Consider the following 135000-nt stretch of genomic DNA (forward strand, 5'->3'; position numbering starts at 1 on the left):
ACTTGTTCTTCTCAAGTTCTCAGATTTTTTCTAAGTCTTACGGTTCGTGAGAAAAAGTTCCAATTGGAGGTCTACATGTCTTGCAAATTTCGTGAAAATAAAAACTTTGTATTTCGTTCCAAATTTAATTTATTTCGATTAAGCCTGACGTACTGATTCAAAAAAGGTATACATATGCCTATGAGAAAATGCACCGTTTGGCCGGAAAATGGAAAAAACTATAATTTTTTGTAATATTTGTTCATCATTTAAACATCATTTAATCGGATATATTGGCGTCAATTCCGGTCCCAAAGTCAAACCGGTGCACATTTCTTACATAAAATTTGCTACTTGTTCTTCTCTAGTTCTCAGATTTTTTCTACGTCTTACGGTTCGTGAGAAAAAATTCCAATTGGAGGTCTACATGTCTTGCAAATTTCGTGAAAATAAAAACTTTGTATTTCGTTCCAAATTTAATTTATTTCGATTAAGCCTGACGTACTGATTCAAAAAAGATATACATACCCCTATGAGAAAATGCACCGTTTGGCCGGAAAATGGAAAAAACTGAAAATTGTTAATTCGATTTTTCCATTATTTGTGCCAAACTGTGGGTAGGGGATAGAAAAAAAACACATATTTGGAATAAGTTAGACCTAGTGTATATATTAACATTAAAAAAACAATTTCCTAAAATTGGAATTTGCCCAAAAATGTTTAAAGGGGGTACCCTTGGATTTTTTTCAAAATTCAATAATCGGGCATATTGGTGTCAATTTCAGTCCTAGAGTCAAACCGGTGCACTTTTCCTACATAAAATTTGCTACTTGTTCTTCTCAAGTTCTCAGATTTTTTCTAAGTCTTACGGTTCGTGAGAAAAAATTCCAATTGGAGGTCTACATGTCTTGCAAATTTCGTGAAAATAAAAACTTTGTATTTCGTTCCAAATTTAATTTATTTCGATTAAGCCTGACGTACTGATTCAAAAAAGGTATACATATGCCTATGACAAAATGCACCGTTTGGCCGGAAAATGGAAAAAACTATAATTTTTTGTAATATTTGTTCATCATTTAAACATCATTTAATCGGATATATTGGCGTCAATTCCGGCCCTAAAGTCAAACCGGTGCACATTTCTTACATAAAATTTGCTACTTGTTCTTCTCAAGTACTTATATTTTTTCTACGTCTTACGGTTCGTGAGAAAAAATTCCAATTGGAGGTCTACATGTCTTGCAAATTTCGTGAAAATAAAAACTTTGTATTTCGTTCCAAATTTAATTTATTTCGATTAAGCCTGACGTACTGATTCAAAAAAGATATACATACCCTTATGAGAAAATGCACCGTTTGGCCGGAAAATGGAAAAAACTGAAAATTTTTATTTCGATTTTTCCATTATTTTTGCCAAACTGTGGGTAGGTGATAGAAAAAAAACACATATTTGTAATAAGTTAGACCTAGTGTATATATTAACATTAAAAAAACAATTTCCCAAAATTGGAATTTGCCCAAAAATGTTTAAAGGGGGTACCCTTGGATTTTTTTCAAAATTCAATAATCGGGCATATTGGTGTCAATTTCGGTCCTAGAGTCAAACCGGTGCACTTTTCCTACATAAAATTTGCTACTTGTTCTTCTCAAGTTCTCAGATTTTTTCTAAGTCTTACGGTTCGTGAGAAAAAATTCCAATTGGAGGTCTACATGTCTTGCAAATTTCGTGAAAATAAAAACTTTGTATTTCGTTCCAAACTTAATTTATTTCGATTAAGCCTGACGTACTGATTCAAAAAAGATATACATACCCCTATGAGAAAATGCACCGTTTGGCCGGAAAATGGAAAAAACTATAATTTTTTTGTAATATTTGTTCATCATTTAAACATCTGTTCATTGTTCATCATTTAATCGGATATATTGGCGTCAATTCCGGTCCTAGAGTCAAACCGGTGCACATTTCTTACATAAAATTTGCTACTTGTTCTTCTCAAGTTCTCAGATTTTTTCTATGTCTTACGGTTCGTGAGAAAAAATTCCAATTGGAGGTCTACATGTCTTGCAAATTTCGTGAAAATAAAAACTTTGTATTTCGTTCCAAATTTAATTTATTTCGATTAAGCCTGACGTACTGATTCAAAAAAGATATACACACCCCTATGAGAAAATGCACCGTTTGGCCGGAAAATGGAAAAAACTATAATTTTTTGTAATATTTGTTCATCATTTAAACATCCTTTAATCGGATATATTGGCGTCAATTCCAGTCCTAGAGTCAAACCGGTGCACATTTCTTACATAAAATTTGCTACTTGTTCTTCTCAAGTTCTCAGATTTTTTCTATGTCTTACGGTTCGTGAGAAAAAATTCCAATTGGAGGTCTACATGTCTTGCAAATTTCGTGAAAATAAAAACTTTGTATTTCGTTTCAAATTTAATTTATTTCGATTAAGCCTGACGTACTGATTCAAAAAAGATATACATACCCTTATGAGAAAATGCACCGTTTGGCCGGAAAATGGAAAAAACTGAAAAATTTTAATTCGATTTTTCTATTATTTTTGCCAAACTGTGGGTAGGTGATAGAAAAAAAACACATATTTGGAATAAGATAGACCTAGTGTATATATTAACATTAAAAAAACAATTTCCTAAAATTGGAATTTGCCCAAAAATGTTTAAAGGGGGTACCCTTGGATTTTTTTCAAAATTCAATAATCGGACATATTGGTGTCAATTTCGGTCCTAGAGTCAAACCGGTGCACTTTTCCTACATAAAATTTGCTACTTGTTCTTCTTAAGTTCTCAGATTTTTTCTACGTCTTACGGTTCGTGAGAAAAAATTCCAATTGGAGGTCTACATGTCTTGCAAATTTCGTGAAAATAAAAACTTTGTATTTCGTTCCAAGTTAAATTTATTTCGATTAAGCCTGACGTACTGATTCAAAAAAGATATACATACCCTTATGAGAAAATGCACCGTTTGGCCGGAAAATGGAAAAAACTGAAAAATTTTAATTCGATTTTTCTATTATTTTTGCCAAACTGTGGGTAGGTGATAGAAAAAAAACACATATTTGGAATAAGATAGACCTAGTGTATATATTAACATTAAAAAAACAATTTCCTAAAATTGGAATTTGCCCAAAAATGTTTAAAGGGGGTACCCTTGGATTTTTTTCAAAATTCAATAATCGGGCATATTGGTGTCAATTTCGGTCCTAGAGTCAAACCGGTGCACTTTTCCTACATAAAATTTGCTACTTGTTCTTCTCAAGTTCTCAGATTTTTTCTACGTCTTACGGTTCGTGAGAAAAAATTCCAATTGGAGGTCTACATGTCTTGCAAATTTCGTGAAAATAAAAACTTTGTATTTCGTTCCAAGTTAAATTTATTTCGATTAAGCCTGACGTACTGATTCAAAAAAGATATACATACTCCTATGAGTTAATGCACCGTTTGACCGGAAAATGGAAAAAACTATAATTTTTTGTAATATTTGTTCATCATTTAAACATCATTTAATCGGATATATTGGCGTCAATTCCGGTCCTAGAGTCAAACCGGTGCACATTTCTTACATAAAATTTGCTACTTGTTCTTCTCAAGTTCTCAGATTTTTTCTATGTCTTACGGTTCGTGAGAAAAAATTCCAATTGGAGGTCTACATGTCTTGCAAATTTCGTGAAAATAAAAACTTTGTATTTCGTTCCAAATTTAATTTATTTCGATTAAGCCTGACGTACTGATTCAAAAAAGATATACATACCCTTATGAGAAAATGCACCGTTTGGCCGGAAAATGGAAAAAACTGAAAATTTTTAATTCGATTTTTCCATTATTTTTGCCAAACTGTGGGTAGGTGATAGAAAAAAAACACATATTTGGAATAAGTTAGACCTAGTGTATATATTAACATTAAAAAAACAATTTCCTAAAATTGGAATTTGCCCAAAAATGTTTAAAGGGGGTACCCTTGGATTTTTTTCAAAATTCAATAATCGGGCATATTGGTGTCAATTTCGGTCCTAGAGTCAAACCGGTGCACTTTTCCTACATAAAATTTGCTACTTGTTCTTCTCAAGTTCACAGATTTTTTCTACGTCTTACGGTTACGGGCGTATAGTCTATCACATATTCCTTGGAATAGATCGCTTTCGAAGTTCCTGCCTTGGTCACTATGTATCTCCAAAGGCACTCCAAATCGGCTGATATATTCTTCGATCAACTTATCTGCAACGGTGGCGGCCTTCTGGTCGGGAAGTGCGTAAATCTCGACCCACTTAGTAAAGTAATCCATTACTACCAACATGTACTTGCCTCCATTTTCACTTTCTGGAAATGGCCCAGCGATGTCCAAAGCTATTCTTTCAAACGGGCTTCCAACATTGTATTGTCTCATAGGAGCTCTCCTTTTTCGGTAAGGCCCGTTACTCGTGGCACAAATAGTACATTTCTTACACCAGTCTTTTACATCGTCGGAACTGTTCATCCAATAAAACCGTTCCTGAATTCGCTGAAGGGTTTTCCTTACACCAAAATGCCCTCCCGATGGACTGTCGTGTAACTGACGAAGTACTTCGGCTATTCTGCTCTTTGGGATCACCAACTATCTTCTTTTCTCTGAACCGTCATCATTTTCCAGGACTCGTTTGAGCAAGCCATCTTCGATGATAAATGAGTCCCACTGGGCCCAATACGTCTTAACTACTGAGCATAGGTTTGATATTTCCTGCCAGGGTGGTCGACGGTTTTCCTCTTTCCATTTTCGGATTTTCTGTATAACTGGATCTCTCTCTTGTTCTTCCCTTATCTTAGTAGGCGTCCAGTCGTCGTTGACAATCGTCGTTCTTAGCACTGCTGCTTCCTTGGATTCCGTTTTGTTGCAGTGGGAACACTCTGCTGGGCATGGCCTTCTGGAAAGAGAATCAGCATTTCTGTGGCTAACTCCGGCTCGGTGCTCAATCTTAAAATCGTATTCTTGGAGTCGTTCGATCCACCTGGCTATCTGACCCTCTGGATTCTTAAACTGCATCAACCACTTAAGGGCGGCATGGTCGGTTCGGATTAAAAACTTCCTTCCATAGAGGTATTGATAGAAGTGCTCTACTGATTTCACTACTGCCAGAAGTTCTCTTCTCGTGACGCAATAATTCCGCTCAGGTTTTGAAAGAACTTTACTAAAATATCCGAGGACTCGTTCCTGTCCTCCTTGAATCTGAGACAGCACTCCTCCAATTCCCACATTACTTGCATCTGTATCTAAGATGAACTCTCCTTCTGGCAGTGGATACCCTAAAATTGGTGCTGTTATTAAATGCTTTTTCAAGGTCTCAAAGGCATTTTGGCAGTCTGTATCCCAGCGGTAATCTCTTGCTTCCTCCGTAAGTCGCGTTAATGGCTTAGCGCTATCTGCAAACTTCTTAATAAACCTCCGGTAGTAAGTACATAGTCCAAGAAAACTTCTCACTTGATGTTTGTCAGTTCGTTTTGGCCATTCCTTAATGGAATCGATTTTCCCCTTATCCACGGCCACTCCATCTTTACTGACTATATGACCCAGATAATTGACTTTACCTTAAAATAGCTGGCACTTCTTGGGGTTTAGCATCAATTGGGCAGCTTTAAGTCGATTAAAAACGTTTTCTAAATTCCTCAAATGATCTTCGAATGTCTCCCCCAAGACGATTATGTCATCTAAATAAACCAGGCATGTTTTCCAAGATAACCCTCTCAACACATTTTCCATAAGCCTCTCAAATGTCGCAGGAGCATTACAGAGTCCAAATGGCATAACGTTGAATTGCCACAATCCAGATCCTGTGGTGAAGGCTGTCTTTTCTTTATCTACTGGGTCCATTTCTACCTGCCAGTATCCAGACTTCAAATCCAAAGTAGAAAACAATTTACTTCCAGCCAATGTGTCCAATGTGTCATCGATCCGAGGCAGAGGATAACTATCTTTCTTGGTAACGTTGTTCAGCAAACGGTAATCCACACAGAACCTCGTCGTTCCGTCTTTCTTCTTAACCAGGACCACCGGTGAGACCCATGGGCTCGTAGAAGGTTCTATCACTCCGTCTTTCTTCATTTCCTGGACAATCGTTTCAGCTTCCTCTCTTTTCGCCTGTGGTAATCGTCGAGCTGTTTGACGAATTGGCTTAGCATTACCAGTATCAATTTTATGCTTAACAACCGTAGTTCTTCCCGTCTTTCCTCCTTTCGGTACGAAAATATCACGATACTGCCGAAGAAATTCCCTTAATTTCCTTTTCTCCATCTGATTTAGAGACTGTCCTGCAACTGCAACCATTTGGTCGAATTTGTCGTTGGAATTATCAGATGTTGTCGCCTGACGGATTATGGATGTCACAGGTACACAAGTTCCTACTTTTGTCTCTTTCTTTATGGTCACTGGGTAGTCGTTGACATTGATAAGTCTCACAGGAATTTCTTTAGCCGAAGTCACCAATTCCTTTCCAATTATGATTCCACGGCCAACCTCATCGTCGTGGTTCCAAGGCTCCATCATAACAGATCTCCCTTCGTCCACAATTCCCTGTAGCCGCGCTACTATGATCGTTTCGCTTCTCGCAGGCACGACTGTATCTTCTTTAATGGCTGCTTGCACAGTGTTGTCATTATGTGGGTGGAGAAATACCTCCTCGTTGCCAACTTTGATTACCTTATTCTTAAAATCCAATTGGAATCCATGCATATTCATTACGTCCATTCCTAATATAACATCCTCTTCGATGTCAGCAACTATAACAGTATGGACAAACTTTTCTGCTCCAATTCCCAATTGTACCTGGATTTCTCCATGAATGTTGGCATTTTCACCTGTAGCGGTCCGAAGTCGCAACCTCGTTGGTGACAGTTTCTTACGGCTGTTTATAACTGTTGGGCGTATAATGGTTCTGGTCGCTCCGGTATCCACCAACAACGTATGCTTTTTACCATTTATGTCTCCATCTACATATACACTATCTTCACGACATTTCAAAGAAGCTATTAGTATAAGAGGGTCTTTGGAAGAGTTCCGGGTCGAAGCTGCCCCCTAAGGTTGACTCGTTCTGGTTTTCCTGATGGTGAGTTTCTTGATTTTATGGTCTTCTTTTTCTTGCATGTCATGCTTTTCATCAAATTAAAGAGCTGGTCAAGTTTATCTTCATCTCCTTCCTCTTTTACAGTCCTAACTTTACTGTAACCGCCAGAGGCCTGCGTAGCTGACTCGTATTCGAGGGCGGCGGATAAAACATCAACCAGCGTCTTGTGACGAGCTAATCGTAGTGTTCTCTGCATTTCATGATCACGAAGACCATCAATAAACGTTTGAACGGCCAATTTTTCCATCATGTCTTCGGGAGCTGTTGGATAAGCATATCGTACTAATCTGGCAATATCTACCTCATATTCTTGAAGAGCCTCATCTTTTTTCTGTCTACGATTTTTAAGCTGCGACTGATATACATGTTCCAAATGTTCGTGGCCATATCGCATATTTAACCTCTTCTTCAGTTGTTCGAAATCATCGGTCTCCTCTACGGCTATGGTCTGAAGCACATCTAAGGCATCTCCTCGAAGAGCTATAGTCAGATTTACAGCCTTTTCTTTTTCAGACCATCCATTTGCTCTTGCGGCTGATTCGAACTGTTTCATGTAGTTGTTCCATGATGATTTTCCGTCGAAAGTTGGGACTTTCACATGGACAGAACCTCCACTTCCTTCAAATTTCGGTCGTGTTTCCAACTTACATTTCGTCTCGTCTTCTTTTGTCTCCACTGTAATTGGATTGTTTCCTCTCTCTGCTGTCCCTGTTTCCTCCAGCTTCTTTTCCATCTCTTTCCGTATCTTTTCTTCGAAGGCCAACATATCGGCAGCAACTTGGTTTTTTAACGAAGATATTCTATCGTCCAGGGCAGACATCTCAGAAGTGACTTTAGAGATTTCCGAAGAGATGTTAGCAGAGACTTTTCTTTCCAGCGAAGAAATCTCGTTAGAAACTTTGTCTTCCAACGAAGCGATGTCGCCGGAAACTTTGTTCTCCAATGATGCGATGTCACCAGAAACTTTCGAAATCGACGAGAGGACAGCATCATGTTTGTCTTCAAATATATAAGTCTCTGGATCTAGTCCTTCTTCTAGTAAAGCGTTCTTTAGTCGTTGGACTAACTCAGCCTTTTTTCCGGTAGAAGCTAATTCTCTGTCTTCGAGATGTCTTCTTACATTAGTCACTGTCAGCTCATAAATCGTCGTCATTTTCACAATTTATTTTATATCCACTTGTAATTTATTTTCGCAATTTATCTTAAGTATTCCACTGTTCTGACACCATTTGTTGTGGATTTATTAAAAGGTTCAATATTTATAACACTTACGGATTTAATTTATTTCTTTATTTATATTAACTTATCTGACAATAATTTATATATATCCGTACGTAACAAATTCGCGAGCGCGTCTTGAGAATTAACTGTTCCTTCCAAATAAAATGTCCTTTATATATGCCATTGCCTTTACGCTAGAATAATCGAACAGCCTTCTCGATTAGCGGCGAAATTATAACGGTAAGGCAAACGGGTATTTTTACATCGGCTCGACCGTTTCTGGAAGGTCCCTTCAGGTAAATTTCTGCCGGCTAATCGAATACTCTCGTAAAATCTAAAACAGAACAGCATTAGTCATAATATTTACGGTTATTTTAGGCCAGGATAATTATCGTAACAGTATGTACACTGCTGAATTAATAGCGATAGTGGAAGCACTAAAATATTTATCTAATATAAATCGTTCAAAGTTTATAATATATAGTGACAGCAAAAGTTCTTTAAGTAAAATTGGTGCCATAAATCCTAAAACAAAAGTAAATTACATTGAATTATACGAGGCGTGTTTTTTAAGTAAGTACCGTTTTGGAATTAAAAAAAGACGTGCAAAGATATGGCAATAATTTTATTTTTACATGAAAGCCTGTACCTTAATCTACTTTTCTACATAATTTCCGTGAATATTGAGGCACTTGCCATAACGTGGCACCAGTTTTTGAATACCCTCCTGATAAAATTCTGCCGCCTGACTTGTTAACCACTGCATCAGAAATGTTTTGACTTCGTTATCGTCTTGAGCCGCTGGGCGCCAGATCAGGGCTGTATGGAGGATGATTGAGAGTTTCCCATTTAAATGATTTGATGAGATCTTTGGTCTGATTAGCCACATGTGGACGGGCATTGTCATGCAGCAAAACGATACCCTTACTCAACTTGCCACGTCTTTTGTTCTGGACTGCACGACGCAGATTTTTCAATGTCTCACAATAAGACGCTGCATTGATTGTCTCATTACGAGGCAGAAACTCCACTAGCAATACCCCTTTTCTGTCCCAAAAAACTGTGCACATGATTTTCCGGGCAGAAATTGTTTCCTTAAACTTCACTCTTTTGGGTGTATATGAATGTCGCCATTCCATGGATTGTTGTTTCGATTCTGGTATGACGTAGGTCACCCACGTTTCGTCACCAGTAACAATTTACTGCCTAAACGTTGGGTTTTTTGCAAATCCGTCAACATTTTTGGAACCCAACGTGAACACAATTTCCGGTAATTCAAGTTCTCGGTAACAATGCGATACAAAACACTACGAGAATACTGAGGAAAGCAGTCGGACAATGATGAAATTGTGAAGCGTCTGTTTTCTCTCAACTTTTCGTTCACTTTCTGCACCTTTGTGCGGCCATCTCTAAATGCTCTCACCCATTTCCTTACCATTTCATCACTCATAATGTTTTGTCCGTCAACGATCTCACGATGAATATCGATCGGTTTTACGCCTTTAGCACTAAGAAATCGTATAACAGCCCGTACTTCACAATCAGCGTGACTCACGATTGTTGGAGGCATCTTAAACACTGGAGTAAACAAGTATACAATGAAGAATCAGACTGTAATGGCGTCAGTGAGTAGACAAGAGATGTAGGTAACCAGCGCTCATGCGCGGAACGCCGACCGTAGCGCTGCGGCGGCGGAATCGCAAAACGGTACTTACTTAAAAAACATGCCTCGTATTTAATAAATAAAATTAAAGAACTGGGCCTGCGTAGCGCAAGCGGTAGGATGCTTGCCTCGCAAGCCGGTGGTCTGGAGTTCGAATCCTACCGCCGGCAAGAACATCTAGACATTTTAAAATGTCTACAGGCCCCAGGTCGACTCAGCCTGAATAAAAATGAGTACCTTGGGTAAAACCAGGGGTAATAATAGACGGTTGAAGCGTAGCACTGGTCATGTTACCTTCCTTGTATACCGTAGGCCCTAGATATAGCAGACTACCCTGCTATACCCCCAAAGCCGCGACAGCGGTATGAAACGGGAGACTATTATATTATTAAATTAAAGAACTTCAGCAACAAGGCGAAATTGTTAAGTTGGCATGGATTAAAAGTCACTGCGGAATAACTGAAAATAAAATAGTAGATGAATTGAAAAAAAAAAAAACGCGGTGACACAAGGAGTATTAACTCATTATCTTTATACGTCTAGAGATATAGAATCAGCCATATTCAAAGAGCTTAAGAACGAATGGAAAGAAAGGTATATTAATGAGAATATAAATACAGGAAATCATTACAAAGCAATCAAAGCAAATCACTTTTGAAGTTAAATGACCGTTTACATATAAGTTCAATTTTGTTTTGATGAATTAAGTGTACCATATCATACTCGATATTGAGATTCAGAAGTTAACATATCTTTGGAGAAGTCTGACGGACTCTGAAAGGTTTTATAGCGGACAATAGATTGATATTATATAAATATAAATTGACTATATTGATTATTATCATTATAGGGCGGTATCATTCCAGAAATTTTAGTAACTTTAGTTGTCTATTATACATGAGATTTTTGTGGGATTCGCTGAAATTCTAGGGAAAGAGAGGAGTAGAATTTGTTGTCGTCTTAGATGAGGTAGAAGTTGAAACATTCGCTTCATGTATTCTATATTTATTGAACGTAGTAGTGATTTACTTGAGGATTTGTAGAGATTTCTACAATAATCAATTTTTGGACGGATAACAGATCGGTATATTTTTATTAGTGTTTCCTCATCGACTCCCCAACTATAACGAGCCAGTGATTTAAGGATTTTTTTATTTGAAGGCAGCTGACCTTAGGTTCTCGAATATGTGGTCTCCAGGAATGTTTTATCGAAAAATAATGCAAAGAAGCTTTATTTGATCTACTATTTGGAGAAAATTTCTATTCAGAAAGATAATTATTCAGAATTATTAGATTTTTGGCTATACCCCAAATTAACTTAACTGCATTATAGTGGCAATGGTAGGACGGAAGTCAAAGAACTTCATGGCCATATTTAAGAGTCATTTGGTCAGTAACAAATTTCTTTTGAATCGACAATACTGGTCTATTATTTATTTGTCTTTTTATCGAAAACCCAAATGTTTCAGCACTCTCCACAAACTTGTTAAACTAATATGACACAGTTTCTTGTCTTTTATTTTTTGTAACACAGCACTAATTGTTACATGTTCTTTGGCTTTATACATTTTATATATAATATTTTAATTGCAAGTTTAATTGACTGGTGCAAATCTACAGTTTTTGGATGTCGACCATTTCTCTTGCTTACTTTATTTATTTCATCCTCACTCATGTTATTAATTCTTCGGAATCTCCTCTCTTAGATACCGCAAGCATCGCATTTGTATTTCTGAACTGCCATAACAGATATCAATGGACCCATATTATTTTTTTTTTAATTGAAATAACTTTTGACTTTCAGAACTAAACGCCGTTCTTCTGGAGATAACACTCTACGTTTCGACTGTATTTTATTTTCTTCCAAATTATTCATTTTACTTTAAAGTACCGCTTCACTACACTACTATAAAAAAATAGGTACTTATATACAACTACTACGCCCTAAAAAGGACGAAGGTTGTACAACAGACGAAACAATCGAACACAAATTATTTAACAGCCAATGCTAAACAAGCATAAATACTGCATTGTATTGCAAACAGAAGTGTAATATGATGACAAGTTTGAATTTGATCTACTTTGTCGATAGCGATATCTTTTTAAATAATATGTTCTTATAAAGGCATAACTTTGATTATTGGGTAAACCTACATTACACGATAGGTACGTCAGAAAAAATTAAAAAAAATTAACATGTAATAAATTGACTGTTTAAATAACTATTCCGTACTCGTACTATTGCAATAAAAAATTTTAAATTAATAAGCGATAACTTGTTGAACAGTTCTGATTGAAACAACAGAGCAGTAAAATGTTATTCATAAAGGTAGTGTAAAATATACCGCCGCTTATCTGGTCCGCTAGTAATAAAGTTACCAGCATTTAATTGCAAAGCGGTCTTATTAGGTGGAAAATACTTTACAATGAAATTTTCTGTCCTTTTTCTTTAAAGAGCACTAGATGGCGCCTATTCATTATTTTAAGTAAGCTTTATCTAACGGGCTAAAAATAGCGAAATACCCATAATACTGTGGCAGGTAGACGAGATGTGAAAATTATGTTTGTATATTATTAGCACATTATTTTATACTTAGATTAAAGTAGACAGTTGCAAAGTATTTATACAGGATGGACGTGCTTATATATTTTATAAAAAGTGTAGATACTACTAGGTTCTCTTACCCATAGAAGGGTAAGAGAACGTGATTATGGTATATACCGTAACCTATATTTTTAGCAGTTTTGCAAAAAAATTAATTACTGTGAAGTAGTAAAATTTCTGACTAACAATATTTGAATCATCAATTTGTAGAAATGTGCCGTAGAGAATTTATGTTTAGTACAAGACAAAAGGTAGCTGCAATAAAGTGGATTGATAATAAACATTTTGAGCAACTGTTTCTCTACACGAGATACAGATTGTGTTAGTCGTAAAAATAAAGATGGCTTCACAACAAATGTGACATACCCTAAAGCTATATGTGTTTATAATCAGATAATAGACGGTGTCGATAAGTTCACGAAAGAATATCACGAAAGATATTCCTTTGGACTAAGATCTGCCAAATGGTGGTTCAGAACTTTCTACTATTTCGTCGATAAGGCTATTGTCAATTCGTCCATACTAATGAAAATAATAATTATGGCTGAGAGTATAGAAGAACTACAAACTTCACTAGATGCAATAAATAGTGAATGCATTCAAATGGGACTTGACATCAACACAGATAAGACCAAATTTATGATAGTATCAAGGAGTTCAATAAATAATGAACAACTAACCCTTGGTGGACAGCAAATAGAGAGAGTGATAAAATATAAATATCTAGGAGCTTAAATCAACACAGAATTAGATCCAGACCAAGAGATTAGGGTATGAATAGAAATTGCAAGAGCATCGTTCTTAAAATTCAAGCAATTGTTCTGTGACAAAAATCTGAATACTGCGCTGAGACTCAGGTTTGTTGAATGTTACGTCTGGTCTTAACTATTGTACGGGGTAGAAATTTGGACGTTAAAAGAGCAAATAGTTAAGAAGCTTGAAGCCTTTGAACTTTGGATATACCGGAGAATGTTGAGAATTTCATGGACTGCCAGGGTCACCAATGAGGAAGTGCTGAGAAGGATGGGTCGGGACAAAAAATTGTCGAGAACAATAAAAGTACGCAAGACTGCATATCTTGCACATACTGAGGAATGATAAATATAGTCTTCTGCACGTCATCATGCAGGGTAGAATCGATGGCAAAAAGGAAATAGGTAGAAAGAGGAAGTCATGGCAGCGAAATATTCGAGACTGGACAAACATGACTGTAGATGAATTATTCCACGTTGCAAAGGACAGAGAAACTTTTAGAAATGTGGTCGCCAACCTCCTTTAATGAGGACGGCATAGGAAGAAGAAGAATGAAGATAAGTAGACGGAAGAAACTCGACCAACTATCATTTCGCGCAAATTTAGCAAGACAGTTGATTTTGGACTTTACTTCATGGAAATCTAGAAATAAATCCGTAATATTTTTAACAAATAAACGTTTAGTTCTAAATAAAGTGAGATTAGCGGAAGCTGGTAGACATACATATATGCCAAACAAGAAGAAATATTACAGGCGGTGTAGGATGTACAGTACTAAGCAAAATGAGAAAAGGACTCGATATATCTGCACCTATTGCAATCTTTCATTATGCACAACATCCTGATTTAAGAAATTTTATGGTCCATGAGATGTACTCGTATTTACTCGTTTATGCATACATATTGTGTCTTTTATAAGTCCTAAATAAAGTAAAATTAGTTTATAATGTTCCTTTTTTTAATTTATATTTTTTTCGTATGGACACCGAGAAGTATTATTTCCACCACCCTAATAAAATAAGGGAAGAGGTAATTTTTTTTGACACTATAAATCATTAGTAGTTTTATAATTGTTAACAAGTCAAAGAGAATTGTTTAAAACTATTTAAGTTGCTCACGTCCATGAAAGGGTTAAAGATAAAAATAAACTACTATCCTAGTTTCATTTTTGGTTTATTTAAAACTATACATCAAGTATAATAACCTTATGTAAAAGATTAGAAATATACGTATAACAAAATATTATCAGCAAAACATTTTATTGGGCGGCGATAACGTTATTGACCAAGATTCTACGAAATATGTCAATATAAGTGTATTAATATATATCTAATAATTTATAAAAACCATATCTCTAGTGTTAACATATTTCGTAGCTGATTATAAAAAATTATTTAAGTTTAGAAATTGACAACCATACACCACCTTCCATTGCCATAATAAATCGTTGGGTTATGTATTTTACAGGAAGTTTGGTTTTTGGGTGTACGTCCACTTGAAAATTATTAATAAATGTGATTAATCCGACTTTGGTTTGCATTAATCCAAGCCGAGCACCTAAAAAAAAAATAAAGAAATATTTTATTAAATAAAGAAAATTGTACAATAATATTTCTTTGATATTGGATTTCAAAGTACATTCGTTCAGCAAATTCCCAACTGTAAACAAACGTACGTGTTGATATTCGCCCTCTTATTCCTAAAGAGGCTATTAAATATAATTTATTGCCTTAAGCCAAACGCATTCTTATTTTACAGATCCAAACTTGTCAGTCTGTTTAAATTCAAATTGTAGCGTGTTGGTTATTAAGTTAATATATTGCGTGTTATATGTAATTGTTAAGTTATTTACTGGTCGTGTTATTTTTTTCAGTTTAGTTTAAGTGTTTAGTAATAAGTTAAGTGTGTAGTGAACTTTAAGTATTCAAAAACAAAGTATTTGTTATTCAAAAATAAAAATAGCTTGCGGTAATCACTTTAATAAAGGTAAAAGAAACCAATATTTTAATTTATTGATGTTTCGATAAGTTTTATTCCTTTTTAGTCCATTTATTCACGGTTTTTGCTGCAAATATTAAAGAACCGCTTGGATTGACATGCAATTTGGCATTTACTTAGCTAACGTCAGAGAAAAAAGTGATATTGTGCCAATGTGTGCTTTTGCCACGGGGGTGAGTTTTACCCTTCGGGTGTGAAAAAACATGCGTTCAAAATAATTTCAGAATTGAATAAACTGACTAAATTCTCAGCAACTTTTATTTTATACAGTTTTTGAACAAAGTCAATACTTATCAAATTATTTGCGAGTGAATATGATTATTTTCAATAAAAAAACCACGTTTTTAGACGGTTTTCCGCAAAAAAGCTCAAAAATTTTTATCGAAAAACATATTTTTAGCAAAAATATAGCTTATAAAAAAGTTAAAAAAATGGTGTACTTATACCTATATGAAGCCTGTAGACTCAGTAAAATCAGAGTTGTAGCTAATGAAAAGTAATTCAAATTTTAAATCGAATAATTTCAACGAGAAATATCAACAAATCAAGCACTTTTCGGGGAAAACTCGCTGTCGGGAAAAGTGCTTGTTTTTTTATTCTTTCACGTTGAAATATTCGATTTGGAATTTGATGAATAAGAACCTATTTTTCATTAGCTACAAATGTCCTTCTGGCTTTATACGTACACTATTTTTTTGCTATTTTATAAGCTATATTTTTGCTAAGAATATTTTTTCGATAAAATACTTACTTTTTGAGTTATTTGCAAAAACTGTCTAAAAACCTTGTTTTTTGTTGTTGAAAAATGAACATATTCCCTCGCAAATAACTCGAAACCTATTGACTCAGTGAAAAAACTCTATAGAATAAAGTTTGCTTAGAATTAGCCAGTTTATCCAATTCCTGACTTATTTTAATTCTGTTTTTTACCCCTGAGAATGGGTGAAACTCAACCCTAGGGCAAAAACACACATTGGCACAATATAACTTTTTTTATTTAACATGTTAGCTATGTATATGCCAAATGTCATATCAATCCTAGCTGTCCTTTGGGGAGGTTTTATCGTGAGTGAATGGAATATTTCTGGACTTGAAAAAGTATACAGAATGTAGAAGTAAAAAATTATGTAGCAGCTAAAAACACTACTTTTAAATTTGCAGATATGAAAAATATTTTTTATGATGCAATAAATAATATTAGTCCAACTACGTGAGAGAAATGTGTGCAACATGTTCAACAAAAAGTCGAGTCCAAAATGTGGAAGTTGGACAATATAATAGAGAACCATATCGAACCCATAGTAATAAATCCAGACGAAGATAGCAGCACATTTAGCTCCTCAGACTCTGAGGAGCTACGAGCTTTAAATGGTATGTTTTTATGCTCTGATAAACTTATGACAATGCAACTTTATTCAAAATGTTCACTTTGTTATGTATAGTTAGTTAATGAATATTTTATTTTACCACATTTTTCTTCCATGGAATTTTGCTCGCAATGATTAAATTTCAAGAAATTTTAAGACTAATAGTTTCAAAAGTAAATATTTTTAAACATCATATATTACACCTCGGTACGACCCTGTTTGGCTTTCACGTGCGTTTGTTTACAGTTGGGAATTTGTAAAATTAATGCAGTTTAATACATGATTGAGAATTAAAGTTGAGATAAATAGTAAATATACTTTACCAGAATCATTATGTAAACTTAAAAAAACTTGATTTAGCGCAAAAATTACATCTTTAGCTGTCGTTAAAGTTCGCATCGTGATAGAAGTTCTCATATTTTTTTTATAAAAGTTGGTAAAAAGTTTTCATTTGACTTGATAAGTTAAATTTCATCCACAATTTATTGAAATACCTAAATTTTGCATTAAAAAGGCGGTCTTAGACGATAGAGTATAGGTGTTACCAGTGTTTATTTTATTCGTTTTTGACATATATTTTTAGAAAGTGCATCGGGAACTAAACACATAAATTATAATTTACTTTGGAAAACATGCTAATTTATTTATAGTTTTTTTTAATAATGCCACAAGGAATAAATATGGAATTTAAAAAATTTCTACTATCCTAATAATAACAGCCAATCAACTTCATTATTAGTTTTCCCTTCATTGTGTAGTAGTGCAGTATTTTTTTTTTTATTTACATTGAACGTGCATCAACAACATATGTGGTTATTAGCGTCGCTGGGTATTACAAATATCTTTTTTTCATTTTTGGATGCAATATTTAAATTATTGATTTTGGTATAATTACGTAGATTTTTACTTACACAGATTTTTAATTACATTGGTTTTTACAAGCCTTATTTGTAAAAATTTATTTTTATATGCAATGATGTTTATATTTGGCCATTGATTTAAGAAAACCTAAAAATTGCGAGTTTTTCTGTTCCTTTCTAGACCCTCACGTAGCATTGTCGGTAGGTTACATTTTTTCCTTTTATTTGAATATGCCTGGCATTCGAATAAGTGTATAAATGAATGGACACAAAATAGAAAAAAAGAATGGAGTAACCACGTAAACAGAATGAAGGAGATCCGTGTCGTTAAAATAGCAAGAGATAAGTCACCAATCGGCAAAAGAAATATCGGACGATCGCGCAAAAGTTGGAGTGATAACCTTCCATAGAGGTATTAATTCGCCAATGAACAAGCAGAATTGCTTATAAAGGGTGAATATGTAGCTTTGGGTACAAAGTGGTAAAAATTAAAGGATAAGGGTTTGGCAAGAGTCGTTAAAAGTAGAGTGCTGGAAGAGCTTAAGAAAAAAAAATACGGTTAATGCCTGGTGGGAACCCAATAGTAGAGTTATGGTGCGACTGCGAGGGAAAGTGCTAGGAAAAACAGCTGGTAAAGGGTCCCCTAGAGACAAAAAAACTTGGTGATAAAACGCCAAGTACAACAGAAGGTAAGAGAGAAGAAAGAGGTCTAAAAGAGAGGAAGATGAGGATATATATACAAGGTAAGCAAAGCGTGCTGTAGCTACCGCTAAGAAAATATCGTCTGCACAGCTGTACGGGGAACTAGGTACGAGGAAACACCTGAGGGGATGAAAAGATTAGACAGCATTGCTAAAGCAAGGGACAAACCATCAAAGAACTTTACCCACGTACGGAAGATTAAGAGTTCGGATAAAAGAGTGTTAATAACCGATGTTAAAATAAAGCAAAGATGGTACAAGTACGTTAAAAAACTAAAATGTCGAACACAAGAGGAAAAACAGAAAATGTGGGATCTCAAATGAGAATGTAATATAATGGATAGTGAGAGATGACGTTGGTGAGCCGTTAAGTAGGATGAAGGATGGAAAGAGGATGGATATAATGAAATACCTGTGGAGGTTTGAAAGGCTCTAGGAGAGGAAGCGATTCATATTTTGTGGCAAAGGATAAAGTATATATGAGGAGATATGAGTATGACTGAAAGCATTTGAGATGTGGCTATATCGGAGAATGCTTAAGATCCCGTGGACCGACCGAGTCACAAATGAGGAGGTCCTCAGAAGAATGAATAAGAACCGCAAGGTACTGACCACCATCAAATCTCGAAAGTTACAATTCTTCGGACATATTATGCGAAATGAATCCAGATATGCTCTCCTTCAAGCCATCCTGCAAGGAGAAATATTTGGAAAACGAGGTCCAGGAAGAAGAAGAACATCTTAGTTAAACCTTGACAGGTCCTGTCCTTGATTCTAACAATGAGTCAATCAAATACAAAAAACTCCCCTTTATTAACGGTCTAACCCAGTCTGTCGTATCCATATTTAAAGATGTTTCCAATATTAATATAGCTAAATACAATACCATAAATAGCAAACAATTTTTTCTAAAATTAAAGACCCAGTACCAACCTTATATAGGAGTAATGTGGTATATGAAATACCGTGTCTAGTATGTAAAAAAAGCTACATTGGCCATACATCGCAGTGGCTAAAACAACGTATTACACAGCATAAAAGTGATTGCCGCTTAGGAAAAAATTCTTGCGCAGTTGTCGAGCACTACAAAAACACCGGTCATCTGTTAGACTACAACAATACTCGTATTTTGGCACAGACTGAAAATTACAAAAGTAGGTTATTTTTGGAGATGTACCACATTAACAAAAATAAACAAACTTTAAATTATAAAACAGACACGGGGCAATTAAGCAACATATATTGCAATATATTAAACAAAATTTAAAACTACACTTACCTTAATGATTAATCATACTAACTAGCCTTAATGATTAATTAAAGAAATACTATTCCTCTAATGTTTTCTTACATTGTTATTTTTTGCATTTTGAAATAATTGTTACTTGTTCCATCTGATGTATTGTTAACGAACGTGCTCAAAGATATTTTAAATTTTAACATGCATTTTATTAAATGTACAGTTTCATCAACAATAATGTTATTTTAGTATTCAATTTTATTTATGTGTATTATCTTTTAATTTCTGTAAGTATTGTAAATCTAAGTGTACGTCAGTGTTTTGAAATGTTTGTTTTTTACAGTTACTCCCGATGAAGCCATCAAATAAATGGCGAAATATTGAGCTTTAGAAAAAACAAAGATTTTTTATTTAATATAGACCACATACCCGATATTTCCAACATATTTATAAATTGTTTTTTGGTCGAAATAATCACGTTAAATATATATATATATATATATATATATATATATATATATATATATATACAAAGAAAGCAGTTTATTAGGGATGCAGTCAGTAGGTTTGGCCCGGATGTTATAGAAACACTCTTTTGACTTTTGGTCAAAAATTTCGGAATTCCTTTATTCCTTCTTCAAGACACTGTAATTAGAAGAAAGTGTAAACATTTACAACATATCTCAAAATGTCATTACAACTTACTAGTCGTTGAGATTATCTGTGTAAAGCTACGACACTCAACATTGAAAACACACATATAAAATATAACATTTAAAATAATGGACAAAAATACATTTTAAAATTTTGTTGAATAGTTAAAATTTTGTTTGTGACATCTTTTAATGGTGTGTCTTGACTGATCCATAGAGAACAGAAAAAAAAAAACAAAAATAGTGTGGTTTAAAAGGTAATTAGGAGTTCTTGTTATTATATTAATGGAAATAATATTAAACCTGTCTTGATAGTATGCAACACGTTTTGTATACAGGTGTATTATGGTGTGTATATGTAAAAGTAAATCTTTATTTTATTTTTGATGTTTTGTCAGCAAGTAACAATAAATGTTGCTCAATTTATCTATGTCTGACTTTTTATTTATACAAGACGTATTAGCTTTTATGAAACACATTTCCAAGAAAACACGTTTAGTATGGTTTTTTTTTCCTTTGCCAAAATACAGGAATCATCGAAATTAAATTCATGATGCACATAACATGCGCTAACTTTAAAACATGAATTTAATTTTGATGATTCCTGTATTTTGGCAAAGGAAAAAAACCATACTAAACGTGTTTTCTTGGAAATGTGTTTCATAAAATCTAATACGTCTTGTATAAATAAAAAGTCAGACATAGATAAATTGAGCAAGATTTATTGTTACTTGCTGACAAAACATCAAAAATAAAATAAAGATTTACTTTTACATATACACACCCTAATACACCTGTATACAAAACGTGTTGCATACTATCAAGACAGGTTTAATATTATTTCCATTAATATAATAACAAGAACTCCTAATTACCTTTTAAACCACACTATTTTTGTTTTGTTTTTTTTTCTGTTCTCTATGGATCAGTCAAGACACACCATTAAAAGATGTCACAAACAAAATTTTAACTATTCAACAAAATTTTAAAATGTATTTTTGTCCATTATTTTAAATGTTATATTTTATATGTGTGTTTTCAATGTTGAGTGTCGTAGCTTTACACAGATAATCTCAACGACTAGTAAGTTGTAATGACATTTTGAGATATGTTGTAAATGTTTACACTTTCTTCTAATTACAGTGTCTTGAAGAAGGAATAAAGGAATTCCGAAAGCTCGACCAAAAGTCAAAAGAGTGTTTCTATAACATCCCGGCCAAACCTACTGACTGCATCCCTAATAAACTGCTTTCTTTGTTTATATCGACAGTCAATAATATCCAGCATTTCTTATATATATATATATATATATATATATATATATATATATATATATATATATATATATATATATATATATATATAACATATATATGTATATATATATATAATTATATTGTCATTATATAATATGAAAATATAATTTTAAGAAAAGAATAATTTTAATATATGTGTAATGGTGCGTTTTCTAAAGTACAGCTTATTCTGTAATCTCACGACTAGTAAGTAATAAAATTATTAATAATTAGAACTACATAATTTTTATATTTATTTGTAATCAACAGATGTCTTGAAAATTGCATATTGATATTTAAATCAACAGTCAACAATACCACCATCTTATATATATATATATATATATATATATATATATATATATATATATATATATATATATATATAATAAACAAAAGGGATATTCAGGACTGTAAAAACTATAGTTTGTGTTTATGCCAGGGAGGAGGACAACGGATGCCTTGTTTGCTTTAAGACAGTAGGTAGAGACATACGACAATAAGTAAAGAAAGAGAGCTAGATTTGGTATTTATAAATCTTGAGAAGGCGTACGGCACAGTTTCTATACAAGAGATATGGAGATGTATGATAGATAAATCGGTTTCTAAGGAGTATGTAAGGCTCTTGAAAGATATGTAGGAGGGAGTGTAGACCAAAGTAAGGACTTTTGTCGGATTGATCGAAAGTTTTTCAGTGACGGTTGGTTTGCATCAAGGCTCTTCACTGAGTGCATACCATTTTTATTTCTTGTTATGGATGTACTGATAGAGAAAGTAAGGAAGAAGGCTCCTTGGTCAATGCTCTTTGCTGATAACATTGTGTTAGTAGAGCCGTAGAGCCAAATACCTTGGCTTCTACATACCGGAAAATGGGACACTAAATCTAAAAATTGTCTACAAGATACACGCTAAATGGTTTACCTGGATCGAAAAATCGTGGATAAAAGGAAAGATATTTAAGAGTATGATGAGACCTGCGTTCGTGTACGACAGTGGAGTGTAGCCTGTAAAGAATACTCAGAAAAAAAAGATGGAGGTAGCTGGAATAAAAATGTTAACTTATGAAAATGGATGTTGGGTAAGACTACAAGGGAGAGGATCAGGAACGACTTAATTAGTGAAAGAGCAAAGATAACTACAGACTCAAAAAAGATTTAATAACAAAGACTGCAATGGTTTGGTCATGTCAGACGTAGAAGTGGAAACTAAGTGAGACATACGATGGAGCTCTTAAAACTTGCTGGAAAAAGAGTTAGAGGTATACCGAGGAGAAGAGGAAAGGCTTGTAAGGCAGAATACTTGAGACAGAAAGATTGAGGTAGAGCAGCAGGTGAATAATGGGAAACCTGTTTTATTTATTAATAATATTCCAATGTAACATTTGAACAAATAACATGGACTTTGTTTGTGTTGGTTCTACGAAAGATTTACTGAATTTTCACTTCAACTTTTTCCGAAAATATTACCTTGTTATACAAAATGTTTAGTAGATTCAATGAAAATTGTGGTTTATCTCCAATAAAAATAGTCTATATGGTTAAATATTCTTAGGCTCAAGTTGGTAACATTTATTTTTTAAGTGTATCGTTTTACTTCTTTTTACTATGTATTAATCGAACTCAACACTTTTGTCGAATTATTCTTCTTAAGATTATTGTAATTCAAATTACCTAAACAATATCGAGGACCATCTCCAAATGCCAAGAATGCTGCTGGATGCCTTTTGGCTTTATTTTCATCTGTAAATCGATCCGGATCAAATTTTTCCGGATCTGGATAAACTTCTGGATCATTCTGAATAGCCAGTATTGGAATAAGAACTTGAACTCCCTTTTTAATCGTTACACCAGTGCCAGGAACGATGTAATCTTTGGTACATTTTCTTATAAGATTTGGAGTAGGTGGATGTTTTCGAAGACTTTCTAAAATATATACATAGAATTAGTATAAAAGTTCTATATTTAATTTTTAATATAACAAATTGATAAAATAGCAAACAAATAAACAATATAACTTCATAGATACCTATGAGGTAATCTATCTATGTAAAAGGCTAGGACTACAACATTACTCACACTGTTTGTCCAGCACGATAACTTCTAACGCCACCTAGGAAAGAAATTTGAAGTACTAATTGACATTTTCGTCATATTTTATTCTTGAAATAATAGGGTTAATTTATTGTTAATTCATTCTACAAATTAATAATTCAAATATTTTTTTTAATTATTTTTTGTGGTGTGGGTAGAATAGTTCATAAGATTACGACGTATGATACATCATTGAAAAGAAGAGGGGTAGCGAATATGATAACATATAAAACACACACATGGTTGCATTGCCAAATAGGCAAAATATCGTATTTCCCTTGGTATTGGTCGTATTGGAGCGTGCGATAAGTAAAATGAAAGAAGAGGATATAACGAATATATTAAGATAGAAAAAATAAACGTATAGTATTTGATATAGTTTGATATTATTGAACGTATAGTAACATAGCGATAGATATCACATGACATTCAAAAACACTGAGAATGTAAATATCATGTGGAGCAAAATTAAAGATTCCCTTATAAAGATACAAAACGAAACTAAAAAAGAAACAAGAAACCGAAAACCTTGGATAACATAAGAACTACTAGAACTTATAGAACTAAGAAGAAAATATAGAAAGAAAAACTCACAAATACAGAGAATAACATAAATTAATAAGGAATAAAATAAAAGAGGCTAAGGAAAACCGAATAATGGAAACATGCACTAAAATGAAGAAATTGCATAAAAAACATGATCATTATAATTTGCATAAAAAGTCAGAGAATTATCTGGAAAATCGCGAACAAACCAATTAATAGACAAAAGCAATAAACCTATTATTAACCCGATTAAAATTAAACAAATATGGACTAAATATATTAAAGATATATTCATGGATACCGGAACGGAACCAACATAAATTGATAGCGAGTAAGCTTCAATAATATTAAAATCTAAAATCCAACACTTATAAATGACTCAAAATCTGGCAGAGCCTCTAGGTCAGATAAAGCTCATATCGAGCAGATTAAACTTATCTATCCTATTTATAAAAATATGGTGAGATACCTACAGAATGGCTATTATAGACCTTTGTTCTGCTACCAAAAATCAAGAATCCCAAACACTGTCACAACTATAGCTTGATCAGCTTAATGTCACAATTTTTGAAAATATTTTTTAATATTATACATGCAGGAATATTTGAAAGTGAGAAGCAGATATAAGTAATAGACAGTCTGGCTTTTGTAATGGCTTCGAAGCAGTAGAAGCTCTTTATAGTTTTACAACTCTTGCTTAAAAATATCGAGACCAACAAAAAGATCTTTTAGTAGCATTTGTAGACTATGAGAAAGCTTTTAACAAAGAAATCTCTATTGGAACCAACAGGCTGTGGTAAGATTAGATGAAAATAGCACGGATGCTCAACAAAATAAGTAGAGGTGTGAGACAAGGCTGTACTTTCACGATCACTATTTAATATATATTTTGAGGTGTTATTTATACAAGCACTTGAAAACTGTAAAAAAGGGATCAAGATAAATTGAGAAAATATAAATAACATTCGTTATTACAAATAATACAGTCATTATCGCTGAAAGTGAGAAAGATCTGCAGACGATACTAAACACAATTTGTGATACTGGTAAACAGTTTGTTTTAACAATAAATATAAAGAAAACTAAAACTATGGTTATCAGTAAGACAAGTAAAATTATTACAAGGATCCGGATAAAAAATGAGAATATTGAACAAGTGGACAAAATGAATTACTTCCAGGAGTCTGCATTACTGAAGATCTAAATCCAAAATCAGAAATTCGATTACGAATAAAGCAATTAAGAGCAGCCTTTTTGAAGATGACGAGATTTCTAAGTAACCGAAGTCTCAATCTGCAAATCCGATACCGTATGGTAAAATGATATATCCACTCTATCCTTCTTTATGGTGCCGAAGCTTGCACTGTTAATGATGAGAAAGCTGCAAGCTTTTAAGATGTGGCTTTTTAGAAGAATTTTGAAAATACCATGGACCAATTATATTACGAAATTGTGTTGCACAAAATAGGAAGGGATAGAGAAATTTTGACCATCAAAGAAAAAGGAGTCCTGATGGACGACAAATGTCCTGGCTAAAATACATTCGCGACTCGACCGGGTTAAACACACAGAAGCTTTTAAGAAAATCAAAAACTAGAGACGAATTTGCAATGGTTATCTTCTGCCTATTTTAAGGGCGCTACAACCCGTTGTGCGTCTTGACCTGCTTAACAATGTTCTTCCATTCTGTCCTGTCCGATACTTTCCTTCACTACTGCATGATATTCATGGTTTTAAGATCTTCCCCTACATAGTCTATTTACTTTTATAGGGCCTTTCTTTTGTCCTATTTCCTTAGAAGGGGTTAGAATATATAAACTTATCTATCTAAACGATATCTGCACTATGCATTCATTTATCCAGCTCGTAGTTCATTTTTATTTTTCACGAACCATCGCTACAATGGATTGGTCCAAATATCTTTCTTAATATTTTGCGCTCAATTATTCTTAACTGATTTTCATCAGAGGTTGAAACGGTCCACATTTCACATCCATATGTAAGCACTAGTCTAGTACTATTTTGTAGATTCTAAGCTTATACTCACGATTCAGCCACTTACTTTTCATTAAGTCTTTGTATACATAAAATCACTTATTACAGCTAAGAATCGGTGCTTGTATTTCTTAACTGACGTTGTTGCTGTTATTTATTATGGAGCCTAGGTAGGGAAAGGTGGAAGCATATTCGTAGGTAGGTTGTCTACCTTCAGATTCTTATGTCGATTCTTCCTTGTGCACTCCATATTATATTTTTTTCCTTTCATTTGTATTTAGACCAAATGCAGCGGCTTTCTGTTTCAAATCTATAGTTTTTTCATTTTATTTCCTTCTATTGCGGCTTATTATGGCAAAACATTTACCATATACGTTCATATTTAGTTTTTTGATAATAGCTGCAAAAGTTAGATTAAAAAGTGTTGCCTTGCCTAACTCCATTTTCAATATCAAATGCCTTAGTAATATTTCAATATATTCTGACCATGGCTTTTGAGTTCTTCAAAGGTATTTAACTAACTTTTTCGGTATTCCTAACATGGATAGTTGTAATGGTTATAGCCAACTTTAACAAGTCGAGAGTACACACTTATTTATACATTATACATTATTTATACATAGTATCATTTTGCATTTTAGTGCTTTAAATAGAACCTAAAGATATTGATACGTAAGTTAAACAAATATATCTAATGAGGTAACTGATTACCATGCGTGAGAAGTAGGACCACACCTACATTTGAACCATAATTAATTCTGTGATGGGAAACATGAAAAAGTGAATTTTAAAGCAGTGAACGGAAAGGAATATGCCAAACAAATTAGCTAAAGCAATTTAGGATATTCGATTATTAAGTTTAAAAATAATGATCAAGTCAAAGTTAACTCCACTGGTTAGAAAAAAGTCTAGATTCAAGAAATTGATCACATCAGAATAAGAATATGGTCTACGCAGTTTAAAAGAACAGTATTTTAGAAATCTTTGAACTTTCTCTAACTTTTTGATACATGCTTGAGTAAATGACAAACAAAACAGAGTTGAATTTTCAACTTGAGAGCAGATAATGTAAGTTTTTAGAGATACAATCCCACAAAAATCTCTGTTATGTCTTTTAATGAATCCAAGCCATTTCATAGCTTTGTTGCATATAAGATCTATTTGCAAATTAAAAGACAAATTTCTTTAAAAAACCATACTTAGATCTGCAACATTATTGACTCTCCTGGTTAAACTATTCTCTGAATTATAATTAAATACCATAGACTCAAGAGATCTATAAAACTGGATCACCCGATATTTAAATATATATTATATAATATAAATAATGATATAAAGACGATTTTCTTCTAAAAATTATTCAACTTCTTCATAATAATCCTACATTTTTTGATTGTAATTAGAAAAACAAAAAAATATATAGTCCGTCTAGAAAGTATCCGAAATATTTTTCCTAATTTTAATAGATTTTTTTTTTGTAACATTTTAAGACAAAAGTAATGCATCAAGTAGGTTGTGCCGATAGTAGATTATGGACAAAATCGCATGACAACACCATCTGTCAAATATTGTTGTTTGTAAACAGACTTAAGATTTGTGAAATCATGTCGCAAGTAGAAAAAAGAAAAGTGGTGGAATATTTATATAGAAAGAGTGTCCGAAACGTTAAAAAGTTAGTGCAATTGACTGAACTTGGAAAAAGTGCAGTGTATGAGACAATAAAGAGGATAAAAAATAGCATAGATATGAGACATAGACCAGTTTCGGGTAGACCGCGTAAGATTCGCGGAAACAATTTAAATGCTTTAGTGGCTTTAGGACGATAAAATCCGCGCCTAGGGTTTCGAAAAATAGCGAACAGATTTGGAAATCAACAAAGAATAAAAGTGTGCCCAGAAACTGTCTGCATGGCACTGAAAAGGCTACATATGCAAATCATCTAAAAGTCTTATCAAGAGAAAATGTTACCTTTCAAATTTCCAAATCTCCCACTAAAATAATGGTTTGGGGAGCAATATCTCAGCGTGGTGCTACACCTCTCTGTATAGTTAATGGTACTGTTGATAGTGCGAAATATTGTGACATCCTAAATGGTTTTTTTTAAACGGCTCATGTTTTATATCCAGAGGGGTGGCGTTTTCAACAAAATAATGCAAGATGCCATACTTCTGCGTATACTCAAGCTTGGATGCAAGAACACGAATTGGCAACAATTCCGTGGCCAGTAGCATCTCGAGATCTTAGCCCCATTGAAAACATATGGGGACTGATGAAGATTGAAGTCGAGCGAGCAGCGCCACGAGATAAAGGAGGTTTGATTTGGTTAGTTTTACATGCCTGGAACACCATTACCGAAAATTATGGCCTTGACCTAGTGTAGGGTGTACCTGGACGTTTAGTTAAGTGTGTAGATTTAAATGGAGGTTGTATAAATAAATAAGATGAATTATTTGTTAAAATTTTGTATTTTAAGTGATAAAAATAAATACCGTAAAATTTTAATTCTGCTTTTTTTTTCCGGATACTTTCTAGACGGACTATATATTGGAAGTGAATTGGAAAAAATTATTATTCAAACATAAACAAGCAAAGTTAGGTTAGAATCGACGTGTGAGATTGTCCGATACTGATTACTGGATTACCGCAAGGCCGAGATAATCAACCAAAAAAGAAGATATATTTGGTGACATTTCTAGTAACTTTCTTGGATGTGAATTTGTCTTTTTTGTTTACTCCTAGTTAAAAATCAAACCATAGTGGAAAATCTTTGCTTATTATCTTTTATATTTATTTGACCGTATCTGTATAACTAGTATATAATTATTAGAAAATAGAGAGACTTACCATAAATCACTTGTTCCAAATACTTCATTTCCATTATTGCATCGTAAGTCAATTCATTATTGTGCTTATTCAACACCCTTTTAATTTCGTCTCTAAGTTTATTCTGAATATCTTTGTTTCTAGCTAACTCCAACAAAGCAAAACTCATAGTTGTTGACGACGTTTCAAAACCAGCAACAAAAAATAGCAAACACTGGGCTGCTAATTCATTGAAAGTTATAAAATCAGTGCCATCTTTCTCACCCTCTTGTTTAAATATAAACTGGTCGTCGGCAACTTTTCCACGATTTTTCAATTGCAACAGCAAGTGCATAAAGTCCTTTCGGCTAATCTTATTTTTTTCTCTGTAATCAATAGTTTTTTGTACAACGTTTAGAAAAAAAGTATTAACATCTTTGGGAAATATTTTTAAATTAAAAAAATTTATAACTTTCAACGGTAGTATAAACATAAACATAAGTGTGTCCTTAAAACGTTCAATAGGAGTTAAATCAAATAACTTGCGTCCTTTATGCCTAAATTCTTCGTTTGGATTTTTAAGAGAATTACATTCTAATCCAAATGCAACTGATGCTATGACATCTGTTGTAAATCTGGCTAATAAGTCTCTTATATCTAATACATCATTAAATCTAGCATGATCTTCTAATACTCCATATAATTCTTTAGATGTAGAGCAAAGTGTTTGAAACATCATTTTAATTTTTCCTAAAAATGTAAAATTAATTAATAAGCTATACTTTTTGTGGTTTGTATCTTAATGGTCTCAAGATAGCCGGCTTTTATATAATCCGGTCAACATAAACATCAAAATAGTTGGCAAAATAACAAAAATTGCCGGAGAGCCAAATTTTGGTGGAGAGCTAGAGTTTACCATAACAAATAAAGTTTTAACAGTACCCATCGATCCCATGTGTGCAACAAAAGTTATTCGGGGTCAAATGTCAAAATTTGAGATTTTTTTGGATTTTTCTCGAAAACGGTAAGTTTTATCAAAACCTCAAATTTTTTTCCTAAGAGGTACCATTCTTGAGTTATCGCGAGTTTAAAAGTTACTTTATACATTATATACACATAATAATATAAGCCACGTATATACAAATGTGGCACTTAAGACAAGTATAAATGCATATTTGTGTCTCTTTTAATATATTATACTATTCTGAAACTATTTCGTCTTAAGATAATCAGTCCCAAACTAAATTTCCTCTATCCACGTGGAATTAAAAAACATTTGGCTATACCATTGTTTAAAAAGAACAGATTGTCTATTGTAAGCAATGGCTACAGTATTGTCCGTAGGTCTTGTTCATATTATCTGTTTTGTTTAGTGCTAAACGTTCAGTTCAAGTGAATATAAGTACTTATTACAAGTGTCTACCATTTAGTACCGTTACCGTTATTTGTACAATTTTATAGTTTTAAAAATGTCTCAGTTTTGCTTTATTTGCAATAAACTTTTAAGTGAAACTAAAAGAGTTGTGATTGATCGTAGAATGCCAAATTTAATCGAGGCTAGTGTCGCGAGAGGTGATGAGTTTATTGAGTATTTAAGAAGCCAATGAAGAAACTGAGAAAAAGAAAGCACAGCATCTTCGAAAAATAATTCGTAACGTGACTACACTAAAATTCAAAGAATCCCTGTTGAAATTAGCTAAAGATCGTTCTGATGATGTTTCGAAGGCTGTTCTTGAACGTATTAATTTTGAGTATGATTTAGTCGCTGCTGATGCAAAATACCATGACAGTTGCTACAAATCTTTATTAAACCTAATACTGGTCGTAAAATTGGCAGTCCACAAGATGAAACTGTAAACTCTGCGATGGAGTAAATGTTTCAATTCATAGAAACGAGTGATGATTGCCAGTTTTCGTTGGATGAATTAAGGAATTTTTGTCAAGATGTAGTTTTAGATGACAGAACTATAAAAATACGATTGAAATTGAAGTATGGTAGTAGAATTATTATTACAGAAAAGCCTGGAAAAAGCCTTGGATGAAAAAGACAAGCGGTTAAAAACTTTGAAAGCCGCAGCAGCAATTGTTCGTGAAGATATTCAATCTTGTGTTTTTGATAATACTATGTATTCCCCATCAGATAGAATGTTCGAGGATATAAATAACGATATTTCCGAATTATTGTAATACTTTTTGGAACAAGTCATTTTAAAAAACAACTGTTATAATTTAGATAATTTAAAATTAGTTTGTACGAATATTAGCCACTGCATCATGACAGCTGTTCGGCCTAGAACGTTTAAATCTAAACTACAGCTGGGTCTTTCAGTTTTTTTTCACCGGCGGTTTGCTTCGAAACGTCTCATACAAATATTTTCGTCTCTTGGTTTATGCGCCTCTTACAGTAAAACAATGAACTATGAAGCAGCAGCAGTTTTCAGTCATCCACCTCATATTTTACCACCAGAAACAGGCACATTCATCCAATATGTTGCAGACAATGCTGACATTAATGTAAATACTTTGGACGGCAATGGAACGCTTCATATAATGGGTAGTATTCAAATTGTGACTCCCAAAAATTCAGTATTATAAGAAGAGTCAATGCCACGAGTAACTGAAGTTCTTTCGGCAAAAGATTTTGCAGCAGGTTTTGCATACAGGTCTATCAAAACTCTGCTGTGGTTGGGTACAGCAAAATAAATGTGCGAAATTTTGATTATGAAAGTGAATCTAAAGTTTTTTTTTGAAAAAAGTTAATTTTTCTCTACCTGATTGGACTGGTTACATTGAATGCGTGACGAGTAATAATATAGATTTTTTTAAGTGAAAAATTACATTTTTGCCATTTGTTCATCAACCAGCAAGTAATTACAATACAATACACACAACTTTACTTTGTTCTTTCGTTATAACTACAAAGTATGTATAATTAACAAAAAGAGAAATCAAACGATTTCTACTTAGCGAAACCGAATTCTGCTGCACTTTATCAAAACAAAAATCTAATACCGTCATTCTGTATGTATAATTACTTTTGATCAACCTCTGTATGCGAAAGCTTTCGAGATTGTATCTGCTGCCCCTGGACCTGAAGGATCTGAAGTATCGAATATAATAATAAGACTAGGAGGATTTTATTTGCCTATTTCATTTTTTGGAGCGATCGGTTATATTATGCAAGGAAGTGGTTTAAATTAAGTACTCGCTGAAGTTTATGCGCCAAAATCTTTAGAGAAAATACTTAATGGCCATGCTTACGCGAGAGCAGTTCGATCTCATACAATACTTCAACTCACTTTAGCATTAAGAATATTACAAGAACTCGATATGGATGATGAAATGGATGCAAATTTTATTATTACCGCTAAAAATATTTTAAATAACATTCTTTCATAATTGAAGAAGATGATAAAATATATGGAAAATTACTTGATCAGTTTAATAACAAATTAATTGAATATCAGAAACGAGGGCCAACACAATTATGGGTAAAATACTTTCGGATGGTTTCCATTACAAAGCAGTTTATACGAGCAGAACGTATGGGAGATTGGCAAGCACATTTGAACTGCGGTTAAGAAATGCTGCCTTATTTTCATGCATCTGGACATTTATCTTATGCTAAGTATGCGCATTTGTACTTACAAGACATGCTTCAATTGAACGAGGTAATGGATTCTAGATTTTTTACTGTTCGACGTTCTGAAACTTTGTTGTGGAACTTCAACAGATGTTAAATTAAATAAATGGGTTTAGGGAATGCATGTAATGTATACTGTGTGTGAGGGGTTGCAAGTTCTTGCTAATGTTCGAATAGACACAACAAATCAGCATGTAGATACAAGTGACTCGCGGCTCAAAAAAGATGCTAAAGATATTAAAAAACTTCTACACTAGTTTTCATCACATGATCCTATTTCTATAATTAATAAAATCATGTCTATTGCCTCTGTAGTTGTTGATGATGATAAGCTTAATTGCCATAAAGCTCGTGAGGTTGAGATTACTTCAATGTCTAAAATGACAGGTGAAACATTTAATAATATAAAATTAAAATGCTCTTAAAAAGTACTCTCTCTTTTAGCTGCGAGTAGCACCGTGAAAGTGCACAAAGAAGAAGTAGCTATAGATCCTGTATTATTATTTTAACGCATAAGTATCACTGAAGCTTTTGAGAATGAGATTCAAAAATTTTTTGAGTATGAATTAGTACCTTACCCCTTATCACTTTTCGATGCAGCTGAAATGCGTAAAACAACAAGGTTAGCAATTTATGATTCCTTTGAATCAGTCAATACTAAGGTTGATCGTAGAAACGCTACTTACACTATTGATGGAGGGTACCTACTACATCACGTTGTGTGGGATCGAGAAGAAACCTTTAGCGTTATTTTGATAAATATATTCAGTATCTACATAGACGTTATGGGCTTATAGTGACAGTGGTATTTGACGGCTACAGTGACTCGACAAAGAATATTAAAGCTGCATGAAATGCAATAAATACTTTGATGAAAATACAACAGTTCCAGCAAATCAACAACAATTTTTCGCTAACATTAATAATAAATCTCGTTTTATTTCCATGCTAACTGAAAAATTAACAGCTGCGAATATTGAAGTGAAACAAATCAAAAATGACGCAGATGTCCTTATAACTGAGACAGCAATTAAAAAATTCAAGGCAACAAACACAACAATTGTAGTTGGTGAAGATGTTGATTTGTTAGTACTGCTTACTGCAAGGACTTCAGTAGATAAAGTTATTTATTTTCTGAAACCAGGAAGGGCTCAACACCGAACAGAGATATATTCTTCGAAAAGTTTATCGGCTGCTCCCAAATGCCAAAAGTATATTTTATTTTTACATACGATAACCGGCTGCGACAATACGTCAGAAATGTACAGAAAAGGCAAAACGTCAGTACTTAAATTATTCGAAAAAAAAAAGATTTGACAGACTGCTGTAAAGTTTTTACAGAACTTGATTCCACACCGCAAACAATAATTACGGAAGGAATTCGTTTTCTTCTTGCGATTTATGTAGCTCCAAAAAAATCAGTTGTAACACTTTTTATAACAGTTTAACACTATTTTACTTTTGTAAAAAATACGCGAAACAAGAAACAAGTACAACTATCATGTCTTCCTCCAACACCAGCATCTGCTTTTTAACATTTGTATTGAGTATATTATCAAGTTCAAACATGGCTAGGCAATGAACTGAATCCAGAAGACTGGGGTTGGAAATTAATAGATAATACTCTAGAACCGATTAAAACCTTACTCTCACCTGCCCCAGAAAAACTCCTTAACCCTATTTTTTGCAATTCCAAAAAATGTTGTAGTGCCAAATGTGTATGTAAAAAAGTCGGGTTGCTGTGTTCTCTATCGTGTACCAACAGCCAAGGTCAGTCTCAGGGCCGCCGCTAAGGTATTGGCTGCCCGTGTGCAACTTAATATTTGCCGCCCCCCTTCCAACACTTTAGACATACATACTATTATTTAAAGAAATATGCAGAAGATGCACAATATAACAATAATAATTTGTAAATAGATAAATACTTACTTGAACATTTAGACTAATCTCCATGATCCAACGTCCATGTATTATCCTAACGTATATCCTAATATCCCATCCTAATATCCTAATTTAAACGTCCGCGTCCATTTAATTAAAATAAACCGTGAATAGAAACATAAATACAAAAAAAAAACTAAAAACGAACTTTTCGGGCTTTCGTCTCGGAAAACTTTTTGACAATATCTTTAATGTGCAATGTCGCACACACTTCATGTTCTCTAGATAACATTACTAAAGCAAAAAGTCTATCTTGCTTCATTGAGGATCGCAAATAGTTTTTAATAATCTTAAGTTTTAAAAATGACCGCTCACCTGTAGCTATAGTAACAGGTCGAGTTAGGAATATACGTACTGTTATAGTTAGGTTGGGAAATGTTGATACAAGATTATTTTCGCAAATATATTCAAGAATATCACTAGGACTTTTTTCTGCGGAAAAAAATGGTTGAATAGCTTTAATTTCTTCATATAAATCGGTTGCATTAATGTTAGTCTCTGAGCTGTTTATGTCTGTAAGGGCTTCATTCACTTTCTCACAATTGGTTTTAAGTTCATCATCGTTTTTAACTTTAATTATGCCATATATTACACTAAAAATGTCTGTGTGCTGTTGAAGTAATTGGAACCGTTCTTCAATTGCTGTTATGGCAGCATTTAAAATCTTAAAATAAAAATTTATTTTAAATGACAATTCCGGAGATAAAATAGGTTCATCAGCTCCTTCATACTCAAAATGCACTTTTCTTCTTCTAATTCGTTCGGTAGAGGAGCTAGGGAAATCTTCTTCTATGTTAGCTTTTGTAGATATATCTCTGGATTCGATTACAAAATTTTGAAAATGTTTATCAAAACGTTTGGTTATGAAATAATTTTTTAAATTATCAAGTGCATCAAGTGAAGATTTTATGTCAAATTTTGGACTTTGAAGGATTTTGCTAACCACGCTTTTTATTTAAAATACCTTGCCACACTAAAACAGAATACATGAATTTGACTTTCCAAATTTTATTTTTGAGGGATTTTGCTAAAGTCCTAGTATTCATATCCCTTGTGTTGCCATTTTGCAATTCTTCTAAAGCATCATATATTTCACTAATCTGGGTTTTTAATGGTGCGATTGCATCGATCCGACTCTCCCATCGCGTGTCCGACAATGCTTTTAATATCAACTTTGGAAGGTGCTTTAATAAAATGTTCCATCTAATATTGGAAGAACAAAAAAATACATATAGTTCCTGTACAGTATAAAAAATTCCACTGAGTCAAAACTTATTTTTACTGCATCATTCATTACCAGATTGAAACTATGCGCAGAGGGAATAAAAAATGCTAGAGGGTATTTGTCTAAGATTTTCTTCTGCAATCCAATGTGTTTACCACGCATATTGGCTCCATTATCGTAACCCTGTCCGCGCAAATTATTAATATTTATATTTAATTCATTTAAATTATTTTCTATAAATTCAAACAGACCTTGTCCAGCTACGACAGTTACAGGAGAAAAGCCCAAGAAGTATTCAAATATCTGAACTGGTGTTGAAGTTGAAACACATCTTACTACAATTGTTATTTGTTCTACGTGCGTTATATCTGGGGTACAATCTAATATGATAGAAAAATATTTAGATTCTCGAATTTGTTTTAGGATAACGTCCTGAACAGAGTTTGCCAATAAAACAATCAATTCATTTTGATGTTGTCATCCTAAATAATGTGGTATATTTGTACTCTTGGATTCCACATGACGAAGATGCTCTGATAATAGAGCGTCAAACTTAGAAATCATTTCAACTAAATGCAAATAATTTCCATTATTTGGTTCAAATAACTTATTGGATGATCCTCTAAAAGCTAAACATTGTTTAGATAAAAATTTAATTTAATAAAGAATTTAACAAAATAAATACAAAAACACTTCAAATAAGTTGTCCAAATAATGTTTCTCCAAATAATATGTAGCCGTAACGCGTATACGAATAAAATTGCTCTGATCTCGACGTTACTTCGAAATACAGTACCTACTGTGCAACAGAAACGGGTACACTACTATATTTTACAAACAAAATCGTTTATCAAAAGAGTGTCTAAATTCATCGAATTCTCAACTAAGACTGAACATAAGACATAATAACCCATCTATAAACATAACCATAGGAACAATATTAAAACAGAAACTTTACAACCACTTGCCTAAATTCTTGTAAAGTATCTACGTGTAAAATCCCAGATAACTGAAGTCCGAAAGTCGCCAGTCGCTTTGAATTAAAAAGTATTCCCGAAACTGCTTTATGACTGTACCTCCAAAAGGGCGGCAGTTCATACAGTAAATAATATTTTCTGACATTTTTTTAGATTAGGATAAAAAAGAAGAATACATTATAAATGAAACGCATTTGAGTATTATCACGTACTGAATAATTATTATTGTTTGGAATATTAGAGTTCACAGAATAATCTGAATCATTACTATTTAATTATTTGAATTTATTTTAGTTTTAAAAAAGTATTATCATCAGTGGACTGCTTTCGGCCGCCCATATTGTTGGCCTCCCGTGTACGATGCACACTTGGCACACATGGTAGCGGCGGCCCTGGTCAGTCTTGCTAAATGTCCAGTTTAGTACAGCAGAGGAGGACTCCTGTGATTTTCATAAAGAGACCAATGACTCAGTCACATTTAAATAATTTTTGAACATCCAGCAAGAGGAAGAGGAAGAAGATGAAATCGAAGAAGACTTGACTGTTGAAGTAGACTTTCAAGAATATAAATTTGATTAAAATATCTAAAGAAATCAAAACAATAGTTAACCAAATAATCAATAGCAATATCAATAATCAATATCAATAATAAGGTAATATCTAGAACATGACCGGTATTATTGTTTCTTTAAATTCTCTTAAAATTGTCAAAGCAGTTAGTGGAGTAGGCCTACAGGGGAAATCACGATAAAAAAAAACATGCCGAGTACACTACCCTACAGGTGGTAAGGTACTTAAGGTGGTAATTTTTTTTATTTCAAATGTCTATATAGGCCGGGTTAATAATAATTATTGTGTTTATACGTTTTAAACGACACTTCACCAAATATGTATTACATCACCGGCTATCTCTGAGTATTGCCAGAATAAAAACTATATTAATATGAATATTTTATATGGTCTTAAGTGTTTTGTTTATTTAAATAACTAAAAGCATACTTGAAGTGATATAAAAGCTATGTTTTTATTGAATTTAATTCAATTGAAATGTGAAATCTAAGAATACATATTATATTAATACAAAATAATATAATAATACATTTTATACAATGTACTGCCTTCTCTAGCTCTAGTTACATCATAATTATATGTGCACTTTTTAAACATAAATTTGAATGTACAGGGTGATCCACGCAAGTCTGGCATAGTCCATAATCTGTATTTTAAATCTGTGGCTGAGTTTTTTTTTACCAAATATTGTTGATTTATTTCTTCACCCCTACAAGAGTAAACAACAGATCTCGTCTTTTTTAAGACGAGATCCAAACAAAGAGCGTTCGGACTAACATTGCGCCATATTGCGCAATATTGTGCAATATTAGATTACAACTAGTAACTATATAAATTCCACATAGTTACTAGTTCCGATACGACAAAACACATTTCATAATGTGAGTTTTTATGTAGTTAGTACATAGTTATTTAAGAATTATATTTGTATATCCCATTTGAGAGAACAAAGGTCTTTTTAAATGGCTGTACAGGTGCTTTGTAAATACTTACAATGTTTTTGGTCTAATTCCCTTTATAAGATCTTAAATTTTCATATTTTTTAAAAACTATAATAATTTTTAGTTGTTTGCATACAAATAATTGATGCAGAGCGAAGTACCGTTACCAACCATTTATATTAGGCAATGTCCCCAACTTATGCCGCGCAGTATTTACACTAATGTCCAAAATTAACGCACCACTTTAAATGTACCATAAGTTTGAAGTTATTTTTTTTTTTTTCTAAATGGATGATTGGATTTTATTGATTTTTTTTTCATATATCTTTCTAATAAATCACTATATTAATGCTTTCTGGAAAATATCAACGGTTTACACATTTACACATAAGTAACTGTTTCCATTAATGAATAAAATTCAATAAAATAACGAACGTTGTGTCTTGAACGTATTTTTGGTTTTTGATAATAGAGATATCGAGATTATTTTTTTTATAAAAGTGTTGAGAAAGAATAAAGCTTTTTTTTAATGGCCTTGGCATAGCCAATTGACCAGACTATTTTGTAATTTGTATTCACGGAACAACAGAGTTCGAGTTAGTATTAAATGTAAGTTAACTTAGTTGACTTGTTTTGACTGTTCTTTTTTTGTTTGTTTGTGATTTTTTTTTAATTTTTATTTTAATTTTTATTTTTTTCTTTGTTTTTATTTTTTTTTATTTCCTTATATTACTTTTTTGATATTGTATATAATATGTATATATATTTTTTATTTTGTTTTACATATTTTTTTTTATTTATTTATTTTTTTTTCGTATTAAAAGGTTTATTACATGATTGGTGTGTTCGCAAATTGCTTTTTTGATAAAGTTTCATCTTATTTCTATGGTTAGTACATTATATTGTTTAAAATTTATATTTACAATTTCTTATTAACTAATAAATACAATTAAGGATGACAATTAATACATTTCACAGGGTGTTATTTTTACACCCCGTATGTAGGAAAAACGTTAACGTTTCTCAAAAAACAATAATATGGTAATTCATTAAAAATATACCTACAATGTGAAAAAAATCATCGAAATTCAATTAAGGGTTCAGAAGAAATATAGTTTCAAAATTATGGTCTTTTTAAGGTGGTGCCTTAATTTTGGACACTAGTATTTATAATATATATATATATATATATATATATATATATATATATATATATATATATATATATATATATATATATATATATATATATATAAACTAAAACTAAAAGGAAAATAAGGAAGGATATGTAATTCTAAAATCTTCAAGTAATATGTAAGGGCATGTTCAGTCTTAACAGGGTACGTCTCAATAACTAATAAGAGAGGTCATGTGGACATATAGACCAGGTGTGAAAAGGGTAGAAATTTAACACCCGTGAATAAACTAAGAAGATGGCATAGGGCTGCAGGTATGCCATTGCTGTAGATTTGTATATTGAACATAAGTCACACACAGTGATAAACTGAAAAATACACAAGAATACTTACAGTATTTGGATTACAAGATTTGGACTGCGACTACTTTGCTCCCCAGTCTCGAGGTAAAACACCATCGCACACGGGATGCATCGCACGGGGAAAATATTGTTGTTGTTTTAAGCGATGATCTAGATAAATGGCGAATTTTGGTTTCAAGTTTTTAACCCCTAGAAAGCATCCCTTTATGCGAAAAAATAACTTGGAAAGCCTATTTATGGATTAAAATATTTTAATTTTCCCTTTAGATAACTAAAAGCTCATTCCTCGCTTATAAAACGATATTTATTTAGTTTAAACTCTTCAGCTCATATAAATTACCTGCAAAGATGACTGGAACGTTAAAAATAGTTTTAAATAGTGTCGTTGTACACTAGACCAGGGGGACAACGGCTTAACGTGCTGTCGTTGAAATGTCATTGTCGTTGCCGAGATATTTATCTACAAAACTATTACACTGGTTGGCCAACGTTGGCCCCAACAGCGTTCGTCCAATGTGTGTATCGACAAAACTGTGTTGGAGCCAATTTTGCGCCAATACTGGTGTTGACGTTGGGTTGAGTCACTTCCGTTGTGTTGTTTAGGATTAAGACTCCGATACACGTCGGTAATCTATCAGAACGGGATTTATGCTCAAAAGGCTATTTCTTACTTTAATAAACAATATACATATCTGTTTTTTCAGGACCTTTCACACACCCAAAAAAATGTACTTATCTAAATATTTTACAAAATTATATATGTACTTTTAATTTTGAAATATAGATCATTTTGTCCTAATAGACTACCGTCGTGTGGTCATGCAACTTTTAAAATTTGTACTTCCATATATTGGCTGTTGAATAAAGTGTCGTTTGATGTAGAATATAGTAAATATAGAAGGCTCAGAAATTTGGGAATTGAGTTAATAAAAGAATAAATGAACTTTAGAGCTTTTGCGTCAGGTTTACACTTACATATTTAGTCTGTAGTTGCCAAATACGGCATCTCTAAAGATCTAGTAGCTTTAAGTAGCGCTGTAGAAAAATGCTGTAAAATTTGCCTTTTTTGTAGCAAAATATAATTATATGCACCCACTATGACGACAGTCGCAGGCGCTGCAATTTCCATGTCGAACATGTTGACGTTGGCTCTAGAGAGAACAGATTGATATCGCTCCAATACTTAACACAATGTGTGGATGCCTTACCGAACTTGGGAACACAATTGACACAACGTTGGATCCCATGTGCAAAGCCGGCCTTATGCGTACTATAGATATGTGAGAGTTTCAAAATACGTTTTTTCACGTTCTAAAATTATCTCCCAAAAATATCATTGGGTTTTGTTCAATAAGTCAGTTAATTTTTAAGTTTTGATATATGTCTATATATCCATTTGAATGGTAAATTCAAGGGCTACAAGATAAGATTCTATAGAAAGCCAAACTATCTCCAGGTTTGGAAAAATTAGGATTTGAACCACACGAAACTGGGGGTAGCAGCAAAACAAATAATTTTGATTCTGGTGGATCTAAGGTTAACATATGCTGCCCTTTTTTCCTTAATATATTTTCCTGTTTAATTTTTAAGAGCTGTAACTTACTCAGTTTAGATGCAAATGATGTTTTGTAGTACTCATTCTAAAGATCTCATCATGGACTATAAAAAACTCACCCTAACCATTATCACCCCCGAAAAATCAACCCTTTCCTTATAATCTAACGTTAAATGCATTTATTCAAATATTTGCAAAAAAAGCCCACTTTCACCCACCATATCTCACTTGTATTGAAACTAGAATATTTTGTAAAAAATAAACCGCATTTTTTTTATAAACTTGATGTTTGTTCTGTATACTTTTTGCATCACGTGCAAAAACCGTGACTTTTTTCATTTAAAATTCACTGTTTTTAGCCATAAATAGCTCAAACAGTATTGACTCTGAAAAAACTCTATAGAACCACACCTGGTTATAATTGAATACTCTTTGATCCCTCTACCAATTATTTTGAGCAAAATAATTTCCACCCACTAGAGGTGGTGGCAATCACCCATGGGGCGAAAGCACACATCGGTGTTAAATAGCTTTTGTTGTTTGAGCACTTTTTCATCAACTCATCAAATGTTAAGTGAATCGGTTCAGTCCGACAAAATTGGAAGGTGTATAGCCCAAATGACTGGAGTATGAGGCAACAACAAAGAGACTGGGTGCATTCAAGATATACTTATATTCCTAAAATATAGTGGATCGACTAAATGTTAAACACATGTGTAAGTATTTTAAAACGTTAATAAAGGAAAAGAAATAATGTACAAAATAAAACCTAGAAATTAGAATATTTTTGCACTAAATAAAATTATTTTACCATTAGCTTAATAATAAAACTCTAAGAAGAACAAGAGGAAAGTAGATTAAAATAATTTAAAAAATTACCTTACCAGATGTAAATGTAGGTGACAATTTGGCTCTAAGTTTTTTCCATTTATCATCCTCCAAAGCAAAGAGATGTCCAGATAAAGGATCAAACTCTTCATTTTTGTATATACCATGATTCACAAAATATTCAAAATCTCGTACAAAAATATTTTTAATAACATCTAAGTCAACGGGAACATAGATGGGAACGAAGAAAAAGTATATACCACCATGCTTTAGTCCTTGCGCTTTAAATTTATTATATATATTACGTAACTGATCCCCCATTGATATCCTTTGTTGAACCAGGTCTTTAATGTTACCGAAAATTAAATGGGGCTCTATGTATTCCAGTCCTACCCGTTTCCAATACGTGACCTTCCATTTTAAATATAAATACACTATACCTATACAAAATGCTATACACGAGAATGTCGTTAAATACATCATTTTAGTAGCCTTGCTGTTACTTGTGTGCAATAAAACGCAACTGCATCATTTCATATATTTTTAGATAATGCATAATTTAATACGCACTTGTTATTTACCTTGATAATACAGGTCAGGACAATGTTTTATTACACCATCTTAAATATTTATATACAATTAATAGCTTCACTTGAAACGTATTTTCACTATGTCCAATCACATAATGTAGCTTTAAATAAAAACAATTATGTGTCCAAAATTATGCATATTTTCAACTGCATATAATGCTAATTCTCTTGTAATTGCTTTATATGGTCTGCCATTACAAATGAAATTCAACAAACACTAACATCTATAAAGTCTAACCTAATAGATATATATTATATATATATATATATATATATATATATATATATATATATATATATATATAGAAAAGAAATTTAATCTTTGCAGATAAGTTAAATAGTAAACTCTTAAATATTGGGGAAATCTGCAAGAAAGACTCTAATGAGTATCAATTGTTTCGCCGAACGTTTTCGTCAAAGAGAATTAATTTGGCTTCTTCAGGGCTGAAAGAGAATAAATTATAATTAGCTACCATATATTATCTATTAAAAAAATTATTGATCTTACCGTAACTCGAATTGTAGAGTTAGAATATTAAAAAACTTTGCTAGTAACATACTGGTGTTTTTTGTTACTATATGCAAAAAAGTTTTTTTTTAAGGTTTGAAATGTATGGTAGCTTTGAACTTAAAAACGCAAAGGTTTACCCAAGGTTAATCGAAAAACCCAATGTAACTACATTTAAAAGCAGGTAATTCTTTGAATTGTCGGCAATAACTAAATTTTTGATTGTTAGAAAGTTTAAAAGTGAGGTTCTGTTTTAGCCAGAACGCATGCGCTGACAATTTCAAGTAGTTCTTATGAATCTATATATCGTTAAGGTTCATTGGTAAAAACGAATGAAATTCAATCCCAGTATAAGAAAATATTATTTTGATTTTCTTTTTTAATTATATTCTATTGTTCATGTATTATTATATCTTATTGAGATGTATCTAAGAAAAGCAAGGGAATGTTATCTTTTTTAGTTAATGCAAATTAATTATAAAGGTAGGTTAGTTATTAGTATCAATAGTTAGTTAGTTAGTATCAATAGAACTAACGTCTTTGTTTTCCATTAATGGTTTATCGGTTACCTCGCTTGGCATAAAATCTGTATCACTGAATACAAGTCGATTTATTGGCCACAGACCAGTATTTTTAAACGAGCTGGTTATATTTTTAATTTTGAATGCACATTCATATGCCTTCTTAGTCAAACGCGCCACATGTCGAATTGTAGGGGTTTTCGCAGGATTTGAAAGTAGCCAGTCATGCTGAGCTGTAGCTAAATAGGACTTAAACGGTCCAAATACGGCAAAATCTAGTGGCTGAGTTCTATGTGTCGTATGAGGTGGAAAAGATAGTAAAACGATCCCCTTTTCTCCACACAATGTAATGGCTTCTACAGATATGTGTGATTCGTGGTTGTCCACGAGCAGAAGTACCTTGCTTTCCACAAAACATTTAACAGAATTCGTAAAGTGTTTTTGTACTTTGGGAAAAGGTCAGACGTCATCCATCCTTTTTTATTCCCTAACGCCATGGCAGATGTTGGGTATTCGCCGCCTAAATATTCTTTATGGTTTCTAATTCTAGGATACACAAAGACTGGTGGTACTGCTCCACCAGCAGCACTAATCATCCCTACGAACGTCACAAGTTCACCTCTCTCCTAAAAAGATAAGAGCCACTTGTTTTTTGCCTTTTGCGGCAACAACTTTAGCAGGTGGCATAACTCTCGTTATGCCAGTCTAGTCCAGATTCCGGATCTGTTCCGACTTGTATTTTTCCAGGACACTGGCATACTTGGTGAAAAAATCTTCTATAAGTGGTTTATTAAAAGCCATTGACCTACTTATACTTGTATTTTCGGGTATGCGAAGCAAGATATCGTTGTGATATCTTTTCATAAAGCAATGTAGCCACTCCAGACCTAAAAACTATTTCTTTAGTTGCCTGAATTTACACATATACAAATGAAATAAACTAACCTGCCATTTTATTCAACTCCCAACTGTTTGGTGCTGTAGTATTCGGTAGAGCATTAGCAAAATCATAAGCCAGTTTCCTTATATCCTTATAGTTTAGCCTGTAGTTTAAGTTGGAACACGTTTTTATGTAAGCTACAAGCTCGAACTCTTCATGCAAAGTAAAAACTTGACGAGCTGTATATTTGCTAGTATACGAAGCCTCCCCTTTACTTTCATTGCCCGAATCCCATCCAGCCAAAAGCTCTTCTTTTGTTTTTTTCTTTAAAAGAACCTTCATTCTTGACTGTATGGTTTGTCTTTTAACTTGATACTCTCGGGCAGCCTTGTATTGACTCAAACATCCTGCCAATACGGCTTTAATGGCCAATTTTATGGTATTTTCATTAATGTCACAGCGATTGGTTTTTTTTGTGTAATTCCTAGGCATCTAGAACAAATTAGTAAACAGAAATTATAACTTACTTAGATATAAAAAAGATCAATATACAAAGAATGTACGTGGGAAACATTCGGCTACTAGCTAAATCTTCCCCATAACAGTTAGCCGAAACTTCCCCACGTGCTCTAAAAATAATATTAAATAAAATTGAAAAACTAGGAAATGTTTTGAAAGTTATGTTTTATTAACATTACAAAAGTAATAAATGTTCTATCATATGCACGGCAATTGGTACATATATTAACAAAAGTAACATAAATCAAGCAAAAAATTAAACACATAAAACTTACCTTTAATATACGTAAAAAATTACGACGAAAAAATAAGTACCACTTATTAAAACTCGTCTGTGCTAACACACTGCCAAAGTCGGACGATGTTTTTTCTAGCAGCTTGGGTTGATATTGGCGCCTAATTCAAATGTAAATCGGATATATTGGGAGTAGCCGAATGTTCCCTATGGCCGAATGTAGACCACGTTCTCCTATATGATATGAATAAACCTAGAGTCTGATGAGGAACAGTATTTCAAAAAATTCAGTAAATAGTAGATTATGACTTAATAATATAAAGTATTATTTAATATTAAATTGGATCGAGATTGCGTATTATACAAATATCTACTTATTGTTTGTATATCTAAATGTAAAGTGGCGCAACTATAAATAGTTATAGAAAACTTATTCTTTCCTAAATACTTAACATTGAAAAGAACCTGCAACTGCTGCCATATTTAGTTTTTTCTTCAACTTTATTAAAAACTTTCTTCGTTACAAGACTGTACCGGGGTATCACTTAGTAATATTTAATTATAAACTATAAAATTTGCTTCAATTTTTGGAAGAAAGAATTTTCGTACTTTTTATCTATAAACTTTAATATTCAGTCAGAACTATTTGTAAGTTAATATGTTTCTCTCATCTACGAGACGTATTTTAACTAAGGTAATCAATGTTTTCTTGAGAGAATGAGCAATCTAAACCAAGCAGTCTAAAACCCAAGGCACAAATTCGTTATTAAATTAGGAAATAAAAGCAATTTTTTTACTTGCTATACCACTCACGTGTTTAATACTTTAAAGATAAGCTAGTTGGTTATTAAAGAATGGTATCGTTAACCCTTTAACTGCCCTGTGCATCATATCGACGAACACGACTTTTGCATTTAACGCCATGTGCATCGATAAGATGCACACGTAGTATCATCAATTTTTGCTTGTGTGTCTAAAGCGCGCACAGTTTCCATGCATTTATATAAAAATAAAAAATCGGCTTGTAAAAATAAAAATCGGTTCAATAAAAAAAATTTACATTTTACATTTTTCTCACAAAAAAGAATAAGCGTAGTTAATAATGCAAAAACATAGAAAATAAAAATGTAGTCAAGCAATTTTGTGAATAGTATAAAAGCAATCTTGGCATATACGGGGTTTTTCGGGACATCCAGGGCATATAATATCGAAAAGTCTTGGCTGAATTTAGCGCATAATTTCTATCTTACTCTTGAGAGTATCTGGTATAGCAGCTCTTACAGCGACTTCTAATGACTTTGCCCTCTTTCTCCGCCACTTCTAGCTTATGTCTGATGGCCGTAATGTCTCTGAAATATTACAATCGTCGCCAGTATTAGAATAGTGAAGTAACTGACTGCATAACCTTTCTCTAAATTTTACTCCAGATAGTTTATTTTGATGGCTCTTATTAAACAGAAACAATGAATTGACAACAGCTACTTTTCTATACCATTTTAGAGCCTTTAGGACAGCCGAAGAATAGGAAGCTCTTTGGTCCGAAAGGTCTATAAAGGCTTTAGCAACATTATAATTTACTACCGCTAGTGGTTTCTGTCGCTGACATATTTTTGCCATATTATCGTTGTAAACAGTACTAAACATCAGGACATCTCGTTTATCCTTCCACTTAAATAGTTTTTAGGGTTACAATAACGATTGCTGAAATTAAAAGAATACAACTGGCATAAGGCGCTTTGGGCAAACTAGCATATATCTTGAAAAACACCTCCATTCCTGTAAATTTAAAAAAAAAGGTGTATAACATTTTGCATACTACCAGTTTGTACCTACGGCTTGGAAACAGTAGCCTTATCAAAAAATCTGCTAAAAAAATAGAAACAACGCAAAGAGCAATGCAATGAATCATGCTTGGAATATCACTGAGAGGCAAGATTAGAAACACCGAGATAAGACGTAGAACGAAGATTAAGGATATTGTGGAAGAAATTACAAAAATGAAATGGCGCTGGGCAGGTCACGTAGCCCGATATAATGCCAACAGGTGGACACAGAGAATTCTAGAATGGAGACCAAGGACGACAACAAGAAGCATGTGAAGACCTCAAAAAAGATGGGTAGGTGACATAAGAGCAGTGGCAAGCAAACAGTGGATTAGATTGGCGCAAGATAGAGAAAGATGGAAGCAATTGGGAGAGACCTACATTCAGAAGTGGATGGAAAATGGGTAACAAAGAGAGCTTATAGTGGTTAGTTTCATAAATCATGAGGTCGATGATCATCGTTGACAAATAATTTAAACATCTCGAGTTCAGTTTTTGTTGTTAAATCCACAATAACTTCTGGGGGAATTCCGTGAGTTTTATCAAAGACATTTTTTTTTAGATTTCTACCAGAACACTTTCTCCATGTTTTATTGTGTTCGACCAGAAATAATTCCTTCTCTATCTGTGATAGCTGTTGTGAGTGTGAAGTAAAAGTATCAGAGGAACTCGATTCTTTCGAATTAGAAAATATTACTGGGCTGTGGCAACCTAAAATGATTTTATTTGTAATAAAATTGAATAATCAAGATAATATACCAATTTACCTATGTTTTCGACTTCAGACTTCTTACTGGTGTACTTCTTACGAATTTTCGTTAAACTTGATTGGTCGATTTTATTTCCTTAAACAAAATATTTATAATAAAATCTACCTATAATTATTGTTATTATTATTTCTATCCGTTACCTTTTCCTTTTGTTTGGAAGTCGATGGACGAGTTTCACCTTCTGATGTTTCTGTTTTATCCGGGAAATAATTTTTATCCGCCAACGAGTCATCAGAATCGTCAATGTCGTTGCTCATGTCGCTCTCAATACTCATATTCAACTCATGTTCCTCAATATCTGCTGCCAATATTTCTAGTTGTTCTTGTTGTTTTTTTATATATTTTTCCAAGACATTTTATCGTCCTGATACACTAACAATATACCAACTAATATAACTAATACACTAACAGTATAAAAAATACAATCAAATTAAGATAACCTTGCAAACAATAGAACTACGAAATACAACTAAACGTAACCGTAACTCAAAACGTACTGAGTGACTTGCATAAACCTGTCTTACCGTGCGAAGTTTAGTATGCTTTCCCACTCCAAAATGTGTGCGTCATATAGGCGTACACGGCGTACAAACCATTTTGTTCTAGTCTACGCCGTGTACGTCATTTTATCACACAATTTTTTTTTCTAAAATGACACTAAATTTACAAAAATTAATTTAACTGACTTCCCATACGTTTCTTAATTATAAAAAATGTGGATTTCAATGATAAAACATTTTGGCGTAAACGTAACCTTTTATAATTTCGCCTGGCAGTCAAAGGGTTAATGTCACTAAAAAACTTGGTAGTGACTTCTGGCTTACAAGCTGTGAACTGTGATGGTCAGTAATGTAGATTCCTACGACGTTAACATAATATTATAAATATTTTTCTCACTCCTACTCCCCTAAAAGGTACTTGTCTTTCTAAGACATTGCTTTTTCTCTATTTCTATAGTCGTACAAACTTTGTATATCTATCCTCTGCCCCATCCCACATCTTTCAGGTCTTATTAGAAGTTTTATGTACCCATAATACAAGAGTTTGTTGTATACCAAGGCCAATATCCAAAATTTTTAGGGGCCTTTCATGTTGTATTTTAAGTGTCACTTAGTCTTTATTTATTATAAAAATTAAAGCATTGTGTTAAAGCATTGTTAAAGCTCATTGTGTTATCTGTAAATTCATTTTGATGATTATCTGATTATACAATAAAACTAATAACAAGATAAAGTGTTATTTATATTACAGTACTTATTTCAAAACAAGCCAATTAAAAAAATACAAAGATTTTTAGATTAAAGAACGGAATGTCGAATAATTGATTATTGAGTTCAGTCAAAAAAAGTATTAATAAAATATGATATTCGATTTGTGTATAAATTGTGTTATAAAAGTTTGTATATGCATTTTATTGTTTTATATATTTTTATTATATTGAATTTATAATATGAAAATAACATTTACGCTGTGGCGTAATTATATTACCAGCTGACCCGGCGAACTTAATACCTCCTTGGAATCAAATATTGTGTCTAAAAAGTTAACAGAAAAAAAAAACAAAAAAAATAATCAATCAGATCATGAATGAAAAAAGTTGAATAAATTTAATACTTTCTGATAAAAAATATTTTTATTTTATTTCTGTTGCATAAATATACACTGATAACGGTTTTCCGACGTGCGCAAATTCATTGGAATCAACGGTATGCGCGGGATCAAGCCACCCTTTCCTTTCTATTTTTCCTTAATGATCGTTGCCTCAATGACATTATATTAGCCTTTTTACAGACAATCTCATTCCATTGTACAGTCGAAGTTGATTAATGTTAAGCAGCATAATGACAACTAATCCTACTTGTAGTTGTAAATTGTTAAATCGAAGTTCATACAATACCTACGAACTCAAAAATACTGTAGGATAGTTGACTACGTCATCTTAATCTTTAACGTTGTCAATGTATTTGAACGAAAAGAATTTTCGTGGAAGAAAATTCAGAAGGCTTACATTCAGATAACCGACATCTATATTTTTTTGCCGCCAATATTGCTCGTCCAATTATGGTTTTTTATTACAATAGACCCATATAACTTTGAAAGAGTCATCATCATCATCACTGGCTCGACAACCCTTTTTGGGTCTAGGCCTGTTCCAGGATTCTTCTCCATTCTGATCTGTTTCGTGCTATTTTTCTCCAGTTTTTTATTTTTAAGGTTGTTATATCATTTTCTATTTGTTCTAAGTATCTCAGTTTCGTTCTTCCTCTTGTTCTTTTTCCTACTGGCATCTGTTTGAATATTTTGTTTAGTATTTCGCCTTCTTCCATTCTTTCTACATGTCCTATTCAACGCAGCCATCCTATTTTAATGGATGTTATAATATCCGGATCCTGGTATATTTTGTATAGTTCAGAGTTATATCGTCTTCGCCATATTCCGTTTTCTTTTGTGCCCTTATATACGTGTCTCAAGATTTTTCTTTCGAAGGTGGCTAACAACGTTTCCTCTCTTTTAGTGAGTGTCCAGGTTTCTGAGCCATATGTGAGTACCGGTCTTAGTTTTATATATTTGGCATTTTGTCTTTCTTGCGACGTTATCTGATCTTAGGTGTCTAATTAAGCCATGGTAACATTTATTTGCAATAAATATTCGCCTCTTCACTTCCTCCGTAACGTTATTATCAGACGTGACTAGGGATCCCAAGTAAATAAAGTTTTTTATGCCCTCTATGTTGTATTCTCCTATTGTTACATTTTGTGGCTGTCTTATTTCTGCGTTTTTACTTACCTGCATATATTTTGTTTTGGTCTGATTGATTTTAAGACCACTATTTTGTGCAGCTCGTTCTATTTGGTTGTATGCCTCTATCATTTCTTTATGGTCCAATTATGGTTTTTTGTTACAATAGACCCATATAACTTTGAAAGAGTGGAGAGTTTTAAATATCTCGGAGCAACAATCACTGCAGATAACGATATCGCGAAAGAGAATAAAGGAAGAATTCAGGCAGCAAACAGATGTATGTGCAGCCTTCACAATATTATTATTAAATCTAAAAGCCTAACACGAACATCAAAAATTAGAATACATAAAACGGTGATTAGACCGGTGCTCATGTATGGGTGTGAGACGTGGACCCTGACCAAAACAACTGAAAGAAAACTTAAATGTTTTGAGAGGAAAATCCTCAGAAGAATCTTTGGGCCTTATCACGATATTAATAGCAACCAATACCGAATGAGAACAAATGCTAAGGTCAAGCAGATGTATAGAGCGAGCGATATAGTCCAAGAGACTAAATCTCAACGTCAAAGATGGGCTGGCCATATCCATAGACTCACTAATAATCGCCTTGCCAAGTTAATATGGGAGGAAGCCCCCACAGGTAGAAGGTCCTTAGTACATCCACGAATGCGATGGGGAGACAATATATGGTCAGATCTAAGAACAATGGGGCTTCCCACTGACCCAACTATTATGGACGACCGTTCAAGATGGAAGCAAGTTGTGCAGTCAGCCAAATTCCACCCCGGGTTGTAGTGCTACGAGAAGAAGAAGAATTGTGGTTTTTGAACTGGTGAGCTTTGTTCAGAAAATCATGCTGAGTAAGCTCGGCCCAGCAAATGAGTAATAAGTTTACTTGAGAATTATATGAGAAGGTAAAATGATAATTGTAAATGTAACTACTACGATCGATGCATAAACAATAATAATGGCCGTCAACTGGGTAAAGTTTTTATAATAAGAAACGGCTTATTATGTGAGAGAGAGAAGATACCGGTTTTGTTCTTATCCCTACTTTATACTGTTTACTAGGAGAGAAGTCACACCGGTAGACGCCTGGCGTAGATAACTAATCTAGTGTAATTGTTCAGTTACCGACCAGGGTTAAAATGAGTAAATTACTATTGTGGCTATTAAAAAACATAGGGGTTAGTGATAGAAGGGTGACACTTAATAGTAATATTAAATGCCATATCATTAAAAAAATGCGCAAAAAAGAACTACTACCTGATGTGAAAACTACCGCACACTTTCACTAATAACAGATGCTACTAAAATCTTGTTAAATATCATCAAAAATAGATTAAAAACCTATCTGCTTACCAAATACCTCAGCAACAAGCGGGGTTTGTAAAGAGTAAAGGTACATGGGAACAAATCCTGAACCTGAGACAAGTTCTTGAAAAGTCTTCTTAAAGTGCCCTCTCCTTAATGGAGGTTGGCTACTACAATTTTAAACTCTTCTCTATCTTCAGCTGTTCTTATTAGCTGTTTAAAATTTAGCCCTGTTCATTGTCGGATGTTTTTGAGCCACGATAGTCTTTTCCTTCCTAGGCCTCTCTTTCCATCGATTTTTCCTTTCACTATAAGTTGGGCATATTGGTACTTATTATTTCTCAGTATGTGGCCTAGGTATGATGTTTTTCTAACTTTTACTGTGTTAAAAAGTTCTCTTTCCTTGCCTATTCTATGCAGCACTACTTCGTTTGAGGTATGCGATGTCCATGAAATTTTGAGTATTCTCCGGTAGATCCACATTTCAAAGGCCTCCAATTTATTTACGGTTGATGTTTTAAGGGTCCACGTTTCAACTGCATATAGAAGAGTCGACCAGATGTAGCATTTTGATAAACGTAGTCGAATTTCGAGTTTTATTCGAGAATCACAAAGCAGTTTTTTTATTTTTTCGAAAGATTTTCTGGCCTGTTCTATTCTCGATCTTATTTCTAGATCAGGATTTAGGCTGCTATCGATCCAATATCCCAGGTACTTAAATCTATTGACCTGTTCTAAAATGTGCCCATTTATTGTGCAAGGTTGAGGTACGTTTTGGTTTTTTCGGATTGACATCACTTTGGTTTTTTTAATGTTTATTTTCATACCAAATTGCTTACAGGTCGAGTTGGTCTTGTCGATGAGTCGTTGTAGACCTAAGTCGGAATCCGCAATTAACACTGTATCATCGGCGTATCTCATACTGTTGATATTTACGCCATTCACATTGACTCCATCCTTGGAATCCTCCAATGCTTCTTTAAATAGAAACTCGGAGTAAAGATTAAACAGCAGTGGCGACAGAACACATCCCTGTCTAACTCCCCTCCTAATTTCTACTTCTGCGGATGTGGAACCTTCGATCCTAACTCTGGCGTTTTGGTTCCAGTACAAGTTTTTTAAGAATTTGATGTCTTTTCCATCTAAACCGACTTCTTGCAAACGTTCTAATAGTAGGTCGTGTCTTCCTCTATCAAATGGTTTTTCGAAGTCTATAAAGCATATAAATATATCTTTCTGTTGGTCGTAGCATTTTTGGGCGAGAACTAGTAAACTGAACAGGGCTTCCCTCGTTCAGATGCCAGCTCTGAATCCAAACTGATCGTCTCCGATGATTGTTTCGCACTTTCTATAGATACGATTATGTACGATTTTTAGTAGGACTTTTACTGCATGACTCATAAGGCTTATCAGACGGAACTCATTGCAGTGTTGTGGGTTTGGCTTTTTTGGTAGTGGGATGAATATTGACTCCCGCCACTCTTGGGCTATTTTGCCTGTATCATAAATGCGATTGAATAAAAGGACAAATATTTCGATATTTTCTTCGCTGAATAATTTTAACGTTTCTGGGTATATTCCGTCTGGACCTGGGCTTTTATTTGTTTTAAGATGATTAATTGCATTTATGATTTCAGATTTCAGAATTGTTGGCCCTTCGTTGTTATTTTCCAATCTTGGTTCTTCTCGTATGTCGTGAAAAAGAATTTTAATATAGTTTTCCCATTCTTTCAGTTTATCTTCCGTTGATTCTAGCAGTTTGCCATCCGTGTTCAGCATGGTGTGAAAAGTCGTTCTCTTGGTAGTCGATGTAAACTCTTCTAGAGAATTTCAAGTACCTATTATTATATGCTTCGTTTACTACCAAAAGGCATTTGATTGTGTAAGCTGGATAAATCTGTGGTCCATTTTAATAGAAATAGGCACACTGATGCACCTCATGCCACCTATTAAAAATCTGTACCAGTCCAATATAGCAACGGTACGACTAGATCAGAAGTTCTCAAAACAATTCAAGACAGAGAGAGATGTTGTTATGACTTATTCTAAACAAACTCGAGATTACAAAAAGGCTGTCCACAATATGTCTGCAACATATTCTACAATTTTTTGGTCACGTGTTTCGCAGAGGTGACGAGATAATTTGGAGAGATTGATTGTTTCTGGGAACCTTCCGGGGAGACGATCAAGAGGACGATCACCAACTAGATGGTCCAACCAAATTAAGAATTCAGCTAGAAACTCATTCTGTGACGCGTTCAGAGCAGCTGAAGATAGAGACCAATGGAGAAAAATTGTTGGGAATATTGGAAGAAATCACGATCTTTAGTAATGGGGAAACGTCAAGAGAGAGAGTTTCACACGTCCACCTTTTGTAGTTTTCTTTTTAAAAATCTGTTCATTTGATAGAGTTTGTTTTTCAAAAGGAAAGTTAATAGTCATTTGCCTCTATCATTTTTGCCTTCGCTTTCAAAAGTTTTTAATATTATTTCTTTCTTAATGCCTAATTTGTCGTTGAAATGCCAGCTATTATTAAGAAGTATCCAGGATTTTCCTTATACACCACAGAGGAAAAAGCAGAGGTAATGAGGAGTACTCTCTCTCTCGAGAGAGAGTGTACATTAAATTACCACCCAGACGAGGACATCGACTTCATAGAAGAAGTCGAAAGACAAAGAGAGAAAGATCTGAAAATCCAAACGAATCATCCGTCCTACATCACCGGAGGAGATAAATGAATTAATCAAAAACAGCTCGCCGAAAAAAGCACCTGACCCCGACCAAATCAAACAGGGCTTTAAAATACTTACCAGCGAGAGCTAAAGTATACCTAACAAACATTATAAACGCCATGCTAAGATTCAAGAAATTCCCAAACAGATGGAAAGAGGCCCATGTCATAATGCTACCAAAGCCCGGAAAAGACAGGCCAATAAGCTTACTACCTGCAATCAGTAAGATTGTAGAGAGAATAATACTCAGTAGACTTCAAGCTGAAACAGACAGACTAGAGATAATACCCGAAGCTCAATTCGGCTTTAGATCAGAACACTCCAGTGAGCTACAAGTACTCAGACTAACAGAGTACATAGCAGCTGGATTCAACGATAAACAATTCACAGGAGCCGCTTTCCTAGATGTAAGCAAGGCATTCGTTAGAGTCTGGCATAAAGGACTGATATATAAAATGAGAGGATACGGGTACAGTGGAGCAATGACAAGGCTGATCTCGTCGTACTTGAGTAACCGTCGTTTCAGAGTCTGGATAGGACAAGTCCTATCCGAGCTCGGGAACCCGACGGCTGGAGTGCCACAGGGAGCGGTACTGTCACCTCTACTGTACACGTACTGTCTACACGTCACCTCTACTGTACTGTACACTACTAAGCCTCTATACCGACGATACAGCGATAGAGGCCAAACATAGAAACGTAGATATAGCGGTTAATAACCTAGTAACAGCGCTAGACGATATAGAAGAATGGAGTTTAAAATGGAAAATAGCAATAAAATCCGATAACACACAGGCTGCACTTTTCAAAAAGAGGCACCAGCAACCAGAAGAACAGGTAACTGTGCAAGACAATCCCATTGAGTGGAAAAGCGAAGCAAAAAAAAGGAGTAATCTTGGACAAAGGCTTAACATTCAACAAACACGTAGAAGCCACAATACAAAAAGCAAACGTGGCAAGAGCATCTATAAGATGACTAACAGGAAGAAAAAACAAACTTAGACTAAAAACAATGATAAGACTAATAAATAGCATAATCTTGCCCATACTAACATATGCATCCCTTGCTTGGGGACAGATATGCAACACGTCAAAAAAGAAAATACAAGCGGCACACAACAACAGCCTAAGAGAAGCAGTCAACGTACCAAGATACGTTGCAGAAAGATTGCTCTTTAGAGAACTACAACAAATCAAAGTGACTGACACGATGAGAGAAAAAGCCAGGATAAAGTTCGCAGAAATAGAGAACGACCCCAGTCACATACTAAGAGAGATAATGAGATATGACGCTTTCCTAAGATGTAAGCACAAAAGACCAAAACAACAAATAGTAGACTAAAACAATAACACCAGAGAGAGAATTAAACCAGAGAGAAAACAAAACACTAAAAAAAATACTTCAAAATAGCAACAACGCACATAGAAGACAGTTCGTAGCTCAAAAAACACTCAAGGACTATCGTCAAACACAAAGTGGGCCCGGTTGCCTTAAAGAAAATAAAATCTATATTGTTATATTGTCTTATATTTATATATTTTTCAATGTTATAATATGGACTTTACACTAATTCCGATTTTTTGTTTCAGGGGCACCTACAAAAAAAAACTACAAAAAACACAAAAAACCGGCCTCGGCCACCAAAAAAACTAAAACATACTAATAAAAACCGGCGCAAGCCACCAAAAAAATTAACAAAATCCCCAAAACCCGGGCACGTAGGGCCCAACCCTTTGAGCACCAAGTCGCCGAACTGAGCCGGGGCTCAGAGCAAAGACTTTAGGCCCAAGTAAACAATTTTAGTTCGCGGATAAGCCACATTATGATAACAGGATTATAGCGACAATGCGCTGTCCTGAGTTTTTGCATTCGGTTAGAAAACCATGTTGGGGTTCTATTACCCAGGACCTCCACATAAAGAGCATTTGGATGATAGTTGTGACCCTATCGCGTATCAGAGTGCTATAGGGGAAAAAGGGATGGTCTGGAGCATTGGAGCGCAATGGGGTGACTCCTGTTTTTACTCGAGTTAACACACCTCGCTCCAATGAATTGTTACACCCGAACGTAATTCATAGGGGTGAACATTTCTTACAGGCTGGGTTTAATCAAATTGCTTGATTGCTTGAATAGAATCTGTCCAACTTTTTGCTTATTATCTGAGGTTTATCTATTTGTAAAATATTTTGTATTATGGTAAACTTAATAGAAAGATAAAGTAGTGTTATTATTAATAACATATATTAAACACTTATAAATAAATTTTATTAAAGTACTTGCTTCAAAACAAGCCAATTCAAAAAGTACAAAGATTTTTAGATTATAGATTATCGATTAATTGATAAAGGAGATCAGTCAGAACAAGTAGTAATGAAAGATACTTAATTTACTGGTTTTAACAATATAAAATAATATATTCTATTTTGTATATAAATTGTATAAGAAAATCTGTACTTTTTATTGTTGCGTTACATTGAATTTGGTTTAAATTTTACAGCATGAATCAACATATCCCTTCCTATATCGGCGGTTAATTGTATAGGATTGTGTATTTGTCTGATTAGAAAATCTATTGCATCTGGTTGAATGACTAATGTCTGTACCAAAAAAAAAAATAAATAAAACGTTTTAATTAGTCAAAGACTCGTGCACTCTGAATTATATGGAAGCAGGCCTACGTAAGTCCTTTTACCCTATGACGGCCGATATGCAATTAAGATATGATCAGTGGGCCTCAAACAGTGGGGCGTTAATATTTATTTCCGATCGCTTGAAAAGTAAAAATATTTAATTTCCTGCACTTTATGTTCAGAAACAATATGGGATTTTCCTGTATCAAAGGCAAATATAATGAATATAATATGTATATACAGGGCGTGTTAGAAGAAGTGGGACGGAATATTTCGAACACTCGAAATTATTTGTCGACATCAAATGTTTATCAAGGTCTCCATAAGTCTCTATTTTGCGTAGAGTGAAAATTATACGAATGGTTTTGCATACATTAAAATTGGAAAATACTTGCCATATTGCTGGTATGTCCAAATTTGAATAAAATATATCCAAGACTTTACTTTCTACAGACACTGTATTATATATAACCTTAAAACAAATTGGCACTAAATCACTTACGAGTTTTCAGCAAAACAAAAGGTTTAAACACGTGTAGTCCAGTAATTAATACCAAAGCTATTGAGAGTATGCAGTCCAGTAATTAGACTGAAGCTACTTTATCGTTTAACTAAAACACACCACAGAGTTCAAATTGAATTCCCGAAACACTTTTTTGTTACTTCTTTTTAGCAAACGATTTGTCCTATTCACTGTCTGATATTTCAGTATCAGAGTCGTCACTATCTAAATTGTCTATCCGAATAGTTAGAGGCCGGACCTCATCTATAAGACTGAACGATTATGTCTTCTGTATGTCTAATACAATTTTGCCATTATTCTGCCTTTCTATGTTCTAGCGATTCTTTCCATAAACTAAGAACATTAGCTTCATCTGTTGTTTTGGATGCATGTCTATTATAAAAATTTTTGGCTATACCCCAAACTAACTCAACTGCATTATAGTGGCAATGGTAGGACGAAAGTCGAAGAACTTCATGGTTGTATGTAAGAGCCATTTGGTCAGTAACAAATTTCTTTTGAATCGAGAATACTGGTCTATTATTTATTTGTCTTTTTATCGAAAACCTAAATGTTTCAGCACTCTCCACAAACTTGTTAAACTAATATGACACCGTTCCTTGTCCTTTGTAACACATCACTAATTGTTACATGTTCTTTGGCTTTATACATATTATATATAATATTTTTAATTGCAAGTTTAATTGACTGGTGCAAATTAAAAGTTTTTGGATGTCGACGATTTCTCTTGCTTACTTTATTTATTTTATCCTCACTCATGTTATTAATTCTTCGGAATCTCCTCTCTTAGATACCACAAGCATCGCATTTGTGTTTCTGAACTGCCATAACAGATATCAATGGACCCATATTATTTTTTTTTTAATTGAAATAACTTTTGACTTTCAGAACTAAACGCCGTTCTTCTGGAGATAACACTCTACGTTTCGACTGTATTTTATTTTCTCCTAAATTATTCATTTTACTTTAAAGTACCGCTTCACTACACTGCTTTAAAAAAATAGGTACTTATATACAACTACTATACCCTAAAAAGGACGAAGGTTGTACAACAGATGAAACAATCGAACACAAATTATTTAACAGCCAATGCTAAACAATGATAAACACTGCATTGATTGTGATCGCAAAAACCGTTCGCATGTTTTAAATAAGATTTTTGCTAATTATGTATTTTGCTAAATTATTAAATAACACCAATACAACTCACGACCACCAATTAATTTTTAAGGATAAACAGAAGTGTAATATGACAAGTTTGAATTTGATTTATTTTGCCGATAACAGTGTCGTTAACAGAAAGATATTTTTAAATGGAATGAATCATTTTTCAATGATTGTGTAAATTTAAGAAATACTAAACAAATTTTGTGTGTATAAAGGAGATTACAGTTATTATGACAAATGGTACTCCTTATTTTTTAAATAGTATGTTTTTGTAAAGGCATAACTTTGATTATTGGGTAAACGTACATTACACGATAGGTACGTCAGAAGAAATAAAAAAAAGAAGTTAACATGTAATAAAATCACTGTTTAAATAAATATTCCGTACTCGTACTATTGCAAAATATTAAAACCAATAAGCGATAACTTGTTGAGCAGTGCTGATTGAAATAACAGAGCAGTAAAATGTTATTCATAAAGGTAGTGTAAAATATATCGCCGCTTATCTGGTCCGCTAGTAATAAAGTTACCAGCATTTAATTGCAAAGCGGTCTTCTTAGGTGGAAAATACTTTACAATGAAATTGTCTGTCCTATTTCTTTAAAGGGCACTAGATGGCGCCTATTCATTATCTCAAGTAAGCTTTATCTGACGGGCTAAAAATAGCGAAATACCCATAATACAGTGGGAGGTAGACGAGATGTAAAATTATGTTTGTATATTATTAGCACAGTATTTTATACTATTTTAAAGTAGAAAGTTGCAAGGTATTCATACAGGATGGGCGTGCTTATTTATTTTATAAAAAATGTAGATACTACTAGGTTCTCTTACTCGTAGAAAGGTAATGAAAATTTTATTTGTTAACATCTCTCCCCTCAAGAAACTTCCTCGTTAATTATCAGACAGTTACAATATTAACCGAAGATCACCCATCATCAGCAATACAGGATAGTTTGAACTATGTATCACGAATCACTAACTAAAAATTCTTGTACAGGCTTGTAAGTAGTATTTTGTTTGTTACTAATTTATTACAATTCAATAGATTATCTCTTAACAATTTGTGGGTTTTTACTTTGTCTGCTTAATCAATTTTATGCATATTAATAAACACAGACATGTAATATTGGCATAATTACTATAACCCTTTTTGATCGTTATCTTTATAAGACAGCACCCTAATATGGGCTTTTTATAATTTCAGCATTTAATTTACTTTGTACTGTTTGACCTAAAGATGCTTTGCAAAGTGTAGAAAGCGAAACCGGTCATTTTGGTAGTAAAAATAAATTGATTGTTCTTAAAAGTCTTATTTTATTTCTTATACCTATTTGAAATGGACTCACACACGCAGCACATTCATGATTTAAACTAAAATTAGTTTATCATGTTTCTTTTTTTAATGTACATTTTTTGCGTATGGACAGTGGAAGTATTATTCCCACTACCCTAATAAAATAGGGAAAGGGGCAATTTTTTTGACACTATGAATCATTAATAGTTATATAATTGTTAACCACTCAAAGAGAATTGTTTAAAACCATTTAATTTGCTCACATCCATGAAAGGGTTAAAGATAAAAATAAACTTCTATCCTAATTCTATTTTTCGTTTATTTAAAACTATACACCAAGTATAATAACCTTATGTAAAATATTAGAAATATACGTATAACAAATTATATCTAATAATTTATAAAATGTATAATTTATAAAATATATCTAATAATTTATAAAAATCATATCTTCGGTGTTAACATATTTCGTAGCTGATTTGTTATTAATGACCTCCACTTAGTACATAAATCTAAATAAAAAAGCCTTAAAAGAAGTAGCAAACTACGCTTTGTGATTTATGGAAATAACAAACAAATAATGGTTATTAACCTGAGATTAAGAATAAACATCGATCTAATAAATTTAATCATGCATTTTAACGCAATTAAAAAAGTACATGTGGTTACTTTAATGAAAAATGGTATGTCCGTTTAATTTACCATGGATTTTCAGCTTAGTTTTGCAGAAAATCACACTAAAGGAAGGTTCTATGAATTTGTTTACTTAAAATCTCTCGAATTACTTTGTGCCTTGTTTAAAAATACACAGCTGCACACATTATTCCTTTCCCATGTGTAAAAGTATTATTTAAGCTTAGAAATTGACAACCATATACCACCTTCCATTGATAGAATAAATCGTTGGGAAATGTATTTTACAGGAAGTTTGGTTTTTGGGTGCACGTCTACTTGAAAATTATTAATAAATGTGATTAATCCGACTTTGGTTTGCATTAATCCAAGGCGAGCACCTAAAAAAATAAAGAAATATTTTATTAAATAAAGAAAATGTGCAATAATATTTCTTTGATATAGGATTTTAAAGTACATTCGTTCAGCAAATTCCCAACTGTAAACAAACGTACGTGTTGATATTCGCCCTCTTATTCCTAAAGAGGCTACTAAATATAATTTATTGCCTTAAACCACACGGATTCCCATTTTACAGATCCAAACTTGCCAGTCTGTTTAAATTCAAATTGTAGCGTGTTGGTTTTTAAGTTAATATATTGTGTGTTATATGTTATTGTTAAGTTATTTACTGGTCGTGTTATTTTTTTGAGTTTGGTTTAAGTGTTTATTAATAAGTTTAACAGTGTGTAGTGAACTTTAAGTATCCAAAAACAAAGTATTTGCTATTCAAAAATAAAAATAGCTTGCGGTAACCACTTGAATAAAGGTAAGAGAAACCAATATTTTAATTTATTGATGTTTCGAAAAGTTTTATTTCGTTTTTAGTCCATTTATTCACGGTTTTTGCTGTAAATATTAAAGAACCTCTTGGATTTACATGAAATTTGGCATATACATAGCTAGCGTCAAAGAAAAAAAATGATATTGCGCTAATGTGTGCTTTTGGCACGGGGTTGGGTTTCACTCCTTCTCAGGCGTGGAAAAACATGCGTTCAAAATAAGTCCAGAATTGAATAAACTGACTAATTTTTAGCAATTTTTATTATATACAGTTTTTAAACAAAGTCAATACTTATCAAGTTATTTGCGAGTGAATATAATCATTTTCAATAAAAAACCACGTTTTTTACGGTTTTTCGCAAATAGCTCAAAAAGTAGTTATTTTATCAAAAAACATATTTTTAGCAAAACTATAGCTTATAAAAAGGTTTAAAAAATGATGTACTTATACTTATATGAAGTCTGTAAACTCAGTAAAAGCAGAGTTGTAGCTAATGAAAAGTAATTCAAATTTCAAATCGAATAATTTCAATAAGAAATACCAAAAAATCAAGCACTTTTCGGGGAAAACTCGCTGTCAAGGAAAGTGCTTGTTTTTTTTGTTCTTTCACGTTGAAATATTCGATTTGGAATTTAACGAATAAGAACCTACTTTTCATTAGCTACAAATGTCCTTCTGGCTTTATATGTACACTATTTTTTTTTCTGTTTTATAAGCTATATTTTTGCTAAGAATATTTTTTTCGATAAAATCTTGAAAAAAGTTTTGAAAACTGCAAAAACCGTCTAAAAACCTTGTTTTTTTGTTGTTGAAAAATGAACATATTCACTCGCAAACTCGAAAAGTATTGACTCAGTGAAAAAACTCTGTAGAATAAAGGTTACTTAGAATTAGTCAGTTTATCCAATTCCTGACTTATTTTGTAAGTATGTTTTTATACCCCTGAGAATAAGTGAAACTCATCCCTAGGGCAAAAACACACATTGGCACAATAAACCTTTTTTTATTTAACATGTTATTTATGTTATGCCAAATGTCATGTCAATCCAAGCTGTTCTTTGGGGAGGTTTTATCGTGAGTGAATGGAATTTTTTTGGACTTGAAAAAGTATACAGAATGCAGTTTGATAACTTTACCGCAATTTTTTTTGGATGATGCTGCTTTTATTATAATACATATTATTTTTCCCTAGGCTATTTTGACATTCTATCAATCAACTAAGTACCTAGATTAAATTATTCAAGATAAATATAATAAAAATGTCAAGCGCTGATACAGCCGATGAACTCGTTGATATTGATTTAACGCTCACCTAAACCACCTAAAAAAAGACCAGTAAAGGAACATTTTGACATTAAAATGAAGGAAATGATCATAAATGTATTTAAAACGCAAATGCAGGAGAATCCTTCAATGTCGAAAAGTGCGATTTCTATTAGAGTAGCAGATAGGTACTGATATTGTTTCAACATTATTTATTTTAGAGTGCGCATTTTTACTTTATTTACCAAATATTGTTACTTTTTATCTATTGTAGGCGTGTGTAGCCGTAGAGTACGCAATGTGGTTCATGAATATGAAATTACGGGAACATTGTCGACACCAAAATCAGTTGAGCATCGTAAAAGTATTGTTAACTCGCTGGATGAATTTGACAGAGAAGCTATAAGAAGAATAATCCATCAATTCTTGTTTCGAAATGAGATACCCACAATAGCGAAAGTTCTGAGGGTTGTTAATGAAGATCTGGTTTTACCTAACTTCTAAAAAACTACATTTTTTAAATTATCAAAAGGAATAAATTTAAAGTTTCAATGTCGAAACAGCATTTTGATGGACAGGGACGAAATTGTCTCGTGGAGACCAGAATTTCTGATAAAAATTAATTCTTACAGAAATGACAACTGCAAAATTTACTACTTAAACGAGAATTGGCTAAATGCTGGTCACACCAAATCTAAAGTATGGGTCGACAATTCAGTAACGTCTTATAAACAAGCGTTTTTAGATGGACTTTCTACGGGGTTAAAAAATTCTTCAGGTAAATGTTTATGTGCTTTCTCACTTCAAGTAAATTTTAAAATAATAAAATTTTCAGGAAAAGAAAAAAGAATAATAATCTGTCACATCGGCAGTGAAGATGGGTTTGTTCCAGAAGGGCTGGAGGTGTTTGAATAAAAAAAAGTGCGGACTACTATGAAGAGATGAAAGAGGGAAATCTTTCGAAAATTGGTTAAAAAATATACTGCCCCGATTAGAAGACAACTCCACCATTCCAGAAAATTGGAAAAAACTCCAACCACTGGTTCTAGAAAAACTGACATCCAAGCGTGGCTAAAATCAAAAAATATAGGATTAAAGGACTCCGTGTTAAAAGTACAACTGCTGGCTATCGTTAAGGAACATAAGGGACAATATAATAAATATATCATTGATGAGATGGCAAAAAGCCAAAACAAAGTCGCGTTAAGGCTGCCACCATATCATTGTGAACTCAATCCAATTGAGCTCATCTGAGCAGAAGTAAATAATTATGTAGCGGCCAAAAACACTACTTTTAAATTTGCAGATATGAAAAATATTTTTTATGATGCAATAAATAATATTAGTCCAACTACGTGACAGAAATGTGTGCAACACGTTCAACAAAAATCGAGTCCAAAATGTGGAAGTTGGACAATATATTAGAGAACCATATAGAACCCATAATAATAAATCCAGACGAAGACAGCAGCACATGACAACAGCTTTGACAACATATGACAATGCTACTTTATTCAAAATGTTCACTTTGTTCTGTATCTCTCAGTTAATGAATATTTTAGTTTAGCACATTTTTCTTCAGTGGAACAATAAATTTTGCTCACAATGATTAAATTTCAATAAATTCTTACCCTAATAGTTTCAAAAGTAAATATTTTTAAAAATCATATGATATACCTCAGTACGACCCTGTTTGGCTTTCACGTTTATTACATGATTGAGAATTAAAGTTTAGATAAATAGTAAATATACTTATAAAATACCAGAATCATTATGTAAACTTTAAAAAACTTGATTTGGCGCAAAAATTACTTCTTTAGCTGTCGTTAAAGTTCGCATCGTGATAGAAGTTCTCATATTTTTTTTATAAAAGTTGGTAAAAAGTTTTTATTTGACTTGATAATTTAAATTTCATTCACAAATTATTGAAATAAGTAAATTTTGGATTAAAAAGGCGGTCTTAGACGATAGAGTATAGGTGTTATAAGTGTTATTTTATTCGTTTTTTACATATATTTGTAGGAAGTGAATCGGGAACTAAACATATAAATAATTATAATTTACTTTGGAAAATATGCTAATTTGTTTATAGTTTTTTTTAATAATGCCACAAGGAAGAAATATTTTGGAATTTAAAAAATTACTATCCTAATAATTATTACAGTAAATCAACTTCATTATTAGTTTTCCCTTCATTGTGTAGTAGTGCAGTATTTTTTATTTATTTACATTGAAAGTGCATCAACAGCATTATGGGGTTATTAGCGCCGCTGGGTATTACAAATATCTTTTTTTCATTTTTGGATGCAATTTTGGTATACATACATAGATTTTTACTTACACAGATTTTTAATTACATTGGTTTTTACATGCAATGATGTTTATATTTGGCCATTTAAGAAAACCTATAAATTGCGAGTTTTTCTGTTCTTTTCTAGACACTTACGTAGCGTTGTCGGTACGTTACACATTTTCCTTTCATTTGAATATGCCTGGCATTCGAGTAAGATATACTTATGTAGGGGAAGGGCGGGTAAAATGGCATAGGCGGGCAAAATGGTTTTTTGTTCTCGTAGTCAAGCTAACGGTTCTACGTGACCGCAATTCTGGATACTTATTATAAACAGTGGCAACACTGTCCACATTAAGTCTCGTGCACCTAATTTAACGGCCGGCCACGAGATTGGTGTATTTGTGAATAAGTGCTGGTCGAGTTCGATGCGTCAATGTAAGTTTTATTCAATAATTTATTAAATTAAGGTTATAGAGCTTTTTGAATTCACTTTTTGGTAATTATGTTTTATACGCTGCATACGACCTTAAATAAAAATTATGTTTCTTTCCATTATTAATTTTTTTCAACTATCAGTAGTCGGCAAATACAAAATGGGCAAAATGGCATAGCATTATGGCGGGCAAAATAACATACTATGCCATTTTACCCGTCTGTTTTTCAGGTTAAGGTACGTATTCAGTTTTTTTTTTTGCAGATGGTTTATTCATATAAAAGGAAGTCTAACAGAAATAGTTGAAGTGAGGAAGATACTCATGGATGCATAACCTGCGACAATGGTTCGGACTAACATCGACCGAACTGTTCAGAGGTGCCGTAAACAAAGTCAAAATAGCCTTGTTAATAGCCAACGTTCGAAACGGATAGGGCAAAGGAGGAAGAAGAAGAAGAGGAAGACATGCAAAGAGCTTTGGAGGCAGTCCGAAATTCCGAAATGGGTTGGCTTAAAGCAAGCAATACATTTCATGTACCGTTCTCAACACTACGACGTCGAGCAGGTAATAAAAATAAAATTGCCATTGTTCTGAAGCTATTTTCTTGTGGCATTTTAAATTAATTACTATTTAAATGGGAATAGGCCACAATTAAAGGTTAAAAAAAAATGTTGTTTGTATTTTGAGAACGATTTCCGAAGTGGAAATTGAAACGTCAATAAACGTATTTTAACCTTTAATTGTGGCTTATTCCCATTTAAATAGTCATTAAAATTTTCATTGAAGCAAAAAAACATATGGGCTCCCTGGCAACAGTTTTAAACGAAGATATGGAGACTGCAATAGTTGCCCACATTCTGTATCTTGAATCCCGGTTTTTTGGCGTGACAAGAGCAGACTTATGCAAGCTAGCCTATAGCGTTGCAGAGAAAATGAAGATTAATCATCCGTTCAATAAAGTGACCAAGATGGCTGGCAAAGGATGGTTGCATGGTTTTCGCAAACGAAATCCGCAATTATCATTACGTCTTCCAGAAGCTACGTCTCTTGCACGGGCCGAGGCATTCAATAAGCCTTAGGTAAATAAATGTTTTGATAAGTTAGAATAAGTTGTTGAAGAACACAAAATTCAAAATACCATGATATTCAACATGGACGAATCAGCCTTGACCACCGTCCAAGTTCCGCCAAAAGTCTTTGCTCAGAAAGGAAAAAAACAAGTGGGCTCTATCACGAGCGCAGATAGAGGTGTACACACAATAGTTATAGTGTGCATGAGTTCTGGAGGAACTTACGTACCACCATCAATAATTTTCCCCCGAAAAAGATTTAACACACTTTTATATGACGGCGCACATGTAGGAATATTAAAATTGCATAATGAATCAGGATACATGACCGGAGATTTGTTCATAAGGTGGATGCAACATTTCATTGACCATGTCAGGCCTAATCCTGCGCAGAAAGCATTATTAATTTTAGACGGACACTCCAGCCATAAAAGCTACGAAGCTTTAGAATTAGCTAAACAGAATTCAGTGGTATTACTTTGCCTACCTGCACACTGCCTTCAGCCATTGGATCTTGCCTTTTTCGGACCACTCAGGAATATCACCTATAAATCGTGACATTTTTCCGGAGCATGCATTTTTGCCTAGTGCAACTACAGATGTGCCTAAGGATGTGCCTGGTTTTACTAATAAACCTGAGATTGCTTCTACATCTTCACCTGCTGATGTTAATGTTCCTCACGCTGCAACTGACGATCATCATGATGTCCAAGAACCATCGGCATCTGGTTCTAAAGATGAATCTATTGAAGGAATCCTGATGGAATTGGCACCGATACCTCAGAGTAATGTAAGAAAATCTACCAAACGTAAATCTGGTCAATACCAAGATGTATTAACCAAGAGCCCCTTCCTGAAATATCTCCGCGAAAAAGAAAATAAAAAAAAAAGCACAAGAAATAAAAAGCAGAAAAGGGGACGTCGTGAAAAGAAAAATAGTCAATGATTTAAGTGATGGAAGACGCATTGTGAACAAAGATAGGCATCAGTCGGAGAGAAAAGGCACGAGAAATATTGTGACCAGACCTGAGCGGGCAAAATGGTTTTTTGTTACATTTTGATTTTCATTTTTTTTTAAATAAATCTCTTTGTATGAGTGATTTTTTGTTACTTAGAATAGTAGAAAAATGACCTGGCTATCATTATACATCAAAAGGAATGATTAATCTTTATTTATGTCTCAGATATATGGAAAATAAACTAAGTATGCCATCTTGCCCGCCCTTCCCCTACACATGTAAACGGTTAAAATACTCACCGCACATTGGATTAACACGCAGTAATACGATATTTATGTGTTATCGTATATTTATATCCTATTCTCAGACTGTTTATTATAGTTTGGTGTTACCTGTTTTCATTATTTTTTTCATGTTACAGAGGGTAGATATTGTAAAATAATAATTTTAGTAACCCTCAATATCTTTTGTAAAAGTTTGAACAACACTCAATGGGTCGGATGAACCACACGCGTCTTCAAAAAAGTGTATCGTTTCTTGATAATTAAGAAATGCTTTGGTATGCGTCGTCTTTAAAAATGCTTTAGTTGGCTGCATCAATTTCCGTAATCAATAGGATTCCTTATTGGGATAATTTTATTCTTTTTTTGAAAGTGTACCTTTATCATGCTGTATACAGCATTCAGGTGGTGTGACTATTTCGACGAAAGCTCTTTTGCTCTGACTTCTGATCCTGGTTCATTACCTGTAATAATATATGTTTATCTGTGGGTAAGCTATAGGTTTCTGGCCTTGGTTCATTAACATTTACGTCTATATTTTTGTGATGTTGAGATTAAGTGTCCCAATGGATTTGTGCCGAATGTAGTTTTACTTTAGTTATAATGTCTGCTCTAGTTACAGTGTTATTTATTATTAAACAGGAGTAAAGTGAGATTCGGTCTTTGGTATTGACAGTTGTTTTTCTGTGATATTTATAAATAAGTAAACAAACAAAGGATCATGGAATCAGTCGAGAAAATTTCAAAAGATTTTTATCTGACGACAGTTGTTGAAATTATATAAAAACTATCAGAAACATCTACCAAAACAACAAAATAAAAGTCAGAATAGATGAACAACTTACAGAACCTATAGAAATAGGCAGCGGAATAAGACAAGGAGATTCGTTAAGCCCCATGCTTTTCAGTTTAATCATGAATGAAATCATCAAAACCGTTAATAAAGAAAGAGGACACAGAATGGGAAAAAAAGAAATTAAAATACTCTGTTACGCAGACGATGTAATATTGGTAGCCCAAGATGAATATAGTCTGCAAAGAATGGTCCACAAATTTAACATAAGAGCAAAAGAATTTAATATGACAATGTCATCTTAGAAAACTAAAACAATAGTAGTCAGCAAAGAACCAACCAGATGTAAAATAGAAATTAATGGCATCAGGATTGAACAAGTAATGGAAATAAAATACCTGGAAATTACACTGTCTATCTCTTTGGAGATCTGTACAAAGAAGTGAGAGATCAAGTACAAAAAGCAAATAGACTGGCAGGATGCCTTAATAACACTATAGGGCGAAAGAAACACATTAACATTGAGATGAAGTCAAGAATTTATAAAACCAGTGTAAGGCCAATAATAATGACATATCCCTGACAAAAATAAGTGAATACATTAGAAGAAAATGTAACGTTAAGTTTATAAATGGAGAGAATGGAGTAACCACGTAAACAGAATCGAGGAAATCCGTGTCGTCAAAATAGCAAGAGATAAGTTACCAATCGCCAGAAGAAGTATGGGACGACCACGCAAAAGATGGAGTGACAACCTTCCAAAGAGGTATTAATCTGCCAATGAACAAGCAGAATTGCTTATAAAGGGTGAATATGTAGTGAATATGACTATGGATGTACTGATAGAGAAAGTAAGGAAGGAGGCTCCTTGGTCAATGCTCTTTGCTGATAACATCCTGTTGGTAGAGGAGAGCAAAGATACGTTGGAGAAGAAGTTGAAAGGTTGTAGAAAGGCTATTAAGAAAAAAGGACATTCAAAAACGGAGTATATGTGGTTACGAGGTAAAGTAATGGTTGAGGACATAGAATTGCTTGCAGAAAAACTAGGAAGAGTAGGAGAATTTAAATAGCTTGGCTTCTACATAACGGAAAATGGGACACTAAATCTAGAAATTGTCCACAAGATACATGCTGAATGGTTTACCTGGATCGAAAAATCGGGGCTAAAAGGAAAGATATTTAAGAGTATGATGAGACCTGCGTTCGTGTACGACGGTGAAGTGTGGCCTGTAAAGAATACTCAGGAAAAGAAGATGGAGGTAGCTGGAATAAAAATTTTAACTTATGAAAATGATAAGACTACAAGGGAGAGGACCAGGAACGACTTAATTAGTGAAAGAGCAAAAATAACTACAGTTTCAAAAAAGATTTAATAACAAAGACTGCAATGGTTTGGTCATGTCAGACGTAGAAGTGGAAACTAAGTGAGACATACGATGAAGCTCTTAAAACTTGCTGGAAAAAGAGTTAGAGGTAAACCGAGGAGAAGATGGAAGGCTTGTAAAGCAGAATACTTGAGACACAAAGGTTTAGGTGAAGCAGCAGGTCAATAATGGGAAAACTTTTTATTAATAATTTTCCAATGTAACGTTTGAACAAATAACATGGACTTTGTGTGTGTTGGTCCTACGAAAGATTTACTGAATTTTCACTTCAAATTTTTTCTGAAAATATTACCTTGTTATAGGAAATGTTTAGTATATTCAATAAAAATTGGGGTTTATTTCCAATAAAAAAGTCTATATCGTTAAATATTCTTAGGCTCAAGTTGGTAACATTTATTTTTTAAGTGTATTGTTTAACTTCTTTTTGCTATGTATTAATCGAACTCAACACTTTTTTCGAATTATTCTTCTTAAGATTAATGATTTTCAAATTACCTAAACAATATCGAGGACCATCTCCAAATGCCAAGAATGCTGCTGGATGCCTTTTGGCTTTATTTTCATCTGTAAATCGATCCGGATCAAATTTTTCCGGATCTGGATAAACTTCTGGATCATTCTGAATAGCCAGTATTGGAATAAGAACTTGAACTCCCTTTTTAATTGTTACACCAGTTCCAGGAACTATGTAATCTTTGTTACATTTTCTTGGAAGATTTGGAGTAGGTGGATGTTTTCGAAGACTTTCTAAAATATATATACATAGAATTAGTATAAAAGTTCTATATTTAATTTCTAATATAACAAATTGATAAAATAGCATACAAATAAACAATATAACTTCATAGATACCTATGAGGTAATCTATCCATGTAAAAGGCTAGAACTACAACATTACTCACACTGTTTTTCCAGCACGATAACTTCTAGCGCCATCTAGGAAATAAATTTGAAGTACTAACAGACATTTTCGTCATATTTTATTCTTGAAATGATAGCGTTAATTTATTGTTAATTCATTCTACAAATTATTGATTAAAATATTTTTTTTTTATTATTTTTTGTGGTGTGGATAGAATAGTTTATAAGATTACGACGTATCATTGAAAAGGAGAGGGGGTAGAGAATATGATAACATATAAAAAACACACATGGCCGCATTGCTAAAAAGGCAAAATATCGTATCTCACTTGATATTGGTCGCATTGGAGCGTGCGATAAGTTAAATAAAAAAAGAAGGATATAAAGATTATATTAGGATAGAAAAAATAAACAAGACCACTACCAAAAGGGCACTAGAGAACATCTTTGATATTATTGAACGTATAGTAACATAGCGATAGCTATCTAATCACACGACAATCAAAAACACTGAGAATGTAAACATTATGTGGAGCAAAATTAAAGATTCTCTTATAAAGATACAGAACTAAACTAAAAAAGAAACAAGAAACCGAAAATCTTTGATAACACAACAACTACTAGAAACCATGGAACAAAGCAGAAAATAAGAAAAAAACTAAGATAGAAATACAGAGAATAACATAAATTAATATGGAATAAAATAAAAGAGGCTAAGTAAATCTGAATAATGGAAACATGCACTAAATTGAAGTAATTTCAGAAAAAACATGATCATTATAATTTGCATAAAAAAGTCAGAGAAATATCTAGAAAATCACGAACAAACACATCTAACCAATTAATAAACAAAAGTAAAAACCTATTAATAACCCAATTAAAATTAAACAGATATAGACTAAATATATTGAAGATGTTTTTATGGACACCAGAACGGAACCAACATAAATTGATAGCGAGTAAGCTTTAATATTATTAAAATCTAAAGTCTAACACCTTATAAATGACTCAAAATCTGGCAGAGCCTCTGGGTCAGATAAAGATCACATCGAGCAGATTAAACTTATCTCTCTTATTTAACAACATATAAAAATATGGTGAGATACCTACAGAATGGCTACTATCGACCTTTGTTCTGCTACCAAAAATCAAGAATCCCAAACACTGTCACGACTATAGATTGATTAGCTTAATGTCACAATTATTGAAAATATTTTTTAATGTTATACATGCAGGAATATTTGAAAGTGAGAAGCAGATATGAGTAATAGACAGTCTGGCTTTTGTAATGGCTTCGAAGCAGTCGAAGCTCTGTATAGTTTTACAACTCTTGCTTAAAAATATCGAGACCAACAAGATCTTTTAGTAGCATTTGTAGACTATGAGAAAGCTTTCAACAAAGAAACCTCTGTTGGAACCAACAGACTGTGGTAACTTCTTCTTCATGTGCCTTGTCCGTTCCGAACGTTGGCAATCAACATGGCTATTCTGACTTTGTTTACGGCAGATCTGAATAGTTCAGCAGATGACAATCCGAATCATTGCCGTAAGTTTTGGAGCCAGTGTCTTCTCCTCCCTGGACCCCTTCTGCTGTCTATTTTCCCTTGAAGGATCAGCTGTAGTACTCTATATTTATTATGTCTCATAACGTGACCCAAGTATTTCAACTTTCTTTTCTTTATACTTATTCCTACCTCTCTCTCTTTACCTATCCGGCGTAGTACCTCTTCGTTGGTCACGTGCTCAGTCCAGGATATACGTAATATACGTCGGTAAGCCCACATTTCGAAGGCCTCTACTTTTTTCATCAATATTGCGGTCATTATCCACGCCTCCATTCCATATAACAAAACCGGGAATACATAACATTTCAGAAGTCGAATTTTGAGAAGTATGGTGAGGCTTTTAGAGGTAAAAATTTGCTTCATGCTAGTGAACGATACTCTTGCCTTTTCTACTCTTATACGTATTTCCTTCGCTTGATCCCAGTTTGAGTTAACTGTTGTTCCCAAGTAGATGTACGAGTCTACGTGTTCAATTCTTTCATTGTCTAATATCAGTTGATGTGGTGGTTGTTGGGTTTTGCTTACTAACATCCATTTGGTTTTTGTAATATTTAGTCTGAGTCCGTATTGTGCACTTGTTTTTTGTATCTTACTCATTAGGCAACTCAGTTCCTCCATGCTACTTGCTAGAATCACAGTGTCATCAGCATACCTTATGTTATTATTTATTTCTCCATTTATCTTTATGCCTTCTGTGCTGTGGTAACATTAAATGAAAATAGCACGGATGTTCAACAGATAAGTAGAGGTGTGAGACAAGGCTGACTTTCACGATCACTATTTAATATTATATTCCGAGGTGTTATTTATACAAGCACTTGAAAACTGTGCAAAAGAGATCAAGATGAATTGAGAAAATATAAATAACATTCGTTATTCCGAATAATACAGTCGCTGAAAGTAAGAAAGATCTGCAGACGCTACTAAACACAATTTGTGATACTGGGAAATAATTTGGTTTAACAATAAGTATAAAGAAAAATATAACTATGTTTATCAGTAACAGAAATAAAGTTATAACAAGGGTCAAGATAAGAAATGAGAATATTGAACCAGTGGACAAAATCTGGAATCTGGATTACTGAAGACCTAAATCTAAAATCAGAAATTCGATCACGAATTGAGCAATCAAGAGCAGCCTTTTTGAAGATGACGAGATTTTTAAGTAAGACAAGTCTGACTATGCAAATCCGATATCGTATGGTAAAATGATATATCCACTCTATGCTTCTTTATGGTGCCGAAGCTTGCACTGTTAATGATGAGAAAGCTGCAAGCTTTTAGGATGTGTCTTTTTAGAAGAATTTTGAAAATACCATGGACCGATCATATTACGAACGAAATTGTGTAGCACAAAATAGGAAGGGATATAGAAATTTTGACAACCAAGGAAAAAGGGGTCCTGATAGATGACAAATGTCTTATCTAAAAAACATTCGCGACTCGACAAAGCAGAAACTAGAGACGAATTTACAATGGTTATCTTCTGCTTTTTTTAAGGGCGTTACAACCCGTTGTGCGTCTTGGAGTGCTTAACAATGTTCTTCCATTCTATCCTGCCCAATACTTTCCTTCACTACTGCATGATATTCATGGTTTTAAGATCTACCCCTACATCGTTTATTTACCTTTTATAGGGTTTTTCTTTTGTCCTATTTCCTTAGAAAGGGTTAGAATATATAGACTTTACAAATCTAACGATATCTTCAATATGCATTTATTTATCCAGCTCGTAGTTCATTTTTATTTTCCACGAACCATCGCTACAATGGATTGGTCCAAATATCTTTCTTAATATTTTGCGCTTAAATATTCTTAACTGAATTTCATCAGAGGTTGAAACGGTCCATATTTCACATTCATATGTAAGCACTAGTCTAATTACTATTTTGTAGATTCTAAGCTTATACTCACGATTCAGCCACTTACTTTTCATTAAGTCTTTGTATATATAAAATCACTTATTACAGATAAGAATCGGTGCTTGTATTTCTTGACTGACGTTGTTCCTGTTATTTATTATGGAGCCTAGGTAGGGAAAGGTGGAAGCATAGTCGTAGGTATGGTTGTCTACCTTCAGATTCTCATGTCGATTCTTCCTTGTGCACTCCATATATTTTTTTCCTTTCATTTGTATTGAGACCAAATGCAGCGGCTTCCTGTTTCAAATCTATAGTTTTTTCATTTTATGCCCTTCTATTGCGGCTTATTATGGTAAAACATTTACCATATACGTTCATATTTAGTTTTTTGATAATAGCTTCCAAAGTTAGATTAAAAAGTGTTGCCTTGCCTAACTCCATTTTCAATATCAAATGCCTTAGTAATATTTCCATATATTCTAACCATGGCTTTTGAGTTCATCAAAGGTATTTAACTAACTTTGTCGGTATTCCTAACATGGATAGTTAATGGTTATACCCAACTTTTATAAGTCAAGTCGGTACCAGAAGAAGAAGAAAATTGCTTAAAGCGTTTTAGCAAAAAAGCAACGTTTTGCGCTTATAAGCAATATAGATAAAACATGGAGTTCCTACTTCAAACTCGAAATTAAACATAGTTCCTAATTAGTAGATAAAAGCCATTGAAATTTGCATAAATTCTTTGTTTGATACTCAGACCTTTTTGTCCAATTAAAAAGTCAGTGCATCTGCAAATGTGTAATTTTGCGTTACCGTTGTAACGTTAAGATATTTTGAATATCTATCTATATAAAAGGCTATGATGACAGGTCACACCGTTTGTGCAGTAAGGTAAGGACACCATCTAGGAAATAAATATGAACTACTATATTTCAATCTAATTTTGTTCTTGAAATGATACGTTTAATTAATTATACTGTATAAATTACATAATAATATTAATACTAATTATTTTAAATAATATTTTCAAGGTAGAATTTATTACAAAATAATTTAAAGCTTTATCTTAGTTTAGATATAGAATCCTAACGCCATCTTAACAAAAAAATCTAAATTAATTCGTTTTGTCGAAAATTACTAAAGATATATGTCACTGGGTAAGATAAACATACACTTACTATAAAAATAAAATGACGTTTAACAAACGTCAAGATTTTACCAAAATAAAATAAAATTAAAACTAAATAAGATTAAGTAAATTTAAATGAAGGTAAACAGAATTAAATAAAATTAAATCAAGGTAAACAGAATTATGTAGAATTAAATAATTTTTTGAGCGTTTTGTGGTGGGAGTTAAATAGTTCTTCGGATCGTAACATATGCTACATCATTGGAAAGCAGAGGCGGTAGTAAATATGTTGAGATAGAAAAAACACATTGTCACATTGCTAAGAGGGCATTACATCATATCTCCTTTGTGTTTGATCCGATTGGAGCGTGTAATATGTTAAATAAAAGACAAAGATATTAAGAATGTATTAAGATAGAAAAAACTAACAAGGCGACTACCAAAAGGGCACTACACACTATCTTAATTATTAATTACCGTACAACATATGAGATTTCATAGGGCACTATAGATAAAAACAAATTTACCATAAGATAAACTTTGACTTATTGACTTACAGAAGGCCACAGGCTAAGTAAAAAATAAACAATTGATCGAATCGTAACATGCGACATAGCAAATAAAAGGGGAGGATATAATGAATATATTTAGATAGAAAAAACAAAAAAAGAGACTACCAAACGGACACTACATATCGTCTTCGTTATTGTTCGTTATTATTGAACGTATAGCGACATACGATATATCACATGACACTATGCATGATAATAGACATATTTGCTATATATATATAAAGCAAATATTAAGGTAAATTTGCTTTATTATTACAAAATAAACAACTAGCGTAATACTAGCATATGACACATTAAATCAAACGACGTGAGACGAATAGTACATATATATTGTCTATAGCTTGCCATCAATATATATTCAAGGTACAGTAAAAAAACCATGATGTCAGGTCAGAAATGCACTGGATGATACTTTATATGTACTTGGATTGTATGCAAAAAGTTTATTTTAAAAATTAAATGACTGACTATAGATAACAATTGATTCGGTTCCCCGTGGCATGCGACGGGCAAATTTACTAGTAGAAAACATGTGCTTGTAATCTTTTATATTCATTTCACCGTATCTGTATTAGTATATCAATATTAGAAAACAGAGAGACTTACCATAAATCACTTGTTCCAAATACTTCATTTCCATTATTGCATCGTAAGTCAATTCATTATTGTGCTTATTCAACACCCTTTTAATTTCGTCTCTAAGTTTATTCTGAATATCTTTGTTTCTAGCTAACTCCAACAAAGCAAAACTAATAGTAGTTGACGACGTTTCAAAACCAGCAATAAAAAATAGCAAACACTGGGCTGCTAATTCATTGAACGTTATAAAATCAGTGCCATCTTTCTCACCCTCCTGTTTAAATATAAACTTGTCGTCGGCAACTTTTCCACGATTTTTCAATTGCAACAGCAAGTGCATAAAGTCCTTTCGGCTAATCTTATTTTTTTCTCTATAATCAATAGTTTTTTGTACAACGTTTAGAAAAAAAGTATTAACATCTTGGGGAAATATTGTTAAATTAAAAAAATTTATAACTTTTAACGGTAGTATAAACATAATTGTGTCCTTAAAACGTTCAATAGCAGTTAAATCAAATAACTTGCGTCCTTTATGCCTAAATTCTTCGTTTGGATTTTTAAGAGAATTACATTCTAATCCAAATGCAACTGATGCTATGACATCAGTTGTAAATCTGGCTACTAAGTCTCTTATATCTAATACTTCATTAAATCTAGCACGATCTTCTAAAATTTCATATAATCCCTTAGATGTAGAGCAAAGTGTTTGAAACATCATTTTAATTTTTCCTAAAAATATAAAATTAATTAATAAACTATACTTTTTGTGGTTTGTATCTTAATGGTCTCAAAATAGCCGGCTTTTATATAATCCGGTCAACTTAGACATCAAAATAGTTGGCAAATAACAAAAGTTGCTGAAGAGCCAAGTTTTGGTGGAGAGCTAGAGTTTACCATAACAAATAAAGTTTTAAAAGTCCCCATCGATCCCATGTGTGAAACAAAAGTTATTCCTGGTCAAAGGTCAAAATTTGAGATATTTTGGATTTTTCTCGAAAACGGTAAGTTTTATAAAAAAAAAACCTTAAACCAAAGTTGTAGATCTTAACATTCTCTACAAAAATAATCCTTACAATTTTTTTCCTATATAATAAGTACTTATATTCACTTGAACTGAACCTTTAGCACTAAACGAAACAGATAATATGAACAAGACCTATGGACAATACTGTAGCCATTGCTTACAATAGACAATCTGTTAAACAATGGTATAGCGAAATGTTTTTCAAGGCCACGTGGATAGAGGAAATTTAGTTTGGGACTGATTATCTTTAAAAGAAATATTTTCAGAATAGTATAATATATTATATAAAAGAGACACAAATAGGCATTTATACTTGTCTTAGGTGCCACATATATACGTGGCTTATATATTATTTGCATGTATATAATGTATAAAGTACTGCCAAGGTCAGTCTTGCTCAAATGTCCAGTTTAGTACAACAGAGGAAGACTTCTGTGATTTTAATGAAGAGACCAATGACTCAGTCAGATTTGAACAATTTTTGAACATTCAGCAAAAGGAAGAGGAAGAAGATGAAATCGAAGAAGACTTGACTGCTGAAGTAAACTTTCAAGAATATGAATTTTATTAAAATATCTAAAGAAATCAAAACAATAGTTAACCTAATAATCAATAGCAATACCAATAATCAATATCAATAATAAGGTAATATCTAGAACATGACCGGTATTATTGTTTCCTTAAATTCTCTTAAAATTGTTAAAACAGTTATAATCTATTTCTAATGAGTGTAGAGTAATAAAATCTCATGAAGTATTCAAAAGCGCTACAGGGTAATCCGTCAATAATCCGTCAATAAATTCCGTCCGCATTGCAAAATTCTGTCGTTTCATAAAGAGCAGGTAGGTATCACCCTGTTTTAAGGGATTAGTCCATTGTTATCGACAGATAAACACTGAGCCAGAGGCGCGCTAGTGGGTTAATTGACAAAAGAATATGCATTCTTAAAAATCATATTAAAGGAAATAAAAATGTAATACAGCAGAACAGTGTTATTAAAAAAATATAAAATGTAACAATAAAATATATACGAACCGAAATCGGGAAATACTCACAAACACACACGAATGAACTTTACATATTGAAACACTTGTGGGGAGTTTAAATCAATTTATTCACAAAAACTACAAAAACTTTACTGGATACGTTATTACAATTCTACATCACTATAGTCTTCATCCGAAGAACTGTCATCATCCCCTGGTGTTATAATTATAGGGTCAACCACCTGATCGACCAAGTTGTCCAGTTCCCACATTTTATCTTCCTCTTTTAAAACATGCTGGATTGCTTTTTGCCAGTTTTCTGATGTGATTTCCATAATGGCTTGATCAAACAATACCTTGACATCTTTCATTTTAAATGTGGTATTGTGCCTTGCAACATATCCTTTAACTTGTGCCCATATAAGTTCTATGGGATTTAATTCGCAATGATATGGCGGTAGGCGTAGCACAGTTACTTTATACTTTTCTGCTACATCTTCTACGGCATATTTTATGAAGCGAGATTTATGTTGTTTTACTACGGCTAGTAGTTCCTTCTTTATTGAATTCGTCTCAAACTGAATACCTTTATTTGACAGCCAGTTAATAATTTCTTGCTTTCTCCAAGCTGAAGTTGGTACCTTCTCTATGCGCCTTGAATGGTAGCTTGCATTATCCATAACCACGACCGAATCAGCTGGAAGAAATTTTAACATTTCCCCGAAGTAGTCTTCGAAGACATCCGAATTCATGTCCTCATGATAATCTCCCGTCCGACACGACTCAAAGCTTAACAAACCTTCTTTTAAAAATCCTTCTTTGCTTCCAATGTGAGCAATTATAAGCCTCTTCCCTTTTCCCGAAGGCACTTTAATACCCGTCGAATGGCCTTCTATGAAAACTTGGCGAGCACTTGTTACATTTTTATCTTGCCACATTTTTTGGACTATATAACCTTCGTTTATCCACGTCTCATCAAGATAAAAAATTTTCTTGTGCTCTCTGCGGTACTGTTTTATAGTTCTCAAATATTTTCGTCTCCAGCAAATGATTTCATCACTTTCCAGTAATAGTGCCTTTCGATTGTGCTTTTCCCAGGAAAAATTCATACTTTTTAAAGTTTTCCATAAAAGTTTTCTGGATATCAAAGGAATATCGTTATCTTGGCTTATCTCCATTAGTATTTTGTCAAGGGTGGGTATTTCCTTTTTAAAATAAAACGAATGAACTTTTCTTCGAATGTCACGTTTGGTGTGTTCACCTAAGATTTTTATTGGTCTTCCTGATTTTCTCTTGCATGGACTTAACTGGCCTGATATCTTTCTTTCTCGCAATAATTTAAAAATCGTGGACTGTCCAATTCCAGTCATTCGGGCACATCGCTCAACACTTTCTTGCACAGACAAACTAGGGTGATCGTGTTTTATGCAATCATATACATTTAAAATTATAACTTTTTCACTAACAGATAGCGGAGAATTTTTTACACCTCTTTTCTTTGGAGTAAATGTCGCCATTTTATAACTTTTTCACTATTTCTATATCACAATATTACTGTACGTTTAATTGGTGTAGTAACAATTACTAACTCGAATGTCGAATATCGAATGATAATAATAAAATAAAAGAGGGATTATAATGAAAGTGTAAGTAAAACCTCATTACGCGTTATTAGTCTTCATGTTGATTTATTTTAGTTCTTAGTAATATTAGGAGGTGCGTCATACCCTTATCAGTTTCTTCTAATGCTTTTATTCGTTCAGTAAGGAAGTGAATTTGTTTTTATAAATAAAAATGTAATTAGCTTTAATGACCATATAATGGAATACGAGTTTGAAGAATAAGTTAATCGAAAAATTAAATAAAATTGGTTATCACAAAATATCCAAAATATGATATTTTGAGGTACATCAATTTTTGACGACGAAGTTGACATCCGTCCATTTGCCTACGCCCATGACGACACCGAAATTCAGGCAAATTTTATGACACTTCATGATTTATTACTCTATACTCATTTGAAACCAATTATAGTGGAGTAGGCCTACAGTGGAAACCACGCTAAAAAAAAAACGCGCCGAGTACACTATCTCACAGATGGTGTATAAACGTATGCATATTATCATGTATAATGTGACTCTTAGAATCGTGATATCTCAGGAATAGCAACTCTTAGGAAAAAATAGTAAAAATTATTTTTGTAGAGAATTTTGAGGTCTACACCTTCGGTTAAAGTTTTTTTTTGATAAAACTTACCTTTTTCTAAAAAAATCTCAAATTTTGACATTTGAACCCGAATAACTTTTGTTGCACACATGGGATCGATCGGGACTTTGAAAGATTGGGAAAAATTTATTTGTTATGGTATACCCTAGCTCTTCACCAAAATTTGGCTCTCCGGCAATTTTTTTTATTTCAAATGTCTATATAGACCGGTTTATTAATTGCGTTTATACATTTTAAACTACACTTCACCAAATATGTATTACATCACCTGCCATCTCTGAGTTAGAATGTCATAATAAAAACTATATTAATATGAATATTTTATATTGTCTTAAATGTTTTGTTTGTTCAAATAACTAACTAAAAGCATACATGAAGTGATATAAAAGCTATGTTTTTACATCACTCTACAATTTTTAAAATTTAGGTAAAGATAGTAACTTAGTTTATGGCATCTTTTAGTGGTGTGTTTTAACTCTGACACATAAACAAGACATCAGTTATTGACACCACTTCATTAACATCCCGGCCAATTTTCTGACTGGAACCCTAAGAAACTGTGTTCTTTGTTTATATCGAGAGTGACTAATATCCAGTATTTCTTATATATATATATATATATATATATATATATATATATATATATATATATATATATATATATATATTGAGATGATATGAAACATAGGAGAAAGAAAAAAAGTGTTTTTAAATAAAAATTATAAGTTATATACTAGACAATATTATAAAAATTATTTATATGAGGGTATTCTTAAGAATTCTTAAGAAATTAGCATATAATAAGTGTAAAAAGTTTTTTTTTTTTAATAATTATGATATATTTAAGTGAGCCATGTGCATAGGCAACCAAATATACTCTAAATAAGTGACAGTGACAGTTCAATAATAATTGCGAATGTGAAATAGGGTTATTTGTTGGTTTGAGATGTTTAGTTTACATATAATTACGGATTTAAAATGGTGTAATTTGTTAATTTAGGGTGTTTAATTTACATATAAGTTTATATACTGATCTGAAAAGCCTAAATGTAAATAAAATTCTCGATAGAAAAGTAAAGAATTCTCTAGAACACGGAAGTTAACCCTGTTTGCGAAATAGAGTATTCGAGAAAATTCATATATTTAGGAAATATAACAATTCGAATATGATTTCTTGCCAGATGATTCTGGAACATTGAAAAGATATAAATACTCGGTGATTTGAAAGAAAAGTTAGTTAGACACAGTTAGTTAGACACAGACAGTTAGTATGAAGTCAGTATAAAGTCAGTCGGTCATATTTTCAATAGAGTGAAGTCAGTTGTTCAGTAAGTTCAAGATAGAATAGAGTCAGTCAATTGGTGAAATGTTCAATATAGTAAGTTCAATGAAGATTAAGAAACAGAATAAAGAGAATATTATTGAAGATTAAAAATTATGTTATGTATAAATGGTGATTGGATAATGGAAGAAAGTATTAATTGAAAATTAAAATTATATAATATATTTGGTGATTGGAAGAGAAAAAAAGATTATTAGAAAGAAGAATAAATAGGAAAGAGGAAAGAACAATATTTTACTGATTTTTAAATACTATTAAGAAGAAAAATATTCTAAAATGATGGAAGCTGATAATTAAAACATTGTGGAGTATTTGGCAAGGCAAGTTTACAAAAGAAAGATAACCGAGGCTGAGAACGAAGACATTGAGTGGTGACTAAAATCTTTATTTTGGAGAACAGTTTCATTTGGGCATTTAGTGACAGAAAGGTACAAAATTTTGTTAATATAATTTAATTAGTGTCATAAGAATTTCAATTTTAAAGATAGTTTGTTTAAAATTTAGATTGTCTATATAATTTAATTAGTTTCATAAGAATTTTAATTTAAAGATAGTTTATTTTAAATTTTACATTGGTTATGTTAGATATATATGTGTGTAATAGATATAATAAAGAAAATTTCAAAAAGTGCTTACAAACTAATTCTTTGAGAACCGCGATAAAAACCCTATATATACATATATATATATATATATATATATATATATATATATATATATATATATATATATATATATATATATATATATATATATATCTATATATATATATATATATATATATATATATATATATATATATATCTAAGAAGAAGAAGATGTCCAAGATACATTATTTGGTTTTAGGAATGCTATGGGAACCGGGGAGGCACTTTTTGCGCTTAACATCCTATTACAAAAATACCGTGACCAAAGAAAAGATGTATTTGCATGTTTCGTGGACTTCGAAAAGGCATTCGATAAAGTACAGCATGTAAAATTAATGATAATACTGAAAAATATTAGCCCTTTTTCTATCCGAATTGTCGAATAAAGGCCTCTCCCATTTCTCGCCATTCATCCCTGTTGTGTGCTAGGCGTTTCCACATTGGTCCTGCGACTCTTTTGATATCGTCGCTCCAGCGCATTTGAGGTCTTCCTCTTAGTCTCTTCGCATCGTACGGTCGTCAGTTTCCGACTTCTTTGTTCCATCTACCATCTTCGAGACGTTCGTTGTGTCCAGCCCATTTCCATTTTAATGTAGCTGCTTGTTTCGCGGCGTCCTTTATTTTTGTTTTGTTCCGGATTGCTTCGTTCGTTTGCTGATCTATTAGTGAGATACCAAGCATCTGTCGTTCCATGGCTCGCTGAGTTTTTCGAATCTTGTCCATGTTCTTTTTTGTGAATGTCCAGGTTTGAGCTCCGTAAGTGAGAACGGGAAGAATACAAGAATCGAACACTTTGGTTCGAAGGTTTTGAAAATATCGGAAAAATATCGGAATAGATGACAAGGATATTCGTGTCATTAAAAATTTGTAACGGAATCAAACTGCTATCGTAAAAATTGGAGATAACTACACCTATGAAATCTCCATACAACGAGGAGTAAGACAAGGTTGCATTTTGTCGCCAACATTGTTCACTTTTACTCGGATCAGTTATTTAAAAAGGCACTTGAGAGACAACCATATGGAATAAAAACCAACGGGGAAGTACTTAATGTGATTAGATATGCAGAGGATACAGTAATTCTGTCAGATAATATTGAAGGTCTCCAAATTCTGCTTGATCATATTCACGAGGTAGAAGAGGAAATGGGCATAAAAATAAACTCAAACAAAACCAAATTTTTAGTGTTTAGTCGTGACCCACATCCCGATGCAAAGCTTCAATTAAACGAAGTCCAGGTTAAGAAAGTCCACAAAATCACATATTTGGGAACTGTGATAACGGACCAACTAGATCCAGACATAGAAATAAAACGTAGACTAGCAATGACTAAAACTACTTTTATGGAAATAAAATCATTTCTTTGCAATAATCATCTTAGTTTAGAACTAAGATAAAGAATGGTTAATTGTTATGTTTGGTCCGTACTTTTGTATAGTGCAGAAGTGTGGACGCTAAAAGTATCGATCATGAACAAAATTGAAGCCTTGGAAATGTGGGTTCATAGACGAATTCTAAAGATACCTTGCACGGCAAGGAAAATTAATGAAGAAGTACTAAGGAGCGTCAACAAAGATAGAGAACTGCTAAAGACCGTTAAACATCGAAAAATGTCTTATCTGGGACATATAGTAAGGAGAAGTCGATATAAAATATTACTACTGTTCCTTAAAGGTAAAATAGAGGGCCGTAGTGGTGTAGGAAGAAAACAAGTTTTTTTGTTAAAAAACATTCGTGAATGGACACAGATAACAAATGCAGGACAATTATTCCATATTGCAGAAGATCGAGAAGCCTTCGCAATGGTGATCGCCAACGTCGGATAATTTTGATATGGCACGCGAAGAAGAAGAATATATATATATATATATATATATATATATATATATATATATATATATATATATATATATATATATATATATATATATGTATATATGTATATATATATATATATATATATATATATATATATATATATATATATATATATATATATATAGCTAAATAATAAATAAATGATAATACATCATCAATTATACAACTGTATAAATCAATAAAGTTACTAATCTAATTCAATAATTAACACTATTTGTTTGATTTTTTTATTCAGAGAAATAAATAATTAAATTGTTTATAGTTTACTATAAATATCATGCAAAAACTACAGAGGTTCTAGATAAAAACGTTCAACAGATAACTTTCTTTGAAAATACTTTCTCTTTAAAATAAGATTTTCTAAGTTTCTTTAAAAAAATGTTTATAAAAAAAAAGTTATTGTCAATTAAAACCGAAAGTAAGCATATTTTTCAATTGGTTGTAATTACTAAAATTATTCTAAATTAAAACAATAAAAACATTTAAAACATATTTCATAATGTGAGTTTTTTTGTAGTTACTACATTTACGAAAGATGGGCACCATCGGTCAACTAGTTTTTTAATAATTATATTTGTATATCCCATTTGAGAAAACAAAAGTCTTTTTAAATGGCTGTACAGCTGCTTTGCCAATACTTAGAATATTTGTGGTCTGATTCCCGTTATAAGATTTTAAACTTTCATGTTTTTTAAAAACTATAATAGTTTTTAGTTGTTTGCATACAAATAATTAATTCAGAATGAAGTACCGTTACTATTAATGTGGATCCTAAATTATACTGTTCTTTTTTCCTTAATATATCTTACCAGTCCATCTTTTACGAGCTGTACCTTACTTAGTATGCATGCAAATGACGTTTTGTAGTGCCTATTTTAAAGATAAACTATAAAAAACCTCAGATATTATTACCCCGAAAAATCAATCCAATATTTGCAAAAAGTTTCCTTTCACCAACCATATCTCACTTTGTATTCTGATCATTTTAAAAAATAAATTTGCATTACTGGCATATTTTTTGAGTTATTCACGAAAAACCATTAAAAACGTGACTTTTTTAATAAAAATTTGCTGTTTTCAGTCATAAATAGCTCAAACAGTATTGACTTTCGAAAAAAACCTCTATAGAACTAAAGTTGGTTATAATTAAATCGTCTATAATTCCTCTATCAATTATTTTCAGCAAAAGAATTTATACCCCCAGAAGAAGTGGCAACCACCCCTGGGGCGAAAGCACACATCGGTGTTTAATAGCTTTTGTTGATACTGATAAAAACTCTAAGAAGAACAAGAGGAATGTAGATTAAAACAATTTAAAAAATTACCTTACCAGTTGTAAATGTAGGTGACAATTTGGCTCTAAGTTTTTTCCATTTATCATCCTCCAAGGCAAACAAATGTCCAGAAAGGGGATCAAACTCTTCATTTTTGTATACACCATGATTCACAAAATATTCAAAATCTCGTACAAAAATATTTTTAATAACATCTAAGTCAACAGGAATATAAATGGGAACGAAGAAAAAGTATATACCACCATGCTTTAGTCCTTGAGCTTTAAATTGATTATATATATTACGTAACTGATCCCCTATTGATATTCTTTGTTGAACCATATCTTTAATGTTACCGAAAATTAAATGGGGCTCTAGGTATTCCAGTCCTACCCGTTTCCAATACGTGACCTTCCATTTTAAATATAAATACACTATACCTACACAAAGTGCTATACACGAGAATGTCGTTAAATACATCATTTTAGTAGCCTTGCTGTTACTTGTATGCAATAAAACGCAACTGCATCCTTTCATATATTTTTAGATAATAATTTAATACGCACTTGTTATTTACATTGATAATACAGGCCAGGACAACGTTTGATTACACCATCTACTTACATATTTATATACAATTAATAGCTTCACTTGAAACGTAGTTTTACTATGTCCAGTCACATAATGTAGCTTTAAAAAAAACAAAATTATGTGTCCAAAATTATGCATATTTTTCCACTGCATCTATTGCTAATACTCTTGTAATTGATTTATATGAGTCTGCCATTACAAATGAAATTCAACGAACACTAACACATATAAATTTAGGAATAAATAAATTAAATAAACATTTAGACTAATCTTCATGATCCAACGTCCATATTTATATTATCCTAATGTATATCCTAATATCCTAATATCCCATCCTAATATCCTAATTTAAACGTTCTTTATCCTAATTTAATATCCATGATCCAACGTCCAGAATATGTATATCCTAATATCCTAATTTAAACGTCCATTTAATTAAAATAAACCGTGAATAGAAACAAACACATAAAAGAACTAAAAACGCTCTTTTCGGGCTTTCGTCTCGGAAAACTTTTTGACAATTTCTTTAACCGTTATGTCAATACCCAAGTACCTGATACGGGAGTCTATACCCGTGCTACCCAGGTACCCGGCATTGTTTCGGTAAACTTCGCTTGTACATTCCGAAAATAACAGACAATTGGGATTTTGTTTGCTATCAGTGTTTATTTAACTGTGCTTACAAGTTGTTAATATTTTTGTGACTATATGCGTGTTTTATGTTGTAATTACTTGTAATAATGGCAAGAAGAGAAGTAAGTGCTAGCGAATTTAGAAGGTAAGTTATTACTGTTTATTTTTACAACGTTTTATACATGTATTATTCAATTTTAGAATGACGTATGAAAAGCAACAGAAGTACTTGCAACAATTTATAGACGATATAGATGAGGAAGTAGACAAAAATATCGAAAACCAGGAATCAGATGAGGACTATGTTTCGCAAAGCAAACCGGATGGAGATGAAGCTTCTGACGTAGAGGACGTTTTTACTGATATCAATAATAAGATTGAAATCGATACCGACGGCGACGATAGTAGTGATGAAGATTTTGACGATTTTCAAGAAAGTTCTTCCCAAAGTGATGTTCTGGTTGCAAAAGATAAAACGATTTGGCAACGAAAACCGTTTACTGCAAGTCGAACACTGAAACGTAACCTTTTGCGTGAAAAAACGGGCCCAGTACGTTCTACTAAAACTCTTTCGATTAAAGATACATTAAAATGTGTTTTCATTGACGTAATGTGTGACATAATTATACGCGAAACCAATTAGGTATTCTTATTACAGCAGGAGTACGGCATTCAAATTCAGAGCACTCGAAAGATTTATGAAAAACAGACTCTCATCCTTTGTACCGAGCAAGTATGGGCATAAATCGCTTTTGGAGCATCAGCAGATTCTTACGGTTTGCAAAATGATAAAGCTGCAGCTATTACAGATATATTCCATCTTCTCAATGATAATTTACGTCGTAACTACGTACCGTCGGATTCTCTTACTGTGGATGAACATTTATTTCCTTTTAGAGGTAGGACACGTTTCAAGCAATATATGCCAGCAAAACCTGCCAAGTATGGCATCAAGGTTTGGTGGGTTTGTGACGCCAATAATTCGTATCCACTTAACGGACAAATTTATACTGGAAAAAATTCGACTGGACGTGAAACTAATCAAGGTGAACGCGTATGAAAAGATTTGTGTTACCGATACAAAAATTCTGGACGAAACATAACAATGGATAATTTTTTCACAACTCTTCCACTAGCCCGTCTCCTGTTGTCTTGGAATTTATCATTAGTTGGTACTTTGAAAAGAAACAAACCATATATTCCACAAGAAATGCTGCCTTCGCCAGAGCGTGAGCCTGAATCGTCATTACACGGATTCAGCGCAGATCGTGTTACTATTTGTTCATATGTACCAAAAAAGAAAAACAGCGTTATCTTGCTGTCAACAATGCATGACAACAATAATGTAAGTGGCCCAAAAAATAAACCTGAAATAATTCAGTTCTATAATACAACTAAAGGAGGCGTAGACAACATGGACAAAATGGTTTCTTATTATTCCACTAAACGCAGAACTTTGCGTTGGCCAGTAGCCTTGTTTTACAATATCCTAGACGTAGCTTGCCTAGCAACCTATATAATTTATACAGAGAATAATCCACAGAGTTCTACTGAAACCAGTAAGCGTAGAATTTTTCTACAAGACTTAGGGAAACAACTAGTGATGCCTGCAATTTCTGCTAGATCTAAAGTACCAAATGTATACCGAAATTTTTCATCAAGGTCAGGAATTGAGTGTATGTTAGGAAAACCTCTACCTACAGATTCAAGTAATACTGCAGAGTCATTACCACTTCGAGATTCCACTGGACGCCTTAAAATTGTTGGAAACTGCATTACAACTACATTTGTATGTCTTTAGCGAAAAAGCGGCTAAGAAAGACACGAAAATCATGTAATGTTTGTAATCGTCCACTATGTAACTAACACTCAGTAAATATAAGTAAGTGTGGACAATGTGTTTAAAATGTAACTTTTATTTACGTTTCCATGTCAATTTTATTATAAAAAAACTAGACAGAGCTTCATAATTTACTAAACATTAGTGTTACCCGGGTGCCACGGGTGTGGACGTAATGATGTAAAAACTTTGACAGGTAATTTTAATATATTATATGCATTTTTTTCTTTGGTTTTTATTATAAATCTCTTCGTTCTAAATAATTTTAGGAATAACTAGAAGCTCGAATAAAAATATTTATATTATCGTCAATGATTCAGATAAAACAATTACCAAGGATACCCAGGTACCTGGGTATAGACACAAAGGTTAATGTCCAATGTCGCACACACTTTATGTTCTACAGATAACACAGCTAAAGCAGAAAGTCTATCTTGCGTCATTGAGGATCGCAAATAGTTTTTAATAATCTTAAGTTTTGAAAACGACCGCTCACCCGTAGCTACAGTAACAGGTAGAGTTAGGAATATACGTACTATTATAGTTAAGTTGGGAAATGTTAATACAAGATTATTTTGGTAAATAGATTTAAGATTATCACTAGGACTTTTTTTTACGAAAAAAAAAATGGTTGAATAGCTTTAATTTCTTCATATAAATCGGTTGCACTAATCTCAGTCTTTGAGCTGTTTATGTCTGTAAGGGCTTGATTCACTTTCTCTCAATTTGTTTTAAGTTCATCATCGTTTTTATGCTATATAAACAACCTTTGGTTATGCTATATATTACACTAAAAACGTCTGTGTGCTGTTGAAGTAATTAGAACCGTTCTTCAATTGCTGGTATGGCAGCATCCAAAATCTTAAAATAAAAATTTATTTTAAATGACAATTTCGGAGAAAATATAGGTTCATCAGCTCCTTCATACTCAAAATGCACTTTTCTTCTTCTAATTCGTTCGGTAGAGGAGCTAGGGAAATCATATATGTTAGCTTTTGTAGATATATCTCTGGATTCGGTTACAAAATTTTGAAAATGTTCATCAGAACGTTTGGTTATAAAATATTTTTTTAAATTATCAAGTGCATCAAGTGAAGCCTTTATGTCAAATTTTGGACTTTGAAGGATTTTGCTAACCACGTTTATTTTACTTAAAATATCTTGCCACACTACAACAGAACACATGAATTTGAATTTCCTAATTTTAATTTTAAGGGATTTTGCTAAAGTCCTAGTATTCATATCCCGTGTGTTATCATTTTGCAATTCTTCTAAAGCAATATATATTTCACTAATCTAGGTTTTTAATGTTGCGATTGCATCGATCCGACTGTCCCATGGCGTGTCCGACAATGCTTTTAATGTCAACTTTGGAAGGTGCTTTAATAAAATGTTCCATCTAATATTGGAAGAAGAAAAAAATACATATAGTTCCTGTACAGTATTAAAAAATTCCACTGACGCAAAACTTATTTTTACTGCATCATACACTAACAGATTTAAACTATGCGTAGAACAGAGAATAAAAAATGCTCGAGGCTATTTATCTAAGATTTTCTTCTGCAATCCAATGTGTTTACCACGCATATTGTCTCCATTATCGTAACCCTGTCCACGCAAATTATTAATATTTATATTTAATTAATTCAGTTTCTTTTCTATAAATTCAAACAGACCTTGTCCAGTTACGTCAGTTACATGAGAAAAGCCCAAGAAGTATTCAAATATCTGAACTGGTGTTGAAGTTGAAACACATCTTACTACAATTGTTATTTGTTCTACGTGCGTTATATCTGGGGTACAATCTAATATGATAAAAAAATGTTCGAATTGGTTTGAGGATAACGTTCTGAACAGAGTTTGCCAATAAAACAATCAATTCATTTTGATGTTGCCATCCTAAATAATGTGGTATATTTGTACTCTTGGATTCCACACGACGAAGATTCTCCGATAATACAGAGTCAAACTTAAAAATTATTTTAAATAACTGCAAATAATTTTCATTATTTGGTTCAAATAACCTATTGAATGATTTTCTAAAAGCTAAACATTGTTTAGATAAAAATTTCTACAAAAAATCTTTCAACAACAGCGCCCCAATGTTTTTCTCCATTTCATATAATTTTTAATAAGCAGAGTCAACTGCTAATCCTTTTTTTAATACTGTACAGTTCAAACAGTTTTTGAGAATATTTTATATGAGCTGCACCAGATTAATCTCATTTTAAAATAATAGCTAAATGTTGCCAATCACTTACCCCATTAATTCCACTAAGTAATTTTTGGCTGCTTTCATCACAACAAAACAGTTTACAAGGTGCACAAAAAACACTATTTAGTGATAATGAGTAAAGTAACCACGGCAATGAATTAGGTCTTGATTAGGTAATGTGCGATAATAATAAGTTTCTGAAAATTTCCTATTATTTGTATCTCTGGGGAAGTTAATTTTTGTAATTTGCTAAGGAAAATTTTCAACAACAAATTGAACTTCACTTGGTTCATATTTGCAGGCCATTTTCCGGGAACATCTGAAACCAAATATATACTGGAGCTTCCTACACTGCAATTCAGATTAACTGGAACATTAATTGGTCTATCTTGGTTGGTGGTTTCAGGTTCAGGCGTCTCAGCATCAGCACTCGCACTATCGCTATTATTGTCATCAAATCATCCGTCTCTATCCGCAGGAATATTCAATTGTTTGGTACTTTTTTCTATAGTTTGGACTTCGCTTGAAGTTGAAGGTAATAAATTTATATCTGAGTCTTGTATATTTTTATGTATGTTTTTCATCAAAAATGATTTCAGTGTACCGCTAAGTTTTTTTTCTCCTCATTTTTTGCTTTTTTATTTTTCTATATTGAAAGCCTGAAAGTCATTTTCTTTTACTTTCGGACATTTTAAAATAATCACTTAAGAACGAAGCCGGGCGAATTTAACAAAATAAATCCAAAAACACTTCAAATAAGTTGTCCAAAAAATGTTTCTTCAAATATTATGTAGCGTAACGAGTATACGAATAAAATTGCTCTGATTTTGACGTTACTTCGAAATATAGTACCTACTGTGAAAAAAAAACCGGTATACTACTATATTTTACAAACAAAATCGTTTATCAAAAGCGTGTCTAAATTCGTCGAATTCTCAACTAAGACTGAACATAAGACATAATAACCCATTTATAAACATAATCATAGGAAAAATATTATAACAGAAACTTTACAACCACTTGCCTAAATTCTTGTAAAGTATCTACGTGTGAAATCCCAAATAACTGAAGTCCGAAAGCCGCCAGCCGCTTTGAATTAAAAAGTATTACCGAAACTGCTTTATAACAAGAACTGCAGTTCATACAATAAATAATATTTTCTGACATTTTTTTTAGATAAGGATGAAAAAAAGAAGTATACATGATAAATTAAACGCATTTAAGTATTAGCAGGTACTGAACAATTATTATTGTTTGGAATATTAGAGTTCACAGAATTATCTGAATCATTACTATTTAATTAGTTGAATTTATTTTCGTTTTAAAAAAGTATTATCATCAGTGGACTGCTTTTAGCTGCCCTTATTGTTGGCCGCCCGTGTGTGATGCACACTTGGCACACATGGTAGTGATGGCCCTGCTTTCACATCTGTAAAAGGTTTCCCTATGTTCAATTTTGGCAGGAGTCCCTTAAGGTAGTGTACTCGGTTCAGCCCTATATTTACTGTATATAACTGACATGCTTACCACAAATAATACTATGATTGTTACGTATGCGGGTGATACCGTCATAATAGCCACTCATGTGAATAAAAGATTAGCATCCAGAAACTTATTTATAAGCAAAATTATTTAGACCAATTAGAAAATTGGTTAAAACTATGATATTTCAAGGTTCTTCTTCTTCTTAAAGTGCCCTCTCCTCAATGGAGGTTGGCTACTACAATTTTAAAATCTTCTCTATCTTCAGCTGTTCTTATTAGCTGTTCAAAATTTAGCCCTGTCCATTGTCGGATGTTTCTGAGCCACGATAGTCTTTTCCTTCCTAGGCCTCTCTTTCCCTCGATTTTTCCTTTCACTATAAGTTGGGCCTTTATAGGTATATTACCTTATTTCAAGGTAATATAGTATAAATCAAAAACTACTACCTGCTAGGAACAATGTCAAATAGCTGGAAATGAAATATCTGGGTTAAGGTAATCACCTTAACTGGTAAAAACATATTTAGTTCAAAAGATTACATCTGGGCATGCGTTACAAGAAAATATAAAAATATACTGAATTCTGAATCAGAAGTCAGGTTCAAGTATACAAAACAATCTTCTTTTCTACAAGGCAATAGTATGACAGGTACAGATGTATCGGATTTAAATCTGGAAACTGCCAGTAGTACAAATATGCAAAGACTACAAAGAATCCAATCCAAAGTCCTTTGCGATATCTGCAATGCGACATAGTATTTGCCAAACGATGTTAATAATGTATCATCACCTAAACCTTGAAGCAATTATTTCATCAAAATCCACTCGCTAACAATCTTCTGATGCCACCACTGCTTAAGACTTAAAGGTTGAATCCTCTGGATATCACCACCACTAGAAACGGTAGAAGATTGAAGGTACTCATTTGCACAAAAGTCAAAAATTTGAGTGTGGCTCTAACTTTGTCACTTTTCTTTATGTCTGTCAAACATATTGTTTATTGTTATTTTGATAAAGGATTGCACTAAATAAATAAAGGTAAATAAAAAATCCCTCACTGCGGTATCTAACGTGATTTTAATAGAACTATCAGTTGTTTGTAGATCTACACTATCTTTTCACTTTTTTTGACATTTTTATTGGCCACATTTGTGCTCATACGTTTTGCGTGAATTTCTTTATTTGCTGCTCCGTTAAAATAATTTTTATTTATACATTTATATACAATAATACAAAGAAAAAAAAATAAAATATAGAAGAAAATAAATAAAATTATCTAATAGTCACCTATCCTATTTTTTCTGTCTTTAATTATGTATTTGCAAACAATTACTACGTTTACAATCTAGCTAATTCATTTCGCCAAGGCTAACTTCCCGATGCAACAAATAATATTTAACTATTCATAAGTGTTATTAAACTTGTCACTCCAACTTATCCTAATTGAAGTAGTGATATTGCGCTGTTTTATATTTAAGTATTCAAAAATGTTTAAATTGAAACGAAATGCCAAGAAATTTAAAATTAAAAATGGATTTTGATGTTATTTAAGAATGCAGTAAAAGGGAAAATGTTGTAGTTAAACCTTTTTTGGATTTGGATTTATCCAATAGTCGTAAAGAGAGTTTAGTAAAATTTATTTTGTTTGGATGATGTTTGTCTACAATTTCTAAGCAAGTCGTTTGTGAGCGAAGTAATTATGCTTTGATGAATTGAAAGCCATATATATATATATATATATATATATATATATATATATATATATATATATATATATATATATATATATATATATATACATATATATTTATATATATATATATATATTTATATATATATATATATATATATATATATATATATATATATATATATTGTTATGATATGTAAAATCGAGAAAAATATTGGTTTGTTTAAAAATATTTCAAAATTCAATAACATTAAAATAATTCAGATAAGTAGGATAATATCCAACAAACATTTCGGAGAAGGAAAGTTATTAAATCCTTGGATTTCCTGTACTAAACAAAGTGTAAGCTTTGCATTTATTTCTTTGTTATACTTGAGTGACCCGCATAAGTTTAAGTGAAAGCCACAGACAATTGAACGGGGTTTTTCAAAATACATTAATGCAGTGATTAAAGACAATAGAAGGGATTATAGAAAGTGGTTTTTGTTAGTTTTTAAGAATTATAGAAAAATATTATTTGTAAATAAGTTTTAGGAAATCTTATAATTATAGGTAAAAATTTGTTTGTTATCGAAATGAAAAAATGGGGGAATTGTGACGAGTTTTGATTGGCGGAGATTGAAAGGTATGTAGGAATGAAAGTGTAGCTAGATTTAGGAGAGAGAAAAGAGTTCAGTTGGTTTTCCAAATCTGTAAGAGGAACAGGGATTGTTCTCTGGCGGTTCCTGAAATGTAGCAAGCAGTAGTGTTGAATGTTAGTGAGTTTTTGTGGAGTTAGTGTATCTGACAGAAGCTGAAGCAGCAAAATATTGTAAGTCATATTTCTCTACTTATATTCCAAGAGTCACTGTTCAGGCCAACGAGAGATTCAGTTTATCGTAAAGAGAAGATATTCCAAGAGTCATTTTTCACTCGGGCCAACGAGAGATTCAGTTTATCGAGAGGAGAAAGGCTATCATAATTTGAATGATTTGTGCTTTTGAAGGAGATCATTAAGGACGATATACTTGCAACAATCTGTGTAAGATTGCTGGTTACATAGGGAGCGGTTGAGAGGAGATAATATAGTCTACAAGGAACAAGGATTTGGACCACTCATCATCAGAGAGAGATATTTTGTTTTCTGCAGTTTTTTCTTTTATTGATAACACAATTTTTACACTTAATTTAGAAAGGATATAAATATTTTGATTAGGAGAGTTAGAATAGTTCGGAATTTTGAGATTTCAATTAATATTGTTTGTACCAAAAATTTTAATTGTTCACGTACGGAGAACAAAATTTTGAGAATCCTTATATGAGATTTGTTTATTGAAAACTTTTGAGTGTGAATTATTTCATTATTTTTATTTCAATATATAGTGTTAGATCATATGTGTTTTTTATTATTCCGGTATTCTCTGAACCTTACCTTTCACATGTAATAGCATAGATATTGAAGCACGAATGTAACCCTGAGATAAAAGAATTAAAAATTGTGATAGAGTCATAATCATATCATTTAAATAATTTTAATTAATCAAAAAAAATAATTAGCTAATTATTGCTTGGCGCACCAAGACTTTAAATATCACAATAATATATATATATATATATTTATTTATTTATTTTTTTTTGTAGTTACGAGATTCACGTAATTTATATATTTCACTTTGACAAGATATGACTATATGTATATGGCATCTAAGATATTTGCCAAAAAAACGATACATTATGTCAGTAAAATCCCTTTTCACAATAGAATTTTGAAAATTAATGTACACTTATCAGTTTAAGTAGCATTTTGTTTACATATCTACAAAATTTGATAAAAATCTAAGAAAATTGAGTGATTAAAAAATAAAAACAAATTGCCATGAAGTTATAAATTTTAAATTTCTCTCTACTGAAAACTTGTTCTATTTGACGTATCAAGTTTTGGCAAGTAGCTACAGATATATTAGTATCAAACATTTTAAGTCATCGTTTTCGGTTTTATTTTCTATACCTGAGTTGTAAGTTTGAAGGAAGGAGTTGAAAGAGGTCTATGTCCAAACATGGACGACAGAAGGCTAAGACGAAGAAGAGAAGAGTTCTGAGTTTACGTTACTGCACTACATATATCAAGTTTTTTACATGATTGCTTAAAAGAAAGTATCTTCTCCGAGTCTACTCTAAACAAGCAAACAATAAAGACTATTTGTCGCTTACTGATCGTGCTACATTAAATAGTAATAATTATCAAAAAATTTAAAAGTATAAAAAACTAAGTGAAAGTGATACAAAAGATTAGAATCTTGAGTAAATAAAACTCATTATTATCATCTATTTGGATATAAATATTGGATATAAGTTAAATTACTACAAATAATAAACTGATAAAATTGTTTAACTTCACATCGATAAACCTGTCTAAGATCATAGGCTATGAAACAGAACCGGTTCCAGTTTCTTTTAAAAACATCATGTCAGCTAACCAACACAAAATGTATTATATTCAACAGCAGTTAATCAACCACGAGGTACTGTAATTCCAAACAAAGAACAATCAATTTTTATGATACTTTAGAACATTTTACACTTAATCATTACCTATCTCGAAGGAATGAGTCAACATGTAGATCCGAAAAATATAATCTTGGCATTCCGTATATCCTGTCTTTTTTCTGATTTTTATTTATTTATTTGTCAGCAAGAGTATGGATGATTTTGTTTCACTATATTCTCATTATCACTTGGCCCGTTCTATGTATTTAACCGCTTTTTTGGGACTAAATATATATACATATTAATAAACCTACAGTCTAATGAGGAACAATATTTAAAATAATTTAGTGAATAGTAGATTAGGACTGATTAATATAAATTATTATTTAATACTAAATTGGGTTAAGATTGCGTATTATACAAATATCTACTTACTGTTTTGTAACGATGAGGCTACCAAAGAGAATTGAAGTACTATTATAAAAATATTACCTCAATCAACCATGGGAGCTTATCCTCTATGCTTTGCCTAGCTCAGTATCTCAAGTGTGAGTTCGTCTTGTCTTAAACTAGGAATTAAACCTGAGCTCTTAGCTGATAGCAAATAAAACAAATTTTAACCAAACCTATTTATTAAAAAAAAAGAAACAATAATCAAACCTGCCAAAGCTTAACAATAATTTGAGAGTATGATACTTATGGTATCGATGAGCTGCTTGTATGTCCTCCCAATTAGATGCCAAACAGTTGTAACATGTGGATATGGCCGATTAAATTTGTCAATAAATTCTTTAATATGGTCAATAAATTTGCCAATAAATTTAAATGTTGTCAATAAACTAAAAATACAACAACTGGTATTAGAGATACATCAAAAGGGGTTTAACTTCCTTACCATTTTACAAAATACAATTAAACAAATAGCGAACAGCAAGAATAAAATGAAATATAATTGACGTGTAAAAGTCGATAAAAGAAACATGTTGCTCTTTAACTATTAAAATTTTTATCCAATGTCATCGACCTAGAGTCACCTAAGAATTTAAATTTGGAACAATGTAAAACCATATATTGATGTCACAGCTACAATTTTAGTGTTAGCTTCAATTACAGACACTTTTTAAAAGTTTTAATTATATGTTTTATACCTAAATACAAATGTGAAGTATTTTACTTCTGTATCAGTTTTTTAAACGATGGTATACAGCCAACTACTGGGATTTTCCAATTAATTTTTATAGAAATAAAATTATTGTTACTTAGTTAAATTCTGTTCATATTCCTAGATGCATATTATCGAGAAAACGTGCTTTCGAAAGAAGTAAGGTTATAAATATTGGAAATTCTGCCAGAATTATAAAATAAAGATTACGATGAAAGTACTTACCCCAAGATAATTCTGTAGACCATAAAATGAATCTTATAATACCTAATGTTTGCCTTCTTTTACAAATTTCAAAAAGAGGCCAAAAATTGTATTCCCACTACGTTAGATAAGTGAACTGACAGTTCGTACAGATATCATAGGATGTTCCTATATAATAGAATTAGCTTTTCTATCAGCACAGAACGGAATATTTAGTCTACCGGACAAAAAGAAAGAGAGCGAATATTTATTATACGGGAGAGAAAGAGTAAAAAAATAAAGACAGAGAAAGAAAAGAAAAACAGAGGGTGCCAACTACTTTTTAAATAAAAGAAATAGTAAAAACTAAACTGGAGATAAAGAAATTAATAAATTAGTAAAGAAATTAAAATAAAATAATCACTATAAATAGGTAATTAGTTGATTTAGACAATACGTTTTAAAATCTATTATGAAATTAGAACAGAACGTAAACGTCGTGAAATAAAGATGTGTCCTTATTCTTTTCTAACTACTTATCGTTGAAAAGAACATGCAACTGCGGTCAAATTTAGTTTTTTCTCCAAGAAAGAATTTTCGTAATTTTTATCTATAAACTTTAATATTTAGTCAGGACTATTTGGACGTTAATATGTTTCTCTCGTATGCGAGACGTATTTTAACTAAGGTAATCAATGTTTTCTTAAGAGAATGAGCAATTTAAATCAAGCAGTCTAAAACCCAAGGCACAAATTCGTTATTAAATTAGGAAATAAAAGCAATGTTTTTTACTTGCTATACCACTCACGTGTTTAATTCTTTAAAGATCAGCTAGCTGGTTATTAAAGAATGGTATCGTTAACCCTTTAACTGCCCTGTGCGTCATATCGAGGAACACGACTTTGTCATTTAACGCCATGTGCATCGATAAGACGCACACGTAGTATCATCAATTTTTGCTTTGTGTGTCTAAAGCACACACAGTTTTCATGCATTTATATGATGTTTTCAATTGCCCTGGCGAAGTAGAACTTACACTAGAAATGGCTTGTAAAAATAAGAATCGGTTCAATAAAAAAAATTTACATTTTACATTTTTTTCACAAAGAGAAATAAGCATACTTAATAATAAACAAACAAAGCAAATAAAAATGTAGTCAAGCAATTTGGTGAATAGTATAAAAACAATATTGGCACATACCTGGTTTTCGGGACATCCAGGGCATATATATCGAAAAGTCTTGGCCATTTTTAGCTAATTTTTACCTTGCTCTTTAGAGTATCTGGTATAGCAGCTCTTACAGCGACTTCTAATGACTTTCCTCTCTGTCTCCGCCACTTCTAGCTTATGTCTGATGGCCGGTAATGTCTCTGAAATATTACGATCGTCGTCAGTATTAGAATAATGAAGTAACTGACTGCATAACATTTCTCTAAATTTTACTCAACATAGTTTGTTTTGACGGAGCTTATTAAACAGAAACAATAAATTGACAACCGTTATTCTCAGTAAACTCTCAACAGCTACTTTTCTATACCATTTTACAGCCGAATAATATGAAGCTCTTTGGTCCGAAAGGTCTATAAAGGTTTTAGCAGCATGATAATCTACTACCGCTAGTGGTATCTGTCGCTGACATATTTCTGCAATATTATCGTTGTGTACTGTACTAAGCATCAGGACATCACGTTTATCCTTCCACTTAAAAATAATAACAACATAATCACTCTCCATTCCAAAAATTTGACCTTTTGCGAGAGGCCTTTTGATGACGTTTTTAGGGTTACATTTAGGATTGCTTCGTAAAGTAGCAACGAGATGTGTAGCTTGCTTTGATAACTTCCTGACTAAATTCACACTTGTGTACGAATTATAGGTGAATAAAGTACTTCCAGAGTTAAGAAGAGTTTCCATAAGCTCTAATACTGTTCTGTCTGCAATTGATTTTTTCTTCTCCACAATATATTTTCATATTATATGTGTAACTATCATTGACACATAGTTTGAATATTTTTATTCCGAACTTATGGTGTTTATCCTTAATGTATTAACGGAACTATAGTCTTACTTTGAAAGTTATCATCGTTTCATCAATGTATACTGTTTGAAGGGAATAAAATATTGCTGATATTTTGTTACTATCTTGTCAATAAGACTCTAAACCTTATGCAAAAGATCTTCTGAAGGACATACTTCATTATCAGCAAAATGCCACATTCGAAGTATTAACTCCTTAAAATTACTATGTTTGTTGTCATAAATTTACATGCAGGACTGTTATATAGTTCAGAGCGACTCCAATAATGTGATAGAGAAGATTTTTCATCTATATCCATCCATAAAAGTACAACCAAAAAGACGTGCATTTCAGCAGCGTTGGTATCTTTCCAGTCATCCAGACGGGACTGCTTAATTAGTGACTCATCTGTAACCTTTTTTTTAATAACTTGCTCAGCATAGCGGTTAGTTTTATAATTCATGAGGTCGATGATCATCTTTGACAAATAATTTAAACATCTCGAGTTCAGTTTTTGTTGTTAACTCCACAATAACTCTGGGGGGATTCCGTGAGTTTTATCAAAGACAAATTTTTTTTAGACTTCTACCAGAACACTTTCTCTATGTTATATTGTGTTCGTCCAGAAATAATTCCTCGTCTATCTGTGATAGCTGTTGTGAGGGTGGAGTAGAAGTATCAGAGGAACTCGGTTGTTCAGAATTGGAAAATATTACTGGGCTGTGGCAACCTAAAATGATTTTATTAGTAATAAAATTGAATAATCAAGATAATATACCAATTTACCTATATTTTCGACTTCAGACTTAAGAGCACTGGTGTACTTCTATAAATTTTCGTCTAACTTGATTGGTCAATTTTATTTCCTAAAATAAAATATTTATAATAAAATCTACCTATAATTATTGTTATTATTATTTCTAGCCGTTACCTTTTCTTTTTTATTTGGAAGTCGATGGACGAGTTTCATCTTCTGATGTTTCTGTTTTATCCGGGAAATAATTTTTATTCGTCAATCAGTCATCAGAATCGTCGCTCAGGTCGCTCTCAATACTCATATTTAGCTCGTGTTCCTCAATATCTGCTGCCCATATTTCTAGCTGTTCTTGTTGTTTTTTTTATATTTTTTCCAAGACATTTTATCGTCCTGATATACTAACAATATACCAACTAATATACAGTCGGAAAAGTGAAAGATTACCCATGCGTCATCGATGATGTGCATACGAATCAAATCAAAACTTTCTACAAAACAACGTCTAATATATACTTCATCTAATTTACTTACCGTTGCACGTCATCCACGTCATAGCCCGTGACGTCACATGATACCAACACGAAATATTTAGGTGGTAGGTGTGTTCTTTTTTAAAATAACTTTGCCGAGTACACTGGCATTACAGCCACTAGACATATTTTATTACATACGCGTAGAAATAATATTTAAAGATTTCTATTGATGTTAACTTAAAGAAATGCACAATAATACGTTTCATTTAATTTGTACAAATGCATTATAAAACGTTTTTGTGAACAACATTTGTTCGGAACACACTGTAACTGTAATTGAACGAAGGTGATATTTTGGCATAAATTGGTAACATTTATTTGACAGTTGCAGTGTTGACACTTTTTGTACTTTATTATTTTGAATTTAAAAAAAAATCTGTTCTTTTTAGAAAAAAATTAGTGTGTTTTATTTCAAAAATGTCACGTAAGAATATAAATAGTCGTTGTAACGAGATGATAGCTTCTTTGATATTTATGAGCAATAATTATGTGACTTATTTGATTTAAAATTGGTTCAGGATTTTTTTATACTTTGGCAATTATGTCAACTTCGATCTCTGTCAATGATAATGACGTGTAACGGTAAGTGAATTAGATGGACTGTATCTACCTAAAGTTAATACTGAAAATAAACGGATGTGACTACTATCCCAGCATACGAGTTGATATAGATTTATACTACAAAAATAATGAGTAAGCAAATATATGTAGTATTATGAATTTCGGTAAAGTTGCCAGTGACGTCAATAGTAACAGAAATTTAAAAAATATCTTTTATGTCAGCTGCGTTAACCGATTTAAAATAAAAGTAAACTTAATGAATTCAAATATATTCAGATATTATTTGTTTGATACTTTACTATGCTGCCGATTTTTTAGTTTGTAAAAATAGTGTAAACATTTGGACTTCTTATTTGAATTTATCGTCACCATTTTAATTTTTTTATTAAGGTAGTAGGAAAAACTGATAAGGGATAAGTTTCATGTAAAGGTAGGATTACACCAGGGCTCAGTGCTAAGTCCATATCCATTTTCATTAGTATTAGATGAGATAATAGAGAGTGTTAGTAGGAAATACTGAAAGGGAATTAGAAATAAGACTAAAGTAGAGACAGTATCTGGAAGGAAAAGGTTTAAAATTGAGTAGGTCAAAAACGGAGTATTTAGAATGTCCATTTAAAGATAGAGTTATAAATCCAAATAGGGTGGTAACTCTGGACAATGGGTCTATTGTGGAAAGTGATACATTTAAGTATTTAGGATCTGTACTGCAGAGCAACGGGGAGATAGATGGAGATGCCCGCATTAGAGTAAAAGCTGGCTGGATGAAATGGATGGAGGCGAGTGGTATATTGTGCGACAGAAAAATTCCTATGAAACTAAAACATACATTTTACAGGACGGCAGTAAGACCAGCTTTATGACCAGCTAGGAATAAGAGTAAAGTATAATAAGAGTAATGATGATGTGGACTTTTTATTTGAAACAGTTTTATTAAAAAAATAAAGTATCAAAACCCTGTAGAAAAATCGTTTATTTTAGCAACAATAAAATATTTAAAATTTTTATTCTTATAAGCTAAATTCATACTCATTTTATCTCTACCATTTAAAATTAAAAATTTATATACATTTAGCCTAAATTAATTCAATAGGATTAAAGTTACAATGATAGAGTGGTAGCCGTAATACTTCATGACCATGCTCTCGTAAAAGTTCATTAATAACATAAACATTTTCTTTTCTATTCATTTTGGAAAGTTGTAATAATTCAGGTCTTGTAAGTGTTTCACTTAAATAAATAGTATTTTCTTTAAGTCAATAGATTATGTCATCTTTTCTAGAACAATAGGAAGGTTACTTTTCAGTTAGCATACTGTGGTAATGAGTATTATCAACTACTATTAGTGATGGTTCCTCTAAATTAGGGATTAACTCTGTAGTAATCCACTGTGCTAAGATATGACCATTCATTTCTTTATGATAATCCATCGACAATGATTTTAAAGAAAACGGCAAACTTGCTTAAAAAAAACTTCCCTTGCGGAAGCACTATGACGATTTTTCATATACTTAGGAAGAAAGCATGTCCTTTGACTAGCAATATTGGTACGTCCCATTAATGATCTTCAATTCTTTCAATACCTTATTCAATGATGGATGGCTTATGAATACAATTTCTTTATTTTTTAATTCATCATTTAAACTTGTGACGGTAACATGCTTTTCTAAAAAAATAAACATCAAGTTAGTACTTTATGAAAACTAAATTAAAAGTCAAATATTCCACACAACATTTATAAATTGTTTTGCATTTTACATTTATTAAAAGAAGTAATTATGTTTTAAAATTGGTTTCATTGTGCATTTGGTTTCATTAGCAGTAAATTATTAATCTAATAAGAAGCAGTTTTACAGGAACTGTTAAAAATAATATAATTATATCATCGGTAAAACAGTACAGGTTTGAAACCAATTGTTGCGATTGCGAGTTTAGCGGTTTTCCAGCCATTATCTATAAATAAATGTACATTCGTACTAATATACTAATCTGTAAGTTCATCCATTGTGATTAAAAAGTCAAAGAGTAATATGTACACTGTTTTGTATAAAACTTAATGAGGTCGCTGGTTAAAATGATAATAGATAAATAATTATAAAGTTATAAATGCAGTATTTTGTTTGTAAATCAATTAGCGAAAAATAGCAAATATAACGGTTAATAAATTAGGAAATTAACTGGTCTTACTCATTATTGATGTTTGTACAAAGAATATAGACTTACCCTTTGAAATATTGGAATCGTAGCCAAGGAAATCTCGTTGATACCGCGTCGAGGCGCCGGCTGACGCTCGATGGCGAAAACCTATCACACGAGGTCCGTTTAGTTCGATGTCTTGAGATGAAGTGTTTTGAGTTGAGGCTTAAGACGGTCAGAAAAGAACCTCCTAACCGTTGCGTGTGGTCTGTATACCAAGAGGGTATACCAATAAATCACTCTATTGTGTTGCGATCATTGTTCTGGTAATACGAACCCTACACTTGTTTCTATATTGGCGACACAAAAGAAGTCAAATTCTTCGTACTTAAAACGCAATAGATGAGACAACCAGTTTTTACAGGAAGCAATATATTTTACCAAAGTCGTTAGAATACAGGATTGAATTAGGTCACATTATAGTACACGTTAAAAGAAAAATATTAATAATAAAAATATGAAAAGAAATAGTATATACTTTCCCAAACATTCTCCCGCGCCAAAAACGAATGTTTTTAAGAAAAGCTGAAAATATAAGTGTAAAGAATAGACATGAAAGATCGATATACTAATAAAGAACTAAGTAAGAATAAAATATGAATTGACAAATAAGCGGCGGTCATATTTTGACCACAGACCATTGTTGGATGTCATCTGACCCTGTGCTCAGATTAACAACGCGTACAATGCCCTCAATTAGAAAAGAATAGTGTTGAATCAGTAGAATTTTGCGACCGACTAAACTAGAAAGACTGTGTCATACACAATACCGTTGGCCCCTTTTCCTATAAGAATTTCGTGGGGTGCAAAAAGACAAGAAGAAGAATAGCGTCGAAATCTCGACGAGCTCCACGGTAGGAAAATGCCAGTTTGGTGAAAATTGAAATAATTGTGCCAGTGGAAAACACGACTAACACAATCGGAGAGGTGTTGATTAGAAGGCATTTGATGCCGAGTAGAGTGTGGTATCAGTTCTTGTATGTGTTTAATACGATTGCCAATTTGGGGTAGAAAAATTAGCTCAAAGGAGCGCAATCGTCGATATCGGAATCAAAATATCGGAAGATCGGACGAACAACCCTTTGACAAAAGTGACTAGATCAGCCAGCATTATGGCTGCCAGGAGTTCCAATCTTGTCGAGACAGAGCGAGCATGAAAATTGGACTAGACTCGTTGACAAAAGTGACTAGATCCGTCAGCAGTATAGCTGCCAAGAGCTCCGATCTTACGATAGATGTTCCTGTATAGAAATAACACCAGAAATGTAACACATACAAGTACAGAGGTCAGATGTATCTGTTCAGAGGTTTCATCATCCCAGGATACATTGAAGTACCACAACGGTTTTAGAAGACGTTTGACTAGCAAAAAGACATGGAAAATTAACAAAAACAAGAGGATAGCAACAAAAATACGCCTGATTTACAAACGAATGACCCGCTTTGTGAACGGTTTGTCAAAGGGACAAGAAGAATGAGAAAAGAAATCAGTCGTAGGATTCCATTTTAGGCCCAGTACCGTTAAAATGAAAGGTTCCTTTTTGTCACTAACAACATGTCAAAATGCGTGAGCCAAAGCCTGAAAATAATTAAAGATGGTTGCTGACGTCGTCGATTTGTCTAGCGAAAAACCATCGAGCTTTAAAAGCTTAGAGAGTGCTCACTGCAGAAGGTGAGTAGTATCAAAAAAAAAATCACTTGTAGCGTGATTCTGACGTAAGTCCGTCGAGATGGCTGCTGGCCCACTGCCTAGCGGAAAACCATCGTATCGTGCTTTAAAAGCTAAGCAAGTTCTCACTGCAGAAGGTGAGCAGATCAAAGAGAATCACTCGTAGCGTGATTCTGACGTAAGTCCGTCGAGATGGTTGCTGGCCCACTGCCCAGCGGAAAACCATCGAGCATTAAAAACTAAGCGTTACTCTTGTAGAGTTTATGAGCGAAAGAAAACGAAGAAGTACCGTTAGTAACGATACGTAGTAAAAACTCTTGGAGAGGTTTAAAAAGTCCGATCTCCAGAGAACCCCTTTTATAGTTCCAAAATTCCTCATTTACTTTAATTTGTCGATACGTTTGGTTTATATCGCAAATAAAACAACAACGAAGATATCGAAAATTAAGCAAAGAACGAGATGCCCTTTTAGGACCAGTATCAAAAGCGTCGATTAGCGACACACCTCGAACGTCATATAGATTGGCGTCGAAGCTAGTACGAATTTTGGATAAAAGAAGCGAAATAAAAATTTGTTTTTTGAAAGCTGTGTGAAAGTTATAAGAAATAATCGATTTAAAATCGGATTCAGAAACCGGCATCATATGTTGAGAAGTAACAAAATCTTCCATGAATGCAACATATGTCTCTTTGAGATTCGGAAGTTTCCTGAAGCGATTCTCTAGCATACAAAATAAAGATATGCATAAGAATAAAGAATAAGTAGCGAATATAAACAAGAGAAAAAGATAAATAAAGAGGATTGGGTTGTAGAAACGGTGGAATAACAGAACATCAGCTTGTTAATTTTCAAAAAATCAACAACTAAGAAATATCCTTCACGAGCTTCGTCGTGTTGGGACAAAACTAACAGGTGCCTACTCTTTTCGACTTCCCAAAACCTTTTTAGAAAATATCTATGTTTGTATACATAGAAGTAACGAAAGATGTGAAATAAAATATAGACCAAGTCGTAGAGACTCGCCCTTATAGAACATAATTGAAAATGATTTCTAAGACCACAGGATGATTTGGTTCGCCGAGAATTTTGACCAGAATTTACGAAACGAAAAACCAATTCAACCCCTATGAGTATGTCTATAAGATCTGATTACCAAAATGCGTGATTTGGTAGATCACGGAAATAAAATTGGCTGTGGAGCCTGTATCTAGCAGGATACAAATTATAAGAAAGATGTGAAAACATATTTGATCTGTATCAACTATGTGGAAAGAAATAGACGAGGATATTAAATGTGGTTGTGTAGCAAAATAGAAATGTTAGTATTTGAAGAAGTGATTGTTTAAAGGAACAAGATAAATTTGAGAGTTGGTTAACAAACGAAGCAAAACGCGAGACCGTGATTCGCCAACCGTGCAATTCGTCGTTTCGAATGAGGTGGAATCAGGTCACGTACACAAGAATTATGTGGATTAACCAACGAGAAAAGTTCTTGAAGCCGTTTAGTCCCAAAAAATACGAACATTTATATGAATGGTGAGAACCAGAACACAAAGCACGAAATAGACGAGGACATTAAATGTGTTTGTGATGCAAATTAGAAATGTTGGTATTTGAAGAAGTGATTGTCTAAAGTAACAAGATACATTCGAGCGTTGGTTAACAAACGAAGCAAAACGCGAGACCGTGATTCGCCAACCGTGCAATTCGTCGTTTCGAATGAGGTGGAATCAGGCCACGTACACAAGAATTATGTGGATTAACCAACGAAACAAGTTCTTGAAGCCGTTCAGTCACAAAAAATACAAACATTTATATGACTGATAAGAACCGGAACACAAGACACATTTAACACCTTGATTGGTTACCTTAGAGTGCTTTGTGGCACTAATGAAACCATAAGTAACGGAGATTTGATCGAAATATTGAAATAAGATAGCGATTATCAAAAGCGAGTAGAAGACAATAAATTCAATCGAAACAAGGTTGTGAGATTTATGAAAATCTAACCTGGCTACGAATAATAATGAAGGCGTGTGGTTTTGATACTTGAATGCGTTTCATAGGCCTCCTTGAATCTAGAGAATGCCGAGTATGGCGCGAAGTTGGATTTGTTCATTTTGTTGAGCATTGTAAGACACAAGCACGAAAGAGAGGACAATGCAAACATAAATTAACAAATCAACACGAAGAGAATATCTAGATTTAAAGAAGTGAACGATTTTAAACAAAATCAATTGCAAACAAATAAGAATATCGATAAAAAGGTAAGTAACGAAAGGTATAGTAACAAGAAAAATCGAAAGAAATGTGTTTAAGTTAACAAACAAGACGTACAGAATGAGTTGGAAAGTATTGTACAAGTAGAACAAAAATAATTCATAAAAATCAACACAAAAATAATGTAAATATGTAATATATATGTATAATTAATGTATGATATTAAACAAAATATATATAAAAGTATTTTACCTACTGAAATTCTTCTTCTTCTTAACATGCCATACACCAAAGTGTGTAGGCGACTATCTCATTACTACAATTCTGTTCTTGGCGGCGTGACACAGCTCGCCTGTATTGTGTATTCCTGTCCATTCTTTAATATTCCTTAACCAGGATAATTGTTTGCGGCCGGCTCCTCTCCTACCTTCGATCTTCCCTTGTAGGATTAACTGTGGTATTTCATATTTTGCTCCTCTCAATATGTGCCCAAGGTAACCAATCTTGCGTTTTTTAATTAATTCAAAGACTTCTCTTTCCACGCCGACTCTCTTAAGGACGTCATCGTTTCGAACTCTATCCACCCAAGGTATGCGCATCATTCTTCTCAATGACCACATTTCAAATGCTTCAAGTTTGTTGATAGATGTTTTTTTCAAAGTCCACGTTTCCATGCCATAAAGCAAGATGGACCATATGTAGCACTTGACCATTCTGTAGCGTATTTCGAAATTTAGGTTTTGATTACATAGGAGCGGTCTGAATTTCACAAAAGCTTGTCTTGCCATTTGTATTCGGGTTTTTATCTCTTGTTGTGGACTGAAATTATGAATTATAAAAATAGAAAAAAATTTAAAAATTGCTATATAAAATATGATCCAATTTAATTATGTAAATTAAGTTTAAAAATAATGCCGAAGGACCGAATCAAAGTTAAATTGAAAGGAAAAAAAAAAACAATTAATTAAAATGAATTAATTGAAACACAATGAAATTAATTGAATCAAAGTCAAAAAAATTATTTATCATCCGGCTCGAAGGACCAAATGTTTTGTATAAAACTTAATGAGGTCGCTGGTTAAAATGATAATAGATAAATAATTATAAAGTTAAAAATGCAGTATTTTGTTTGTAAATGAATTAGCGAAAAATAGCAAATATAACGGTTAATAAATTAGGAAATTAACTGGTCTTACTCATTATTGATGTTGGTACAAAGAATATAGACACACCCTTTGAAATATTGGAATCGTAGCCAAGGAAATCTCGTTGGTACCGCGTCGGGGCGCCGGCCGACGCTCGATGGCGAAAACCTATCACACGAGGTCCGTTTAGTTCGATGTCTTGAGATGAAGTGTTTTGAGTTGAGGCTTAAGACGGTCAGAAAAGAACCTTCTAACCGTTGCGTGTGGTCTGTATACCAAGAGAGTACACCAATAAATCACTCTATTGTGTTGCGATAATTGTTCTGGTAATACGAACCGTACACTTGTTTCTATATTGGCGACACAAAAGAAGTCAAAGTCTTCGTACTTAAAACGCAATAGATGAGACAACCAGTTTTTACAGGAAGCAATATATTTTACCAAAGTCGTTAGAATACAGGATTGAATTAGGTCACATTATAGTACACGTTAAAAGAAAAATATTAATAATAAAAATATGAAAAGAAATAGTATATACTTTCCCAAACATACACGTTTGGCGAACTCATAGACAGAAGTTAACCATATTGACAGGTGATTACTTACAAATTTTATTGACGTATTTTAATTAAATAAATACTTGCCAGACTAAAAATACAATATAATATCAAAATAGCTCTTAAAAGAACTGAGTTACCATAAGTAGATACGCTACCTCTTCCTTTTCAGGGCATCGGTTTACAAACATCGAGTTTGAATCTATGGGGAGGGCATCACGTGACTAAAAATGACCTTCCTTCGGCCATATTGTTAAGATTGTTTTGGTTTGACACTTTTGACAAATCGTATATGTTTGTTTACGTTTGTTGTTTTTCGAATATTTTTAGTTTTATAACACTTTTATAGAAATTGTAATAATATATTGTGATTGTGCATAATAATGGTTTCTTGTTCTCAATGTAGTTGCACTAGCAGAAGCAATGTTAATAAAAAATCTTCAGGAATAACGTTCCACAGGTTAGTATACAAATATGTAAACAAAGTAATGGCCCGTACTTCAGAGAATAAACTAATAGTATTTGACTGTATTAATTTAACTTTATGTATAATATATCGTGTTTTTAGTGTTTACCGCGGGATAAATAAATCATAGTTTATTAAAAATGTATTGCACTTTTTTAGATTATGATTAAATCTTCTGAATTACTATTCACATTTTTATAGTATTTTTAATATTAATCAGTCCGGCCATGATCCCACCGCCATATTGGTATCACCGTTAGCCCCGCCTATCTACGCCGTTTTTAATACACACGTTAATATGCTCATAGCTTCTACTCCATAGATTCCAACTCGATGGTTACAAACTACCATCTTTTAGATAGTCCGATTTTATGATAGTCTTGGCTTTTTTGTTGCTTTACTATCTAATAATAATTATTATTTGACTATCCTGTGGCTATCTGTCTTCATTATACTTCTTCTTTCCTATATTCTGTGTGATTATTTTTTTACAATTTCGTTATGTTTAATAGCATTTTCACGTTGAACAGTATCTAATCAAACATAGATAGTTTGGTTTTAAAATAAATTCAATTTATTATGTCTGTATGTATGATCTTTAGAAATATTTTGTTTCTGTAAAGCCATAAATAATTTCTTTAATTTATCGTAACTAGATTCACATTAGAAATTTTGATGTTCCCTATTTGTCGAAAATAAGATGCAAGGCCAACAAAAAAGTTTGTTTTTTATCTTACTCCCGGTAAGACATGAGGACTTGCTGTACCACTTATCCGAAAATAATCTATCACTTCCCTTACCCCCCGCACTGGTATTTATAGGCCGGGACATTTTAGACAAAGGATGTCCCTTATTTTTAATATCAATTGGTTCTTTTTATGGAATGGATGAAGATCCATTTTGCAAAATATAATTTACAATATTAGATTTATCAGTGCCTACAGTTTCCCCTATATCTTACATTTTTTAGGTTTATTTACCTTAATTTGTTTACACTTTAATTTTAAATACGAAAAAACTTTAAATGTATTAAAAAATCTTTAACTATTTAAGGCAACGATAACTTATCACAGTATTACTTAAAAAAAAATCAAAACAAATTAATACAAAACGAATCGATCGATTCGCACCCAGGAAAACCAGTCAGTACACTATCACTTCACTAATTGAGTACTTAACCAGAAAAAAACATTTCATTTGCGGTTAATCCAAATGAAGCATCGGCAGATTCAATTCTGCCGTACTTACCGTTTAAATGCGTACGGAGAGAAATGTATGTTTCATTATTCGACTTCGAGCGTTCAACGAAGCAACACCTAATTACCTTAATCGCACCCAGTTTTTGTGGTTTTATTTAAAAACATTGAAAGCTAAAAGTGTAGTAAAGTGTAAATTATTGACAATAATTATTTGTTGTTGATATTTTTGGTCATTAACTGTAAGTAATTTAATTTATTTAATTACATCGAGTTATTATCAATGATTTCGTATTGGTGCGAGGACCGTACTCAGGTTCCGTAGATCAACATGAAACAAGCTTCATCATCAAATGTTTTTTCACAACAAGAAATCCCCAAAAATGATACTACTGCACAAAAGTTATATTCAACAGTTTTACATGAACCTACCAACATATTTCCTTCCAAAAAACAAGCAATTGTAGTAAATACAGTTCCAAATTCAAAAATCGAGGATTACCTAAATGCTTTAGCCAACTTAGTTGACCCCAAAAATATACTTGCAATATCCAGAATTGTTAATGATCGTATATGCATCTACTTCACTTCGGAAAATATTGTTCGAAAATTTTTGGAAACAGACAATGGGATAATAATAGTAAACCAACATCGTATCCAAGCTAGAAAACTAATTACTCCAAACAAAAAACTAATTATTTCTAATGTATCTCCTTCTATACCACATAACGTAATAGAAAATGAACTCAAAAAGATAGGAATCTATCAAATAACACCAATAGATTTTTTACGGATCTGAACATCAAATCCTAGTTTTAGACATATCATTAGTTTTCGACGTTTTACTTATATAGCCCCTACAAATCTTGAAAATATCCCCGATTCAATACTAATTAACCATGATCTATCGAACTATCGAATATTTCTCTCACTGGAAAAACAAACGTGCTTTATTTGTAAACAAACTGACCATTTAGCATCTCGATGCCCAAATCATAATAATCAATCCACCGATGACAATACAACACACATTTCTCAATCACAATGTGACCAGACTGTTAGTTCACAACAAAATACAGCTCAAACTACAGTACATTCTGCCGTACTTACCAAACAAATCTGTAATCCACAACCTACTGAAATTACTTCACCTACACCAAAAAACTCTACCTCTTTCGATAACTCCAAAACACTGGAAACGGTACCGGGTAAAATAAATGAAACTAAAATAGAAACTCAAACAAAAGTACAAACACCTAAAAGTAATGCTTCTGAACCTGGTAAAATAAATAAAACTATAAATGAAACTCAAACAGAAGCTCAAACACCTAAAAGAAATGCTTCTGATATAACAAATTCTCCTGAACCGGAGGGTGGAAATCCTTTTAAAGAACTCAATAAAAAACACAAAAGAACAAAAACAGACGTCCAAACCCACCATAACTTAGCTGAAGATCTTATTAACTGTACAGTTGATTTTTTCCAAAATAAGTCAAACAGTAGCTGTTTAAGCCAAGAAGAGATAATAGATTTACTTGAAAATATCCATGGAGCTGCAGATCCGCTTAGTATTGCTAAAACATACACGGAAGATATCGAAGGATTAATAGATCTCCTAAAAAAACTTCACCCAGTGCTATCACAAAGATACTTGAAAACACGATGTACAAGATTGAGGAAGAAACTTTGTAAACTACAGGATGACTATTCCTCTACAGATTGCAGTGATACACCTATTAATTAAAAATTCAAATTCAAAAAGTCCATAATTCACTGGAATCTTACACCCGTCTGGAAGAATTTAAATTACTAATGTCCAAATTCATACCGTCCATAATATGTCTACAAGAGACACACCTTAAACAGCAGAAATTTTACAAACTAAAAAACTACACACCATATATTAAAAATAGACTTAATGCAAACCAGGCTAGTGGAGGGACAGCTATTTATGTACATAACCAATATGATTCAGAAATAATTGATTTAAATACACAATTAATATATACATTCCTCCTGGTACTGATCCTTCAGCTCGCGAACTATTAGACCTTTTTAATCAAATTCCTCAACCACGAATTATTTTAGGTGACTTCAATTCACATCATGTTCTATGGGGATCAAATAAATCCGATAGTTTAGGGCGTAAAATCGAACAAATTATAACTAAACTTAATCTCAACTTACTTAATGATGGTAGTTTTACAAGATTTAATGTCTCTACAGGTGGTGGTTCAGCAATTGATTTAACTTTATGTGACCCAGTTTTACAACCTGGACTGCCTTGGTAAGTCACATCTCATCTACATGGAAGTGACCACTTTCCAATATTAATAACAAATAAAAATACAGCTCCCTCTTCCGCTCCGTCTAATAAATGGCATCTAAAGAATGCCAACTGGTCTTTATATTCTTCTTTAATATCTCGATCCATATCAGAGCTAAGTCCTCCTAGTGATGACCGTGCAAATATTAATTCTATAGTTTCCAATTTTATTCAGCTTATAACAACAGCTGCAGAATTGTCCGTAGGTTTTATAAATTTTCCAAAAAAACATCCTCCAGTCCCTTGGTGGAACCAGGAATGTAAGATGGCAATCAGAGAGTCAAAAAGAACTTTTAACAAATTTAAAAAATTCCCCACACTCCAAAACCAACTCGAATTTAAGCAAAAGCGAGCCTACTGTAGATATATATTGAATAAAAGCAGAAAAGAAGCATGGAAAGCGTATGTCTCGTCCTTAAATTCATCTACTCCTATTTCCGAAGTTTGGCAAATGATTAATAAAATGAATGGAAAAAAATCCTTCAATACAATCCATTATCTAGAACATAACAATCTTACTTGCTCGACGAAAGAACAAATAACTGCTATACTTGCTGATACGTATCAAAGACACTCCAGCAATGACATTATCTCTACAAATTCCATAATACACAAACAAAATTTAGAGAGCACTTATATAGATTTAGAAGATCATACTAATTCTCCTCTTAACGACGAACTCTCAATGGACGAGTTACTTTATTCATTAAACTGTACAAAAGATACCAGTCCTGGACCTGATAATATTCCAGTTGCCTTTTTAAAATCATTACCCGAAGAAGGTAAACAATACCTTCTAAAAATTTACAATTTTATCTGGACAAAAAATGTGTTTCCTGATAGTTGGCACCAGTCAATTATGATTCCAGTCCTTAAGCAGGGAAGAAGAAAATCAGACCCGGAGTCTTATCGACCGATCTCGCTAACATGTTCGATATGTAAAATTCTGGAAAAAATAGTAAGCAATAGACTACTGTGGTATCTGGAAGACAAACAACTTCTTACCCCTATTCAAAGTGGTTTCAGGAAATCAAGGTCTACTTTAGATAATCTAGTTGATATAGAATCCGAAATTCACGAAGCATTTGGATGCAATCAAGAGTGTTTAGCAGTTTTCTTTGACATAACCCATGCGTATGATACAATTTGGAGACTTGGCATTCTTCTTTCTTTCTCCCCTTCCTTTTACTCTAATAGGGTGTCGGACTGGAGACTTGGCATATTACAAAACTTATCGAGATGGTCAATCAAAGGTAACATCCTTAAGTTTATAAAAAAATTTTTAATATTTCGTGAGTTTAAAGTTCGTGTAGATAATGTTTGTTTAGAGCCAACAACACAAATTAATGGTATCCCACAAGGATCTACACTAAGCGTAGTATTGTTCCTTATTGCGATTAATGATATCTCTAAAGCCTTTAGTTCATTAGTAAAAGCACGCTTATATGCTGATGATCTCGTCATATCTTCTCGAGGGAAAAATGTTCTAACACTTACCAGATATATACAAGCCGCTATCAATCAACTAGAAAATTGGTCAGAGAGATGTGGTCTACAGATATCTCCAAACAAAACAAAAGCAATTTTCTTTAGCAAGAGCCCAAAAAATATTATACTACCACCTAATCTCACCTTATAGTCGTTACCTATTACTTATGTTGAATCAACTACCTTCCTAGGAATGAAACTAGATCAGAGGTTAATCTGGAAAGATCATATTTTTCATCTTCGTCGATCAAATTTATTGAAAAGCATATCTCACAAGCAATGGGGAGCTGATTTCCAAACACTTATAGCTGTCTACAGAACTCTAATTCGTTCTAAACTAGATTATGGCGCAGTTGCTTATAATTCAGCCAAAGCATCAATACTTAAATTACTAGACCCAATACACACCACAGGAATAAGAATAGCACTGGGAGCTCATCATACTAGCCCAATTGAAAGTTTATATTGTGAATCAGGTGAACCTTCCCTTCAACTAAGAAGAAACTACCTCAGCCTTGTGTATGCTGCTAAATTGTCAGCCAATCCACATATACCGACATTTAAAAACACGTTTGCTGACAGACTCACATCGACATTTAACACCTCACAAAGATTAAGTCCCCCGTTTTATATTCGGATCCTTCTTCTTCTTCTTCCTTTGCCCTATCCGTTTCGGACGTTGGCTATTAACAAGGCTATTTTGACTTTATTTACGGCACCTCTGAACAGTTCGGTTGATGTTAGTCCGAACCATTGTCGCAGGTTATGCATCCATGAGTGTCGTCTTCTTCCCGGCCCTCTCCTACTGTCGATTCTTCCTTGGACTATTAACTGTAGCAGCCGGTACTTAGTATGCCTCATGACATGTCCGAAGTACTCTAGCTTCCGTTTCTTTACGGTGAAGATTATTTCTTTGCTTTTGCCTATTCTCTGCATTACTTCTACGTTAGTGATGTGGTCTGTCCAGGATATCCGATATATCCACAGCTCAAAGGATTCTAGTTTCTTCAGGGTGGCTTCCGTTGTGGTCCATGCCTCTGCTCCATAGAACAAGACCGGGAAGACATAACACTTGACCAGTCTTAATTTTAGTTCCATTGAGATTTTGCTTGTGAACCACTTTTTCATATTGTTGAACGCGTTTCGCGCTTTTTCAATTCGTGATCTTATTTCTGTTGACTGGTCCCATTTTGTGTTGACTGTGGTTCCAAGGTATGTGTATGTCTCCACTTGTTCTATTTTTTGGTTGTTTAATGTCAGTTGCATCGGATGTTGTTGTGTTCTGCTGATGAGCATGCATTTAGTTTTGGTTGTATTGAGTTCTAAACCATATTCTTGACTTGCTGTGTGTATGCTTTGCATGAGTCTATTCGGATCCAAAAATTACAAAATAGTTTAAACATACATTTCCTGAGACATACAATGTAACTAACCTAAATCATCAACCTCCTTGGAGAATACAGCTGCCTATTTGTGATACAAGTCTTACTATCAATAACAAATATGACACACCACGTAATATATTTAAAAAGAAAGCAGCAGAGAAATTAAACTGCTCTCATAACTCCCTCATTTTTACAGACGCGTCTAAATCCGACAATGGGGTAGGGGCTTCTTTTACAACTTTACACCAAGACTACTCCTTGCCACTTTCCCTACGATTAACCATATTTTCTGCAGAACTTCTTGCTATTTTGCAAGCAATAACATTTGTAAATAATAAAAACATACAAAACTCTTTGATAATAACTGACTCTTTAAGTGCTCTCAGCTCTATGAAACAGTTATACATAAACCATCCAATTCTATTGCTTATAAAGTCAGAACTAATGAGATGTCAAGAAAACGACCGATTTGTTAAATACCTTTGGGTTCCATCTCACTGTGGTATAACTGGAAACGAAAAAGCTGATCAGTTGGCCAGGGAAGCAGCAGAAAATCCACAATCAACGTTATTCACTAAATGCGTTTATAGCGACCTGAAGCAATATTTTGGAAACAAAATAAGCGAGGAATGGCAACTACACTGGAACAATTCTGAGACATCCATGAAAAACATTAAGCAAGAGGTAGCTGTATACAAACTCCCATTCAAGCGACGAGACCAAGTATGCATCTCTAGATTACGTATAGGCCATACGAAGTTAACACACGATTACCTTCTAAGTAAAGAACAAATTCCCATGTGTTACAGTTGTGATTGTGTAACTACAGTGGACCATGTGCTAGTGGACTGCCCTTTGTACACCCTAGAACGACTTCAAGATGGATTAACCACTTCATCCAAAGAGTGCTTAAACGGCTTCAATAATGACAAAACTATAAACTTTTTACAAAATGAAAGACTAGTTCACAAAATATAGTGTAACATTATTAACATTTATGTAATTTATTGTACCATGCTAATAACCCCTAGTGGTTGAAGCAATTTTGTACATAAAAAAAAAAGAAATGTATGTCTGGTTGCTTATCGACTAATAATCTGTTGATTTTTACATGTAAATCGTCAAGCTTGGGATCGGCTTGCCGAAACGGGTCGCATAAGAATTCACACAGTCGGATGCATGACTCGGATCTCGGATTATTAATTTGAAAAGTGTTCAGGGATTACTTAACGCCCGAATTGATCAAATTCTTTTAAAAACCATGTAAAAAATTTTGTCTGTATTATCTCGCAGATATTTTTTCTTATTTTAAAGAAACAAAATGACATCAACTTATGACTCGCTATACTTAACTATTAAAATACTGATTTAATATAAATATTAAAAAAATCTAGAGTATCTATAAATGTGTGGGTTGACACTGCCGACCCTGATCGGCCGCCACTGTTAGGATGGACTAGGGTGAACATCGATTTTCTATTATATTTTCTAACATATTTCTGATCTCACAGGATACATTTATGATGGCACTGAAATTTCATTAAACTATGCTTTTTGCTAATGGCAAAAGAAGATGCGGTTAAAGATCTCAAACCAAATAGACTACAAACTCATGGAACATTTTAAGGGCGTCATTTGATCCAACATGAATCACATATAAATCCTAATTACAATATGTAATAACAAATTTAAAAACTGTTTAAAAAATGTCAGTTCTTATCGGTACTCAAAGCATGAGAGTTCAAATTAAGGGTTGCACCTAATATTTCTCACTCCTGTTCCAGCCGAAATGAAAGGCGTTGCAAAAAATTAATGTATTTACCGATCCGAAACTTTGTGTATGAATGCCCTGCTCTGTCAAATTGACAAAAATGGAAAAAAAAATTCTCAAAATAAAAATTTCTTGCTGCTCTTGGTACCAATATTTTTGTACAGCATTAGATCAATCAATATTCTTTATTTCATCTAACTTTTACAAGTATTGAAATGCGTCAAATACAATCTATGATCAGTAAAAACTATAACTATAAGTATATAAAAACAGTTAACACAAAAACATATAAATAAAATATACACAAAAACAAATTGTTAAAAAGATGCCTGCAAGTATTCCTCTAACGAATAGAAAGTGTTTACCAGAAGTAAGTCCTTAACTGTTTTCTTAAATATATAAATATTTGGCTCTATAACATATTTAGGTAATTTATTATACAAACGAACGCATGTTGGGTAACGACCCTTGCCCACAACGGTCAAGTGACGAACAGGAGTCGCCAAATTATTTCTGTAACGAAAATTGTAGCCACTCATTAAGGAAACATCATTTCTGCAAATAAAATTGCATCTATGTGACTTTACATAAACAACACAACTGAAAATATGCAGCGAAACTACAGTTAAAATATTTAATTGTTTAAAAACTGGTCCATAGGAATCCAAGCGCCTTCTAAACATCATGTTACGAATAATTTTTTTTTTTTTTGAAGAACAAACACCTTATTAATTCGCGAGCAATTTTCCCAACAAACTAAGCAATATAGCAAGATTAACTGGGCAGTACATGAGTAAAATAGTAAAGTTTTAAGATATCTAGGGAGACAAAATTCCTGTTACCATAGAACATAACAGTTCACACACAATCTTCCCACTACATAATCAACGTGAGAGCTCCAAGACAATTTATAGTTCAGGTAAACACCTAACAGCTTAGTGGAGTGGCTATTTACCACTGACCCATTGTCAACTTTTACGAATGGACTCATCTGTATAGTAGAAGGTGAGAAGTTACCATATTGGTCATTGATCCGTTTAAGTTTAGGGCATTATTTAAACAGTAATTAGTCATACTTTTTACAAGACACTTTGCTTTTGTACTGCATGAAAAAAATTATTGGAATTTAGTGCAACTGTGGTATCGTCAGCAAATTGAGTGACATAACAGCCTGATTGATGTTCCACGTTTTCTACTCGAACATTTATTGCATCAGAAAAATTAACTAATGGATTCCGAACCAAACATGTTAAGCTATCGTCTATCAGTTTATCTAAATCATTGACGAAAATCAAAACTAAAAGAGGCCAATGATACTTTCCTGCGGAACTCCGGAGAGAACACTTTTTTCTGAAGAAAATATTATATTCCGATTCACATTGACCTTAATTTTTTGAAATCTTTTCGATAAAAAGATGTGGATCCACTTTAACGCAGTTCCTCTAACACCAATATGATAAAGTTTTTCCAGCAGTATTGGATGACTTAGTTTCAAAAGCTCGTGCTAAGTCAAAAACAAACAGATAACTTTATTACCCTTATCAAAGATCAATAAAATATGATAGCACAGCAGCAGTAATGCATCTTGCACACTTATACCTTCACGGAAACCAAATTTAGACTTGAGATCTATGATGTTGTGCTTGTTTATATACAAGAGGAGACGTGTATGAAATGCCTTCTCATATATTTTTGAAAACACAGATAAAAGTGATAGGCCTCGATAGTTATCAAATTTTGATTTGGCACCTTTTTTATGTATAGGCACAACTAAAGCAGTATTTAGAATTTGAGGAAAAATCCCTTCGTGAAATGAAAAGTTTACTAGAAATGTTAATTGTTTATATGTATATGTTGTGAGATACATATGTTAACATAGAATACGGGATCTCATCCAGTCCAGCCGATGATTTTTTTGAGATATCTTTAATTATACTTTTTATTTCCTCATCACTAACAGAATAAAGGAAAAGGGAGTGTATAGGCGACGAAAGATTCTTAGGATTATAGTCAGGTAAAGTTTGACTAATTAAATTTTTCACGAAATTCGAAAAATGGTGACTGAAAGATTCTGCTATATCATGAGGGTCATCCACAGAAATTCCAAAATTATTTTTAAATTTACTTGGGTATTTATTTAGAAGAGTTAAGATTTTTACCTCCAACAGTGTTTTGATTTATGATGCGCCAAGCATCAGCCGTAATATTTTGCGCATTTATCATTGTATTATTAAAACAAGTTTGCTTGGCTAACGTATCTTTGTATTCATGATTTTTTTTTAGAATGTTTTACCGTATTCTGAGCTCATGACTTTCTGAATATTTTATAGATCTGAAATTGTCTCTAATAAAATCTCCCTCATTTATTAAATTAGAAGTCAACCAGCCCTTATTTTTAGACTGTTAAAAAAATCGTCTAGTATTCTATTTTTTGATGGTTCAGTTGCTTAATCTACAATATCAAAACTTTCATAAATTAGATACTAACACTTACGAGATAAACGAACAATGGGAAACACTAAAAAACTGCCTCCTCGCTCCATGCAAAGAGATATTAAAAGAACCGACACGAAAGAAAGACAATTGGATGACCGACGAGATACTCGGCATGATGGAACAACGAAGACAAGCCAATAACAAAGACAGTCACAATTACAAAATCATTAACAACGAAATCAGAAAAAAGATAAGAGAGACAAAACAAACTTACTATGAGGAAAAATGTAAAGAGATAGAGGATCTTCAGAACAAATACAACCTATTCAACATACATAAAAAGGTTAAAGAAATGGCAGGACTGCAAAAAAGAAACCACAACACAACTCTTTTAGATAAAAATGGAAATACTATGATAACGACTGACGAAAAACTAAAACGATGGGAAGAGTATATGGAAGAGCTCTTCGACGACGAAAGAGGAAACCCACAAGATGAAGTTTCCCCTTCATTTAAGGAGGAAAGCCTGTCTTTTGCTAAAAAAGTATTCCTATTATATTAAGATATTCATTTAAATCCGATTTTAAGCTTCCCTTTTTCTAGAGTGGGAAATAGAAACTTTCTCTTAATCTTATGCTCAAAAATTGTAGGTCCATTTTTTCTATCTTGGTCATCAAGATAGTGGTAGTTTTCAACTTGTTCTAAAGCACTACCGTTAATTGTCAGGCTTTCACCATTATTTTGGGTTTTTGATATCCTCATAAATTTGGTTTTCTTGGTGTTTATTGATATCCATATTCCTCTCCATACTCAACTATCTTGTTCATTAGCTTTTGGAGGTCTCGGAGGTTGTCTCTTATTATGATAGTATCGTCCGCATATCTAATGTTGTTAATCTAATCTTTTAACTTCGAACTCTTCTGATGTGTGTTCATTAATGCGTACGTGTGCCTGCCGTTTATAATATAGATTTGTTATACTTCGAAGGTCATTGTGTTGTATTTGTTTTGCTTTGAGGATGTCCATTAGCTCTTTGTGGCGGACTTTGTCGAAAGCTTTGTTGTAGTCTATGAAACAGGCGTACATATCTTGGTTCACATCCAAGCATCTCTGGATTAGTACGTTGAATGCAAATAGAGCTTCACGGGTACCTACGCCATTACGGAATACAAATTGAGTTTCTTCAATATCCATATCAAGTGTTTTGTAAATGCGTTTATGAGTGATCTTTAAAAACAATTTAAGTGTGTGAGACATGAGGCATATGGTACGGTGGTCGGTGCATTCCCTAGCATTTTTCTTTTTTGGGAGACAAATGAATGTTGAGGTCAATCATTCGTTGGGTATGTCACCCGATTGATAAATTTTATTAAAAAGCTTTAAGAGGACATATAGTTGGCAAAGGAAATGCTTTATCGAATAGTTCCATAATTTTTTTATAAAATATTCAAAACTTAATGTCCGAAGACAGATGTAAGTCTAGAAAGCATCAAGATTGCCTAGAGAGCAATTGTTTAAAATAATTAATATTAAGACTGCTATTAAAATCACGTTGATAAACAAATTATTCCCCGAAAAAGAAGCATTCAAGCTGTAGTCAACTTTCTGTAAAAAATGATCTCTCGCATCGGTATATATAACAGAGCAAGATAAAAACTTAATATTTACATTGCAAAAAATATTATCAGTCACAATTTTAGAGTCATCAGTCATTATGTATTCTAGGAGATTCAAAAATACATTGATTTAAACCATAAGAGATAAAAACAGTTTTTAATCTTAATGCATCTATATTGTGCACCTTTGGATCAAAATTTATATTGCAGTCACCACAGATGGAAATAATATTATTTTTGTTTATATTTCTGATAACATTGCGTCCATTTTATTTATGAAAGTTTGTGTATCTTTTGATGCTCTGTAAAAACAGCCAACAGTTATAATGTTATTTTGATATTCCAAATCAATCAAGGCATACTCAAATATTTTATCAATCTTAGCAAGTGAACAGTTTTTAATAGTAAAAGCACAACTTACATTTACAAATATTGCGACCACTCCGCCACTTGCGTCTGAACGATGGAAGAAATCGCTTAATACATAAGAGTCCAAGAACAAATTTAAAATTTCATGTTTATCACACCACACTTCACTAACACAAAATCATCATCATCATCATCATGCAACCTCTTCTGTCCACTGCTGGACATAGGTCTCTCCCATTTTTCGCCACTCTTCACGGTTCTGTGCTTCTTGTTGCCATTTCTTGGATATTCGTCTAATGTCGTCCATCCAGCGTGTTGGTGATCGCCCTCTTCTGCGTTTGTCTTTTCGTGGGCGCCAGTCAATTAGTTTTCTGGTCCATCTTATGTCTTTCAGTCTCGCTATGTGACCTGCCCAATTTTATTTCAGCTTGGGTACGTTCGACGACATCACTGATACCTGTTCTTTTCCTTAAGTCTTGATTCCTTATTTTGTCTTTTTTTTTTCACGCCGTGAATTGATCTTTTCATGCGCCTTTGTGCCAGTCGCATTTTTAGTGCTGTTGTTTTTATGAGCGTGAGAGTTTCTGCTCCGTATGTCATAATAGGAAGAACGCATTGGTCAAATGTCCGTTTCATAATTATCGGGATGTTGCTCTTAAAGATGTCTCTTAGTGAACCATACACCGCCCAAGCAAGTGTTATTCGTCGTTGAAATTCGCAGGTCTGGTTGTCCTTGCCTATTCTGATTTTATGACCAAGATATACGTACTTTTCTGTCAATTCTACCACTTGATTTTGGATAATTAGGTGTTCGCTGGGAACTAAATTTGTCATAAATTTGGTCTTACTGATGTTCGTTTTTAGACCTATTGTTGAAGATACGTTTTCTAATTCTTGTACCATTTGTTGTGCTTCACCCAGATCTTCGGTAATAAGTACTATGTCGTCGGCAAAACGCAGATAATTGAGAATTTCTCCATCTATTTTTATTCCCCTATTTTCCCACTCTAGCATTTTAAAGGCGTATTCGAGGACCGTTATAAATAATTTAGGCCCTGTCTCAAACTTCGCTTAATATGAATTTCACTGGAGGTATCATGTAGTTTTACACGCATTGTGGCGTTTTGGTATAATGTTTGTACTAGCTTTGTGAGCCGGTAATCTATTCTACTATTGTTCAGAGCAGTTATAATGCTGTCTAATTCCACAGTGTCGAAGGCTTTGTGAAAGTCTAAGAAGAGAAGTACCAGTGGTCTGTTATATTCTAGCGACTTTTCTGTTCAGGTCTTTACTGTTTGCAGGTGATCGTTTGTTCCGAATTTTGAGTGGAAGCCAGCTTGTTCTCGGAGCTGGTAGAAAGTAACACAAAATACTTCTGGGTAATTTAGAGACACCGCCAATTCCTCCAAATATTAAATTTTGTACCTCAAACTTCTAAAATCTAAGTGACAAACCGTCAACTTTTGAAATTGATTTATACATTTGAAACTTAGGGCCATATGCTAGGATCCATAGCTTTCTCAAAATGTTGGTTATAAATACTCACTTAAAAGGATGAATACTGGTCTGGAACTTTAACTTCAGAGAGCTACTCATAGCCTCGAGAAAATGGTTCTGTATTAGTTTAAATATATTTTTAGTAGACATTGACGGGTCTAGCCTATAAACATACAAGTCCGTATATTTAGGAACACCATTAAATTATAGGTTTAGTTTTATATCTTCATTATTTCCAATCGTGACTTTTCTTCTGGACTTTTTCCGAGAAACAGTTTGCCAATGACTTTCTTTCGACTCAGGTATTACATCTTGGTTTAAACTAATATACTTTTTACATTTTGCAGCAGTTTTAGCTTCTAAAATAGCACTGGAAGTTTGTTTTATAGTAATTTGAGATTTTTGAGAACCTTTGGCAACGCTGTTATGGTTTTGTTTTTTATCCTCAGGTTTTTTATCTTAATTGATAAACATCGGATTTCCTTTTTTATTGGGATATAAAAAGTTGATTTGGTCTGTTAATACCTTTATTTGTTGAGGCAGACCATTAATAATAAGATCTTATTGTTTAATAAATTAATTAAATATTTTTATATCTACCTTATTGTCAATAAAAACCTGCTGAATAGCATTTAGGAAATCATCGTCCAATTTAAGGTTAGACGTATCCTCTAGTTCACAGCAAACAATGCCACTTTTATTTATGTATTTCACATGATTTGAAGATTTTGCACAACCAGGATGATAAAAACAATTGCATTTTATACAAATTAAAGCACTTACAACTTTTTTTGAGTACTTTAGACACATTTTATTTAATGCAGCATTTTCAACGTGTGTGCTGGTAATTCTTTTTGTATTACCTTCCTAAGTTATAAATAACATACAAATATGTTTGGCCAAAAAGTCTTCCTTGCTCCCTTGAGTGGTAAGTTTATCTTACCTGTGACTCAACTGTACCTATAAGAATTGACAACATAGTTTCTAAAGTTGTTATTACATACTGTAATATTGTTTTATTTATGATGTATGCTGTTTCAAATGACCCATTAAAAATCTCTTATGGGCTTGGAGTCTAATAGACCCAACCCTACGATAAACTGAGCGAAACTGTCCTATAACAGCCAACCATCCGTATGTAACTAAGATAGAAAATCGGTAAGGACGTTTTCTGTTAAACGGAATCATTTTATACATAATGTAAGTAATTTGTAACTGATTGTCAACGTTTAAAGATCTTAAAAATACATTAAAAAGCTTGATTCATTCTTTTATTTTTGTTTCTTCATTTGATTCAAAATTTTGTTACAATACAACTGAAAAAATAATAAATAATTAATAAAATATAATGCTTAAACATGCAGGAGTATTTTATTTGCAAAAGTTTGTATACATCAGTAAACTATCCTAGGATGCTGTAAATAATCAAGAAGGATATTCTTAATATGAAGGTATTGCCTTGGATTTGAATATATTTTAAACTTTTTATTTATATTAACGTAGTTGATACTAGATGGTTTTACAGTTGGCCATACAAGATTTAATAATTTAGAGTCCCTTGATGGTGTCGGATTCCTAAAAAAAAAAAATTAGAATGAAATTCTATAAGGGTAATTCCAGCAATAATCGACACAAGTCGGTGGGGTCACCCTCTCCGATTTGGCTGAAATTTTACACAAATGTTGTACTAGACAAAAAACATGATTGTCAAATTTTCAGACCTTAATATTCAAAATGGCGGCCGTGGCGCGCTATTGAAATTTCACGCTTTTTATCATTTTTTTTTCGTGTTTGGCCGATTTTTTTAGAACAGCGAGCTAAATATGCTTAAACAAATATCCACTATAAGTTTTCCAAAGTAAAATTTCCTGCTGAACACGATCCCGGTGTCAGAATTGCTATATGATGTCACGTAAAGCCACAAAAAGCGAAAAAACGCGCTTTTTTTGAAAAATTCATATCTCAAAAACACCCTCTTTAATTGTTTTTAAATTGTCACAAAAGACGCCTTAATACAAGTAGTTTCGAATAAAAGTTGTCTCAGAAATCCTTTTTATATGTTTGAAGCCGCTGCGCCCTATAAAAGTCAAAAAAAAGCGATTTTCCCGCCTTTTTTAGCGCTTTTCCTTCGTTTTTCAGCTTCCAAATAACTTTTAGAGGTTTTCTTATAACGTATTCGAATTCTACGGAAAATTTTACACAAAAAATGACTATTTTGAATTTATTTACCACCGATTTTACCGTTTCATAGGGGGCGACACAATATTAAACGCAGAATTGCACGCTGTAATCAATACATGTTTTGCACTAGGATTTTATTATTATACATATTATAATATTTGTTCGTCTGTCTATATACACAAAGGTACGTGTGTTTGTGTGTGTGCGTGCGTGTGTGTGTACATATATTTATGTATATATTATTCTTATATATATTATCATAATTAAATAAATCACCAAAGCTGTTATAATTGTGATATAATATTACTTTATTTTAATATAATAATATTTTATTTGTCATTTTTCTGTTTTATAAAGAGACCAAAGTTACATTTTGTCCTGCCTAATTTTACTTGAAGGTGATTTTTATGTTCGCACACAGTTATAGGATATATTGATAAACTTTCTAAAGAAAATATGGAAGCTGAAATATCAATTTTACCAGAAATCAAACCGAACGTTTATGCGTGGCAAGCTATAAATGTACAACTGACAGTTCCTTATAATTATATTCTAAATGATGTAACTGTGTGCGCACATAAAAATCACCTTCAAGTAAAATTAGGCAGGACAAAATGTAACTTTGGTCTCTTTATAAAACAGAAAAATAATAAGTAAAGTATTATTATATTACAATAAAGTAATATTATATCACAATTATAACAGCTTTGGTGATTTATTTAATTATGATAATATATATATATATATATATATATATATATATATATATATATATATATATATATATATATATATATATATATATATAAGAAAAAGTAGTCCAAAGTTTTTTGACTAGTTTGGAAAAAATATATGTAAATACTTTTTTCTTTTTGGGTGTGGTAGTCAATAAAAAATAGAGCTTTGCTAAGGCGTACTATTTATTCTGAATCCAAGCTTTCGGTGGTTTTTTGCCACCTTTATCAAGGTCTACAAAGAAAATTACTATGAAGTAACAAACTGAATGGTGCCAAAAAGGCTGTAAAAAACTATAAAAAACTTACCCGAATGTAAGATTCGTGGCATAAACAACAACGTTAAATAACATGATAAAACTGAGGTTGCAACTAAACTTAAAAATGTTACTGTTAAAAAACACTTTAAAAATTACTAAAATCGTTACAAGTTAAAAACAAAATGTAGGACGACATGTTGAAAACAGTCGTCGTTGCAGGCTTGATTTCAGTCACATTTCACGTTTTCAGTCACATTTTCTGCTCGTGAAATGTGACTGAAATCAAGCCTGCAACGACGACTGTTTTCAACATGTCGTCCTACATTTTGTTTTTAACTTGTAACGATTTTAGTAATTTTAAAGTGTTTTTTAACAGTAACATTTTTAAGTTTAGTTGCAACCTCAGTTTTATCATGTTATTTAACGTTGTTGTTTATGCCACGAATCTTACATTCGGGTAAGTTTTTTATAGTTTTTTACAGCCTTTTTGGCACCATTCAGTTTGTTACTTCATAGTAATTTTCTTTGTAGACCTTGATAAAGGTGGCAAAAAACCACCGAAAGCTTGGATTCAGAATAAATAGTACGCCTTAGCAAAGCTCTATTTTTTATTGACTACCACACCCAAAAAGAAAAAAGTATTTACATATATATATATATATATATATATATATATATATATATATATATATATATATATATATATATATATTATATATATATATAAGCATAATATATACATATATATATATATATATATATATATATATATATATATATATATATATATATATATAAAGTAGTTAGTTATTATTGACCGACACGTTATGTAAAATAAAGTTTTATTTTGGGGTTGCAGTCATTAATAGGGCAGGAAAGTGAAACTCTTTGTTCTTTATCTAGCTTTCGCAAAATTTATTTGCTTCTTCAGGATATGCTAAAATATGGTATCAGTAAATACAATGAAATTAAAATTAAATAGCATTGTATAAAACTAGTATAAAAACTTACAACATGAGGTTAATCCATTAAATTTTCAAATTTACAAAACATTAAAACTTAACTTATTAAAATTATCTAGTTATGTAAGTACAATATTTTAATTTTATTTAATTTTGTACAAATTCATTATGACATTGATTATGTTGATGTTTGATTTATGTCAGAAAGACACTCGTTTCTGTTTATTATATTTTTTGTTGTTGATAACTAGCAGATTGTTATTATGGTTACGTACAAAGTGGCGCCAAATATAAATATTTAAATTTTTTGAAATTATAGTATTTATAGTCAGAAAATCTAATATTAGAAAATTATAGTATTCATTTTCGTAAGATAGAATGTAATTATAGATATTGATAAACTAAGCAATTATAATAAAACAATTAGTTTAAGCAAATGTGATATTAGTCTAATAGATATTTTTAGTAGATAAGTTAGAAAAATTAAATCTAAAACTTATTAGTGGCCCTAATGAAATTTCACCTTATTTTGTACATAAATGTCGTTTTGTTCTGTCTCCTGTATTACTAAGAATTTCACTTTTCCAGAAGAGTGGAAAAAAAGTTATATTTCTCCTATTTTTAAGAATGGTAGTAAAACAAGTATAGAACATTACAGACTTATTTCCAAAATTTCTATTTTGCAAAGATTTTTAAGTCAATTATTGCTTCAAAAATATTTTTTCCAATTAAAAGTTTAATTATTCCTGAACAACACGGCTTTAGGCCGGGTAGGTCTGCAACCACAAATCTAGTGATCCTAGATGAATTCATTTTGGATGCCTTTGGGAAGGGGGCTCTGGTCTATACCGACTTCTCAAAGACATTCGATAGGGTTAACATCAAGATTCTTATAAAAAAACGAGAAGCACTAGGAATTCATGGATCCCTGCTTGAGTGGTTGGAGAGCTACCTGACAGACAGGCTTTAGGTTGTCAAAGTCAAGAATTGTCTTTCTGAAGAGATTTTGGTTAGTTTCTTACAATGGTGTACAAATAATGACGTTTCACTTCATATCGATCCATGTAAAATAATGCGCTTTTTTAAAAACTCACAACCTATCTGTTTTAATTACTCTATAAATAATATATTTCTGGAACCAACAAACAGTTTAATTTTAATTTATAATAAATAATTTTATTTGTAATAAAGCTTTTTAATTACTTGGATTTTTAAAAAGAACCTTGTCAGAATTCAATAACCTAGATTGTTTTAAAAGTGTGTATTGTTCTATGGTTAAATCAGTTATGGAATATTCCAGCACTATTTGGTCTCCTTTATATAAATGTCATATTGAAAGCATTTAAGAAAGTTCAGAAAAAATTTCTGCGCTTTGTAGACTATAAATTTGGGACTTCGTCAGAAGATATACTGTATTGTGACATTTTAAAATTACTTAATATACCAACATTAGAAAATCATCGTTTAATGCTAGACTTAATTTTTCTTTTCAAGTTTGTCAACGAAATGATAGATTCGCCTCAAATTTTGCAGAGAATAGGTATTAGGGTTTATCAAAGGTGCAAAAGATCTGAGGATCTTTTTCACTTAGAATCCACAAACATAGATTTCACAAACAAACTATTGTCTAAATAGACCTATAAGACGAATGTATGTCCATCTGGAAATGGCTTAGATGTAGACTTTTTTTCTAGCTCTCTGAATAGTTTTCAAAAAAAGCTGAAAAATGTTCTTAAAATATAATGTAGGCTGTCACTGTAAACTGTCATTTAAGTATTTATTCTATTTATTTGTCTTGTGTAAATTGTATGTAATTATTATTGAGTTCTAAAACTGTTAATATAAGATGAATTATTTAATGATTGTAATTATTGTAATTGGTTTAACCGTAAATAAACTATTTATTTACTTATTTATTTATTTATTTATTTATTTATTCATTAAAAGTTGGTATAATTCGAAATTAAATCTTTTGCGCCACTGCCCTTGATCGTTTATAGCTTCAAATATTTTGCGGAGTATCTTAGACTCGAATATTCCCAGATGTTAGGACCGGTATCAGCAGTGTTTTGTAATAATTTTAGATTTTCTTTGGATATTTCTTCAGTGGAATTGTTTTTGGAGTCCATAGCATGCCCTGTTTGTAAGGTTTATTCATCTTTTAATTTCTTTGCTTGTTTTATTGGTGTGCCGTGTGCGCCGTGCCGGTGTAGTTTCCAAGAAGGAGGAGTTCTGAATTGAGTAGGGGCTCTTCAGTACTTCTTGAAAAACACACTCGGAGGGTGGTAGTTCTCAACCTCAACACGGCGCGTCCCAATGGCTGATAGGGAACGTCCTACAGATATGTGGGGCAGGTGTGAATAAGGCTCTGCCAAATAAACACCCGCGGATCAACTGAGAGCATGGCATAGGGCAGCTGCTATGTCATTACAGGATCGGAGCGGTAGAGAAAATCTCTTTACCGGTCTAATACTGAATAATCACAGCCGGTAATTATGATTTAACCGGTTGTGACACTGCGAAATCACCGAATGTTTGCCGGTATAAGCAAACCCCCACTTACTGACCAACGGCTTCGGGCGGATGGTCTGCATTAAAGATCCTTAAGGATTCTCATGAACAACCACAAATGGACGTAAATCAAACAGTAGCCCCGAGTGCCCTGCGTCCCTTTAATGGGACAGGGGTGCGAATAATCCCCGGGTGGAGAAACAAATTTAGTGTAAGCGATTTAAAACGCATAGCAACGTGGAATATAAGAACACTTTATGAAGCAGGAAAATTAACAACAGTCATGCTAGAAATGGAGAGATTAGACATACAAGTATTGGGCCTTTCAGAAGTCCGATGGCCAAAGTCTGGAAACTACACCAAGGATAATAATACTATTTTCTACTCAGGCAAAAGCACTAGAGAACACAGCCATGGTGTTGGTATTATTATCAACAATAACTTAAAAGAGTTTGTGACAAATTTCATTCCCTTTAACGAACGTATGATGCTACTTCAGCTGAAAGCCAAACCTCTAAACATAAATCTAATCCAAGTGTATGCTCCAACATCTGATAGCAATGATGCTGAGGTCGAAAAATTCTACGCGGACTTAGAACTGTTAACAAAAAACATAAAGAAGCAGGAGGTAAAAATAATTATGGGCGACTTTAATGCTAAAGTCGGTCGAGGAAAAACTGGAAATATAGTAGGAAATTTTGGGTTAGGTAAAAGAAACGAAAGAGGAGACAGACTAGTCCAGTACTGCCAGGAGAAAGAATTGGTCATAACAAATACATACTACGACCTACCCTTACGAAGATTATACACGTGGACTTCTCCAAAAGATAACACCAACAATATAATCAGAAACCAAATAGATTTTATAACGATTAACAAAAGGTTTCGTAATGGAGTACAAAGTGTAAAAACCTATCCAAGCGCAGATGCAGATACGGATCATATTCTATTACTAGCAAACGTCAACATTAAACTCAGGAAACCGGAAAGGAAAAAAGTTAAAACCACCAAAATTAACATCAAAAACCTAAAAGACGACAACTGCCAACAGCAACTAAACGCAGAGATAAATAAATTAACTGAAGGAAGCGTTGAATGGGCAGATATGAAAAAAGCCATACTAAAAGCGGGAAAGGAGGTCCTAGGCGAAGAAGAGAAAACCACTAAAAAAGACTGGATGACACCGGAAATAGTTGAGCTAATAAATGAAAAAAGAAAATACAAAAATAAAGATGAAAATAAATATAAAACCATCAAGAATAAAATCAAATATGAAATCAGAAAGGCTAAGGAGGAATGGATGAACAAAGAATGCCAGGAATTGGAAGAACTCAGCAACAAACATGACACCTCAAACTTACATAAAAAAATGAAAGAACTTACAGGCAACACCAGACAAAGAAGAACACTCATAACAAGAGATAATAATGGAGAAATACTTACTGAAGGGAGCAAAATAAAGGAAGTATGGGAACAATATATAATCCATCTGTTCCATGACGAGAGAGAAAATGAACAAGATATAGGTGAAGAAAAACAATACCTACAAATTTTACCCTCAGAAGTAAAGAATGCCCTACAGAATGCAAAACAAGGAAAAGCACCGGGTCCTGATCAAATTCCAGTTGAACTGTTAAAAGCCTTAGATGACGGTAATATAAAGAGACTCACCCGAATTCTCAACCACATATATGTAGAGGGCAACATCCCGGAAGAATGGCTTAAATCGATATTTTTACCTCTACCAAAAAACAACAATCCCAAACCATGTAATGACTATAGATTGATAAGTCTAATGTGCCACCCTTTAAAGATTCTCTTGAAAATTGTTCAAAACCGAATTTATAAGAAATGTGAGAAGCAGATAGATGAAACTCAGTTTGGCTTCAGAGGAGGCATGGGTACAAGAGAAGCATTATTTGCGTTGACAGTACTCTTGCAGAAATGTCGGGAATATAACAAGAGTGCATATGTATGCTTCATAGACTTTAGGAAGGCCTTTGACCGAGTGCAGCATATGAAGTTAATAGATGAATTAAAAAACATCAATTTAGACAAAAAAGACATTGAGTTTATTAAGGCTATATACTGGAACCAGAAAGCAGTAGTAAAGGTGAACGATATAGAAACAAATAATATACCGATTGCGAGAGGGGTTAGGCAAGGATGCGTCTTGTCTCCGACGCTTTTCAACGTGTACTCAAAGGTCATATTCAGAAAAGCCTTATGGAAAAGAAAAGAGGGAATAAGAATTGGTGGAGAAATCATAAACACCATGAGATTTGCAGATGACACGGTAATTATGGCTGAGAGTATAGAAGAACTACAAACTTTACTAGATGCAATAAATAGTGAATGCATTCAAATGGGACTTGACATCAACACAGATAAGACCAAATTTATGATAGTATCAAGGAGTCCAATAAATAATGAACAACTAACTCTTGGTAGACAGCAAATAGACAGAGTGACAAAATATAAATATCTGGGAGCTTACATCAACACAGAATTAGATCCAGACCAAGAGATCCGGGTACGAATAGAAATGGCAAGGGCAGCGTTCTTAAAATTCAAACAATTGTTCTGTGACAAAAATCTGAATACTGCGCTGAGACTGAGGTTTGTTGAATGTTACGTCTGGTCGCAACTATTGTACAAGGTAGAAACATGGACACTAAAAGCGCAAATAGTTAAAAAGATTGAAGCCTTTGAACTTTGGATATACCGGAGAATGTTAAGAATTCCATGGACTGCCAGGGTCACCAATGAGGAAGTGCTGAGAAGGATAGGTCGAGACAAAAAATTGTTGAGAACGATAAAAGTACGCAAGACTGCATACCTTGGACACATACTAAGAAATAATAAATATAGTCTTCTGCAGGTCATCATGCAGGGTAGAGTCGATGGCAAAAAGGGAATAGGTAGAAAGAGGAAGTCATGGCTGCGAAATACTCGAGACTGGACAAACATGACTGTAGACGAATTATTCCACGTTGCAAAAGACAGAGAAGCTTTTCAAAATGTGGTCGCCAACCTCCGTTAATGGGGACGGCAAAGGAAGAAGAAGAAGTCACTAGCGAGCCAAGGTATGTGAAGCTGCCAACACGTTCAAAGGTATGACTTCAAAATGCTGTTTCTAGGGAACGTTGCTCAACATCTCGCTTGCTACACAATATTATGTTAATGTCATCAGCGTATGCTAAGATTTGTATAGGTCTATTGTAAATAGTACCGCCGTTTCTAATTCGTGTATCTTATACTGCCTTTTCCAAGGCAATGTTAAATAGGAGGCATGCCGGAGCATCCCTTTGTCTAAGTCCATCCTCTATCTCAAAGGATCGAGAATTTTCTTCTTCTATTCTCCTCCTTCTCTATCTTTTATCCTTTGTAAGGATGGGGTGACGTTATTCCACAACCACAACCACCTCTCCAACCTCTCCATGCCTTTCAGTCATCTGATAATGTTTCCAAAGTACCTCAATATATTTTGGATGATGATTGCTGTAAGTCTAGTATTGATGTCGAGTTCTGTCAATATTGAGACATTTGTGCGAGATACCCACATTTTAAAGGTGATTATACGTCGTGAATCGGACTTTTTAATGGTCCAAGTTTCTGACGCATAGGTAGCTAGAGGAAAGATAAGCGTCCGTACTAGGCGCAGTTTCGCGTTCGTGGTTATGTCCGTCTT

At 32.8% G+C, this 135000-nt stretch overlaps 3 protein-coding genes and 1 long non-coding RNA gene across 6 annotated transcripts in view; 1 reads left to right on the forward strand and 3 right to left on the reverse strand.

Moving 5' to 3' along the window:
• Positions 1 to 14489: 14489 nt before the first annotated feature.
• Positions 14490 to 86737, reverse strand: LOC140447912 (probable cytochrome P450 6a14). 3 transcript variants are annotated; one of them, XM_072540834.1, is made up of 4 exons: positions 86250 to 86720; positions 28923 to 29630; positions 23118 to 23369; positions 14490 to 14890 (listed from the first exon to the last, which is right to left on the reverse strand). In XM_072540834.1, exons 1-4 carry the CDS (start codon positions 86674 to 86676, stop codon positions 14724 to 14726), a joined length of 1554 nt encoding a protein of 517 aa, XP_072396935.1. In that variant the 5' UTR covers positions 86677 to 86720; the 3' UTR covers positions 14490 to 14723. The 3 variants fall into 3 exon arrangements, with proteins under 3 accessions (XP_072396935.1, XP_072396937.1, XP_072396936.1); XM_072540836.1 differs by lacking the exon at positions 86250 to 86720 and adding an exon at positions 42115 to 42600; XM_072540835.1 differs by lacking the exons at positions 14490 to 14890; positions 23118 to 23369; positions 28923 to 29630 and adding exons at positions 60622 to 61326; positions 70743 to 70994; positions 76843 to 77544 and having other exon boundaries at positions 86250 to 86737.
• Positions 86738 to 87524: 787 nt separating this feature from the next.
• Positions 87525 to 93709, forward strand: LOC140449081 (uncharacterized). The gene is made up of 3 exons (XM_072542224.1): positions 87525 to 87562; positions 87619 to 88024; positions 93449 to 93709. Exons 1-3 carry the CDS (start codon positions 87525 to 87527, stop codon positions 93707 to 93709), a joined length of 705 nt encoding a protein of 234 aa, XP_072398325.1.
• A 9594-nt stretch (positions 93710 to 103303) lies between these two features.
• LOC140448536 (uncharacterized) lies at positions 103304 to 111727 on the reverse strand. The gene is made up of 3 exons (XR_011951730.1): positions 111708 to 111727; positions 109642 to 109722; positions 103304 to 103989 (listed from the first exon to the last, which is right to left on the reverse strand). It is a non-coding gene; the product is annotated as an uncharacterized lncRNA (long non-coding RNA).
• A 14286-nt stretch (positions 111728 to 126013) lies between these two features.
• The window catches only part of LOC140447910 (carboxylic ester hydrolase-like), a 148304-nt gene continuing 139317 nt past the window's right edge, over positions 126014 to 135000 (reverse strand). Inside the window, exon 11 of the mRNA XM_072540833.1 lies at positions 126014 to 126236. Within this exon, the coding sequence (XP_072396934.1) occupies positions 126056 to 126236 (181 nt within the window). The 3' untranslated portion in view covers positions 126014 to 126055. The remainder of the gene's footprint in view (positions 126237 to 135000) is intronic.

This window comes from Diabrotica undecimpunctata, chromosome 8 (genome assembly GCF_040954645.1).
Source record: "Diabrotica undecimpunctata isolate CICGRU chromosome 8, icDiaUnde3, whole genome shotgun sequence".
NCBI classification, from domain to species: domain Eukaryota; kingdom Metazoa; phylum Arthropoda; class Insecta; order Coleoptera; family Chrysomelidae; genus Diabrotica; species Diabrotica undecimpunctata.

Bases quoted from the DNA above. Each gene is read 5' to 3' on its own strand.
- LOC140447912 (XM_072540835.1), bottom strand. From the start codon at position 86,730: ATGAAAGGATGCAGTTGCGTTTTATTGCATACAAGTAACAGCAAGGCT. The intron at 77,545-86,249 runs GTAAGGTAATTT...TTATATTTTTAG, and splicing joins GTCACCTACATTTACAACTG to GAAAAATTAAAATGATGTTT. The intron at 70,995-76,842 runs GTAAGTCTCTCT...TATATATTTTAG, and splicing joins TTTGGAACAAGTGATTTATG to AAAGTCTTCGAAAACATCCA.
- LOC140449081 (XM_072542224.1), top strand. From the start codon at position 87,525: ATGGCAAGAAGAGAAGTAAGTGCTAGCGAATTTAGAAG. The intron at 87,563-87,618 runs GTAAGTTATTAC...ATTCAATTTTAG, and splicing joins AGTGCTAGCGAATTTAGAAG to AATGACGTATGAAAAGCAAC. The intron at 88,025-93,448 runs GTAATGTGTGAC...ATCTGGGTTAAG, and splicing joins TAAAATGTGTTTTCATTGAC to GTAATCACCTTAACTGGTAA.